Source organism: Eubalaena glacialis, chromosome 3, assembly GCF_028564815.1.
Source record: "Eubalaena glacialis isolate mEubGla1 chromosome 3, mEubGla1.1.hap2.+ XY, whole genome shotgun sequence".
NCBI classification, from domain to species: domain Eukaryota; kingdom Metazoa; phylum Chordata; class Mammalia; order Artiodactyla; family Balaenidae; genus Eubalaena; species Eubalaena glacialis.
In genome coordinates this window covers 173428148-173571482 of record NC_083718.1, presented here as the reverse complement: position 1 = coordinate 173571482, position 143335 = coordinate 173428148, and the positions used below count along the sequence as shown (strand labels likewise).

General features: G+C 42.4%; 4 protein-coding genes, 1 non-coding gene and 1 pseudogene across 7 annotated transcripts; 4 read left to right on the top strand and 2 right to left on the bottom strand.

Moving 5' to 3' along the window:
- Positions 1-14452: 14452 nt before the first annotated feature.
- On the bottom strand, positions 14453-17714 carry IFI6 (interferon alpha inducible protein 6). 2 transcript variants are annotated; one of them, XM_061186914.1, is made up of 5 exons: positions 17643-17714; positions 16141-16428; positions 15719-15787; positions 15489-15638; positions 14453-14683 (listed from the first exon to the last, which is right to left on the bottom strand). In XM_061186914.1, the coding sequence occupies exons 2-5, from the start codon at positions 16208-16210 to the stop codon at positions 14577-14579; spliced, it is 396 nt and encodes a 131-aa protein (XP_061042897.1). In that variant the 5' UTR covers positions 16211-16428; positions 17643-17714; the 3' UTR covers positions 14453-14576. The 2 variants fall into 2 exon arrangements, with proteins under 2 accessions (XP_061042897.1, XP_061042898.1); XM_061186915.1 differs by having other exon boundaries at positions 16141-16240.
- Positions 17715-42145: 24431 nt separating this feature from the next.
- On the top strand, positions 42146-69353 carry FAM76A (family with sequence similarity 76 member A). The gene is made up of 9 exons (XM_061186913.1): positions 42146-42289; positions 43586-43650; positions 46692-46746; positions 47505-47657; positions 52100-52257; positions 57461-57547; positions 64944-65079; positions 68105-68206; positions 68742-69353. The coding sequence occupies exons 1-9, from the start codon at positions 42209-42211 to the stop codon at positions 68826-68828; spliced, it is 924 nt and encodes a 307-aa protein (XP_061042896.1). The 5' UTR covers positions 42146-42208; the 3' UTR covers positions 68829-69353.
- Positions 69354-74752: 5399 nt separating this feature from the next.
- LOC133088823 (glycine cleavage system H protein, mitochondrial-like) lies at positions 74753-75394 on the bottom strand (annotated as a pseudogene).
- A 4907-nt stretch (positions 75395-80301) lies between these two features.
- STX12 (syntaxin 12) lies at positions 80302-114528 on the top strand. Its single transcript, XM_061186911.1, has 9 exons — positions 80302-80532; positions 93852-93921; positions 95491-95590; positions 99743-99880; positions 106035-106078; positions 107401-107506; positions 110730-110802; positions 111885-111967; positions 113295-114528. Exons 1-9 carry the CDS (start codon positions 80415-80417, stop codon positions 113385-113387), a joined length of 825 nt encoding a protein of 274 aa, XP_061042894.1. The 5' UTR covers positions 80302-80414; the 3' UTR covers positions 113388-114528.
- Positions 114529-119517: 4989 nt separating this feature from the next.
- Positions 119518-141160, top strand: PPP1R8 (protein phosphatase 1 regulatory subunit 8). Of its 2 annotated transcripts, XM_061186910.1 has the most exons (8): positions 119518-119601; positions 121502-121562; positions 126179-126332; positions 127947-128167; positions 129756-129900; positions 134220-134284; positions 135775-136136; positions 141101-141160. In XM_061186910.1, the coding sequence occupies exons 1-7, from the start codon at positions 119546-119548 to the stop codon at positions 136126-136128; spliced, it is 1056 nt and encodes a 351-aa protein (XP_061042893.1). In that variant the 5' UTR covers positions 119518-119545; the 3' UTR covers positions 136129-136136; positions 141101-141160. The 2 variants fall into 2 exon arrangements, with proteins under 2 accessions (XP_061042893.1, XP_061042892.1); XM_061186909.1 differs by lacking the exon at positions 141101-141160 and having other exon boundaries at positions 135775-137221.
- Positions 123125-123290, top strand: LOC133089306 (small Cajal body-specific RNA 1). The gene has a single exon (XR_009700679.1). It is a non-coding gene; the product is annotated as a small Cajal body-specific RNA 1 (non-coding RNA).
- Positions 141161-143335: the final 2175 nt, after the last annotated feature.

Genomic DNA, 143335 nt, shown 5'->3' with positions numbered 1-143335 from the left:
AGTACCTCGTACATAGTAGGTGTACAAAAGGCTGTCAGGAGCCAGGGAGGGATGTCTGATCAGGAGTTTTAGACTCTCTCCCACCACCACTGTATACCCTAGTCCCTGCACGCACATAAGCTGATAGATGCAGGGAGAAATAATAAATACTTTATGTCTATGTCTGATGCAGGCCTGGCACATAGTAGGCACTCAATAAATACTTGTTAAATGCAAGATTCATTCTCTAACTGCTAGTTCACTTGAGCCTTGAAGCAAACTGGTAAGGGGCAAGATAAGTATTATTATCTGTTTCAAAGGTAAAGCGACTGCAGCTCAGAGGGGAAAAGTGATTGGCCTAAAGTAATACAACAGAGCTGGCCTTGGAACCTAGCTCCTTCCACTTGCTAACCCATAATTAATATCACCTTCCATGCAGCCACCTCGTGGTCAGGGACTTGCTAGGTTCTGGCTACACTCACCCTCACATAAGGGTGACCCACTGGGTAGCACTTGGATAAGCACAAAAAAGGGCAGGTAGCCCCCAAAACGCTCCCCAGGGGCCCAGCTCCACTCCCTGGTGACTCAGAAGCCCTACTGGGTCACTGTGTTCCTTGAACAGAGACAGCTTGGCCTTGGCCTAACTGCCCTTTTATCTTAGATCCATGGAGCCACAGGACAGGTGTCTCAGAGCAACACAAGGGGGAAACCGGCCGGGTGCTGGAGCTGACTGAGCCTGCGGGATTACTCTGGGCAGCTGACCCAGCCAGGGGGTTCCTGACAAGTTGACCTGGCAGGTCAGTGGTGTGCTGTCCCACAGGGCCTGGGCGCCGCCAACCTTTGGGGACTACTATCATGTTTTGTTAGTGGGGCCCTTAACCTGGGTGGGGGCGGGGGGAAGATTTCTAGAAGGGGACTCTGTTTGGCTGGAGGACTGTGAGGAAGCTGGTGGGGTCCTCTCACAGCCTCCTCCCAGCAGAGGTGTTGATGCTGCCCTATGCTGATGTCCAGGAGCCATTTGAGGTCCAGGAGGACGTCTGAACCAGCAGGAGCCAGAGCAAGTACTACCTCTCAGTATGTTCTAGGCAGGCCTGGGGGTCCCTCTTTGTGGACAGACAGAGCATTACAGAGGTGAGGTTTTGGGCTATCAGAGTGAGACTGGAGTGTTGCTGAAGGGGCTGGAGAATTTTCACTGGGGGTGGAGACTATAATGGGAGTGAGGACTAGAGTATTATAGGGGGGTGAGGAGTATTACGTGTGTTGGCATATTTCAGGGGGACTGGAGTATTGAACTTGGAGCGCACATTTAAAGTTGAGCTGCAGGACTTCCCTGGCGGTCCAGTGGTTAAGACTCCACGCTTCCACTCCAGGGGGCACGGGTTCGATCCCTGGTTGAGGAAGTTCTGCATGCTGTGTGGTGCGGCCGAAATAAATAAATAAATAAATAAAATTAAAAAATAAAGTTGAGCTGCAGCTTAACAGTGGAGTGCTGTTTCAAAGCCGGGGCTGGAGTACTTCAGAGATGATTGGAATATTGTATAGTGGGGGGCTACAGAATTTCACTGAGGGCTGGGTTATTTCAGAAAGTGCTAGAATCTTATGGGGAGTGAGGAGGATCTAGAGTATTTCAGAGAGAAGCTGGAATGTTATAGAGAAGGTTGAAGTCTTCTGGGGGAGGCTGGATTATTTCAGAGGCAACAGGAGTACTTCAGAGGGGGCTGGAGTCTTTCATTGAGTGGGCTGGGATATTTCAGAGGTGAGTGAGAATAGTGGTGGAGATGGTGTATGGTCTTGGAGGCTGCCCAGAGAGCCCTGTTCAGCCCCGAGTCTGCAGTCCAAGGATTCTGGGGTCCCTGGAAGTCCCATGCTCTCTCCTGCCCCTCAGGGCAGGTCATCACCCTCCAGTTCAGCCATAAGCAGCCCTTCAGTATGGGCTACAAGGTGATGCTGGTGACCATGGCCTTGGGGGGCCAATATCCGCTGTGGCCTCCAAGTCAGTGGCACCAAGGAGAAGCCAGTCCTGATGCAGCATCCCGTCTGAGCTCTGGGGCTTCCAGATAAGGGTCAGGTTAACTTGGCCATCCCTCTGCCTTTGGGCAGGACTCCTTTCCTTTCCTCAGCAACTCTTTCTCAAGAGTGGGACTCCCAGTTGAAGTGGGGAGCATTGCTGGGCACAGACCCTTGCTTCCAAGGGTCTCTCTGCAGTCTACCTGCAGTCCCTCCTGCTTTATGGAGGGCTTGCTTATTTTCAGAGTATAGGAGCCCTGTTGGGGTGGAGGAGCTACTCTGCTTCACAGCCTGTGAGACCTGAGGCCCTTGGGGGCCAGGGCGCTCAGTGAGAGGGTGTCAGTAGGTGGTGGGCGGAAGAAAGTGGGCGAGTTTGGGTGGCTCAGGCCCTCAGGGTACAATTCCTATTTGTTCCACCATGCATAGCGTTAGCGACGTACTGGGCTGTCACTTGGACAAGCAGCAGCTGGACTGTGCCAACTTCTCCAGCCGCCGTCCACACAATGTGTTCACCTTCCAGCAGGTAGTAGCCCAGCAGCTCACTCAACATAGGGCAGAGCGCCAGCCACGCCCCTGCCGGAGCACCGGCCCTTCTACCTCCTGTGCGCACACCCTAGCCACACACACACACTGTGCAATGAGGTGGCACAATGCTGTGGTTTCTGTGTCACGCCTGTGGTCGGAATATCCCTTCTCCGACTGGGCTGCTCTCCATCAGCCTGGAGACTATCCCCTAGACCCCAGCAGGCAGAGGCTCCCTGCGAATGGAGTGACCCTGGGAGTGAGGGGTGCTCCCAGCAGTCCCCCAGGCCTTTTCAATGTGGGAGGAGGGAACACAAATATTGTCTCTAAGACAGCTAGGTCAGCCCGCAGGCGTGAAATCCCTACCAGAGCAGGGAAATAAGGAAGGGAGGAGGGAACACCCTTTACGGAGCACCTACTCTATGCCAGGCCCTGTTCTAGACATTCTACCTGCATTATCTCTCTGTGAAGTAGAGTCATTCTTCCTGTTAATAGGGATAGAGGCCAGAGAGTTCCAGAGACTTACCCAAGGTCACACAACTAGTGAATGAGTGAAAAAGCTGGGGTTTGGCCCAGGGTCTGCTTGAACTGATTAACACTGCCTTCTCTCCACAACCTTGACACTGGCCTCTAGACAAATCCTGACTACTCCATTTACTGACTGGGTGACCTCGAACAAGCTGCTTAAACTCCTTAAGCCTGTCTCCTCATCTGTAAAATGGCTATATTAATAAAATCTGTTATGTGATGAACTGAGATGATGCATGTGAGGTGCCCGTTGTATTGTGTCACCGAGCACACTAAATGCACAGTAAGGCCAATCTCACTGTCCTTATTTTACAGATGGGGAAACTTGAGGCCCAGGAAGGCTGAGTTACTTGTCCAAGAATATAGTGACTCAATGACAGTTGTCCCTTGGTATCTGTGGAGGATTGGTTCCAGGACCAATGAGAAAACTGGAGCACAGAGAGGCTAAATAACTTTTCCAAGATTACACAGCTTCTAAGTAGCTGTCTTACTACTACAACTTCTAGGGCTGCTATAAGAAATTATCACAAACTGGGTAGCTTAAAACAACAGAAATTTATTCTCTCACAGTTCTGGAGGCCAAAAGTCCAAAATTGAGGTGTCAACAAGGCTCATTCCTTCTGGAGGCTATAGGGAGAATTTCCGTGCCTCTTTCCTATTTTCAGGTGGTTGCCAGCAATCCTTGTCATTCCTTGACTTGTAGATGCATCACTCTAATCTCTGCCTCTGTCTTCATATGTGTGTGTCTATCTCTGTGTCCAGATTTTCTTCTTCTTATAAGGACACCAGTCATATTGGATGTAGGGCCCACCCTAATCAGGGATGACCTCATCTTACCTTGATTACATCTACAAAGACCCTATTTCCAAATAAGGTCACATTCACAGGTTCCAGGTGGACATTTGGTGGGACAGTACTGAACCCAGTATGGTACAAGAATGTGCATTTGTACTCAGGCAGTCTGGCTTCTGAGCCTGTGCTCTTAATCACTGGTTGCCCTGCCCCTCAGTAGGAATTTGAATATATAGTTGGCCTTTGAACGACACGGGTGGTTCCACTTATACAGGGATTTTTTCCAATAAATATAGTACCTGGATTTTCATTTTACAGATCTTTAACTGTGTGGGGAAAAGTTTGTGTTTGATTAGTGATCGCAATCTATGGAATCAAGAGTTAGAGTCTGAATCCTGATTCTCTCCAAACTGTTTCCGTTCCTGCCCTTGTGTGAGTCATTTATCAAGTCCTTTGTTTATGAGGCAGAGAGAGCAGCACATGGGTTTTTCCACTGTGCAGGGATTCAGAGCCCCTAACCCCTGCATTGTTCAAGGGTCAACTGCATATATAATTCTCCCCCCTTTTCCTACAAAAGGTGGGATATCATATATGCTGCTCTGCACCTTGTTTTTTAAACTTAATATCCCTTACAGATATCCTTTCCCCATCTGGACACACAGATCTCCCTTATTCTCTTTCTTAGTTGCATAGTATCCCATTTTATGGATAGACTGTGCTGTACCTAACCTAACACTTACTAATGGACAGTTGAGTTGTTTCCAGTCTTTTGCTATTGCAAACAGTGCTGCAGATAATAACTGTATCCATACATCATTTCTCACTTGTGCAAGTATATCCAAAGGATAAATTCCCAGATGTAGAATATCTGGACTCATTTGTAATTTTGATAGATTTTGCCAAAATGCCCTTTTGGGGACCTGTACCAATTTATATTTGCAGGTGTGAGAGTATGGTTTCCTTACAGAAATGCCCACAGAGTATATTATTAAATTTTTGGATTTTTTGCCAGACTGTTAAGAAATGGTATCCTAGTGTGGTTTTCCTGATTTTCATTTGTTTCGAGTGAGTTTGATCTTCTTTCCATATCTTTAAAAGCCATTTGTATTTACTTTTCTGCAAACTGTCAGTTCATATCGTATACCTATTTCTACTAGATTGTTGGCCCTTTTAATGGACTTCTGGGAATTCTTTATAAATTAGAGAGATGACCCTTTATCTGCGATCTGAGATGCAAATATTTTCCTTTAGTTTGCCATTCATCTTATGACTTGATTTATATGATTTTTCCATGCAACAGTTTTTGATTTTATATAGTTGACTTTATCAATCTCTTCTTTTTTATTTATTTATGTATTTAGGTTTTCTTTTTTTTTTTTTGGCTGCGTTGGGTCTTCGTTGCTGCGCGTGGGCTTTCTCTAGTTGCGGTGAGTGGGGCCTGCCTGCTCTTCGTTGCGGTGCGCAGGCTTCTCGTTGTGGTGGCTTCTCTTGTCGAGGAGCACGGGCTCTATGTGCGTGGGCTTCAGTAGTTGTGGCACGTGGGCTCTAGAGTGCAGGCTCAGTAGTTGTGGCGCTAGGGCTTAGTCGCTCCGCAGCATGTGGGATCTTCTCTGACCAGGGCTCAAACCCATGTCCCCTGCATTGGCAGGCAGATTCTTAACCACGGTGCCACCAGGGAAATCCCTACCAATCTTTTCTAATGACTTTTTTTGAGTCATGGTTAGACTTTTCCCACTATGAGATTACAGATTCTCTCCCGTTTTCCTTTAGTGCTTTTATTTAAAATTTATTTATTTATGCCAACTAAGTGGCACACAGGCTTAGTTGCTCCGCGACATGTGGGATCTTCCCGAACCAGGGCTCGAACCCGAACCCATGTCCCCTGCATTGGCAGGCGGATTCTTAACCACTGTGCTGCCAGGGAAGTTCCAGTGCTTTTATTTTATTTTAATTTTTTTTAACATTTAAATCTTTGGAGCTTATCCTAATGCTCCATGTGAGGTAGAGATCTCATTTTTCCCCCAGTCGGCTACCTAGTTGTCTTAGAACTATTTACTAGAGAGTCCATTCTCCACTTTGAGATGACACCTTTATCAAATACTAAATTCTCCTGTACAGTTGGGTCTATTTCTGGACATTCTAGTCCAGCCCATTCCTTTGTCTCTTCCTGCATCCAAAGCAAGTTGTTTTAATTATCGAGGCTTTAAATATAATTATCTATAGTAGTATGGTTAATGTTGTCTTTTCTTTCTTCATAGTTTCCTGATATTCTTTTCTCTTTCCCCCCCTTTTTTTTCTCCTGAGGGGTGGGGAACTGTAGGAGATTTCATGGGACTTATACTCCTGTAGGGGAACATACAATAAGCAAATAATTACCTGTCATTTGGTAGGGCCAAGAAAAAGATAATAAAGCAGATAAAAAGACAGAAGACAAGTAGGAAGTAGTATTTAGATGGGCAGTGAGGGAAGCCCTTGGATGAGGTGGAGACATCTGAGTGAAGGGAGGGAGGCCACCTGGATACCTGGGGAAGACATTCCTAGCAGCACCAAGGGCAAATGCAAAGGCTTGAGGCAGAAGCATGCTTGGCATGTTGAAAAACAGCAAGGCAGCCCGTGCAGCCAGAATAGAGCTCTCAGAGGGGAGAGTGGGAGGCGATGAGGTAGCTCATGCAGGCCTTGCAGGTCACAGCAAGGACACTGGCTTTTCCTCTGGGCTAGGGAGCCATGGGAGGGGGTTGAGCATAAGAGTGACATGTTCTGACCTCCCTTTTATCAGGATGGCTCAAGCTGCAGTGTGGAGAGCTGACTGCACCGCTGAGGGCAGAACAGGGGAAGGCAATAGGATTGGGGATGGGTGAATGAATTATAACGTGGTTTCCTTGTCAGTCTCTCCCTTTGCAAGGAACAGCACTGAGCTTATTCAGTGACACAGAGTAGGCATGGATAAACATTTGTGGGAGGAAGAAGGGAGAGAGGACAATAGGAGGAGGCAGGAGAGGCAGGGTCCCTTGGGGAATGGCTCTGCAAAGGCCACAGAGAGTAGAGGGAGCAGAGGTGATGAGAGCCAGCTCCTCAGCAGAAATGGAGGCCAAGCAAATAATTACCTGTCATTTGGTAGTGCCAAGAAAAAAATAATAAAGCAGATAAAAGGACAGAAGGCAAGTAGGAAGTAGTATTTAGATGGGTAGCAAGGGAAGGCCCTTGGATGAGGTGGAGACACCTGAGTGAAGGGAGGGAGGCCACCTGGATACCTGGGGAAGCTATGCCCCCTCCCACCTGGTGCCTGCCCAACCCAGGATCTGTGACCCCCATGTGCTGCCCAGACACAGCTACTGAGGCCCCAGTGGGGGTGGGATCCAGCTGTGTAGAACAGGAGCCATGGGACCCTCAGGACCTTATGATACTTCCGGCAGGATGGGCCTGGTAGCAGGGCAGGTAGACAAGAGACACCAAGCTGAGGGGTAGAAGAAAAGAGGTCGGGCTTTGAAGTTTGCCCTGGCTTGGCAAACCAAACTGCTGACCCAGGCCCTCTGCTGGCCCAGGTCCCCTTCAAGTCTGGGTCCAGGGCTTGGTCTCACATGTGACCTTAGGTAAAGAGCATCCATCCAGAAACCCCAGTTTGTGCATCTGTAAAATGGGAAGAGCATCTCCTGCAGGGCTGGCATGGGGTCTGAAGGAGGCAATTGGAGTCCAGTGCTACTCCTCGTCCAGCTCTTTGGGGTCTGAGTTTGGGGTGGGGGGAAGAGGTGAAGCGTGTCCAGAGGTGTGAGGGAGGGAGTGTGGGGCTGTGTTTCTGGGACTTTCCTCGCTGAGGTCAGCGGCCCGAAATAGCAGCGCTTCGGTGAGCGCGTCGAGGTTTGGTCACTGGCTCTCTGCCCCGCCCGCTGCGGGCAGCCGTCCAGCCACAGCGCGGGCCCCTTCCGCTGTCACATCTCCCTGCAGGATGGCGAGAACCTGGCCAAACGCTCTGCGCCACGTGAACGCGACCTCAGGGGACTCCGATGAGGTGAGGCTGGCGCGGCTGCGGACGGCCTCGCCGAGGTCCACAGGCACGCCTTGCTGCGTTCCCTCGCCTTGGGTCCCACTGCATCCACTCCGACAGCAGTGGCTGTGAGTGCAGCCGCTCGTGGCGCCCGCCAATCAGGGAGCAGAGGCTGACTCAGGGCACGCCTCTCGTGACGTCACTCATCTGGCCCCCGGAAGCCCCGCCCAGTGGCCTGGCCTGAGAAAGGCCTTGAAGGGCTGGTGGGTGGGGCCTCTAGAAGGATGAAAATAACCCCGTTGTGAATCGCGCACTTTATAGCTGACCTGAGAAATACAGGCAGGTGAATAGTTTTATAAGTTTTAAAATATATTTGTTCACTCAGTCACTCGTCCACCCATCCGTCTGTCCATCCAGCTGTCCACCTATCTGTCTATCCACTCAACCAAAGCTATTGGGCGCCTCTTGTGTGCCAGGCGCTGAGCTGGGTGCTGGCGGTAAATAACGATGAGTCCTGTGCTTGTGCTCAGAGAGCTCAAGTCTAGTGAGCAGGTCTGACAGTAACAAAATGCTTATACCAATCGTGCTGTTATTACAACCGTGATCAATTCTAGGAACATAAGGTACAGGCTGCTGGAATAACGGAGTGTTTAATTTAGACTGGGGGCTCAGGTCTCTGGAGAAGTTACATTCCAGCTGACTCCTGAAGCAACAAGAGTGTTCCAAGCAGAGGAAAGAGCTTGTGGACAGGCACTGAACTTGGCAGGCTCTTGGAGGGTTCTGGGAAGGGAAAAGAGGCCAGTATGGCTGGAAAAGAGTTGGCGGAGGGGAAGGAAGGTGAGATAAGACTCTGGAGATTTGGGGGAGCAGGTTATTAAAGACCTTGAAGGCCAAAGTAAGGAAGTAGAATTTTTTTTAAAAAAATAAATTTATTTATTTATTTATTTTATTTTTGGCTATGTTGGGTCCTTGTTGCTGCGCGCGGGCTTTCTTTTAGTTGCGGCGAGCGGGGGCTACTCTTCGTTGTGGTGTGTGGGTTTCTCATTGCGATGGCTTCTCTTGTTGCGGAGCACAGGCTCTAGGCACGCGGACTTCAGTAGTTGTGGCACGTGGGCTTCAGTAGCTGTGGCTCGCGGACTCTAGAGCGCAGGCTCAGTAGTTGTGGCGCACGGGCTTAGTTGCTCCGCGGCATGTGGGATCATCCCGGGCCAGGGCTCGAACCCGTGTCCCCTGCACTGGCAGGCGGTTTCTTTACCACTGTGCCACCAGGAAAGCCCAGGAAGTAGAATTTTATGCTAAGTGTGATGGGCAGCCACCGTTGGTTTTGAGGGGGGTGGGGCAGATGTCACTTGATCTACTTTGTTTTCAGATCTTCCTGACTCTATGTGGAGAATAGACAAGAGTGAACACAGGGGGGCAAGAGTGGACACAGGGAGACCCATTAGAAGGACCTTGTAGTTGCCCTCCAGGCCTGAGGGTAGTGAGCTAGATGCTGAGAGGGGGGCCATGTGGGTGGAGATGCGTGAACAGACTAAAGAAATAATTAGAAAATAGAATCTCCAGGCTGCCTGGTTGCTCAGTTGAATGGGGTTGGATGGGTGAGGCACAAGGAGATTAAAATTAAGTTCCTTGATTGGACAGTCACTTATAGAGTCCCCTCTGGGTGCCAGGCACTGTCCTAGTGAGGCTGACTGGGTTCGAATCCTGGCCTGTCACTTGTCAGCTGTTTACCTCGGGGAAGTGATTTGACCTCTCTCTGCCTTGATTTCTTTTCTGTAAAATGAGGATCCTAATAACACCTAAGAAGATTGTGGTAAAGGGACTTCCCTGGTGGTCCAGTGGGTAAGACTCTGCGCTCCCAATGCAGGGGGCCCGGGTTCAATCCCTAGTCGGGGAACTAAGTCCCACATGCATGCCGCAACTAAGAGTTCGCACGCCGCAACGAAGATCCCGCGTGCTGCAACTAAGACCTGGCACAGCCTAAATAAATAAATAAATATTAAAAAAAAAAAAGAAGATTGTGGTAAGGATTAAATGAGTTGATATATGTAAAACCTTGGGTCTGGGTGTTTGGGACTGGGTTCTGAAGCTGAGTACTTGGACTTGAGTATTTGGGGCTGAGTGCTTGGGCTTGCTTCTTGAAGTAACCAAGCCCCATTTCTTTACTGGCCTTATACAGAAAATTGAAACAGGATGATATGCTAGCACAGTGGTTCCCACACTTGCCTGTCTGCACATTAGAATCACCCAGAGATTTTTTTTTTAACTTCCAAAGCCCAAGGCTACACCCCAGACCAATTAAATCACAATCTCTGTGGGTGAGACACAGGTATCTGTATGTTTTGAAGCCCCCAGGTAATTCCCAGCTGCAGATAAGTTTGGGAGCCACTGTGGTAGAGAGAAACAAGGAGGCTGCTTTAAAGTAGTGGTCAGGGAGGGCTTCTCCGAGTAGGTGACATTTGAGCGGAGACCCCACAGTGAAGAAGGAACTGGCATTGGAAGGTCAGGGGGAAGGCCTTTGTCTAGCCTCGGTTCCTGCATGCCTGGAGGTGCCTTTGGGCCTGCTTCTTTGAGTAACCAAGGCGCCATTTGTTTACTGGTCTTGTACAAATGAACTGCCCCTGACCTGACTCTCCTCTCTGTGGCTTCACAGCACATGGGAAAGGTGTGACCCTGCCTGTCTGCACTGTCTGCTTCATGGAGACCTCAGAGGGAAAGGAAATAGAAGGCTGCCCTGGGCTGCTTCATAGGGTCTTCCTAGGGCCTTCCTCTGCCCCTGAGCCAGGAAGCCCGTGCCCCCTAATCTTCTGCCCCTCCCTCACAGCCATCTGCTTAAAGGAAGTGGCTCTTCAGTTCTTCACAGGAAGCCACAGGCCTCCTCTGCCTCACCTCCCTCCGGCTACTGCTGACCCAGGCCCTCTGCTGGCCGAGGTCCCCTTCAAGTCTGGGTCCAGGGATGCCCTCTTCCTGGCATCACCATCTGCTGCCCAGACAAGAAATGTTTGTGTGGAGTGCTCCTCTCATTGCCTTTAAATCCCTGTGGCTCGGGTCTGGAAGCACAGGCTGGAAGTGAGACCTGATTGCAGAGGGTCCTGAATGCTGTGCTCAGGAGATCCCAGCATTGCAGGACTGAGGGCCTGGAAGGAGAGGAAGAGGCAGGCCCTGCAGGGATCCTGAGGGTTGACCACTCCTGTGAGCTTCAGGAGCTCCTGCTGCAGAACAGGCGCAGGGCCTGAATCTTTTTGGTCTCTAACATTTGTGGGGGGCCTGGCCCCAGGGAGGACTGTTGATCTTGGTGGAGCTGCTGGAGGATGATTCAGGCTGAGGATTCCAGGCTGGGACTGTATTGCCACCTGGTGGCCACATCCATGCATAGAGCAATGGAACTGTGGGAGGCTTGCCGGGAGAGGGAGTGAGTGGACTTTCAAGGGTCTGGGGGCCAGGGAGGCCCTTAAAGAATAAAAGAAATCTCTAGATAAAGGGATTTTTATCAAAAAGCAAGACGCCTCTAACTTGAGCACTTTGGAAAGACATTCTAGGTCTAGAGGAGAGTCCAACACTTCCCTTCCTCTGTTTTATAGACTAGGACACTGAGGTCCAGAGAGAAATGGTGATGTCAGGGGACCTCAACGCTGTTTTCCATCAAGTAAGCCACACAGATGGGATCTATTTTGGGGCTTGTCTTAGGGTGTGGTCCCAGAGTGAGGAACTGCCCTGCTAGTTTCTAGCCACCCTCATTTGTGACCAAACAGGCATCTCTCAGCACCATCACCCACCTTAGTCACCAAAGTTGGCACCACAAGGTGGCTTTTGGTAGCTTCCAAAAATAAAATCTCAGGGGACTGGGACCTGACAGGACCCAGGGGATTCAAAAGTCTGTGCTTCAGGCTCAGCAGTTTTGGAGCAGGAAGCGCTCGGAGACTCTGATGTCCAACCCCCCTGGTTTTGAAAATGAGGAAGCTGGGACTCAGAGAGGGCAAGTAACCTGCCTGAGTGCCCCACCCTGGAGCTGGGCCAGGACTCAGCACTGTGTCTTTCTGAAGGCCATTGTCAAGGAGAAGTCCAAAGGTGATTAGCATCTCCTGACTTGTTGCGCTAGTGAATTCTGGTTTGTAGTCATCATTCTGTCTCATACTTTGTAGACAAGACGATTGTGGTCCGTGAAAGTTGACAAGGGCCAGGATGGGTGAAAGGAGATGGGGGCAAGGAGGTGGTGACAGGGAGGGAGAAAGGGGGTCATGGATGATTTGGGGGGGCTCCTAGTTTGTACGCTATGGGCTCCAAGTATGTAGGAACTGGGTCTCTTCCACTGCAGTGTCCTTAACACCTGGCACAGTGCCTGACACAGAGTGAGTGCCCAGCAAACCTCTGCAGAATGAAAGCAAAGATTTATCCTGCACAGGCCCAAAGGGATCCTGTGGTAGGCAGAGGATCTCCTTAAAGACGAGTCATTGCCAGTGTCATTCAGCTTGAGAATTGCTGAGGCCTCAGATCTAAAATCTGGGGGCAGAGCTGTCCATTTCTCTCTGGCCTTGACGCTGTTCAAGGCAATATGATGTCTAAGGAGGGTGTTTGCCCCTGGGGCAGGCTGCCCACCCTTAGGAGGAAGGAAGAACAGGGGCTGTGAGCCCCAGAAAGTAAACCCTGACTCCAAAGTTAGATTATCTAATTCCTGGCTGTCATTTGGCTATTTCCTCTTTGCTTTATGCAAGTCCTTAATCATAATAATAACGGACATTTACTGAGTGCTTACTATGTGCCAGAATCATGTTAAACTCTTTCTGTTCATTATTTCATCTAATCTCATAACAAAACCCCACGAGGTAGATGCTATTATCATTCTCAGTTTACAGGGGAGGAAACTGAGGCACAGAGAAGTGAAGGAACTTGTGCCAGGGCATGCAGGTAGGAGATGGCAGGGCAGGTTTGAACCCAGGTCTGTGGGACTCCAGAGGGACATCCCTACCCACTCTGCTCCACTGCCTTATTGAAAACCCAGCCTCATCTGTGCTAGAGAATATTGAATAAAAGGTTAGGGGCCTGTGTTTACTTGACCACAGTGTTAAAGGGGGTTGAGGTCCCCTCCCCGAGGCCTGCATGGCAGTGACAGCGGGTATTATCAAGGGCTCCCTAGGGAAAGAACAAGCGGTCCAGTCCCTCCTTCCCATGAAAGTTGGGAAAGGTAAAGGGACAGGTAGATGGGCGGAGACTAACCTCAGGTTCAATTCTACCCACATATATTGAGCACCTATTGTGTGCCAGGCACTGGGGAGGAGAGATGAATTAGATGCAGTGCCCGCCGTGAAGGGGCTGAGGGATACCCGTTTCTGTCTCTGGGATATCAACTCTACAGACAAACTGGGGTGCAATTACCAGGCCTGGGAGAGTGTGATGCTTGAGACCCCATCCCCTCCTGGGCAGAAGTCCACTCCATCTGCCCCTCAGTGAATGGCCCGAACCAAGGTAGGACTCAGCTGAGGCCCAGTGGTGATTATCAGGGCAGGGGACTCAGCTCAGCTTCCGCTCTTGGACACAAGCTGTGGAGACAGTGTTTGAGGTGCAGATGGTGCCTCCGCCACCTGTGTCCCCTCTTCCACAAACACTGCTTCTCTGGGGGCCTGGGGCAAGCCAGCTGAGGCAAACCATTGCCACCTGCAGGGGTGGCGCTGGACCTGGGGACGGGAGCAAGCACGAAAGAGCCTCTTACCCACCTCCATACATTTTTAATCGAAGAAGAAATTCTGGATTAGAAGTGGGGCTGGGTGGGGGAGGCCTGAGGACAGCTGGCTTGGCCCTTTAGTGACCAGCTTTTGTAGTTCACACATGGCCACTTCCCAGGGGTGCAGATCTCTCTAGAAGGCTGGTCTGGCATCGAGGCTGGTGCACCCAGTCAGACCAGAACCACAGCACGATTCTCTCTCTCTCTCCCCATTGGTGCTAGAACCAGCCCTAGCTTTACTACCAAACAATTTCCAGGGCCTCTTTGCCCCCCCCCCACCCCCCCCCCCCCCGCCTAGGTCCTGGCACTCTGGTTCACTGAACAGGCCTCCCAAACCTCAGATCCTCCCAAGGGCTTGGCCTTCCCTTCCCCCTCAGAAGGCGTGTAGGCTCCAGATGAAAACTGCCTACCCTGTCCCCAGAGTTTTCTGAGGGAAGGGAGGTTTTGTTGACCCCCCAAAAGCTGCTGTTACACCATTTCCCCAAGACAAATGTCTGGCCTTCTATCCTCCGCCTGAGGGAGACCACTCTAGCACTTCTTTGGAGAATGGAGATCTGGTTTCTCCATCTCTGCCCGATCAGGGAAGTAGTTGGAAACTTCTCTCACCGAAAACAGAAAGAATCTGCCTCCCCAGGCACCCTGAGAAATAGAGCCTGAGCATTCAGGCTGTGACAGGAGTAGCAGCTCTGCTGGGAAGGAGTCCCGGAGGAGGAGATGTCTGAGCTGGGTTATGAGCTTCAGAAGGACATTCTAGGCAGAGAGAACAGAATACGCCAAGGCTCAGAGGCAAAATCAGCTAGTTTTGCTCCAGGAGCTGTGATGGCCTTTGGGGGAAATGCAGGTGGGGTGAGTGGATGAGGCAGACCAGAGCCAGATCTTGTTGGGCTTCTCATAGCAAGCACGACTCACAGCAGGACACAGTGTTTTCTGAGAGACGTTTATTCTGGTTTTTTACCTAGGTCATTGCCAAGCGTGAAAGAGGAACCTCTGGACTGCAGCTGGAAAAGGAAGACAAGGAGAAAGGAGGGGGTTCCAGGGAGCTGCTAGCTACTCTTCATCCGCTCTCTCCTTCCCTCTGCTTTCGATTTGCTTGTGGATAGTATAGCCCAGAAGGGCCCCAATCTTGGCCATGAGGGCACTGCCACCGCTAGCCCCTGTAAAGCAAATACAGTTGGTGAGAGGACAACCATCTTATAGCACAGGACTGTTTCTAGCCTTGCCCACACCCTTCACCTCTCACTGCTGGGTTGCAGCCTGGTCTGTCTTCCTCTCTGCCCACTCTGAGAAGGGCTGTGCCCTTTTGGGCTGGTTCTTTGGGCTTTTGCCTTCCAGAACTGAGGGAAGATGGAGGGTTCAGAAAGGCAGAGGGGCAGTTTGTCAGGGGTGGTTTTTCTGTAGGATTTTGGACGCCTCAGAGGGGGAGAGGGAAAAAAAGAAAAAGAAAGAAAGAAAGAAAGGGCTGGATGAAAGAGAGAGAGAGAGAGAGAGAGAGAGAGGTGAAAGCGCGTTTTTTAGAAGCACCATTCTGTGCTCTGTATCTATCCCCTTCATGATGTTCAAGAAATGCAAGACCAGGGTTAGTATGAGATTGAATTGGGTCGCTTCACCACATTTCTTTGCCACTCTGGTTCTCTGAGATTGAGGAGATTCATAAAATGTTAAATTGAGGATGTTTATCCTGGTTAACGCATGAGGAAACTGAGACTTGCGACTTGGCCAAAGCATTAGTGAAGGCTCTGGCCTTAGAGTCTGAAAGCCAGAAGGCAGACTGACTGGGTTTGAATCCTGGCGTGGTGCTAACTATATGGGAGAATTTGAGTAAATTCCTTAATCCCTGGGTGCCTCAGTTTCCCCATTGAGTGGTGGGCATTAGAAGAAGCCCCACCTAGTAGAGTTGAGTTAGCCGGTGAAAAGGGCTCAGGACAGAAAAGAGGGCCACCTGGCCCGACCCGCACTCACCCAGGCTCTGCAGCGTGGCCACCAGCCCCCCGGCGGGCACTCCGCCCCCGTTCGCCACGGCCGACCAGCTCATCAGCGAGGCAGCCACCGAGTTGGCGGCGATGCCTGTGCTCGCGAAGCCCAGCGCGGGCAGCGCCATGGCCATGAGCCCTGGAGGCAGAGGAAGCAGTGAGGGACGCCAGCCGCAGGGCCCGCCCCACCTTCCGGGGCTCCCCGCCCTCCAGACCCACCTCCTCCGACGGCCATGTAGGTCAGCGTGCCCCAGAACCCGGAGTCACCGTCCCCTGAGCGTCTTTCGTCTGGAAGGAGAGTGGACAATGCCCAGTGAGGAGCAGGGTCTCCTACTCTGTGCCTGATGCTCCGGACCACCCCCGGAGGTGGGGCCACCATCCTCCCATTTCGGAGAGCCTCAATGAAGGGAAGAGACTTTTCCCAGGGCGCTCTGCCTGGTACAGAACTGGCATGAACTCATTTCGGGAGAATGGAAGAACTGACAGAGCAGGGATTCAAATCTGGGAATCTAGACAGGGACCCCGCGCTGTCCATTGGAATAGCTTCTCTCGTTCAGAGGCACGCCTGGGTCTCGAAACCAGGGATCCTGAAACTCTCCGCTTCTTTATCGCAGAGTCCTCAGGTGCCCCAGGATCCTTACCTGTCTCCTCGCAGCCGCAGGTGTAGAGTAGCAAGTAGCACAAGACGAGCGATACCGCCTTCTGCCGCATGGTGGCACAGCGCAAGGCTTTGTCGCCGTACTTGGGATGGGGGAGAGGGAAGAGATGGTCCCCAGAACCCTATTGGAGCCGCTCCCGCTCTGTTGTATTCCCTTTCGATTCGAGGATGAGTCCACAAAAAGCAGCGAGATGCTCTGGACTGAGCCCAGGACCCCTCTAAGGAGCCGCAGGCTTTCCGTTTCCTCACGGCACCAGCGGCGCTGATGTTCCTGCCACACCGGTGGTTATGAGAATTACAGGATGGAATCCTCTCTGGTACAGTGCCTGGCATGCACTGCGCACTCAACGGAAGTCAGCTAGTATCATTACTGTGGTTTCTGTTTCTGGCTTTGTCTTAAGCAGGATACCTGGGACTTCTTTGAGCCTGTTTCCTTATCCCTAAGGTGGGCCTATTAATAAAGCCTATTTCAGAGGGTGGCTGTGAGTTTTGCAACTGTTCACCACTATATCCCTAGCATTTAGAACAGTGTCTGTCACACAGAATTTTCTAAACGATGGTTGTTGACAGATTTATTCTCCCAATGCATTGAATATTTACAGGCCCCAAACACTGGCTTCACATCAACTTCCTTTCTCACAAAGAAAGCAGAGAGGGTTAAAGGAGCTTGCCCAGGGTCACACAAGAAACTGTGCAGCCTAGACACACACTCAAGACTGCAGAATCCAAAACCTATGCTCTTTCCATTACACAGCAAAATAGAAACACACTTCCCCTCCCCCACCACAACTCACCTCTAATGTGAACTTTGTCTGCTCAATGCATTTCCCTTGAATTGAAAACAAACAAAAAACCCAAACAACTTCCCCTGTACTGAGCACTTACTCAGCACTTTATGGCACAAGGTTATTTCTACCCATAGCAACCCCATGAAGTAGGTACCATTGTTCTAAACCACACGTTATAGATAAGGAAACTGAAGCTCAGAAAAGTAATAATCCCAAGCCTGCTAAACTAGGGAGTAGCAGTCAGGATTTAAAGCCACAATTGACTAATGCCCAAACCCACACTTTGAATATCTACTTCAGATCACTTCATCTATCCTCAAAGATAAACTCACTGTCACATTAGATTCTGCAATAAAGGGGTTTCAGAGATTGTCCAGTCCTTTGGGCAGGTAAAGTAGCTTGATTCTAATTTTACAGATGAGGAACTAAAGCCCAAGGAGGTGAAGTGACAGAGTTAAGGCCAAAGACTGCTGACATGGCACCTATAAGCTAAGTCTCATGACTCTTGGGGTTTTGCAACCCAACCCCCTAAAAGCCCACCAACACATTCCCTCAGACCACTCTGAGTCCAGGGCACTCAGGGGTGTAGACTCCCTGAGGAATGGGCATCCCTGCTCTCATGGCATGAGCCTCACAGGCAGGCAGCCTGGCAGAGGTTGGCAGCTTGACACCCACATCTCATAGCTTCTGGGTTTACCTTGGAGGAGAGCAGAGAAGGAATCTTCCTTCCTGCAGCCTGCTGATAGACGGGAACAACAGTGAGGTAACAGCTCTCAGGCTGGTTTTTTTATAGTCCTTTCAGATTGCCCCCCAGGTGGCCAATCCCTGTCAGAGTTTCCAGTTTCGGTTTCTCGAGCTCTGCAACATCTTTTCTCCTCCTCTCCAGCTCTGCTCAGTGACAATATCTCTGCTGAGCTGCGTACTGGCCAAAAAGTGTAATTCAAGTCGGAGACTTTCCGAATAGCTAAGAGTATTCAAAGCAGGTCAAACTAGAGTGAGATCCACAGCCCTGCTGGGCTTAGTGAAGCCCGATCACCAGCTCCTCCTGGGGCAGAAGGTCTTTCACAGTTTAATTCAATTAATAATAATGCCTACCGCTTACTGAGCACTTGCAGCATACAAGGGCCAGGAAAGAGATCCAATCCCACAAACGTCTTGTGAAGTACTACAACTGTTTATAATCCTATTTTGCAGAAGAGGAGATTAAAACTTGTGGAAATGAAATCACTCCATTCCATTGTTCTTTCAGGCTGGCTGCTTCTGGGTGATGGGCATATGGTAAGACCAGTGAAGCCCATGTTCATGAGGCCATTGTCACGTATCCTTTGGCATAAAATGAGTCTTCTGGCTCTGGGTAATGGATTGAGCATTCTTTCAACCTTTGGATGGCGATGCTTGCAGAACTAGAAATGCAAACCGTATTTGGAGAACATAATTCCAGTAAGGATGAATCATTGCTTTCTGCAAGGTGGAAGGGGGTTGATATAACTGACCTGCCCACAGGGGGCTGACTGCCCTCCCTGACCAATGTTTCTATGCTGCTGCCTGCTGCTGGCTGGTTGACTAATTGTTGGCCGTTGTCAGATCAGCCCCGATGGAAGGGAGCCCAAGTTGTTGGGTCCATTCATAGCCTCCATCCTTGCCACTATGGCCACCCTTTTATGGGTCTTTTGCAAAGCAACAGGGTGGCTAACTTTAGAGGCTGGCTGACATCCACAAGATGAGACATTTGGCCATCTGGCTGGAGAGCCTCGATGGTCTCTGGTGAGCATTAATGTGAGACACAAGATCTGCATACTTTGCACCCACTCTGATAAGTTCATCTATATGCCCCTTACCCAGACCTGCTTGTCTCTGAAATTCTGCTCTTTCTCTTTCCATGCCCTTGACCAACTAGCCAAGCCATCTGCCATTTATTAGGAATTAGTGTATATCTGTGCTTCAGTCATATCTTCCTCCATACAAAAGGAAGGACAAAGTATATTGCTTGGAGTTTTGCCCCCAGGGAGTTTAACGCCGTCCTTCAGGGCTACCCCCACTTGGGGTTGTAATAGAGTGGTCCATTTCCAGCTTGTGCCTATACTGACTTGTGTGTAAATTGGCTTCTACTCCCTTCCTCCTTTATCAATTTGCTATAGGGAACCCTCCATGAGGCCATAGGTATGAATTAAAGAAGAGGTGTCAGATCAACAGAGTTAGATGCCAAGGGAGTTCTGAGCTGCCTGTTCATTTGATTTACTTATGCCGCTGAACTCTTTGAGCCCAGCCCTGAATGTACCACTTCCATCATATTGGATTGCTGCTGTGCCCGTCTGATAACATCTAGCTTTAGACATACAGCCACCTGACAGCTGGCGGTCACATGCTCAGTCACTACTGGGGCCCAGTGACACATCAGAACCTTTTTGTTCAAATGGACCATTGTAACTATGGCCTTACTCCAGAATCCTAGGGGTCCTCACTGCAACTCTCCTATTTGAGCTTTCAGAGACTCCCCACAGAAACTTTATCCACCACAGATTCCTCCAGCAACATTGTATCTGCAGGATCATATAATCCAAAGTGGCCGCATTGCCTGTTTTATGATCTGAACCTGCTATACAGCCCTCTCTTGGTCTGGGCACCACTCAGAATTGGCAGCTTTCCAGGTCACCTAATAAAGGGTTGGAGAAGTAGTTCTAAGCGTGTCTATTCTGTCTCCAAAATCTAAAGAGGCCCACCAAAAACTGTGCATTTTTCTAAGAGATATGTGAGGTGAGATAACTTGTCCTGGCATGCCCCAAACCACTGAACCCCTAAAAATGTTCCCAGTGTGGCAGGACCATGAATCTTCATGCAATTTATCTTCCACTCTCTGGCAAATATGGTGCTTACCATTTCCTGTTCATGTCCAATAAACATGATGTCATCAATATAGTGAACCAATATGATGTTCTGTGGGATGTCAAGGTGATCAGGTTCCCTGAAGACTATAGATAACAGAGAGATGGAAAGTTAACAAAGCCCTGAGGGGAGAGAGTGAAGGTGCTCTCACTGTCATATTGTGATGTAAAGGCAAACTAACAGCCTTTGATCATCTCTTCTCTTGGGTATTGAAAAGAAAGCATTTGCTAAATCAATAACCATACACAAGTGCTGGAGATTGTGCTGATATGCTCCAGTAAAGATACCACATCCAGGAGAACAGCTCTGATTGAGGCTATCACAAGGTTAAGTTCACAGTGATCTATCCATCGTCTACCTGATGCATCTGTTTTCTTGGAGGCCAGTCAGGTGAATTGAATGGGGATACGATGGGGAATCCAAGCTCAGCCAAAGTATTAGATCAGAAATAATACTGCACAAATCAGCTGTAGGGCAGTGTAATGGTTAGTTTTACGTGTTAACTTGGCTAGGCCACAGTACCTGGATATTTGGTCAAACACTACTCTAGATGTTGCTGTGAGGTAGTTTTTACATGAGATTTACATTTAAATCAGTATACTTTGAGTAAAGCAGATTACCTTCCATAATGTGGGTGAGCCTCATTCAGTCAGTTAAAAGCCTTAAGAGCAAAAAAAAAACCTGACTCCCCCTTGGAAGAGGGAATTTTGTCTGCAGTCCGCCTTTGGGCTCAAGCTGTAACATCAATTCTTCTCTGGGTCGCCAAGTGGCCAGCCTACCCTGCAGATTGTGCACTTGCCGGCCTCCACAATTGCATGAGCTAATTCCTTAAAATAAATCACTCCCTCACTATATATGCACACATCCTAATGGTTCTGTTTCTTTGGAGAGCTCTGACTAATACAGGGAGTTTCAGGAGCTTCTGCTTGGCTCTTCCTATCATTACAGCCTTTACCTGCAGATCGTGGGATCAATGAAAGGATTCTGTCAGCTTCTTTGGGACCCATTGGACTTAGGCTAAACTCCATCTATATCACTTGGCCTCCTTTACTCCCTGCTCTAGCCAGAGAACTCTGTTTTGTGTCAATTCAGACTCCATTTCTTTAACAATCTTGCAATATTCTGAATATTGTCCTTTTTCCAACGCACAATTATCCTGGTAAATGACAGCAGATTCCTTTGGGGAAGGATTGGAGGAATATTTACTATATATAATTATGGTATATCACTGTAGAGTTGTTTCTTTAGGGGAATGGCCTCTGCTATAGCCAAGGGGTTCTGGCTCTGTGAACTTAGATCTAGAATCTAGATGAGGGACTGTGGTTATCCATTGTAGCAGCTGATGTCAGTCGTCTGCTTACCAGCTCCTGATTTTTAAAAAAATATGAAAATAGAGGATCACCCAGTCAGCTGTCCATCCATCCCATCCCCATTACAACTTGCCATAGATTCCTGCAGATCGAGGCATCCTCATTGTCACTCTGGCCTCGCTGCCCTTGACAGTAATTATATTCACCTGGTCTTGGATGCCACCTCTGCCATTCTGGAATCCCAACATTACTATTGATATTAGGGATCCCAATTCCATGGCAGCATCTCTTACTCTTAATCCTAGGGTACCCAGAACAGTCACCACTGAGCTGCTCAGAAGTGCTGGTGTCCCCTTTATCAGTGAGTTCCTTTTTGACTTTTAGTGCAGAGGGTGTCGTGTGGGCCCTCCTAGAGAACATGGGTGCTGAGTTCTTAGATCTTACATTCCCACCTCCCTGAACTTTCTGACCTCTTCTTAATACTCTACCAAGGAAGTTCTAGCATCTTGACCTCATTTACTGTAGGTCATCATCCTGCTTTAAGGAACCATCCTTGCAAACTATTAAGATCATATTTCAATCATCTATTGCTGAATAACAAACCACCCAAAACTTAAAGGCTTAACACAACAGCAATTTATTATTTCTCACAATTCTGCAGCCTGGGTTAGGCTCAGCTGGGTGTTCGTACGCTTCATGTATTGTTTGTAGGTGTTGCAGGAGGTACAATGTCCAGGATGTCCTTTTCACTTACATAAATGGCAGCTCAGCTGGGATGGACGGAACATCTGGGGCTGGTCAGGCATCTCTCTTTCTCAGCATGGTGTCTCTTCACAGTGTAAGGGTGTCCGTGTGGTTGGATTTCTTACATGGTGGCTGGCATCCAAGAGGGAGGAAATGGAAGCTGCCAGTCTTCTCAAAGGCCAGGTCTGGAACTGGAACAGTGTCACTTCTACCATATTCTGTTGGTTATGGCAAGTCGTAGGCCAGTCCAAATTCAAGGAAAGGAGGAAAATAGACTCCATCTTCTGATGTGAGGAGTGGCATGTACATAGAGGGAGAGAAGGAATTGATGGTGACCCTCTTTGGAAACTACCAGAGACCAGCTCAGGCATCCTTGCAAGCATATTAAAGCCTGACTTACTCAAGTGTGGTCCATGAGGATGTATTCCCCATTAGCCAGTCTTATATTCTGCCATGCCTGCCTCCTCACTGCCATGTCTAAAACTCCCAAGATCACTCCCACATATATTAGCCAGGCCTTTCGATTCCTTTGATGTGTAGCTTATTTTTCCTGGGTAAGGACTTAAATCTCCCCACCTAGGATTTGCTAGGAACAGACCCCAGTTATTTGAGTGTGTGATGGGAGTGACATTTGTATTAAGGAGAACAAATATCTTATGAAGGACCTGCTTCATGTGAGATTATTGTATAGTCTCAAGGAAGTGAGAAACTGTTATTCCTTAGCAAGAGGGCAGGGGCTGCTTCTGCCACCCAGGAGAACTTATGAGATAAAGATTCTTAGGTTTGTCTACCCTGATATCCCTAGCCCCGGTCTCAGGATCCTACTCTTTCCCTATCAGGGCCTTGACTATGACATAGGAGATCTACTGACACTGTACATTTAGAGACCTTTGCAACTCTGCCACTTATAATGTGATTGGCTGTGATTTTTTTTCTACATAGCCTTCCCTTCACCACAAGTGAAAGCTTTACTAATTGTGATGCCAGCTGAAGGGCAAAGTTATTATCACTCCATCTACTATCAACAATGAGATCCCTATTGCTTTCACATGGGTGAGAAATTCAACTACAAAATCACACCCCGGAGGTCTGTTTTCTAGGACCTCTTCTGGTACTAAATGTCAACGTATGTTCCTTAGAAAATGGAGCCTGAATCAAAGGTTGTACACTGATGCTTTCTTGGGTGTTGCAATCCCAAGGAAGCAAAAGTGAGGGGGAGAACAGAAGTGAAACAGAGGAAGAAGGAAAGAAATATAAGCTCTTACATTACTTAGCTGGCCAGAGTCTACAAAAATCAAGGCCAGTTGCTCAGTCACATGGGATCTCTTCGAAGAGGTCACATGGAACCACTGTGCCTTGGAATAGTCCATAGTAAGGAAGAAGAGTGAGGAATTTATCGGTCATCAATTTTTAAAAAAAATTTTTATTTATTTATTTATTTATTTATGGCTGTGTTGGGTCTTCGTTTCTGTGCGAGGGCTTTTTCTAGTTGCGGCAAGTGGGGGCCACTCTTCATCGTGGTGTGCGGGCCCCTCACTATCGCTGCCTCTCTTGTTGTGGAGCACAGGCTCCGGACGCGCAGGCTCAGTAATTGTGGCTCACGGGCCTAGCCGCTCCGCGGCATGTGGGATCTTCCCAGACCAGGGCTCAAACCCGTGTCCCCTGCATTGGCAGGCAGATTCTCAACCATTGCGCCACCAGGGAAGCCCTGTCATCAATTTTTCATTGTCTAGTCTCATGGTTGCCAACAGGGTCTTAACAGTCTGCCCTTTGGAACCGTGTTAACTCCTTCCACTGGGCTGTTGCTGGGGAAGCCAGAGCCTTCATAAGCCCAGTTGGGTCAGACATGAGTGCCAAAGCTTCTGGTGTTCCTACTGTAGCAGCCTTAATTGAGTTCATGCCAAAGACTAGCTCTTGCCTCCTGATGATGCTGAGGCAGCCAGTAACGTTTGGCAATGAGGCAAGGATGTTGACTGCTGAGAGACATCTAAACTGAATCTGGTACAGTTAAAGGAAAGACTTTGGCATTTACTTAGAATGAGATGGGAAGCTATTGGAGAGATTTGAGCAGAGGAGTGACATGTCTGAAAAGCTTTCACAGGATCACTCTGGCTTCCTAGGAGGGCAGGGACAGAAGCAAGGGGACCAGTTAGGAGTCAGTTGCAATAATCCAGATGTATCCATCAGGGTTCCATCAGAGAAGCAGAACCATTAAGAGTGGTAAGAATAAGGGATTTATTATACATATTTGATTACATGCAATTATGGGTGCTGGTTACACAGTTTATGTACATCTGTTGTTTGTGCTTCTGATGTTGGGTTAGGAGTCAGCAGGGAAGTCCTAAATGATGGGTGTTCTGAAAGATGGACATGAAGTGGTGGAGGGCAAGGTCAAGCTGGCACCCATGAAGATGAACTGGAATCTATGAGGACAAACTAGACCTCCACCCCCACATTTCTCTCTCCCCACCTCTAAGCCTCCAATTTTGATGATGACTGGCAAGAGAAGCTGGTGCCTTTCATCAACACACACCTACCCTGGAGCTGGAGAAGCTGAATGCAGAGATTGGGGCGGGGAGGCGGTGCTGCAGGAGCTATGGCCCAGCTGCTGCCTTACACTGACAAGGGGAGCCAACAGATCAGTGAAAACAAGCATGAACCGCAGCAGCACTTGACCCTGTACTAGCCTTCCAAGCGTAAGCATGTCTACAGCTTCACTTCCACCTCCTAAATCCTGCCTAAATCTCCCTCTGTGGCCAATTCTCATCCAAAACTATACAAGAAAAGGAACTCTGGGAAACATAGTTGCAGCTTGGTTGAGTTGACATAATACAAAGCCCATCACACCAGATGAGAAACTGAAATGGCTTGGACCAGAGTATTGGCAACAGGGGTGTAAGAAGTGCTTGAATTCTGGAAGTATCCTGACTATCCCTCACTATCTGAATCTATGTGGTTTCTGAGCTTGGATGGTGAGCTCTGATGCGAGAGTGGTCATGTCATCTTGAGTTTGATGAGGGAGAAGCAAACGGGCCCACCACTCACTTCTACAGGGCCTGGGACAATGGTATAAATGGATGCTCCCCTACCAGATGTCTACATATTTAAAAACTCTAAATCAAGACAAAAACCTATTATTTAAGGTATATTCTATCTTCATACCTTAACAAATATAGCTTCATAACAACAAAATGAAAAATATGTATAGAAACCTATGGTTTTTATATGACTGAAAGTCTATTAAAATGACTGAATATTAGTACATATCTGGGTGTTCTATTGGTGGACTGGAAATACTTGGATGAGGAACAAGAAAATATGTACACAATTAATAAATTATGTATTTATTCCATATAAGAAAGAAAAAAAAAAGGAGGCTGGCCTGGCACTCAGAGCTAGGTCATGTTATTGAACATAAATGACCACACAGAATACCAGTCTCAGACAAGATTAGTCTGACACCATGATAAAATGAGACAAAACAAGGCCACTTTATATTTTGTCTAAGCATAGACAACAAGTCAAAATATCAAACAACCCCACCTTAGCTAAAATGAGTGACTGCTGCTTCTTACCAATTAGTTTTACCCTTGGGCTAGTCTCTTCCTTCTCTAGATCAAAGTTACATCCCCAATCATAGCATTGTCCTTGCTTTCTATCTTTTTTTTAAAAATATTTATTTATTTATTTGGCTGTGCCAGTTCTTAGTTGCAGCATGTGGGATCTTAGTTGTGGCATGTGGAATCTTTAGTTGCAGCTTGTGAACTCTTAGTTGTGGCATGCAGGATCTAGTTCCCTGACCAGGGATGGAACCTGGGCCCCCTGCATTGGGAGTGCAGCATCCTAGCCACTGGACCACCAGGGAAGTCCCTGCCCTTGCTTTCTGACATCCAATCTAGAGCAATCCCTCACTTTCTTAGACCTTCCCCCAAGTCACTCAGCCCTAGCCCAGATCCTATAATAGGTTCTTCCTAACACCCTCTGAGACATCCTATGATTCCTAGGGATGTGTATTCTCCCTCACTGCTGGGAGTTATAAATCCAATTCATTTAACTACAAGTGTGTTTCTGCTGGTCTTTGGCTGAAAGGTACTGACACACCTACAATGTATTTTTCTTGATTTTGTTTCAGCAAAATTACTAATATTTTTTCATAATTAAAAATTTCACATAATTTGTGTTCTCTTGACAGCACTGGAAAACTATAACCTGTGGGCCAAACCAGGCCTTTTGCCTATTTTTGTAAATAAAGTTTTATTGGAACACAGCCACATTAATTCATTTATGTATTGTCTATGGCTGCTTTCATGCTACAATGGCAGAGTAGTTATGACAGAGAATGCAATGACCAACAAAGCCTAAAATATTTAGTATCTCTCCCTTTACAGAAAAGTTTACCAACCTCTGATTTAGAGAATTAAAATTAAAATGTAATTGTTTTCAGAATACACAAAATTTGAATATATTTTCATCAAAAGATTAACTAAAAATTAAAATTAAAAATTAAAATTTTATTATATATTTTAAAATTTAAAAAATTACTCCAAAAGATTTAAATCATATATTACAAATAAAAAAGCAAGCTATACATATTAATATAACATTTTAAATCAAAATTTGAAGCTGATATATTTTGTTTTGGTAAATTTTATCAAATCTTATTTTTTTTTTAAATAAAACTTTCTACCATTTTAGTGTTCAATATCTATCTAAATGCTAATAGAAAGAGTTTGTACTATGCTTCACATATAATCTAGGGCTATACATACCCAGGTGAGTAATAATTGTTTAATTGGAAAACATCCCTTTGCTGCCATGTGCAGCTGTTGTGAATGTTGAGGTAATTTATGAGTATGTCTCATTTGGAATTGAAACTGGAAGAGAAGCAAGAAAATGGATATTGGGCACTACTGGCAAATGATGCTTTGCCATGCAAGGATTTATAACTACATTCATGCTATCGGAGAGGAAGGATTTGGCAGGTCAACCAGTTTGTTGTTTCTCTTACCTAAGCTCTTCCCTCTCTCAATCTTCCCCAGACACTGAAACCACGTCTGTCCCTGATGTTGGCAGCGACGCAACCTGTAAACTTTTACAGCAATCAACACAGTCAACTTTTGTTTTGAGGACATAGGGCAAGAGATTTTAGAAGCATTCCCCAGGGTCTGAACTGTGCTAGTCCTAGAGCGGATGTTTATGATTACGAGCTGTGCTGTGCCAGTGCTGAGCTTCAGATCCTGAGAGTCAGAGGCACTTGTGTGTTCTTTATTTGATGCGTGTTTGTGATATGCAGGGTCCCCTAAAACACAGGGCCTAGGTGGAAGGCTGGTTGTAGTAGCAAGGGCTCAGATACTGAAGGACTTTTCAAAATATTTATCTGTGTCTTTTTGGTTTCTGAGCTTGGATAACAGGAGTTCAACTAGTGAGGGATACCTAGCCTTTACTGACCGTCCAGATGTGAGATATGAGAGAAAGAGAGGAGTGAAGGATGACACCAAGATTTTTGGCCCAAACAACTGGAAAAATGGAACTGTTGTTAACTGAAAGGGGAAGGACTCCAGGACTTTTTCTGCCAGTTCAACTCTACATGAACTAGCCTCAATCATGCAGACAGTGGAAGGAATCTGGGTGCCTGGATGACAACAGAGAGCACAGCCACCAGATGACCTGAATGTTAGTCCTTAGACCGTGATTGTCTTAGTCAGTTCAGGCTGCTATAGCAGAAGACCATAGACTGGGTGGCTAATCAACAACAGACATTTATTTCTTACAGTTCTCTAGGCTGTGAAGTCCAAGAGCACGGTGCTGGCAGATTCAGTGTCTGATGAAGACACCTGCTTCCTGGTTCCTGTCTTCTGTGTCCTCACATGGTGGAGGGAGAAAGGGAGATCTCTAGGGCCCCTTTTGTAAGGGCACTAATCCCATTTGTGAGGGCTTAGCTCTCTTGACCTAATCACCTCTCAAAGGCTCCACCTCCAAATACTATCACACTCTGGATTAGGTTTCAACCTATGAATTTTGGGAGGACATATTCAGTCCATTGCAATTATACAAGAGAAAAAAAAACTTCTATTTTGTTCAAGCCACTGAGTGATTGTTCATTCTCTTTGTAACAGCAGCCTACAGGGTCCTCACACCCAACCCAGTCCAGGAGCAGTAGAAAAGGAATGGTTGAAGAATGTGACTCCTCATGTTTGCGGGTGGCACCGGGAGCAGTGGAACATTTTCTCCAGTGGCCTTGAGCAGAGTAGGTGTGGCACATATTGCTGGCAGACATGAAGAGGAGGACACAGCAGCAAGCCACATGGACAGATGACTTCACACCAGGTAGGAAGGAAGATGTCAGTAAGGACAGATGGCCAAGACTAGATATTCCTTACCCTGCTCCATTCCACCTGTGTTTGTTGTTCAGAAGACTCCTAGAACTTAGATGCAGGCCCTGAGGAGTGTGTGGGGAAAACTCTAAATTATTCCTCCTGCTATGCCTATAGGCAACTTTCAACTTATACACTGGATCCCATCCCCACTCACCTACTCAAAGACTTTGTTCCTGCAAATTTCTCCTCCTTCTCCTGTATCACTAATTTCCCCTTTACTGTCATAACCCCCATTTGAGACAAAGAGGTCAAACTTCCCTTGACCCCCAGGCCCCCCTTCAATTATTATCCTGTTTTTGTTTTCCACTTTTTCTAAATGCTTCTCTGTACTCCCTGACTCCACTGCCTCACCTCTCATTCTCTCTCTTTCTCCTCTTCTCCCCCCATTCTGTCTTTAACCCATCCCAAGCAGGCTTTTCTTCCTGCCAACCCAGTGAAACTGGTCATGTCAGGCTCACCAAACACCCTTTACCACAGGTGATCACTTCTTTCTTGAAGCCATTTCTTCACTTGGCTTCTGAGACTCAAAACTCTCCTGGTTTTCTTTCTTCCTCACTGGTTGTACCTTCTCAGTCTCATTTGCTTATTACCACTCTCTCCTTCCTTCATCCCATCCTCAGTTCCCAATCTATTGTTTGGAGCTCCAGGCCTGTCTTCGGTTCTTTCTTCACTCTTCCCAGATGATCTCATGGCTTTTGAAACCATCTACGTGTTCATGAATTCCAAGTTACACTTGCAGCCCTCACTGATACTCTACACCCCAGGTCTGTATCTCTAACTGCCTATTCATCTTATAATCATCTCAAAATTATCATGGCCAAAATGGAAGCTTTGATTTTCCCTTCCAAATTAGCACCTCCATGACTCTTCCCATCTCAGTAAATGCCATCACTTTTACCCAGTTGCTCAAGCCAAAAACATAGGACACACATCCTTCATTCCTCTCTATTGTTCACACCAGTGTCCAATCCCTTGGCTGGCCATTTAAGTTCTAGTCTCAAAACTTATCCCATCTTCATGATCTTGGATTTGGTAATAGTTTCTTAAGTGTCACAACAAAAGCACGGGCAACAAAAGAAAAAAATAGACAAATTGGATCGCACCAAAATTAAAAACTTTTATGCATCAAAAGACATTATCTTATTACTCAGCCATAAAAAAGAACGAAATAATGCCATTTGCAGCAACATGGATGGACCTATAGATTATCATATTAAGTGAAGTAAGTCAGACAAAGACAAATATCATATATCACTTATATGTAGAATCTAAAAAAATGATACAAATGAACTTGTTTACAAAACAGAAGTAGACTCACAGACACAGCAAACAAACTTATAGTTACCAAAGGGGAAATGGGGGGAGGGATAAATCAGGAGTTTGGGATTAACATATACACACTACTATATATAAAATAAACAATGACTTACTGTATAGCACAGGGGACTATACTCAATATCTTGTAATAACTTATAATGGAAAAGAATCTGAAAAAGAATATACATATATACATATATATTATATATGTGTAACTGGATCACTTTGCTGTACACTTGAAACTAACACAACATTGTAAATTAACAATACTTCGATTTTAAAAAATTTTTTAAAAAGACACTATCCAGAAAGTGAAAAAAAACCCCCACAGAATGGGAGAAAATATTTGCAAATTATACATCTGATAAGGGATTAATATCCAGAATATATAAAGAACTACTACAAATTAACAACAAAAAACAAACAATCCAATTTAAAACTGGGCAAAGGATTTGAACAGACATCTCTCCAAAGAAGATGTACAAATGACCAATAAGCACATGCAAAGATGCCCATCATTAATCATTAGGGAAATACAAATCAAAACCACAATGAGAAGACCTCTTCAGACCCACTAGAATGACTATTACAAAGAAAAATAATAGGAAATAAGTGTTGGCAAGGATGTGGAGAAGCTGGAACCCTTATTCATTGCTAGCGGGAATGTACAATGGTGTAGCCATTGTGGAAAACAATTTGGAGGTTCCTCAAAAAGTTAAACATAGAATTGCCATATGATCCAGCAATTCCACTCCTAAGTATGTATCGCAAATAATTGAAAGTAAGGACTCGAACAGATACTTGAACATCGATATTCATAGCAGCATTATTCACAGTAGCCAAAAGGTGGACAAAACCCAAATGTCCAACAATAGATGAAAGGATAAACAAAATGTGATATATACATACAATGGAATATTATTCAGCCATTGAAAGGAATGAGGTTCTGATACATTCTTCAATATGGGTGAACCTTGAAAATAAGCCAGACACAAAGGGACAAATTTGTATGATTTCATTTATTTGAGATACCTTGAATAGGCAAATTCATGCAGACAGGGGGTAGAGTAAAGGTTACCGGGGCTGGAGGGACAGGGAATTGGGGAGTTATTGCTTAACGGGTACAGAGTTTCTGTTTGGGATGATGAAAATGTTCTGGATATAAATATATAGATGAGTGGATATAAATAATGATAGTTGCATAACACTGTGAATATATTTAATGCCACTGAATTATAGATCTAAAACTGGTTAAACTGGCAAATTATATATATTTTACCACAATGAAAGAAAAAAAACTTATCCCAAATCTGGCCACCTTTCACCATCTCTACCTTTTTCTCCTGAGTCCCAGGCATCATCACCTCTGGTCATCTAACTGGTCTCCCTGCTGCCATTCTCATCTCAGATCAGCCAGAGTGATCTTTTAAAATGTAAATCAGATCGCACACTCTGCAGTTCAAAACCTTCCAATGACTTCGCATAACCCTCGAACAACATCCAAACTCCTTATCATGGCCCATAAACCCTGGAGGATTTGGCTGCTGGCTGCCTCTCTAACCTATCTCCTACCATTCTCCCTTTCGCTGGTCTTATTGTTACTCAGACATGCCCAGCGCTCCTAGCCTCAGGCCCTTTGCACTTACTGTCCCCTTCCTCTGGAATTCTTTCCCCCAGATCTTCACATGCTTGACACCTTCACTTCATTTAGGTGTCTGCTCATGTGCCACCTCCTCAGGGAAGCCTTCTTGACCATTCTATCTAAAATAGAGCCTTTCCCATCATTCTGTCCCTTTCCTCCACTTTATTTTTTATCTGAGCACTTAGCATCACTTGAAATTATGTTATACGTTTGTTTACTCGTATTATCGCCTGTCTCTCCCCTCTCTGGAATGGAAGCTTCACGAGAGCAGGAACTAGGTTGTATTCATTGCTGTCCTTCCAAGGCCTAGCACTAGATACTAGATGTGCAATTCATGTTTATTGGATAAATAATATAGAAATTAAATTCAGTTATATGTCAATTATATCTCAATAAAGCTGGGGAAATAATTAACTTTTTTAAAAGTTTATTTATTTTTGGCTGCGTTGTGTCTTCGATGCTGCACGCGGGCTTTCCCTAGTTGCGGCGAGCGGGAGCTACTCTTTGTTGAGGTGCGCGGGCTTCTCATTGTGGTGGCTTCTCTTGTTGTGGCACGCGGGCTCAGTAGTTGTGGCTCACGGGCTCTAGAGCGCAGGCTCAGTAGTTGTGGGGCATGGGCTTAGTTGCTCCGCAGCATGTGAGATCTTCCCGGGCTGGGGTTCGAACCCGTGTCCCCTGCATTGGCAGGCGGATTCTTAACCACTGAGCCACCAGTTCAATAATTAACTTTTTAAAAAAGAAACTGAATTCAGTTTTGTTTTTTTTTTTAAGTGTGTTGGTTTTCTTCTTTTTCACACACACACACTGTATTTTACTTTTACAAGAGATAAATAAACTGACACTAAGCATTGTAAATGGATGACCACAACAAAAGCAACAATGATTGCAATCACCAAACACGAAACACACTCATACTATGTCATAATGTTGACATTCAGTCCAGTAATCCTCCACTGTAACACGTCCTTTACTTTGCAGTGAAAATTTATTTGTATATTTTTTGCCTCTGAGTCCTTGTGGGATTTTTTTTTTATTATTCAAACAGAAAGTCACAAAAATTATAATCATCCTCATCAGTTTGTTCAGTCCCATGTAATTAATTTTTTTTATCTTGATCTTTTGTTAGCACTTTTATGAATTCATCAGTTTTCCATTAGAGTTCTGAAAATGCTTATTCATTCAGTTCAGCAGTATAGTCAGTTACCAGAAACCTGTACTTGTCAGAGTCTTTTCCATGAATTCCTTGAAGATGAAACCCTTTATTTATTTATTTATTTATTTATTTATTTATTTATTTATTATTTTTGGCTGTGTTGGGTCTTCGTTTCTGTGCGAGGGCTTCCTCCAGTTGCGGGAAGCGGGGGCCACTCTTCATCGCGGTGCACGGGCCTCTCACTGTCGTGGCCTCTCTTGTTGCGGAGCACAGGCTCCAGACGCGCAGGCTCAGCAGTTGTGGCTCACGGGCCCAGTTGCTCCGCGGCATGTGGGATCTTCCCAGACCAGGGCTCAAACCCGTGTCCCCTGCACTGGCAGGCAGACTCTCAACCACTGTGCCACCAGGGAAGCCCAAAGATGAAACCCTTTTATAGGAACATTTTTGCAAAAGCATCAGAGTACACCCAGAACTGTCCGTAAATGACAAAAGACTTAAAAATGACCACGGTTAAAGATTTGATGAAAGTTCATAATAATGCAATTGACAAGGAAATTTGGTTATTTCTGAGATATACATTTTAAAGTAATAACTAGAATTGTGACGTATAACGTTATACCAGAACATATAAGATTTTTAGAAATTTCATGTAATGTCTGAAACATTTATATTAACATATTTCCATACAAATAACCCAAAGAAAGTTTAGTATTAGTTTTGTTTGTTTGTTTGTTTCTTTGTTTATACTGCAGGTTCTTATTAGTCATCAATTTTATATACATCAGTGTATACATGTCAATCCCAATCGCCCAATTCAGCACACCACCATCCCCACCCCACAGTGGTTTTCCCCCTTTGGTGTCCATACGTTTGTTCTCTACTTCTGTCTCAACTTCTGCCCTGCAAACTGGTTCATCTGTACCATTTTTCTAGGTTCCACATACATGCGTTAATATACGATATTTGTTTTTCTCTTTCTGACTTACTTCACTCTGTATGACAGTCTCTAGTTCCATCCACGTCTCAACAAATGACTCAATTTCGTTCCTTTTTATGGCTGAGTAATATTCCATTGTATATATGTACCACATCTTCTTTATCCATTCATCTGTAGATGGGCATTTAGGTTGCTTCCCTGACCTGGCTATTGTAAATAGTGCTGCAATGAACATTGGGGTGCATGTGTCTTTTTGAATTATGGTTTTCTCTGGGTATATGCCCAGTAGTGGGATTGCTGGATCATATGGTAATTCTATTTTTAGTTTTTTAAGGAACCTCCATACTGTTCTCCATAGCGGCTGTATCAATTTACATTCCCACGAACAGTGCAAGAGGGTTCCCTTTTCTCCACACCCTCTCCAGCATTTGTTGTTTGTAGATTTTCTGATGATGCCCATTCTAACTGGTGTGAGGTGATACCTCATTGTAGTTTTGATTTGCATTTCTCTAATAATTAGTGATGTTGAGCTGCTTTTCATGTGCTTCTTGGCCATCTGTATGTCTTTGGAGAAATGTCTATTTAGGTCTTCTGCCCATTTTTGGATTGGGTTGTTTGTTTCTTTAATATTGAGCTGCATGAGATGTTTATACATTTTGGAGATTAATCCTTTGTCCATTGATTCGTTTGCAAATATTTTCTCCCATTCTGAGGGTTGTCTTTTCGTCTTGTTTATGGTTTCCTTTGCTGTGCAAAAGCTTTGACGTTTCATTAGGTCCCATTTGTTTATTTTTGTTTTTATTTCCATTACTCTAGGAGGTGGATCAAAAAAGATCTTGCTGTGATTTATGTCAAAGAGTGTTCTTCCTATGTTTTCCTCTAAGAGTTTTAGAGTGTCCGGTCTTACATTTAGGTCTCTAATCCATTTTGAGTTTATTTTTGTGTATGGTGTTAGGGAGTATTCTAATTTCATTCTTTTACATGTAGCTGTCCAGTTTTCCCAGCACCACTTATTGAAGAGGCTGTCTTTTCTCCATTGTATATCTTTGCCTCCTTTGTCATAGATTAGTTGACCATAGGTGCGTGGGTTTATCTCTGGGCTTTCTATCTTGTTCCATTGATCTATGTTTCTGTTTTTGTGCCAGTACCATATTGTCTTGATTACTGTAGCTTTGTAGTATAGTCTGAAGTCAGGGAGTCTGATTCCTCCAGCTCCGTTTTTTTCCCTCAAGACTGCTTTGGCTATTCGGGGTCTTTTGTGTCTCCATACAAATTTTAAGATGATTTGTTCTAGTTCTGTAAAAAATGCCATTGGTAACTTGATAGGGATTGCATTGAATCTGTAGATTGCTTTGGGTAGTATAGTCATTTTCACAATATTGATTCTTCCAATCCAAGAACATGGTATATCTCTCCATCTGTTGGTATCATCTTTAATTTCTTTCATCAGTGTCTTATAGTTTTCTGCATACAGGTCTTTTGTCTCCCTAGGTAGGTTTATTCCTAGGTATTTTATTCTTTTTGTTGCAATGGTAAATGGGAGTGTTTCCATAATTTCTCTTTCAGATTTTTCATCATTAGTGTATAGGAATGCAAGAGATTTCTGTGCATTAATTTTGTATCTTGCAACTTTACTAAATTCATTGATTAGCTCTAGTAGTTTTCTGGTGGCATTTTTAGGATTCTCTATGTACAGTATCATGTCATCTGCAAACAGTGACAGTTTTACTTCTTCTTTTCCAATTTGCATTCTTTTTATTTCTTTTTCTTCTCTGATTGCCGTGGCTAGGACTTCCAAAACTATGTTGTAGTGGTGAGAGTGGACATCCTTGTCTTGTTCCTGATCTTAGAGGAAATGCTTTCAGTTTTTCACCATTGAGAATGATGTTTGCTGTGGGTTTGTCATATATGGCCTTTATTATGTTGAGGTAGGTTCCCTCTATGCCCACTTTCTGGAGAGTTTTTATCATAAATGGGTGTTGAATTTTGTCAAAAGCTTTTTCTGCAACTATTGAGATGATCATATGGTTTTTATTCTTCAATTTGTTAATATGGTGTATCACATTGATTGATTTACATATATTGAAGAATCCTTGCATCCCTGGGATAAATCCCACTTGATCATGGTGTATGATCCTTTCAATGTGTTGTTGGATTCTGTTTGCTAGTATTTTGTTGAGGATTTTTGCCTCTATATTCATCAGTGATATTGGTCTGTAACTTTCTTTTTTTGTAGTATCTTTGTCTGGTTTTGGTATCAGGGTGATGGTGGCCTCATAGAATGAGTTTGGGAGTGTTCCTTCCTTTGCAATTTTTTGGTAGAGTTTGAGAAGGATGGGTGTTAGCTCTTCTCTAAATGTTTGATAGAATTCACCTGTGAAGCCATCTGGTCCTGGACTTTTGTTTGTTGGAAGATTTTTAATCACAATTTCAATTTCATTACTTGTGATTCATCTGTTCATATTTTCTGTTTCTTCTTGGTTCAGTCTTGGAAGATTATACCTTTCTAAGAATTTGTCCATTTCTTCCAGGTTGTCCATTTTATTGGCATAGAGTTGCTTGTAGTAGTCTCTTAGGATGCTTTGTATTTCTGCAGTGTCTGTTGTAACTTATCCTTTTTCATTTCTAATTTTATTGATTTGAGTCCTCTCCCTCTTTTTCTTGATGAGTCTGGCTAATGGTTTATCAATTTTGTGTATCTTCTCAAAGAACCAGCTTTTAGTTTTATTGATCTTTGCTCTTGTTTTCTTTGTTTCTATTTCATTTATTTCTGCTCTGATCTTTATGATTTTTTTCCTTCTGCTAACTTCGGATTTTGTTTGTTCTTCTTTCTCTAGTTCCTTTAGGTGTAAGGTTAGATCGTCTACTTGAGATTTTTCTTGTTTCTTGAGGTAGGCTTGTATAGCTATAAACTTCCCTCTTAGAACTGCTTTTGCTGCATCCCATAGGTTTTGGATCGTTGTGTTTTCATTGTCATTTGTCTCTAGGTATTTTTTGATTTCCTCTTTGATTTCTTCAGTGATCTCTTGGTTGTTTCATAACGTATTGTTTAGCCTCCATGTGTTTGTGTTTTTTACGTTTTTTTCTCTGTATTTCATTCCTAATCTCATAGAGTTGTGGTCAGAAAAGATGCTTGATATGATTTCAATTTTCTTAAAATTACCAAGGCTTGATTTGTGACCCAAGATGTGATCTATCCTGGAGAATGTTCCGTGCGCACTTGAGAAGAAAGTGTAATCTGCTGTTTTTGGATGGAATGTCCTATAAATATCAATTAAATCTATCTGGTCTATTGTGTCATTTAAAGCTTCTGTTTCCTTATTTATTTTCATTTTGGATGATCTGTCCATTGGTGAAAGTGGGGTGTTAAAGTCCCCTACTATGATTGTGTTACTGTCGATTTCCCCTTTTATGGCTGTTAGCATCTGCCTTATGTATTGAGGTGCTCCTATGTTGGGTGCATAAATATTTACAATTGTTATATCTTCTTCTTGGATTGCTCCCTTGATCATTATGTAGTGTCCTTCCTTGTCTCTTGTAACATTCTTTATTTTAAAGTCTATTTTATCTGATAGGAGTATAGCTACTCCAGCTTTCTTTTGATTTCCATTTGCATGGAATATCTTTTTCCATCCCCTCACTTCAGTCTGTATGTGTCCCTAGGTCTGAAGTGGGTCTCTTGTAGACAGCATATATATGGGTCTTGTTTTTGTATCCATTCAGCAAGCCTGTGTCTTTTGGTTGGAGCATTTAATCCATTCACGTTTAAGGTAATTATCGATATGTATGTTCCTATGACCATTCTCTTAATTGTTTTGGGTTTGTTTTTGTAGATCCTTTTCTTCTCTTGTGTTTCCCACTTAGAGAAGTTCCTTTAGCATTTGTTGTAGAGCTGGTTTGGTGGTGCTGAATTCTCTTACCTTTTGCTTGTCTGTAAAGCTTTTGATTTCTCCATCGAATCTGAATGAGATCCTTGCCGGGTAGAGTAATCTTGGTTGTAAGTTCTTCCCTTTCATCACTTTAAGTATATCACGCCACTCCCTTCTGGCTTGTAGAGTTTCTGCTGAGAAATTAGCTGTTAACCTTATGGGAGTTCCCTTGTATGCTATTTGTCGTTTTTCCCTTGCTGCTTTCAAAATTTTTTCTTTGTCTTTAATTTTTGCCAGTTTGATTACTATGTGTCTCGGCGTGTTTCTCTTTGGGTTTATCCTGTATGGGACTCACTGCACTTCCTGGACTTGGGTGGCTATTTCCTTTCCCATGTTAGGGAAGTTTTCGACTATAATCTCTTCAAATATTTTCTCTGGTCCTTTCTCTCTCTTCTCCTTCTGGGACCCCTATAATGTGAATGATGTTGCATTTAATGTTGTCCCAGAGGTCTCTTAGGCTGTCTTCATTTCTTTTCATTCTTTTTTCTTTATTCTGTTCCACAGCAGTGAATTCCACCATTTTGTCTTCCAGGTCACTTATCCGTTCTTCTGCCTCAGTTATTCTGCTATTGATTCCTTCTAGTGTAGCTTTCATTTCAGTTATTGTATTGTTCATCTCTGTTTGTTTGTTCTTTAATTCTTCTAGGTCTTTGTTAAACATTTCTTGCATCTTCTCGATCTTTGCCTCCATTCTTTTCCTGAGGTCCTGGATCATCTTCACTATCATTATTCTGAATTCTTTTTCTGGAAGGTTGCCTATCTCCACTTCATTTAGTTGTTTTTCTGGGGTTTTATCTTGTTCCTTCATCTGGTACATAGCCCTCTGCCTTTTCATCTTGTCTATCTTTCTGTGAATGTGGTTTTTGTTCCACAGGCTGCAGGATTGTCTGAATTCAGTTTTTAAAAAAGTTTTATTTCTGAGTTTGCAGATCAAGAATTTACACCTGCCAATAGAAGGCAGTTTCGATTTTTATCAACTCCCCCCTTCCACCCTGGACCTACACCATCCTCCTTAGCATGAAGATTTTTCTGGAGATTGTGAACAGGAGGCAAGCAGTGACACTCTGGGAGAGCTGACCCCGTTGAAGCTAAGTGTCCCCTCTGTGTACTTCCATGATACTCTAAGCACAGCACAATTCAGTCATCCATTATTCTGTCCATGGTTATTTCCTTTTTGTCCCCGTTTTCTTTTGCTACCATGAACAATCCTGCTAGAAATACCCTTTTTTCCTACTGTTCCCGCAGGGACACACCCAACTGCTGTTGCCAAAGACACATGGAAGGAGACTTGATAAAGGGAAGGAGGGATAAGGTTTGACAGGCTAGACATTCAGCAAACAGGTGTGTGTTCAGATCAGTTCAGGAAACATCAGTCACTGTCCTCACTTTAGTCTCCCAGTAGCTGATGACACTGTTGACTGATGTCTCCTGCTCTTCTCTTGGCTTCTGTGAAACCACTCTCCTCTCTGTACTCTCTTGCTCATGGCTCCTTTGCAGGCATCTCCTCATGACAAGATCTCTGTTGGATGGACTTTCTCTTGACTCAGGAAGGGGCACTGCTATTTTCTCTCTCTAGGCTTCCAAGGTAATATCGTCCAGTCTCAGGGCATATATGCTGATCATTTCCCCCCAAACTCTCTTCATCCCAGACCTTTCCTCTAAGAGAGGTACAGACTAGAGCCGCCACCTACATAATGTCTCCCCCTCTGGAGGTCCCATAGGCATTTAGAGTTTACTATGTCAAAAATAAAACTCTTGGGAATTCCCTGATGGTCCAGTGGTTAGGACTTCATGCTTCCACTGCCAGGGGCCCAGGTTTGATCCCTGATCAGGGAACTAAGATCCCACAAGCCGCGTGGCGTGGCCAAAAAAAAAAGCAAAGAAATAAAAACTCTTGGTTTTGTCTCTGAAACCCGTCCTTCTAGTCTTCCCTTTTGTTGGAAATGATACCATCATCTGCACACAGCTGGGCACATAGCCCATAATTTCTTTCTTTCCCTCACCACCTCCTAAATCTAATCCACCCCTAAGTCCTGTTGACTCTATCTTCAAAATATATCCTGACTCTTTCCACTTCTCTCCACTGCAAACTTGTCATCATCACCTCTCACCTGGATAACTGCAGTAGCCTCCTCACTGATCTCTGTGCATTTACGCTGGCCCCCTACAGTCTATTCTCCTCATAGCAGTCAAGTAAATCGTTTAAAAAGTTTATATCTGTCACTTGACTGCTGAAAAACTGCCTATGGCTTCTTTCCCATTATACTTCATACGCAGTACTTTGAAAAAAAAATCATATCCGTATCAGGGTCTACAGGCTTTACACATCTGGCCCCTGCTGACTCCTGCCAACCTCTCCACTTGCCCTCTGTCCAACTAAGCCCCAGCTATACTGGCCTCTCCTCCATTTCTTGAAAATGCCAAGAAATATTCCACCTCAAGGTCATCACGTTTCCCTCTTCTCAGAACATTCTTGGCTAAGTCATATGTCTAAGTCCTTCTCAACCTTCAGGACTTGGCATCCCCTGGCCTCCTCTCTACCCAAGTGACTCCCCCTACCTTCTCCCTATCCCAATTTTGTTCTTTATCCCTACAGCATGTTTATTCGTTCATAGTCCTTGCTATTTAACTGTCTTTGCCACTAGACTGTTGGCTTCACAAGGGCAGGGATCACATCTGTTTTACACACCAGCGTATCCCCAGTGCCTAAGCCAGAACCTGGCACATAGTAAATATGTAAATATTTGTTGAATGAATGGATTAATTAGCCCTGCACTGGGTGATACAGAGGACCCAGATATGGTCTTTCTGTTCCATAATGCCATAATCTGATGGATGAAAAAGAAGTAGATAGGTAATTGCAAAACTGGTAAATAATATAGTAGAGACCAGAACTGGAGGCAGTAGAAACATAGAGAGGCCCATACCCCAGTGTGGAGTATGCGTGTGAGCAGAGAGGAGGCTGTGTTTCCATGATCGATGGCACCAGCATCTCCCTAGAAGAAATTCAGTTTCTCCTAATAGCATTTATTTAGTGTACCAAGTTCCATGTACTGTTTCTTGTTTGTTTGCTTTTAATATGCCCAAAGTCATACAACTTCTAAGTGATAGAGTTGGGATTCAAAGCCAGGCAGTCTGGCTCCCAAACCTGCATCTTTTAAAAATTTTTTTAAATTAAATTAAATTAAATTTTTGTTTATTTATTTATTTTGGCTGAGCCACGTGGCGGCTTGCAGGATCTTAGTTCCCCAACCAGGGATCGAACCCAGGCCCCCCTGCAGTGGAAGCACAGAATCCAAACCACTGGACTGCCAGGGAATTCCCTGCATCCTTTTTTTAAAAAAAATAATTTGAGGTGAAATTCACATAATATAAAATTCATCATTTTAAAGTGAACAATTCAGTGGCAGTTAGTATATTCACAATGTTGTGCAACCATCACCTCTATCTAGTTCCAAAACATTTCCATCATTCCAAAGTAAAACCCCTTACCCAGGAAGCAGTTTCCCATTACCCTCCATGTACTGTTTTTGATCCCCACAATGACCCAATTGTACAATTGAGGAAAGAGGCCCTGAGAAATTCAGCTATAGTGAGAAGTTCAGAAGTTCAAGGTTACCTAGCTAGTAGAAGTGAAGCAGTGATTTTGAACCTTTGTTTTCTGACCCCAGAGTCTAAATCTTTGATTAATACACATCTTTGGGCAAAGTCACAAGTAGGGGGCTGGATTTGGGTATCAAAGAGAGTAAATTGGGGGGGGGCACGGATTTATAAGCCATAAATGCGCCCTCCGTTGTTAAAAAACGCACGTTTAGGTAAAACTGCAATTAGCATGGCTCAGGCGAGCAGAGTCAAAAGTAAGAGCAGCTATAGGGCAGAGACCTGGAAAGGTCAGCACTGCAGGAAGCTTTGCCAAAGCCTCAAGAACAAGAAGTTTGTAATTCCTTGGACAGCCCCTAGATGCACTAGGCTGAGACCTGAAAAGAGGCAGAGTAGTTGGGAGGGTGTGGCTTGCCTTCCGGTGGCCGGACCTAACCAGGAAATGCCAGGGAGTTGTTCGACAGAGAAGCTGAGGGTGCAACTGGATTAGACACAGTGGGAAGCAGTCCTCAGGCCAATGGCATCCCACTCAGAGGTGGCCTCCAGGGCACGAGGACTCTCAGGGGTGGAGGGCCTCGCCTTAGTATCCGTCTTCTCCTTCCTGGAGGAGCTGTCATCACTCTAGCGCCCCTCTTCCACAAAATAGGGGTGCTCTCTCTGGGGCTTCTCTCTCTCTGGAGGTCAGGGACCCTAGAGGTCCCTCTTTTTTAGGGATCTCAGACAGAGGGCATCCCTCTAAGTTGCCTCTCACGTTTCCTCTCCTCCCTCGAGTGAGAGGGCTGTGCGGGCCCCTCCTACCCCGACGTTGGAGGCGTTTTCTCATAAGCCCCCATCTTCTTCAGGCTCGGGGTGGCAGCCAAGTTCTAGTTCAACAATGCACCGCGCTCGGCTCAACCAGCTGCGAGAGGGCAACTCCATGGAAACCAAAACATCACAACTCCGTGGAGATATCGCGAGAAGCACGGTTGCGCCAGCTGTGAGAGAGGCGGAGCGAGGGCGGGAACAGAGAGCGAAGTGGGAGGAGTCTAGGCACTTCAGAGGTCCTCCGCGGGAGACCTTCCCTCCCAGCGGCGCCCCCTCGTGACTGCGCTTTACATAATCGAGGCCGCGCGCGTCATAAGTGGCGTACTCCAGTCCAGACCGAATCAGAGTCGTAAGAAGCTCCGTGTTCCGCCCCTTCCTCCTTGATAGACGTCAAAATGAACCAGTGAACGGGCGTCCAGCGCCGCCGCGCCCGCCTTGGTCCGCCCGCACCCGAGGACCCGCCCGCCTGCAGCAGCCCGCAGCCTGCCGCCGCCAGGTTGTGCTTCAGACTGTCAGATAAAGCGGCGGGCCGGGCCGGTAGGGCTGTGAGCACGGCCCGGGCCGGACATGGCGGCGCTCTACGCCTGCACCAAGTGCCACCAGCGCTTCCCCTTCGAGGCGCTGTCTCAGGGGCAGCAGCTGTGCAAGGTGCGCGGGCTGGGGCGGCAGCCGGGAACTGGGACGCTGGAGGCGCGGCCCGGAGCTCCCGGTTCTGTGGGGGCGCCCGGCGGGGTCCCCCGGGCAGGGCTGGCAGGCCCGCCTAGCTGAGGAACCGCACCCGCTCCGCCGGGGGCTGGCGGGGCACGTGGGGGAGACCCGGGCCGTGTCCAGGCCCCAGCGGCCGGCGTGTCCGGGTGCTTAGCAACCGCGAGGGATTGTTCTCGAACCCCGTGAGGTCGAGGGAGGGGACAGCTGGTCCCCCGCTCGCCCTCGACCAGCCGCGGCGGAGATCCCTCTTGGGCTGGCTTCCCCCCGCGCCGGGGTCTGCCGGGTTTCAGGCTTAGGGACCTCCTGCCCCGCCTGGGACAGAACTCCAGAGTTGGGTGCTGTCTGGGACGATCGTGTCGAACTCGGGCGCCTCACGGGCACTTTTCAGCCAGTCCCAGAGTCAGAGGTAGCCAGGCTTTATAATAAAGCCGCACAGTCAAACGCACGAAGCGAAAGGATGATATTTCAGCTTCTAGTTAGTGACCTTCTGCCCTCGCCGTAACCAGCTGCTGATCAGTTTTTACCCCTGAAGGTCCAAGTTCTCTTTTTTTCTTTTAAGTTGCTTCATCTTGCTTTGCCTATTTAAATGAATAGAGGTGCTGTGAAGCGACAGTTAAAAGTCACCAAGCCGGCTGGAGAGTGATGTTGAGATATCTCCAGATAATCCAGAGTTTGTGTCTCTGGTATGGCTAACTCATAATTGTGTGTCACCATTGCCTCCAATGGCCATGACTTTGTCTCTTTTTGTTTACTAGGTATGAGAGAGCTCAAAAAGTCAAATGTCTGAATGCCTTTTTGGCCTTAAAAAAATACATATTTGATTATATGTTTGTGTATATATTTATTTATTTATTTTAAGGGAGTTTTATATCTGTAAGCAATAATGATTTTAATTCAGTACTTTGGTTTCACAAGTGAACCTGCTCAAAAATCACACAGTGGCGGAGGCAGAACTGGACTAGAATCCAGGGCTTCTCATTCCCTAGGTCTGAGGCTTATTCATACCTTTGTTTTACAATTTATGACTAGTTCCATATAAATTCTTACTTAACTCCCACATCAATGCAGGGTGGTGGTGCCAGTTTTACAGACAAAAAAAATTAGTCCCAGAAAGTTTAAGTGACTCACTCAAGCACAATGGCTATGCTTGGAATAGTACCCAGGTCTTCTGCCTCCTACTGAAGACTCTTTTCATTTCTGACTGCCTTTTAAAATTATATCCTCATTTCATTTCAGGAATGTCGGATTGCACACCCTGTTGTGAAGTGCACCTACTGTAGGACTGAGTACCAGCAGGAGAGGTACAGTTTTCGTTGACCATGAAAGATGCTAATAGGCTTTTCCTTTTAAAATCTGTAATCGATTGCATTTCAATATACAGATCTGTAATCAGTTGCATTGTAATATATAGATCTGTAATCAATTGCATTATACACAGATTCTGCCATTTCCTGTTATAACACAATGGAGGTAAAATACACATATTGTTCCCTAGTTATTCATTAATTGCTTAAATTATTAGTTACTTATTTTTCACATCCTTGATAATTTTATATTGTGGGTTTTTTAAAATTAATTAATTAATTAATTTATTTATTTATTTTTGGCTGCATCGGGTCTTCGTCGCTGTGCGCAGGCTTCTCATTGTGGTGACTTCTCTTGTTGTGGAGCACGGTCTCTGGGCACGCGGGCTTCAGTAGTTGGGGCTTGCTGGCTTCAGTAGTTGGGGCTTACAGGCTCTAGAGCGCAGGCTCAGTAGTTGTGGCCCATGGGCTTAGTTGCTTCGCGGCATGTGGGATCTTCCCGGACCAGGGATCAAACCCGTGTCCCAGGGAAGCCCTATATTATGGTTTTGACATTTTTGACACTAAGAAACCAACCCCACAACAGTAAAACATGAGCCTTGTGCTCTAGTATGTTTACATGCAGAGTTTGAAGAATTTATAAGCCAAAAGAAGATACTTTTGAAAATGTGACAATCTGATAAAGAGTTTGTTACCCCTAGTCACATTTGAAAAAACTCACTTGCCTTTACACTTGCCTTGTGTGAATCTCATTTTGAAAAGTGTGAAAAATATTTAGGTGTGAATGAACACACATCTTTGGGGGACTTTTTAATAGCAGCAAGGTGGTTTATTGGTATAGTAAGTTAAACTTTTGGGGAACCGTGGCTGTAGGTAATATTGCCTTAAGCAGGATGGGGTCTGTTTGCCAGCTTACACATGGACCCAGAAGCCTAATTTCATTCAGCTTCATTTCAATTCTAGGAATATTTTCCCTGACATTTCGTTATGTATATTTTCAAAGAAAAAAAAAGCTAAAAAAAACTAGATAGTTGGGGCTTCCCTGGTGGCGCAGTGGTTGAGAATCTGCCTGCCAATGCAGGTGACACGGGTTCGAGCCCTGGTCTGGGAAGATCCCATATGCCGCGGGGCAACTAGGCCCGTGAGCCACAATTACTGAGCCTGCGCGTCTGGAGTCTGTGCTCCGCAACAAGAGAGGCTGCGATAGTGAGAGGCCCGTGCACCGCGATGAAGAGTGGCCCCCACTTGCCGCAACTGGAGAAAGCCCTCGCACAGAAACTAAGACCCAACACAGCCATAAATAAATAAATAAAAATTAAAAAAAAAAACTAGATAGTAAACAGTCATCTACCCACTACTTAGCGTCTACAATTTACATTTACTATATTTCCATCTATCCATCTCTCTATCCATCAGTGTATTAATCCATCTTATTTGTGATGCAGTTTAAAGTTGTGGACATCAGTGTACTCGACCCTAAACACTTCAGCATGCATATCATTAGCTTAGAGTTCAATATTTGTTTATGGTTTCTAAATTTTAGAGGTAAAATTTGCACACATTGAAATGCTCAAATCTTAAGTGCATCATTCGATGAGTTTTACAAACAGATGTATGTATGTATCTGTGTAATGAAACACACAGAATATACTCTGGAAGGTTTATATTTTAGCTTTTACATTTAGGCCTGTGATCCCTTTCAAATTTATTTCTGTGTGTAGGGTGAGATTTGAAGTTTAACTCTTAATTCACACCATACATAAAAATTAATTCAAGATGGATTATAGAAATAGGTTTTTTGCATTTTTTTTCTAAGATGTCAAGAGCATTTGTATATATTGATATATATGTCCCACTCCTTGAGTAATAAATCTAAAATAAACCCAAATGTTCAACATCACAGAATCACTGATGCTAATCCTCTTTCTAGAGGTCTCTTCCAATGTACTTCAGTTCCTGAACTGCCTTTTGTTTTTCTTTTTGGCCACCCCGTGGCTTGTTGGATCTTAATTCCCCACTGGGGATTGAACCCGGGCCACAGCAGTGGAAGTGCTGAGGCCTAACCACTGGACCCCACTGGACCACCAGGGAAGTCCCTGCACTGCCTTTTTAAAATGGTGGAAAATTGCCCTGGGAAATATTTTGTTTGAATATCTCATTTTAATTTAATGTTTTTTACTTTGAGGTTTTTCTTTTGTCTTTTAAGTTTATAGTCACTTTGATAGGAATTGTATGGGAAAAAAATCACAAAGTAGCGATATACTGGATTTTTATGTGATTTTGTTTTTAGCCCCCAAATATTGTTTAAACTGTTCTTAAACATCAAGCATTTGTTTGTACCTCCCTTTGTGAAGGGTTAGACTTTATTTGAAGATAATTTTTTTTCCCCAAGGCAGTTTATCAGTTTAGGCATGTAGGTAATATGACTTGGATCTTCACAAGGGAAAGGGCGTGTTTATTTTTGTCAGTGCTTAGCTCTTAGAGAAATTGGAAATATTGAAAAAATATTTGGTGTTAGCATCTATTTCCCCACATCGGGGATTTTCATATACTTTTACTTACAGAGGAGAACATAGACAGAGTAAGGTCAACATGGATAGAGTCTCTGAGCTTATATCCCAAAGACAAATACTTTACTCTTCATCTCAAATTTCTCAGCTGGTCGTCTGAATTGAGGAGAATTAATTTCTTTTCTGCTAGTCCATTTTGGTCTAACATAATATTCTTTTGAGGGTCCTTTGCATATCTGATAATTTTACTTAGTGGTACTTGGAGATGTCATAATCAGAAATAACTCACTCTCCATTTTAACCAAAGCCTCCTTGTATTTGAGCTAATAAAATTTATAACTACAGAATAATTAAAAGAGTTACTGGCCAGATACTCACCCTTCAGTTAATCAAATGCCCAAACCATATTTCACCTTGGCACTTAGTAATGAACAAATTCCTTGGACTTAAGGAAGAATCAGTTTTCAGATGTTGTAAGTAAAACGATTTTTTTCTTATAAAGCCTTGTGTCTCTTTCTTCCTTAACAGTAAAACCAATACAATATGCAAGAAATGTGCTCAGAATGTGCAGTTGTATGGAACGGTAAGTAGGGTTTCTCTGTACCTAACAGTGAGCAGTCAGGTCTCTTGGGACCTTACATTCTGTGGACTATTAATATAATTACAATATTTTTATTAGAAGACCTAGTTATGTGTAAAAATGTTCTCAGAAAAATTTATGTAGTGTTTTAGCTTTCAAACTTAGCTAATACTTAGTATTAAGGAGTTCTGTGTTTATAGTCACTGTGGCAGGATTGTGATTATAATTTTCCTTGAGAAGCTTCAGTAACCAGTATGTAAAGAGAAGGGGAATGATGAATCCTATGACGTGACCTCTTTGTTTGGTAACAGTTGACTATTCATTTTGATGAATGATTTTTTTTTCTTTCAGTGTTAGGGTTCAGCATACTGTGTCCTGCAGGCATTCTCCCCACATGTTTATACACTGATAATGTCAAAGAGGCCTTTTCAGAAATTTGGACGCACTTGCTCATTTCTCCACGAGCTGGTTCTTTTGAATTGGTTAGAGAAGTCCCAGCATATATGCTAATGGATTTTTGTTATTTGTTTGTTTATTTATTTAAAAATCAATAGTCCTGTGCAGAAAAACATTTTACATGGTGTTAGGAATTGGGCTTTATTGGATCAGTGTAAAAGGAAATCTATGAAGTTGGGAATGCATTTTTACCATGACTAATGAACTATGTATAATAGAAATCATTGCTTTAAAAAATGCACTGGAAAAAAAATGCACTGGTATTTTACAATATACTTACTTGACACTTTTTTTTTCTCTTTAAGCCCAAACCTTGTCAGTATTGCAACATAATTGCAGCATTTATTGGCAACAAATGCCAGCGCTGCACAAATTCAGAGAAGAAGTATGGACCACCATATTCTTGTGAACAGTGCAAGCAGCAGTGTGCATTTGACAGGAAAGATGATAGAAAGAAGGTAAATCTCTGTGTTTTTCTTGATATTTTTTTCTTTCAGAGAAATTAAGGTGGGCCAGTTGTGTTAAAAAGACATATAACCAAGATTGATTTCTCAGTTCCTCTCCAAATTCTGTTATTGACTTTGAAGAAGATATTCAGCCTTTGTTTTCTTCATTTATCAAATGTGGACCACTGTATTCTAACATTTCATAGGTTAGTATTTCATGAGAATTTGAATTACAGTGTTCAACATCCCTTATAAGTGAAGTGGTGATTGGCAAAATTTTACAAAACTCTTTAAAGGAGAGATTGTGACTTAAGCAGGATATACCAGTTTTACTATCTTTTGAAGTTAAAGACCACAAGAAGATGATATAGATAAACCTCTATGTGGAATGATGGTACCTTGGTGGAATTAAAATGGTTTAGATTTGGTCTGTTTAAAACCCTCCAGTGGCTTCCAGTTGCACTTAGAATGAAACCCAAACTCCTTCCATAGCCTGCAAGGCCCATACATGACTCTCAGTCTCATCTTCCATCACACTCCCCTCCTCCTCCCTTGGTCCAGCCACACTGGCCACCTTTCAGTCCTTCAGATATGCCAGTCTCATTTCCACCTTTGTGCCGGCTGGATTTGCCTGATACACAGCCTTCTCCAGAGTGTCATAACTGGTTCCTTGCGTCAAGTCTCAGCTCAATTGCCAGCTTCTCACAGAGACCTTCTTTACTAACTCCCCCAGTCACTCTATCATAGTACCCTGTTTATTGTCTTCATAGCATGTAACGTTATGAGAAATTATCTTGTTTGTTTACATGTTTGTCCACTCCCACTAGAGTATGAGCTCTTTGTCTATCTTGTTTTCATGCTGTATTACCAGCAGCCTGGCACATAGTAGGTACTCGATAAATATTTTTTGAATGAAAGAATGTAGTACAGAAACTCTCAGTGTCCAGAGATGCTTTTCAGAGATGCTTAGGCTCTCAAAAGCTGATTCGTGGTAACCAAATTCATTAATTTACAATGGGAGGAAGTAACTTTCCAGTGACCAGAATACTCCTGCCTGCCAACCAGGGCACCTCTTCCCTGAATCAAGATACTAGAGAAGCTGAATTAGTAATCAGAAGGTAACATATAATAATAGTTGGAGCACAAGCTTTTTAGTCCCATAGATCTGGGTTCCAGCCCACTTCTGGCTTAGCTGAATGATCCTGGGCAAATTATTTACTCCTGTTGTGCATCAGTTTTGTCATCTTTACTGTGGGAATAACAGTAGCTACTTCACAAGGGCATAGGGAGATTTAATTGAGATAGGTATATAAAACAATTTTGAGCCTAGCATATACTATACTTTATTAAATGGTACCTATATTATTATTAATTGGATTACACTAGAATTCATTGTTTCTACTTTCTAGTTACAATCCTATCATAAGAGTTTGCGTATTTGTAGGCATCCTGAATCACCTATTTATAAACTTTAGGAGGACCAAGCTTAGGGATTGAGGGTGGATGATCTGGACTCAGAGTGCCTGGGTTGAAATCTTTGTCTGTCACTTATTTGTTGTGTGACTTTAATCTATCAGTGCCTCAGTTTCCTCATCCGTAAATGAGGCTGATCAGACCTCATCGTTGTTATGAAGGTCAAGTGTAAACCCCTTCAGAAGGAATCTGGCACATGATAAGTACTCAGTGTTATCTATGATTATTTCTTTATGATAGTTTAATTCTGAGAGGGTGATTTTATATTTTTAAAGTTTATTTGTGAAGGAGAGATCTGAAATAAAGTGTCCTGTGGTTCAGTGTGTGATTTTCATGTTTAATGCTGGCTCTCTTTCAGTGCAGTTGCTTTGTTTTCAAACCCTTCTTCAGTGAAAGCTCTTTCCTGGACAAGGTCTCCTAGAGTTTTTTTTGTTTTTTGTTTTTGGCTGCATTGGATCTTCGTTGCTGGGCGCAGGCTTTCTCTAGTTGCAGCGAGTGGGGGCTACTCTTTGTTGCAGTGCGCGGGCTTCTCATTGCGGTGGCTTCTCGTTGCAGAGCACGGGCTCTAGGTGTGCGGGCTTCAGTAGTTGTGGCACGTGGGCTCAGTAGTTGTGGCTTGCGGGCTCTAGAGCACAGGCTCAGTAGTTGTGGCACACGGGGCTTAGTTGCCCTGCGGCACGTGGGATCTTCCCGGACCAGGGATCAAACCCGTGTCTCCTGCATTGGCAGGCGGATTCTTAACCATTGCGCCACCAGGGAAATCCTCCTAGAGTATTTTAAAGTCAGATCTTCAGGCCATATCCCATAACCATGAAATGCAGCAAACTGAAGTTTGGTTTCAAAATTCATTTATACATTCGTTAACATATAATTAGATGCTTATCATGTCTCAGACACTGCTCTGGGTATTGGAAATACACTGATGAACTAAGCAGAGGAGACCTTATTCTCTCAGAGCTTTTATTTATGTGTGTAAGAGATGGATGAGAACAAACAAGGAAATAAATGAACACAGATTTTAGGTGTAAGTGCTATAAGGAAATAGGGTATATGGTGGAGAGTGACTGGGGAGGCCAGTTTAGATTGGGCAATCAGGAGGACCTGCATGGAGATAAAATCTGAGCTGAAACAGGAAAGATGAGAAGGAAGCAGCCATGGGAAGCTCTGGAGGGCAAAGATCCTGGGAAGAGAGACCAGCTATGAAAAGACCCTGAGGCAAGAATGAACTTGGCAGATGGGAAGAACAGAAAGAAGGCAGAGTGAACAGAGAATGAGATTATAAAGGCAGGCAGAGGCTACATTTAAGTCAACATAGGCTATGGTAAAAAGTTTAGATTTTATATTTTAAGGCGAGAAGAGACATAATCAGATTTACATTTAAGAAACCCTCTTTGGCAGCTATGTGGAAATGGTTGATCTGGAGAAAAATAGCGAGATCATTTGGGTGGGTCTTGCAGTTGTGACAGGTAAGAATGGCTTTGCTTAGGTGGAAGCAGTGGAGTTGGAAAGAAGTGGATAGATTCAGACTGATGACTTGCTAATAGGTTAGGAGAATGAGGTGCAAAGAGGCTTTTGCTAACAAGATAAATACTTTAGGTAAATGATGGTCTGGCTTACCCATGTTCAAGATGGGGCAGAAGATCTAATTTAGAGGCAAGACATGAAAACTAAGATTCCATAAAATATCAGCACACTCCCTCCCCAACCTGAGTAATTGCAACCAGCTCTGCTGCCCTGCCACTTGTACCAGGCCACCCCACAAACTTAGTTTTGCAATCTGAGTGCTGTACAGAGGCACCCCAGCGTCAGAGGATTGTGGAAGCCCCATTCTGCTTTCCTAGCCCTGTGCCCTGCACCCTGGTGCAGAGCTGCTTCTGCCCAAAGTGATCAGCTTTTTCTAAATCAAACAAAGTGCCATGGTAGGCCACCACCAGGGATTGGGGCCCTGGAAGCTACTTGCCCATCAGTCTTTTTCTGGAGACATTTCTTTCCATCTGAGAAAAGATATCCAGCATACCATTTTATGAGCCATTTATAAGGTATTAAAGCTAAAGTATAGGGCTTCCCTGGTGGCGCAGTGGTTAAGAATCCTCCTGCCAATGCAAGGGACACGGGTTCGAGGCCTGGTCCGGGAAGATCCCACATGCCGCGGAGCAACTAAGCCCGTGCACCACAACTACTGAGCCCATGTGCCACAACTACTGAATCCTGCGCGCCTAGAGCCCGTGCTCCACAACAAGAGAAGCCACCGCAATAAAAAGCCCGTGCACCGCAACGAAGAGTAGTCCCCACTCACCACAACTAGAGAAAGCCCGTGCACAGCAACGAAGACCCAACGCAACCAAAAATAAATAAATTAAATAAAATAAATTTAAAAAAAAAGCTAAAGTGTAAATTTTATGTTTCATCTTCTGTCTTCTCTTTTCCCTGCTGTGTTTTCCTTGATGAGCACCATAGAGATATTTGTGTCTTTTGAAATTCTTATGGGAACTTTGCTCTGGTCTGTGTTAAGTTGAAGAAAAACAGAATAAAAAAAAAATATAAAATTAGCAGATCATTTTTATTTTATTTATTTATTTAAAAAATTTTTTGGCCATACCACACAGCATGTGGGATCTTAGTTCCCCACCAGGGATCGAACTTGTGCCCCCTGCAGTGGAAGTGTGGAGCCTTAACCACTGGACCACCAGGGAAGTCCCCAGCTCCTATTTTATTAAGCAATTTTTATGTACCTTGCACCATGCTTTACCTACGTTATGTCACTAGATCCTTGCACCAGCCCTCTGAAGTAGGTACTATTATCCTTCATTTTATAGTTGAAGTAATTGACCCCATGAGTACCCAGCTGACTTCCGTAAGGTCACACAGCTTGTAAGTGGCAGATCTGGACTTAACCAGAGGTTCTAGCTCCTAATACCCATGTTCTCAGCCACTGCACTAGCACATTCCTTCTTCTTTATCTTTGTCTCCTCATCTTTCAGGTAGATGGGAAATTGCTATGCTGGCTGTGCACACTTTCATACAAACGGGTCCTTCAGAAGACCAAAGAGCAGAGGAAGCACCTGAGCAGTTCTTCCCGTGCCAGCCACCAGGAGAAGGAGCAGTACAGTCGACTGAGTGGTGGCAGCCATTATAACAGGTAACCCCGAGATGCATGAGATAGGACTAGAGGTGCTGGGAGGTCAGATGTAATACTCACACGATTAGCCATGGAAGATACCATTTTGTCTAAATTTTCCTATTTTCTCTCTAGTTATTAGTCTATAGAGGGACTCTCCTTTGTCGTATTTTGTAATTCATGTATCATCCAAGGGCCAGAGAGACTTCCATAAGGCATCAGGATTTTCTGACTTGGTTTCTGTTGTGTCTTAAGTTTGTGGAACTTACTCTACTTTAACATGTAACGTTCTCCCCTCCGCTAGAGTGGGTTATCTCCCTAGAAGATTGGACATTTCACAGTCTGAGGGATGCAGCTTTTTTATGCATATTGGCTAGGAGATTGATAGATATTCTAGGTTTGTCCTTGTGAGATCCAGTCAAAATGATGTCCTTTCATTATTGTCTTAAGCTTCGTTTCAGGGTATCTGTAGAGTTGTTAAGAGTTCTGGCTTTGGATTGAATCCTGGGTCTGCCAAGTTTTCTGTATGGGATCTTGGGCAAGTTTTTTCATCTGTGAAATGAGGGAAATAATAGTATTACCTCATGGAGTTGTTGCAAAAATAAATTATATAGTATGTGCATAGTGATTAGTTTTATAACCGGCATATAGGAAGCTTCAGTACATTTTAGTTATTCGTTGTTATTATTACCATTGTAATTTTCTTTGTTCATTGTTAAGTACTTTCATGAGCCAGGTTCTCTGCAAGGAATGCAGAGATAAGTAAAAGAATCACGCTGCTATCCAAGAGTATGCAGTCTGGTAGCGAAGACAGACCTGTAATCAAATCATTGCAGGATAATTCGATGGGCATCACAGTGGAAATATGTCAAAATACAGGCATAAGAGGCAGTGGTAATTAACTGCCTTGGGAGGTTAGGGAACGAAAGATCAGAGAAATGCTGGTGTTGGAGCTAGATCTTAGGATGAGTCAGAATCATCAGATAAGGTATGGGCAGAGACATTCTAGGCTGAGGGAATAGCATTTGCAAAGACACGGAGGGCATGAGACCACACGGAACTTGGGAACAGCAAGTCCTTTTATTTTGCTGGAGCTTATGATTGGGAGCTGGAAAATGGGAGGAAAAGGAATCCAGCAGACCTGGTAAGGAGCATGAACTTGATCTTAGTGATCTTAACGGGAAGCCACTGAAAGGATCTATGCAGGGGAGGGACCAAATCTGCATTTAAAAAAAATTAACCCAGACTACTGGGGAGAATGCATTGGAGGAAAAAGAGGCTGGGGGCTAGTTAATAAGCTTTGTTGGTAAGAGTCCAGATAAGAGATGTTAATAGAGAACCTCAACTGAGGCAGTGACACTGAAGAGGCAGATTCAGGAAGATACTTTAGAAGGAGATTTTTGAGTAAATTAGATAATGTGATGAACAGATAGATGGACAGGAGCTGGGTGAGTAAAGGACAATTCTCAGATTTCTTACTTGGGTGAATGGGTAGATCCTTATCTGAGAGAGACTATAGGAAGGGGCAAAAAGAAGTTCAGTTTTGGAAAGTTGAGTTTAAAGCATCAAGAAGAATTATTTAGCTCTTTTTCGTGGCACCTTGGAGGCGAACGGCTGCTTCAGGATGAAGCTGAACATCTCTTTCCCAGCCACTGGCTGCCAGAAACTCACTGAAGTAGACTATGAACGCAAGCTCTGTACCGCCTATGAGAAGTCTATGGCCATGGAAGTTGCTGCTGATGCTCCAGATGAAGAATGGAGGGGTTATGTGGTCCAAATCAGTGGTGAGAATGACAAACAAGGGACCATGAATCAGGCTGGCGCGACCCACGGCCACGTCTGCTTGCTACTGAGTAAAAGCATTTCTGTTACAGGCCAAGGAGGACTGGAGAAAGAAAGTGCAGATCTGTACGGGGTTGCATTGTGGATGCCAATCTGAGTGTCTTGAATTTGGTCATTGTGAAAAAAGGGGAGAAGGATATATCTAGATTTACTGATAGAACTGTGCTGCATCGCCTGGGGCCCAAGAGCTAGAATCTGCAAACTTTTTAAGCTCTCTAAAGAAGACGATGGGGCTTCCCTGGTGGCACAGTGGTTAAGAATCTGCCTGCCAATGCAGGGGACACGGGTTCGAGCCCTGCTCTGGGAAGATCCCACATGCCGTGGAGCAACTAAGCCTGTGAGCCACAACTACTGAGCCTGCGCTCCAGAGCCCGCGAGCCACAACTACTGAAGCCCACGCGCCTAGAGCTGGTGCTCCGCAACAAGAGAAGCCACCGCAATGAGAAGCCCGTGCACCGCAAGGAAGAGTAGCCCCCGCTCACCACAACTAGAGAAAAGCCCGCGCGCAGCAACAAAGACCCAAGGCAGCCAAAAATAAAAATAAAGAAATTTATAAAAAAATAAAGAAATAAAAAAAAATAAAGAAGATGATGTCTACCGTTATGTTGTGAGAAGGCCCTTAAACAAAGAAGGTAAGAAACCTAGGACTAAAGCACCCAAAATTCAGCGTCTTGTTGCTCCACATGTTCTGCAACACAAACGTCGGCATATTGCTCTGAAGAAACAGCGTACTAAGAAAAATAAGGAAGGGCTTCCCTGGTGGCGCAGTGGTTGAGAATCTGCCTGCCAATGCAGGGGACACGGGTTCGAGCCCTGGTCCAGGAAGATCCCACATGCCGCGGAGCAACTGGGCCCGTGAGCCACAACTACTGAGCCTGCGCATCTGGAGCCTGTGCTCCGCAACAAGAGAGGCCGCGACAGTGAGAGGCCCGCGCACCGCGATGAAGAGTGGCCCCCACTTGCCGCAACCAGAGAAAGCCCTTGCACAGAAACGAAGACCCAACACAGCCAAAAATAAATAAATAAATTAATTAATTTAAAAAACAAACCAAAAAGAAAAAAGAAAAATAAGGAAGAGACTGCAGAATATGCTACACTTTTGGCCAAGAGAATGAAGCAGTCCAAAGAAAAATGCAAGGAACAGATTGTCAAGAGACAGAAGCTGTCCTCGGTCAAAAAGAAGACATTCTAAGAGTAACAAATAAATAAGATCCGACATCCAAAAAAAAAAAAAAAAAGAATTATTATTTAGTGGGAGTTTAGCCTAGAACTCACAAGAGAGGTTTGAACATGAGCCATTGGTAGCACGTAAGAGTCAGTGGTAGCAGAGATTATTTTAAAATGTGGATTTCTGTGGCCCTACCCCAGAGCTTAATTCAGTAGAATCTAGGATAGAGTCCAGGAATCTGCTTTGTTTTATAAACATCTCAGATGATTCTGATGCAGGTGATCTGGGGAACATCATTTCTAACCACTAAGATAGATAGTTGTTAAAACCATGCTCTTGAATGACACAACTCAGGTTGGAGGCTGAGAACAGATTCTAGAAGCACTCAAGAAGGATGGAGTGAATATTTGAAAACCAAATATCAGGGTTAATATCCAAAATATATAAAGGACTCAACAGTATGGTGTTTCCTCAAAAAATTAAAACTAAAACTATCATATGATCCAGCAATCACTCCTAGGTATATATATGAAGGAACTGAAATCAGTATCTCATATTCATTATAACTTTGTTCATAATACCTAAGATATGGAAGCAACCTAAATGTCCTTTGAGGGATGAATGGCTAAAGAAAATGTGGTATATACATACAATGGAATATCCAGCCATAAAAAAAAGAAGGAAATCCTGCTATTTGCTACAACATAGATAAACCTGGAAGGCATATGCTAAGTGAAGTGAGCCAGAGAGAGAAAGACAAACACCATGTGGTATGACTTTTATGTGGAATCTTAAAAAAAAAAAAGCTGATTTCATAGAAATAGAGAATAGAATAGTGGTTGCCAGGGGCAGGGGGAGAGGGAAATGGGGAGGTGTAGGTCAAAGGGTACAAGGTTTATAAGAAGAAGTAGTTCTGAGGATCTAATGTGTAGCTTAGTGATGATAGTTAATAATACCATATTATATGCTTGAAAGTTGCTGAGAGTAGATCTTAAGCATTCTCATCATTAAAAAAAATAAAAGAGGGAATTCCTTGGGAGTCCAGTGGTTAGGACTCTGTGCTTCCACTGCAGAGGGCATAGGTTCAATCCCTGGTCGGGGAACTAATATCCTGCAAGCCACATGGTGCAGCCAAAAACTAAAATAAAATGAAAGAATTAAGTATGCGAGGTGATGGGTGTATTAATTATCTTGATCTTGGTAATCATTCTATAATGTACATGTATATCAAATTGTCACCTTGTACACTTTAAATATGTACAATTATATTTGTCAGTTATTCCTTAATAAAGTCAGGGGAGAAAAAGGATGACATGGTCAGTGGTTTCAAATATTGAAAAGAGGTCAAGTAAGAAAAGGTCTGAAACATCCTTTGGGCTTGGCGATTGGACATCCATCAAAGTAAAAGGGTTGCAGACTAGTTTTAGGGGGTCAACTTATTGGGGCTAAAACTGATCTTTAGTGTTGTTGTGGGACACAGACACCAGAAGATTCACAGAAATAGAGTGAGGAAGAACTGGACTTGGAGTTCAAATATGTCAGCCTGGTGTCTAGTCCCAGCTTCACTGCTAACTAGCTGTATATCCCTGGGTAGGTCAGTTAACCTTGATGAGCCTCAGTTTATGCAAAATAGAAATAATCCCTTGTATGTACCTCACGGTATTATAAGATGCATGTGAGACAATGAATGTGAAAGTACTTTTTAAATTGTAAGATAGATTATACTTCTAACTGAGGTTTTATTGACTCTGTTCTCATAGTTATTAATAAAGCAGATAATATTTAATCAAGGCCAAGAATTTGGGGGAGGACTATAGAAACGAGCTACCCATGCATCCAAGACCTATGAAATCAAGACTTTGGTGGATTTTGATGATCAAGAATAATTAGCTCTTAGATCTTAGATCAAGGCCACCTGGACATTTCTGCTTGTTGTCTGTTTCACCCTGGACAGCGTGCCCCACCTGACCTCAGAATTGAAAGCTTTACCCCCTTTAAGTAACAACACAGGTTCATGTGTGTTCCTTGTGTTATGCTGTATTTTTTTAAGTAAAATAAATAAGAGAAAAAAAAAAGAATAATTAGCTCTTGCATAGAATGGGTACAGTATTACATTGGTCCCATTTGACAAGACTTTCATTGTGATGTTTTATTAATCTTTGATTTCTAAAGTGTGTGTATCTCTCTCTCTTTTTTTTTTTTTGCCACTAAAAGTCAGAAAACACTTTCTACATCTTCAATTCAAAATGAAATCCCAAAGAAAAAATCCAAGTTTGAGTCGATCACAACCAATGGAGATAGGTAAGCCAATTCAAGTGTGTGTGCATGTTTCTGTTTGAAATGCTACACAGTTCCTGAAACAGGAATACATTTTAGGGTGTGTCATGGAGCTAGTCTATGGTTGTCAATGAACTTCTCAGGGTCGCTACACTAGCCACTTGATATCTTATAAATAAACAGTACTGATATTTGTTTATAAATCTAATCTTGTCTAGAACATATAACTGGATTTCATAGCAATTGAATTCTGCAGTCCACAAATAACTTCCTCACACGAATTCAAAGAAGTCAGTAGCTAGATGCTTTTTATTGTGATCTGTGCCTGTAGCCTCCTCCAGGCAGGGCAGGAGTTGGTCTCCAGAGGCAAAGCAGAGACAAGTTGGGATTTTTTTTTTTGGCCGCACTGCACAGCTTGCGGGATCTTAGTTCCCCAACCAGGGATTGAATCCGGGCTACGGCAGTGAAAGCGCTGAGTCTTAACCACTGGACCGCCAGGGAATTCCAGACAAGTTGGAATTAAGGCAGTATTGCTCAGTCTGTGAGGGATAATCCATGCTTCCTAAGCATTAACAGAGATATCCCAATGCAGATGCTGGATCAGGAGAGAAGGAGATGCATTTAAATATTTTTGTTTCATTTTAAGCCCTTCTAAATGCATTTTTATTCCTCACTTTCCCCTCTCCTTCTCAGTGATGCTTCGCTTATGAGCTACTCTCTTCTCATATCCAGAGTGCCCCATCCATGTTGGTGCAGTGGGCGGCTTCTCAGCAGAGTCTTGGGGCCACCTGTTTTCCTGTTCCTCCAGGCCTGGGCATCCTGAAGTGAGACCACCTGGCACACTCTTCCCTAAAATCCTTGGAATCATCTCCATTCTGAAAACTTCCATTCTCGGTTCTCCCTCCCAGGCAGTGGTGGGTATGGGAGCAGACCAGCATATAGGCTTACCAGGGCTGAATTTTGTTTATTTAGTGGGGTACACAGTGTCTATGAAGTTGGCTTTTTCATTAACTTGATTTGAGACTCTGCAAGCTGTCTTTTTAATGCTAGTATTAGTGGCTTTAAACTTCTTGAATTGATCCTTCTAGAAATGCTTAATTTAGATATTCTGATTACGTAGGGGAAGGAACCATAAAGACCATCTTTCTGGTCAGCTTTATTGTTTGTTCTCTGAGCAGCTAGTTTGACCATTCTGAAGAAAATAAGATGTGGCACTGATTGTCCCATCACCTCTGCCACGATGCATGATCCTGTAAAAACTACTTTTTAAAGAGTGAACCATTCTGAATGCCCTGCTTTATAAAGGCCTAAGCCAAGACCCACAGCCTTTAGAGTCATCATTTCTGTTTTGTGCTATTTGTGACGCAGGCTGTGTTTGAATGACCTGGAAAAAGCTCATTTAGTTTAACCTTTAGTTTAACCAACAGTCCTTAAAGTTTACCTTCTATTAGCTCATTTTGTTCTTGAGATACTGCCACTATTCTTGCTGACTATTGCTATGGATACACCAAGCCAAAGACTTAAACTTTCTGCTCAGTGTTTTATTGCATCTGGTTACCAGCAATGATTGTTTTCCTCAAGTAGGATGCCGATCCTTAACTTAGGTGCATGGTCTTTCATAATGTCCTCTGGGAAAGATCTTTAAAAATAATTTCTTCTTTAAATGTACATGGTAATTAAAAAAATAACTTATCCTGGGCTTCCCTGGTGGCGCAGTGGTTGAGAATCTGCCTGCCAATGCAGGGGACACGGGTTCGAGCCCTGGTCTGGGAAGATCCCACATGCCGCGGAGCAACTGGGCCCGTGAGCCACAATTACTGAGCCTGTGCGTCTGGAGCCTGTGCTCCGCAACAAGAGAGGCCGTGATAGTGAGAGGCCCACGCACCGCGATGAAGAGTGGCCCCCACTTGCCGCAACTGGAGAAAGCCCTCGCACAGAAACGAATACCCAACACAGCCAAAAATAAATAAAAAAAACAAAACAAAAAACTTATCCTAATAACTTGAAAATTTGGAAAATTTTTTCTGCTGCCAAAAAAATTATTTTCATACATATACAAGTTCCATTTGAATGTTCCTGCATTAGCAATCTTAACAGTCTATTCCACTTGTTTGCATTTCTGTCTTTTAAAAGTTCATATACCAGGTAAATTACATTTTTCCTTTTCTTTTTACTTTTTGTGGTTTTTTTCCTGCTTTTCCTTCACTTTGAAAACATTCTGACAAGACTTTTTTTTAACAGTCCTTTTTTTAATGTCATGCAAACCAAAAATTTTTTCCTGAGTATCCATTTTGAATTCAGTTCTGTAGTAAATGTAACCAGTTTTGTTTCTTAACTATCTATTGTGACTGCCTCCCAGTTTTTAATTAATCACAATCCACTTTGCTTGTCCCACTCTTAAAATATCCATATACTTTTTTTTTACTTTACATGTATTTTACTTGTATTTTTTACAATGTTGTATTAGTTTCTCCTGTACAGCAAAGTGAATCAGCCACACATAATATCCATATACTTTTAAATTTATGCTTTTATTCTTTCATTTTTATCCCCTCATGTCTTCTGCAGGTTGCTCTGTAACAGTTTTCCATTGACCTTTCTATACTACCATATTCTCCTCTCTTATTTTTTTTTTTCGGCCGCACTGCACGGCATTTGGGATCTTAGTTCCCCAACCAGAGATCGAACCCGCACCCCCTGCAGTGGAAGTGTGGAGTCGTAACCACTGGACCATCAGGGAAGTCCTCTTATTTATTTTTTAAATATCGAGGAATATTTGATTATTTTTTCTCTTCTTTTTCTTTATTCATTAGCCTTCCATATCATACAGAGAGAACCCATTACTTTAGGGTTTTTTTAAAAAAATAAAACCATTTTTCTCATGGTTTTATACTTATAAAATGCCTTAGTCTTTTTATTTTTTAGTATCCTATAAAATTCACAGCCTCCATCTCAATATTTTATAGTTTGTTGAAATTGTAACAAAAACTCTTCAATTTGAAGAAAATCTGAGTTCATTTCTAGCTTTCCTTCCCTGAGAAATGCACTTTTTGATCATATTTGTTTATTGTTCTATGGGCAATAAAAGCAGTGGGTGACCTCCAGGCACACCTTGTGGTTTATTGTTTCTAAAGGACATTCTTTTCCTTTCCTTATAGTTTTATTTTATTCTCCCTCTGAAATGTGCCTGAAAGATTAGACTTACTCTGTGTGGCCTTTGAGGACAGACCCAGGACTAATGGATGGGACTCATAGGGAGGCAGGTTTTGGCTCAACCTGAGGAAAGATGTTCTCTTAAGCTTTTGGAAGAGACAAGAAGCTTCCTGGAGAAATAGTGAGTTCCCTGTCTTTGGAGGTATTTAGAAGGAGACTGGATTTGATTTTCTGCCTTGGTAACCTAGCCATCTTTTTTCATTTTGATACCCAGCAGTCCTTATTAATCAGGAGTTACAGAGTTAGAGAGGTCAGGACCTAACACAGGAAAGACACAACTAGTTTTGTCAACAATTTATTGGTATAGGAAGAATCCTCCCTCAAGAAGCAGGTAGAGCCAAAGCAATCTTGAGTATGAAGAACAAAGTTGGAGGTGTCATGCTTTCTGATTTCAAACTGTAATACAAAGCTGCAGTAATCAAAACAGTATGGTATTGGCACAAAGACAGACACATGGACTGATGGAACAGAATAGAGAGCCCAGAAATAAACCCACACTTATATGAGCAATTAATCTACAACAAAAGAGGCAAGAATATACAGTGGGGAAAAGACAGCCTTTTCACTAAATGGTGTTGGGAAAATTAGACAGCTACATGCAAAAGAATCAAACTGGACTACTTTCTCACACTACTTACAAAAATAACTCAAAATAGATTAAAGACTTAAATGTAAGACCTGAAAGCATTAAACTCCTAGAAGAAAACATTGACAGTATGCTCTTTGACATTGGTCTTAGCAATGTTTTTTGGTTATGTATCCTCAGGCAAGGGAAACAAAAGCAAAAGTAAACAAATAGGACTACCTCAGACTAAAAAGCTTTTGCACAATGAAGGAAACTATCCATAAGATGAAAAGGCAACCCACTGAATGGGAGAAGATATTTGCAAACGATGTATCCGATAAGGGGTTAATATCCAAAATGTACAAAAAATTCATATATCTCAACATCAAAAAAGCAAACAGTTCTATTTAAAAATGGGCAGAGGGGACTTCCCTGGTGGCAAAGTGGTTAAGAATCAGCCTGGCGGGCTTCCCTGGTGGCGCAGTGGATAAGAATCTGCCTGCCAATGCAGGGGACACAGGTTCGATCCCTGGTCTGGGAAGATCCCACGTGCCGCGGAGCAACTAAGCCTGTGAGCCACAACTACTGAGCCTGTGCTCTAGAGCCCGTGAGCCACAACTACTGAGCCTGTGTGCCACAACTACTGAAGCCCACGTGCCTAGAGCCTGTGGTCCACAACAAGAGAAGCCACCGCAATGAGAAGCCTGTGCACCTCAACGAAGAGTAGCCCCCGCTCTCCACAACTAGAGAAAGCCTGCGCGCAGCAATGAAGACCCAACGCAACCAAAAAAAAAAGAAAAAAAAGAATCAGCCTGGCAATGCAAGGGACACGGGTTCAAGCCCTGGTCCAGGAAGATCCCACATGCCGCGGAGCAGCTAAGCCTGTGAGCCACAACTACTGAACCTGCACTCTAGAGCCCGTGAGCCACAACTACTTAGCCCGCGTGCCACAACTACTGAAGCCTGCCTGCCACAGAGCCCGTGCGCCACAACAAGAAAAGCCACCGCAATGAGAAGCCCACGCACCGCAACTAAGAGTAGCCCCCACTTGACACACTAGAGAAAGCCTGCACGCAGCAACGAAGACCCAATGCAGCCAAAAATAAATAAATAAAGTTTATCCAAAAAAAAAAAACTGGGCAGAGGGCCTGAATAGATGTTTTTCCAAAGAAGACACACAGGTGGCCTATAGTCACATGAAAAAATGTTCAACATCACTAATCATCAGGGAAATGCAAATCAAAACCACGATGAGATACTGCCTCACACCTGTCAGAATGGCTATCAGAAAGACAACAAACAACAAGTGTTGATGAGGATGTGGAGAAAATAGAACCCTTGTGCACTGTTGGTGGGATTGTAAGTTGGTGCAGCCACTAGTATGGAGGTTCCTCAAAAAATTAAAAATAGTACTGCCATATGATCGAGCAATTTCACTTCTAGGTATTTATCCAAAGAAAACAAAAATACTAATTCAAAAAGATATATACACCCCAATGTTCATTGTAGCATTAGTTACAATAGCCAAGATAATGAAAGCAACCTAAGTGGCCATTGATAGACAAATGGATAAAGAAGCTATGATGTGTGTGTGTGTGTATACACACACACACACACACACACACACACACACAGTGGAATATTACTTATCCGCAAAAAATGAAATCTTGCTGTTTGCAACAACATGGATGGATCTAGAGGGTATTATGCTAAATGAAATAAGTTGGAGAAAGACTAATACTGCATGATCTCACATATCTGTGAATCTAAAAAACAAAACAAAGCAAAATCAAAACATGCTCGTAGGTACGGAGAACAAACAGGTAGTTGTCAGAAGGGTGGGGGTGGAGGATGGGCAAAATAGGTTGAAGGAGATTAAGAGGTATAGACCTCCAGTTATATAATCAGTAAGTCACAGGGATGTAATATACAGCATAAAGAATATGGTCAATAATATAATAATGTTATATTGGGACAGATGTTTACTAGACTTACGGTGATCATGATATATGCAAATGTCAAATCATTATGTATGAAACTAACATAATATTGTATGTCAACTATATTTAAGTTAAAAAAAAAGAAGCAGGTAGAGCAGAGTATTAGGAGCTGTGAGGACAAGAAGAAGTTATTTATACTAGCCCATTACTCCATTTCATTTGTTGCTCTGGTTATGGGTTTACCTAGATTCTGTTGGGTTGAGGGAAGACAGTCCCTTGGTGAGCATGAAGACCGGTGGAGACAGTGATGGGTCCTTTCAATATTTTCTCCTGCATGCCTTGTTTTATTATTTTACATTTACTTTTTGTTACCTAGTAATTCTGCATGTTTATCAGTTAGAAAAGCAGTGATCCTTTCTTCCTCTGACATTCTTCTCATATGCTTCGTGAGACTGAGGGGGAATATTCTTATCAATGGAGTGTGTCTTCCCATTCTAGCCATAGAAATGTTTGACTTGGTAACTATGAGGAAGTTTGTCCAGTGGTTCACCTTGTTATTTGGAGTTTCTACCTGTGTAGAGAATTACTAGTTATTAGATGTTGTTTAAGATGTAGGAAATAACCAACAGCAAGGCGTATCTAGAGTAGTTGCTATATTGATATAGGGAGTTGGGAATCAGTATTGCAGTATCTGTTAGGAAAAACAGGTTTGTGTTTTACTTTAAAGGTTGCCCTGGGAAAAGTAAAGAGCTTCCTTTGGGAAGTCTGTAGAGAAGGGCAGGATTTGACTCTTTTGGCAGTGATTCCTTAACTTGTTTGGGTCTAAGACACCTCTGACCAGCCTAAGAAAGCTATGGATCCTCACCCTAGAAACCGTCCATTGTATGTATACATAGAATTGTACATACAGTTTCAGAGCTTTACAGATTCCCTGAAACTTGTCCTGGTTAAGAGACTCTACTAAAAGGATGGAGTTCACCTGGCACTTGACGAAATGTAGTGCTCAGAGACTATTACTGGGAGGAATCTGTTGAAAACCCCTGGTTGTGGAGTGACTTTGCAGTTTGCCACCTCTTTGTTCTTTTCCTAACTAAATATCGCAGAATTCTTCATATTGGAAGTGGCAATGAACACGCCAGTTGTAGTGGGGGAAGTTAGCTTCTTTCCTATTAATTTCATCTTCTTTCTATCACTTTTTAAAAAGACTGCTCCTGGGGCGGAACACAGCAGCTGCACCACATCGTGGGCTTTGGAGCAGAAAACAAAGAGTCAGAAACTCTATGGGGAGCTTTAAAGAAAAACACATGAACTTACAATTGATAATTTATCCAGATTCTAGGGAAATTACCTAATCACAAAAAAATTATGACTCTCACCTATAAATAACCGGAGATCTTCAATGAACCTGGAACAGAATATCCTTGGCTCTTGTGAGAAGGCATTTATTTTAGTCCTGAATGTGAGCAAAGATGCTGCAGGAATGCTGCGGGTTGTGGCTTTGGTTGGTATAGTTATCTGATGGCCACCTTGCCTGTGGAGTTTAGCAAATACTCTCAAGTCAGGTGTGTATTTTGCTTGATGCTGGGAATTCAAGTAGTTGCTCCTGCTCTTGCACTTGCAGTCAAGTGGCTACGATGTGAACTCAGGTAGAAAAAAGTTTATCAATCCAACTGATTTTTTCCCCCTCCATTTTTCCACTCAGCTTTTCCCCAGACCTGGCTCTGGACTCACCAGGCACTGACCACTTTGTCATCATTGCCCAACTGAAGGAAGAAGTAGCCACTCTGAAGAAGATGCTGCATCAAAAGGATCAAATGATTTTAGAGAAAGAGAAGAAGGTACTGTTTAGTTAGTGCTTCTCAGGTCAGAATGAGACAGGCGGGTAAGATATGTGGTACAGGGTGTGATGCTAACTGTTTTTTTGTTTTTGTTTTTTTATAAATTTATTTATCTTTGGCTGCGTTGGGTCTTCGTTGCTGCGCGCGGGCTTTCTCTAGTTGCGGTGAGCAGGGGCTACTCTTTGTTGCGGTACATGGGCTTCTCATTGCGGTGGCTTCTCTCTTGTTGCGTGGTTTCTCTCTTGCACACGGGCTTCAGTAGTTGTGGCATATGGGCTCAGTAGTTGTGGCTCGCGGGCTCTAGAGCACAGGCTCAGTAGTTGTGGCGCACGGGCTTAGTTGCTCCATGGCATGTGGGATCTTCCCGGACCAGGGCTCGAACCCGTGTCCCCTGCATTGGCAGGTGGATTCTTAACCACTGTGCCACCAGGGAAGTCCCAAAAGTTGATTTTTCTTTCTTGTATTTGGAGGAAGCTTCCACTTCTAAGGGAGGACCGATGTTGACCAAGCTTACAGAGATGATGTGTAAAACTATAATGTCTGCCTCTTTTTTTAAAAAATTTATTTATTATTTTAATTATTTATTTTTGGCTGCGTTGGGTCTTCATTGCTGCACGTGGGCTTTCTCTAGTTGTGGTGATCGGAGGGCTACTCTTCATTGTGGTGCCCGGGCTTCTCATTGCAGTGGCTTCTCTTGTTGCAGAGCACGGGCTCTAGGCGCGCGGGCTTCAGTAAGTTGCAGCACATGGGCTCAATAGTTGTGGCTCGCGGGCTCTAGGGCACAGGCTCAGTAGCTGTGGCGCACGGGCTTAGTTGCTCCATGGCATGTGGGATCTTCCCGGTCCAGGGCTCGAACCCATGTCCCCTGCATTGGCAGGCGGATTCTCAACCACTGCGCCACCAGGGAAGCCCTAATGTCTGCCTCTTAATTCACAACTATAATGTCTGCCTCTTAATATAACAGAGTACTACTCTTCTCAGCATAAGCTATCGAGGAAGCTTATAATCAGAGGGTGCTGAATGAGCATGGAGTTGGGACAAGAGGAAGTAGTTACATAATTGGAATTTTTAGTGCTCTCAGACTAGGGGAACCTGATGCCTCCGTCTCTATTATTGGGATGGCTGTGTCCAGGGGACAGTAATACTCAAAATATGTGGACCAGGTCTCTCTCCTCCCTGGACAGTGTTCAGGTAGGCCTTCCTCTGTGACTACATCACTTTGTTTCTATTGCTGACATCTCCCTTCCTGAGTGACCTACTCTTTGAGCTCATTAATATCCTCAGTAAAGCCTTATTCTGGTCTAAGGGTCATCTTCCCCTCTTTAGGGGAATTTTTTATGTCCTTGTTCTGATTCATATCTGTTATTTCTTATTTTCAGATTGTTAGAGAATATCTCATTTTTGCCTTAATATTTTAATAACAATAAAAATAATAGCTAACTTTTTTGGATGCTTGCTGTGTGCCTGACCCCATTCTAAGTGCTTATATATACTAACTCATTTATCCCCATAACAACACTTTGAAGTAGGAGTTATTATTATCATCATTTCATAGATGAACAGTAAGTACCTTCAGTATTTTCCCCCTTAGGGTTCCAGTCCCTTCCTCTAGCTCTGTTTTCTTCCTGAGGCTGTATGTTGTTTTGCACTGTGTTCGGAATGCTATGATTCATTCTGAATGGCTAACAAAGACATTTATAATGTTAAAATCTTTACGTGCATTCTTTGCATCTGATTTCTACCTCAGCTTACAGATGAGGAAGTGGACCCAAGAGGATTAAACGACCAAACTAAATGCCCGAATCAGACAGAACAAAGGAATGAACCCAAATCTTTCTGACCCTACTGTTTCTACTGTGCTATGTTTCTACTCTGCTAGTAAGGTGGAGATTCATAGGAAGAGACCAATATTCTTTCCAATTTACTGCATGACTGTCAGATGAAAGCAGGCCCAAGTATATTTTCTTCATGAACTAGATCAGAATGACACATAAAAGGATTTTTGCAAAATAGAGACAAAATGAACACTTGTTTCTAGTGCTTTGCAATTGCGGGATCTTAGTTCCCCCACCAGGGATTGAACCTGGACCAGGGCAGTGAAAGCGCTGAGTCCTAACCACTGGACCGCCAGGGAATTCCCACAAAGTTAGGGTTTTAGAAGGAGCAAAAACAAGTAGTAGATTATTTCCCATAACTTTCAGGATCAAGGTCACACTCTTGGGTTGGAACACAGGCTCTTCCACATCATGCCTGCCTATCAGTAGCCTCATCTCCTGACACTCTCATCAGTCATTTGAACAAGCTCTCAATTATCTCGCACTCTGCCTGTGCCCATACTGTTCCCTTTGCTTGGATGCCCTTTTCCTTACCTCATGTGCCAGTTGCTGCTTGTACCTCAAAACTCAGCTCACACATCACTTCTCTGATTTAGATACCTCTTCTCTGTGTTCCTTGAATAGCATAGTCAATAGAAGAAGGCCTGGAGTTTGAATTCTAGCTCTGCTACTTGCTAACATGTTTGATCTTGGCCACTTTACTTAACCCTTTCTAAGCCTTTGATGTTCCCATCTATAAAATTGGAAGAATAACATTACTCTCCCACAGGGTTATCATAGGATTGAATGAAATAATATAATCAAACAGTTCGCCTGGAACAAGGTAAAAATTCAGTAAATGGCAGCAACTGTTATTCTCATGGCTTCTCTCAAACTGTCAGTCATATTTGTTATAATCACTGATTTATTTGGAGGTATTTGAAAGATTATGGCATATATTAAATACATGAAATATCTAAAACCTTCTAGTAAGTGGTTAAGTATCAAACATGCTATTTCAGGATTTTGTGTAATTTTCAGGAAATCATTAGAAAAAATAGGGTACACAGTTCCCTGGCTTTGATTTAGGTATGAATCTTAAGGAGAGCCCTGGATTTCATTAATTTGGGAGACTATTTAGCGCTCTGGTACCAAAACATTTCTCATTGCACAGAGATTTCTTCTGGTCACTCTGCCTTTTTTTCCCTCAGATCACGGAGCTGAAGGCTGATTTTCAATACCAAGAATCTCAGATGAGAGCCAAAATGAACCAGATGGAGAAAACCCACAAAGAAGTTACAGAACAATTGCAGGTGACTCTGCCTATTTAATATGGTAACTCTGGTTTATTTAGCTGATGGTATTTTAAGTGATCATCTCTTAGATTTCTTTTTTCTCAGAGAATTGACAAATCACATTAATCCACCTTATAGATGTCTTTTAATATTTTCTCTTGGATGTGTTCTGATCTTTTTCCCTCAAAAACAGTGGAATTAATAAATGTGTTCTTTGATTTTTGGATAAACCAGATGTGATTCCAGATGTCTGAATTGTAAATTCTGTTTATCCAGCACATTAAGGCACTCCATGGTTCGTTTGTGTTTCATAAAACATCCTTTTGTAATAGTGGATCCCAGGAGATTGAAGTACACTGATTAATCTCCAGCAAATACTTTCTTCCCTCTGAACCAAACCCTAGAGCTTTCTGTTGTTTTCTGTCTCTAGAATTTGTTCGCCTCTTCCTGACCTCTGCATTGTCTCCCTTAGCATCTGCATGAAAAACATAGCCTATCCTGCTAAAACGTCTTGCGTGTACTGATTTTTTTTTTTTTTTTTTTTTTTTTTAAGGCCAAAAACCGAGAGCTCCTGAAGCAGGCAGCTGCCTTGTCCAAGAGCAAGAAGTCAGAGAAGTCAGGAGCTATAACCTCTCCATGAGAGACCACAAGGACGCTCCTGGCAATAGCAATGGATTCCTGGGTTAGGGTGGCAACATAGCTGTTCTCTGGGAATTGCAAGCTTTCTTAAGAAATCTCTGTTTTACTATAGTTATCCTGCTTTGTGCGATTGCAGTGGGGCTGAGTGGAAACACCTGGTTTGTGCTGTATTATGACTGCATGCTTGAATGTTTGGGGTTTCAGGCTCTCTCTCTCTCTCTCTCTCTCACTCTCTCACACTCCCCTCTCTACCCCCAACCCTTCTCTCAGTACTACTGTCTCTCTGTCTGTCTCTCTTTTGTTACTTTTTTTTCTGTGTGTGGTGGTCACTGCTCAGTGTTACGTGCAGAATGGTTTTTTTTTTTTTTTTTTGGTCCATCATTGCATCCTGCCATACCCATGAGCAAATAGTTGGCATTAATTACATATCACTGCCACCCTCTGAACTTTAAAAACTGCCACCTTAAGACTTGGTACAGTGGAAGAGAATTTTTCTCTCCAATAAACCTTTTGCTTCAGGGTATACTCTTGGGTTTTTTTCCAGGTATATTATGTATGAACTTTGTACTATGTATAGCCAGAGTTTTATTTATTTTTTAAAAAAAGAAACTTTTTCTTGATAAAGGAGTAGTGGTAGCCTAGCTTGTTCTTCTTGTAAAAGTGATGCCTCTTAAAAAAAAGTCCTACTCTCTAGCGTTTAGTAAAAGAATCAGATCTTTTCTTTCTTGTTACCTTGGAGTCTTAAAAACTGATTGCTAAGGTGAAACAATTCAATATGTAAGTATGGAGTTAAGTGCCTTTTGGAGGATTTCTTGGAAGACCATGTAAGAAGATACTTAAGGGAGGTAGCAAAGATTTGGACAGTCTGTCTTTCTAAGTAAAGGCAGAAAGAAGGGTTGTCCAGGTTGTACTGGACACTTCTCTCCCCCACCCCTTTCTTGATTGTTTTACGTGACTGATTTTAAATTCTCACACTGCCACCTCTTTTTAACAAAATGCCCTTTACTTATATCAGTTGTCATACTGGGCCATTTTCAGGTAACTTTTTTTTTTACATGATTCAAAATGGGATAATATTCAGACTACAGAGCATTTTGGAGGTTAGTATGAGCTGCTCCAGTACGGACTGTAAGTCCTGCTGGGAGAATGATATCACTGTACCTTTTCCCCACTCGTCATCACCCACCCCAGCCTGTACACTCCCTGTCTTTCATGGAAATGTGTTGAAAACAGGTGCTTCTCAAAAGCAGCTTGGCCGCAGCCTGAACTGTGTCCTGTTTTCCCTTCTTGACCCAATAGGCACATGGATTCTCTTTTCCAGGTGAGAGGATAGATTTGCATTTCTAGCCGTACTCTCAGGTCCTCTAGATGATGTTTGTGAAAGGAACTAGAGATGTGTAGTGTGCCATGAAACAGTAAAACCAGCTACCTTGGAATCATTAATGCAGGGGGTGGTACTAGAGTTAGAGGTAATCGTAAGGGCAGATGACATTTGTACCTCAGTCTACCAAAAGTGTAGCAGTAAGTTTAACTTGCTAGGCATTTCCTAGGAGCAAATGCTTCTAATTTGTGAGCATTCTCACAAGTGGAGCCATGCACATAATTGGACAGAGATGTGGAAATGAGTGGCTTCCTTCTGGTAAGAGGAACAATGGACCATGTTACTTATCTATCACTCTAGTAGAGGATGTAATTTTCCCTTCTAAGCAAGGGAAATGGCAGTGCTAAATAGTTTTGTAACTTTTTGAATGAGAAACTTTTAGGTAAAAAACTGTCAGATAATATTTTCAGATGCATTTACATTGACTATGGGGAAAAGATTGTGAAAAAAGTTACAGTCATTTTTTTTTTTAATTTTAAAGACTTGAGAAATTCTGTTACATGAAGTGACAATGTAAAAACACATTTAGTTTTATACTAAATCTTTTTTTAAGGTCTTGGCATTTAATATAAAGCAAATCCACACATTTTCTAACTTTCCACAGGTTCCAAAAAGGGAAGGAAGAAACCTCAGTCTTGAAATTTTGGTTTTTAAAAATCATGACACTGTTTTACCATGAAATTGAGTAGCTAACTTTTGGTAACACCTTTTGTTTATTTGTATGTTTGTAATAATGGACCTTTAAAAACACAGGAATGTTTTGGTTTGTACAGACTTTGAAAAATGTGTGTTAATAAAAATTCATATTGACTTAAGTATAATTGTTTTTTTTTTTCATTTATTTCTTGCTGGTTCACCAACAGACATATCCCATAATCCCCTTCAACCTAGAAAAGAGTCAGTTTGTCTTGCTTGTAGAATTTAAACAATTAAAAACCTAACAGTGCTAATAGGGAGTTTTATGTCCATCAGAGAATAAAATCATTCTCTTTCTTCTTTGAGTTTATTTATTCAGTTTAAGTGCTTGCTTTGTTATAAGCACTGGTAGGCAATGAGGATACAGCAGTGAAGACAATTGACAAAGTTACTCTCCTCATTATGCTCCCATTTAATGGAATATTGGACCACACCATTGTTCCTTGATTTTATATTTACCATTATTACTCAAAATTAATACGGGATGAATCTTTATAAGGTATGAGTGAAAGGTTTTTGAGATGTCATCTCAAGGAGAGGAATGTATTGGTTTGAAACGGTGCTAGTAGGTTTCTAAATAACAGGTGCCTTTCAGACATTATCACTGTCACATCCTGGTCATTCTGTTCTATAGGTGCAATGACAACTTATTTTCTCTAAATAAAGATAGTTTTATAGGTGCTATGGTCTGAATGTTTATTGCCCCCCTCCTCTCTGCCAGATTCATATGTTGAGATCCTAACGCCTAGAGATGGTAGTATTAGGAGGTGGGGCCTTTAGGAGGAGCTTAGGTTCTGCCCTCATGAATGGGATTAGTGCCCTCATAAAGGATGCTCCAAAGAAATCCCTTGCCCCTTCTACCATATGAGGACAGAGCCAGAAGGTGCCAGCTATGAATCTGGAAGAGGGCCCTCACTAGAACGCGACCATGCTGGCCCCTTGATCTTGAACCTCCCAGCTGCCAGAAATGTGAAAAATAAATTTCTGTTGTTTATAAGCTACCCAGTCGTGATATGTTGTTATAGCAGCCCAAACAGACTACGACAGTAGGTTATGTTTATGACCACATTTATTGTGTGAATTCCTTTTATTTACCCATTTACACAGCCGTATAAACCACTGTAGGGGAAGAATATAGTATAAACAGAGAAAGATATCATCTAGTTCTTCAGGAAGTTCTTCAACCACTCTAAATAACCGTAAAAGCAACTTAGCAGGATTTTGGTTGCATCCTTTTCAGTTTAAGACCATGTGTTACCTGCAGTATAGCTATCTTCAGCTGACGGGTCAGTTTGAGGATTTTGGGGGAGGGGCCGTTTTCGGGAAGGTCCAAACTGTCAGGACCTACAGAGTGTTGTGGTTATTATTCCTGCATAACAAATTACCCCCAAATTTAGGTGTTTTTTTTTGTTTTTTGTTTTGGCTGTGCCGGGGGCTTGCGGGATCTTAGCTCCCTGACCAAGGCAGCGAAAGCACTGAGTCCTAACCACTGGACCGCCAGGTAACTCCCCAAAATTTAGTGTTTTAAAACAACCATTTGAATATGCCCACAAACTCTGTTGATCAAGAATTTGGACAGGGCACTGTGGGGACGAGTGGTCTTTGTTCTTTAATGTCTGGGTCCTCAGCTGGGAAGATTCAAAAGCTGAAGGAAACTTATTGGAACTGGAATCATCTCTCTGAAGGCTCTGCTTACTTGTGTATCTAGTGCCTGGACTGAGATGACAAAGTCTAGTAATGCTGACTGAAGCACCTATGTAGGGCCCCTCCATATATAACTCAGCCTTCCCCAGCATGGTGGCCTCAAGGTAATCAGACTTCTTCCATGGTGGATCAAGACTCCAAGCACAAGTGAACAAATCTGAAGCTGTGTTTCATCATCTGACCTGTCCTCAGAGGTCACATTACCTCGCTTCTGCAGCATTTTATTGGTCAAAGCAGTCAGGAGTCCATCCAGACTCAAGGGGAGGGGACATAGATCCCTTCTCTTGATGAGAGGGTGACAGAGTAGAAGAGCATGTGGGATGGAAGCTACTGTGGAGGCGATTTTAAAAAATATAATCTGCCGGACTTCCCTGGTGGCGCAGTGGTTAAGAATACGCCTGCCAATGAAAGGGACACGGGTTCGAGCCCTGGTCCGGGAAGATCCCACATGCCGCGGAGCAACTAGGCCTGTGCTCCACAACTACTGAGCCTCCTCTCTAGAGCCCGCGAGCCACAACTACTGAGCCCATGTGCCACAACTACTGAAGCCCGTGCCCCTAGAGCCTGAGCTCCACAACAAGAGAAGCCACTGCAATGAGAAGCCCATGCACCACAGCGAAGAGAAGCCCCTGCTCGCCGCAACTAGAGAAAGCCTGCGCTCAGCAACGAAGACCCAACAATGAAGACCCAACGGAGCCAAAAATAAATAAATAAATTTATTAAAAAAAAAATATATATATATGTAATCTGCCACACAGAGAATGGATTTTGGAACCAAACCGAATTTAAGAGACAAGGCACAAGGCAGAAGCTGCAATGTCTTTCATGGTCTATCTTCAGATGTCACACTGCATCATTTCTGCAATACCCTATTGGTTACAGAGGACAAATTACTGACACTGGACTTCCCGGTGGCACGGTGGTTAAGAATCCGCCTGCCAATGCAGGGGACACGGGTTCGAGCCCTGATCCGGGAAGATCCCACAAGCCATGGAGCAACTAAGCCCGTGCGCCACAACTACTGAGCCTGCGCTCTAGAGCCCGCGAGCCACAACTACTGAACCTTCATGCCACAACTACTGAAGCCCGTGCGCCTAGAGCCTGTGCCCCGCAGCAAGAGAAGCCACCACAATGAGAAGCCCGCGCACTGCAACAAAGAGTAACACCTGCTCGCTGCAACTAGAGAAAGCCTGCACACAGCAACAAAGACCCAACGCAACCAAAAATAAGTAAATGAATTTTTAAAAAATTACTGACACTATTCAATGTGGAATGGGACTACCCATGTGCATTCATATCAGGAGGCAGAACCACTGGGGTCCAACTTGGAGACTGGCTATCACATTGACCTTTGACTAATAAGGTTGAGTAACAACTATGTGAATCTCTAAATTTTGAAGGCACGAATGAAAGTTGGCATTTGGGGGAAAGGAGTTCATATTTCTTAGTTATGACTGGAGTCAAATAACCACTTTGCCTGCCAGTGCTTGTCAGGCTGTCACTGAAGCAGATTATCAACTCTACTTGAAAAGTGACACTGTGTCAGGCTGTGGTTAGCTCTGAAGTCAGACTGCCTGTGTGTGAGTTCTATCTCTACTTAGGGTTGTTGTGAGGATTAAATAATGTATGTAGAAGTCTCTAGAACAGTGCCTGGCACATAGTATGCACTCGATTTTTTAAGCTATTATTATGCAAGACTTCACAGAATCTACATTTTCTGTTTTTTTTTTTTTTTTAAGAAGTTGAATATTTTATTATTAAACTGTTTCTTATTTTCCTGCAAGGCTGTTGCTTCACTGTATAAAAATAGCACCAGCAAACACAGTATATTGCAAAATTAAGATAGTAATGTTCTTCACTGGACACTATACGACTAACAAACTTTTCTCCACTGTCATTTATTTCCAGTGGCAAGTTCATTGAGTATTTTGACCCAAATCCAGGGATGGCTGTAAGCAAGTTACAATATTATATAAGGTTAAGATAACAATGTTATCCTTGAATTACATAATTTTTATAACTAGTTTTACCACAGATAATTTCAGGAATTCTGAGTATTATAACTGGAGACTAGCCTAAAAATCACAGGGTGTTGTGAAAAAGATGCATAGTGTTTATCTGAAATCATTAGGAAGTTAAGGGGTATTTTCTTCAGGCAACATTGTTTCAAGTAGTTTCTTTTGCTAAAAGTTGCTTTTTAAAAATCTATCCACCACTAATTTAAGACAACTATGCTAGATTAAGTTGTTTCAAACTAGTTTATTTAGGGGTTCCATTTTCACTCCTCAATAGATTTTATGTATTTCTCATATGCTTCTTCACTCATTAGTTCATCTAGTTCTGAAGGGTTACTGAGTGTCATCTTGATCAGCCAACCATCTTCATAACAAGATTTGTTGACAAGTCCTGGATTTTCTGTTAGAGCTTCATTAATTTCAGTTACTTCTCCTGATAGAGGAGAATAGAGTTCACTAGCAGCTTTCACACTTTCCAAAGCACCAAATTCCTCTTGTTTGTTCAATTTTGTCCCAACTTCAGGCAGACTACAGTAAACAACATCTCCCAAAGCTTCCTGTGCAAAATTGCTGATTCCCACTGTTCCAACACCGTTTTCTGTTGTTACCCATTCATGTTTGTCTGTGAATTTACGACCCGACAGCAGAGCAGGGCCGGTGCGCAGCGCCCGGACGGCGCCCGCCCGCAGTCCCCAGGGCCGCGTTGGGCGCAGAGATGGCGCGCAGGCTGCAGACCGCGGCCCGCACGCTGCGCGCCACTCGCAGCGCCATGTTCGCAGGGACATTTTCTGTTTCTTGAGAGAGAAAACAACAGTGACAAAATAGAGTGAACATATATGTTCACTTGTTTTTTGCTTCCAAAGTTACTTTATCTCCAGATCACTTTATCCCCAGATTCACGCAACCCACAACTTTTATATCTTTTTTTCAACTCCACATTACCCACCTCATGCGTGCCACTTCATTACACTGATCCTTAGAGTGCCATTTTTCTTTAAGTTTAATAAGATATAATTTGCATATGGTAAAATTTATCCTTCTCAGTGTATAGATCAAAAAGATTTTGATGGATGTATGCAGTTGTATAGTCACCACAATCAAGACATGGAACATTTCCATCAGCACAAAAACTTCCCTTGTGCCCCTTGGCAGTCAGTTCCCTCCCCCAGCTCCAGCCCCTGGCAACCATTAATCTGATTTCTATCCTTATAGTCTTGCCTTTTCCAGAATGTCATATAAATGGAATCAAACAGTATGTAGACTTTCATGTCTGACTTCTTTCATTTAGCATATGCATTTGAGATTCATCCATGTTGTTGCACGTCTCAGTAAATCTATTCCGTATTTCAGTAGTTTGTTCCTTCTTATAGCTGAAAAGTTTTCCATTGTATAGATGTACCACAATTTGCTTATCTATTCAGCAGCTGACGGATATTTGAGTTATTTCTAATTTTTGGTTACTATGAATAAAGCTAACACATTTGCATACACATCTTTATATGAACATGTGCTTTCATTTCTCTTGGGTAAATACCTGGCAGTGGGATTGCTGGATTGCGTGATAAATTTATGTTTTATTTTCTAAGAAACTGACAAACTTTTCCAAGTGGTTGTACAAGTTTGCATTCCCACTGGTAATATATGATGAGTGCTAATTTTAACACAGTCTTCTTTGCAAACTTCTTTGAATTTCTCCACTGACTCTTCCCTACATTTCCCAGAAAGCTTGTCATATTGGTGATAATGATACTTTATTTTTAAAATATGAGATGTATTTACTGAAGTGTAGCATATATACAGAAGAGGACACACATCACAAATGTATGACTTGATGAATTTTCACAGAGTAAACACAGTTATATAATCACCACCCAGATCAAGAAAGACTGCTACCAGCACCCTAGCCCATCCCATGTGCCCATTCCTAGTCACTCCCTCTCTTCCTCAAAACTGAGAGTTCCATGGTGGCCTAGTGCTTAGGATTCCAGGTTTTCACTGCCGTGGCCCGGGTTCAATCCCTGGTCGGGAAACTGACATCCTGTAAGCTGCACAGCAAGGCAAAAAGCCAAACCAAACCAAACCAAGAAACTAACTACATGCTATTCTGAATTTTAATAATATAGATTCATTTTGCTGGTTTTGAACCTAATAAATATGGGATAATACAGAATGTACTCATTTTTGTCTGCTTCTTTTGCTAGACATTATGTTTGGACAAAGTCACCCACATTACTCACATAACAGTAGGTCATTAATTTTGATGCTCTATGATACTACAATTTATCCATCCTACTGTTGATGTACATTTGGGTTGTTTCCAGTTTGGAACTTGTAAAAATAAATGTTGCTCTGGCCATCTTCATAATAGCTTCAAACTGGAAACTATCCAAATGCCCATAAATAACAGAATGGATAATCAAATTGTAGTAAGAGCATATGATAAAATACTACTCAGCAATAAAGACCAAACCACTGACATATGCAATATCATGGATAAATCTCAAAAACATTATGTTAATTGAAATAAGCCAACACTAAAGAATACATAGCGTATGATCCCTTCTTGATGAAGCCTGAGAATAGGCAAAACTAATCTGTAATGATAAAAATCAGACAGTGATTTCTGCGGATGAGGAGAATTGATTAGAAGGGAACACAGCCTGGACTTCCCTGGTGGCGCAGTGGTTAAGAATCCACCTGTCAATGTAGGGGACACCGGTTCGAGCCCTGGTCTGGGACGATCCCATATGCCGCAGAGCAACTAAGCCCATGTGCTACAACTACTGAGCCTGCTCTCTAGAGCCCGCGAGCCACAACTACTGAGCCCATGCTCCACAACAAGAGAAGCCACCGCAATGAGAAGCCTGCGCACCGCGACGAAGAGTAGCCCCTGCTCGCCGCAACTAGAGAAGCCTGCGCGCAGCAACGAAGACCCAACAGAGCCAAAAATAAATAAATAAAATAAATAAATTTAAATAAATAAATAAAAATAAAAAAGACATTGGTGACTTACAAATGAAAAGCATCTCTTAAAAGAAAAAAAAGAACACAGCCTGAAGAAAAACTTTCTTGGGTAACAGTGAAAGTGTTCTATTTCTCAGTTTGGATGGTGGTTACATGGGTATATACAAATGTCAAAATTCATTGAAATGAACACTTAATACCTGTGTATTCTATTGTGTGTTAATTATGATGCAATAAAAATTAATACAGAGAAATGCTGCTTAGTCGTAAAAAATGCTGTCATGAACTTTCCTATACTTGGTTTTTGGAACACATATGGATGCACATCTGTTGAGTATATAGGTAGGAGTAGAATTGCTGGATCATAGAATATGTATGAATCATGGCTCTGCAATTTAATAGCTGGTTGACATTGGGCAAGTGCCCAGAACCTCTAGAGAACACCAGTTTCCTTTCTGTTACCAAGGAGCTAATCTCACCTTGATGGGTTCGAACCATGAAAACTGTTTTTGTCAATTAGCAAAAAGACATAATGCTGAGAAACCTCATTTTCTAAAAGCACTGCTTTTTCAGAAAATTTGCTATTTGAAATATCAGTAAGAACGGAATATTCCACTCTCGCCTGGAGGACCTGAGTTACTTTGACACGGAGAAGCAGCCTCAATTTCCAACCCAGGTGCAGAGCTTCAGATAAGGGGTTTCCAGATACAGCATTCCACATTTATCTCCACGCTGTAGTTTCCAAGGAAACAGGATTCTGAGTCTTCTTGTTAGTTCAGGCCTGACGATAATCCCTTTACACATAGCCTGGTGTGCTTTGAGGCTATCAAAAACACTGCTTCTTTTAAATTTTACCTACACTCCATCTTTCCAAATCCTGGAATAATTCTACCTCTCCCGTGCTTGGTGAGATACCCCATGATTCCTCTGGTGTGTAGTCCCCCTTGCAGCAGTAAGTTAATAAACCTAACTTTGTCAGACCATATAAAGATAAAGCCACTTTATCAGATGGGCTTTATCTCGGGTATTACCAATAACTTTGTAAAATGTGTTCACATTACCTGGATGGGCATTTAAGAAATGATAGTTATTTTTTATTATTCGTGTATAAATTCAATATATGTTCATTTGACATCTAGTATTTGCAAGGCACAAATGTATTGCTATGAGAGATAGCACAAGATAGCCATGGCACAGATGGAAAACCACTTTTTATTTTAGCTAGAGAAAGAAACCAACAATAACAACCACCACTATGTTTTCAATCCTAGGAGAAAAATACCTTTACTGAACTTCACTTTAAATAGAATCAAATGTAAATGAAAACATTCTCAAGACTATTTTATAGGTAAAAAAGTACAATGTACACGATTTACTATAAGATAGGACATAGAACTATGGATTCTAAGAAATCGTATGATTTTAATAACCAGAATGAGAGGACCCAAATGTCGTCTGTCCTTTTCTAAAGAGAAAAAATTGCTCTTATAAATGCTCCAACGAAAAATAGAGACAGCATTGCTTACAAAAGCTCTAAGGCTGAATGCAGGCTCATTCACCCATTTAGGGTCCCCTCCTACACAGGCAAGCAGCTTCCTCTCTTGGCCATTCCCCAGAGATTGCAAAGCAGACTGGGGTGAAGTGGGGTGGAGAATACAGGAAACAAACACTGCCAGTTCCCCTTCACTTCTCTCTATCTTGATCTCCTCCCAAAGCAAAATCCTCCTACTCTTGTCTTTCCATCTAACATACGCTCACAAAATGCAGTCTTCTATGGGAACATTGAGGTCATACACTCCAAATTCCTTAAGAGAATGATTTTAAAAATTTGAGAGTCTAGTTCTCCAAGAAATCCTGGCTTGGGATATAGATGAAGAAGCTATTTGGGAGGGATTTAGATGGAGAATGAATTTGGTAATATGAGAATGCATTTTAGGGACACAGCAAGATGACAGTACAATTAGCTTAGTGTTTGGGTTTTGCAGTCAAATCTCAGAAAAGCAAATTAACCTCTATGGTTTTAACTTTCTCAGCTGTAAAAGGGAAAATAATAACGCTTGCTCTGTCGAGTTACTTTACTTCAACATTTAAAAAAATCGATTGTCCGTTATCTAGTCTGAAGGTAAAAATATAGTTAGAACATCGTCCCTTGCTGTGAAAGAGCTTATGAACAACTGAATTGCAGTGAGGGGATCACAAATAATACGTGCTCAAGAAATCTTATTGTTATCATTTTATTGTTTAGACTAGAAGAGGGGTGGAGGGAGAAATGAAAGTGATTTGTAAACCATAAAAGTGCTCCACAAATCCTAACAAAGCCCTAGAGGATGGAAGCAGAGTGAGGAATTTCAGGAGTTTGGTTACGGATCTGGGTTTCAAGGCTGTCGAATTCTCCATATTTGGGCCTGAATGCTCAGAATAGAACAGAATAGGATGTTAGGGCTGAGATCATCTGGTACAATTTTATGCTAATCGAAAAATTCTTGCCTTCTGTCACCGTGCCCTGGCGATAAACAACACCGCCACCTCAGATTCTCCAATCCGAGCCCCAATGGTATGATGTCATCGCCCCGCCCCGCATCCCCAAGCTCCAGGGCGTCACGTCTCTAAGCTACCATGCCTACACCAGTTCCAGAGGCGCCTGCGCAATGTGGGGGAGCCAGGGCGGACGTGTGCGCGCTGCGAGGGGGCGGGGCTAGAGCTCACGCAGCTTTATCCCCTTCCCCGCCCTTTCTCTTCCCGGTTTCCCTGTCAGCCTGCTGGTCGGGTCTGGCGGCTGCTTCCGGTAGGAGCGCGGTGCAGGGCGAGTCGGTCTCGGCTCCTCGTCATGTCCTACGGTCCCTTAGATATGTACCGGAACCCGGGGGCCTCGGGGCCCCCGCTCCGGGACTTCAACAGCATCATCCAGACGTGCAGCGGCAACATCCAGCGGATCAGCCAAGCCAGTGAGCCGGGGTACCGGGCTGGGGGGCGGGGGCCGTCCCGGGGACAGGCCCGGGTGAGGCTGCCGGGACGCGGAGCCCGGCTAGGGCTACGGCCAGGGCCACACCTGAGGCCGTCTTGGGTGCTCTACTCTGGATACGGCGGGCTGCTATCCCCGAGTCTGCCAGGCCCAGGCACCCCGAGGGTCCGGAGCCCCAGCTGCAGCTCGAGTTTCTTCTCAGGAGTTCTGCTCTTACGGTGTTGGGGCCAAGACAGCAGTCCTGACAGCCGCAGGGTGGGAGGGTGTGTGTGTGTCCCCTCCAGAGCAGTGAATGAGTCGACTGGCTGCAGTGGTCAGCCTAGTTTTTCCTGTCATCTGCCTCCCTCCACCCACCTCTCTTTCCTCTTTGGTCAGCTTGGATCGGGAGTTGTTTCCTGGTTTAGACTTTACATTCTGCTGAGCTTCTGGCTTCTTGGAAGTCAGAAGCTTTCAGTTAAGGGAAGTGGAGAGTGCATGTGTTTTGGTGATTTTAATACAGTTCTTCCTGTAAGGAATTTGGAAATCAGATACAATGACTTGTATTCGAGGGGTGAGATGACTTCTACTTTGATAAAGAGAATTCACCAACAACATTTCAGTTTACATTCTTTTGTCTTTTGTAACAAAAGATTTGCATATATTTTTGGATTTCAAGCCAATGAGGCTTTTGTTTTCCTTCCCCACCTAGTTACTCTTTTGAACAAGCATGATACACAGAGAAGCTCAGGGACATGGCCATAATCACACAGCAAGTAAGACATGGTAGAGGTGGTGGTGGATTTCAGAATGTCATTGCTTGTCTTAAAACTCCCTCCCCACCATTAGGGTCTGAATGATACTATAGTTGAATGAGTCAAATACACGTTATTTCTTGTGCCTGAAAATTAGCTCAGAGCCTTATAAACAGGAAGTCAGCAGCAGCAACTACTTGGAAAGAATGGTATCATCATCCTTGTTGTTTATTATTGAGTTTTTGTGACCTTGGCTGTACCCTGTTAATAGGTAGAACTAGTTGGTCCTGAATTACAATTATGTTCTATATTTTAAAGAACAATCTATCACTTAGCTTTTAAATTTAAATATATAATGAGAGAGGGAAGTTTCTGATGGAAAGCGTTTGAATCTGGGCACTTTGGAAGTGGAAAGAAGAATATGTGGTCTGTTAAATCCAGAAATTTGAAACAAAAATTAATGTGACCACTGGTTAGAAAGTATAGTACTTTGTGTTCCAATTTCCTTTTGTGAGGGAGCTGTAATACAGGTTAGATCAGAATATTCTGGTTCAATACTGAAAGTTTCGTATTGAGGCCAAATATAATTTTAATGTCTATTTGTAAAATTTTCATTCTGCATGTATTTGAGTATGAGGCATGTAGTATGTATAGGAAGTAACATGGATTCCTTCAACAGGGGGCCTGTGGCGTACATAATGACTGAAAGGGATTGCTACTATAGAAGAGATATAATAAAATTATAGGTATTCAGGAGAGAAAGACACCTTTTTCACTTGGGAGAGGCCAGGGAAGGCATTATTGGCATTTGAGCTAGGTCTGGAAAGATGGTGGAAAGGATTTGAACTTTCGAGAGTAAAGAAGGGAAGAGCATTCCAGGAGGGAATAAAATGAACAAGGTATGGTAGTGGGAAAGCATGTGGTGTGTATAGAAAAGTAGAGTGATTTAATTTGGCTACACTGGTGGAGTCCAGAAAGTAGTGGAAAATAGGATTGGAAAGGTAAGTTGGGGCCCAAACATGAAGTGCTTTAAGTGCTACACTAAGGGGGTTTGGATTTAATTCTTTAGAAATGTGTAAATTGAGTTGGAAGGGAGAGAGACTGGAATCAGAGACACCAGTTAGGATCTGAAAATGAAAAGAAGGAAAGGATAGGAGAGGTGTCTGGTCATAGAATTGATAAGGTTTAGCTGTTGATTAGGCATCAGGCTCAAGGGATAGTTGGATTCATTTTGTTAATAACATTAATAGCTAACATTTGAGTACATACTGTATGCCAGGCAATATAAGTGCTTTACATGCATTATCTTAATTTTGTAACGACCCTGTGAAGTGATTACCAATATTATTTCTTTTCATGGGTTAGGAAACAGGCTGAGAAAGGTTAAATAATTACGCAGCTAACAAATGGCAATACCTAAATTTGAAACCAGATCTGTCTCTTATGACCAGCATTCAGCCCTTTTATAATTTTTAATTAATATTACAGTTTTATAGCAGTTAACACTTCAAGTTACAAGTGACTTTTCTTTTTCTTTCTTTTTTTTTACTCTTCATAGGAAGCTATGGGAAATACCTGAGGCTGTGGAACTTTCTCTTCTTGTGGTGTGTCTACCTCTCCTGCTAGATTGTTAGTTCCTTTGAAGAAATGGGACATGACTTATTCATCTTTATATTTCTAGTACTTATCTCAGACCCAAGTATATGTTAGATTCATTCATTCACTGTTCAACAAATATTCTATGAGCACTTGCTATGCACTGGGGATGGAGTGATGAGCAAGACAGACAGAACCCTGCCCTGATGTGTGTGTTTGTGTATGTGTATGTATACACACGTATGCATACATGCACATATATAAACAATATTGGGAAATAATAAGTGCTATGAAGAAAAGAATAAGGGGACAGAGAGTGAGGAGAGCAAGAGGGTGGGTGTGCTATTTTATATTTTTACATCAGTTGGTCAAGGAACGCCTCTCTGAGGGGGTGATGTTTGAATAGACACCTGAATGAAGTGAGGGAGAGAACCTCATGAGTAACTGGGGGAAGGCATCCTAGGCAGAGGGAATAGCAAGAGCAAAGACCTCAGTGCTTTCAAGAATAGCAAGGAGACTAGTGTGGCTGGACTGCAGTTAGAGAAGGGGAGCATAGTAGGAAAAGAGGCCAGGGAGGTAGCCAGGGGTCATATCATTTAGGGTCTTGATGCTTAGTAAATTGTATTTAGTAGATTTGAATGAATGAGGTTTCTCTACCATCTTGGAACTCTTCCTGACTCATTTACCTTGTGCTGTGTGGTTCCTACCACATCTTATGACCCTAGTCAGTGTGAGTTGGAATTCTCCCCTTGGGATTGTTTAGTGAGGCACTGGGAATTTGAAATTGGTAGGGTGACATTGCTTCTACCCACTTATCAGGCTGGTGCCCATCCCCCAGACGTGGCCAGCATACCTAAGTATACAGTCTGAATGTGACCTCCCAGACATATGCCCACATCCATATAGTCCTGCAAGGACCTGTATCTGTTGAAAATTTGAGAGAATAGCTATTCTTTTTTCTCAACTGTGGGTTTTTTTCACATATGTGGGTTTGGAATTGCTGAGCATATCAGCCCGAAATACGGCAGGCCACTGCGTGGGTTGTTATAGATACAGCTAAGGTTGACTGCCTGGTACAAGGGGTTGTTATCAGTATGTGTGGGCTACAGAAGAAAACTGCTTGACTCTGCCTATTGTGAAACGAAGGGTCTGGGCAAGTATTGCTGAGGCAGATATAAGGAAATAACCTTAACAGGTGCCAAGTTATCTCTGAAGAGATTAAAGAACATCATTTCTGTTCTTTAACGTTGCTAATTTTTTAAAAAAATAAATTTATTGATTTATTTTTGGCTGTGTTGGGTCTTCGTTGCTGCACGCAGGCTTTCTCTAGTTGCGGCGAGCGGGGGCTACTCTTCGTTGCGGTGCGCGGGCTTCTTATTGTGGTGGCTTCTCTTGTTGCAGAGCACAGGCTCTAGGTGTGCGGGCTTCAGTAGGTGTGGCACGTGGGCTCAGTAGTTGTGGCTCGCGGGCTCTAGAGCGCAGGCTCAGTAGTTGTGGCGCACGGGCTTAGTTGCTCTGCAGCATGTGGGATCTTCCTGGACCAGGGCTTGAACCCATGTTCCCTGCATTGGCAGGCGGATGCTTAACCACTGCACCACCGGGGAAGCCCAACGTTGCTAATTTATTGATATGATTCTGTTTACTAAAAAAATTAAAAGCAGTTGAACTTTTAAAACTGATTATCGTGTGCAATCCTCTGGGTTGTTCTTTCAAAGTTATTTTCATATTGGCCCCTTGCTCTTTATTTCATTGTCCTCCTCATAAGTCTTCATGATCTCAGCCTCTGTAGTGCAGCAGCATAGTCTCAGTGTCTCTGCTCCCATTCTAGTTCATCCTGATAACGCTATCAGCAGTATGTCTAACGTCCTGTTTTCATTATACTACTCACCTCCTCAAGAGTCTATGGTGGCTCTCTGTTGTCTGCTGCATCAGATCTTAACATTCCACCTTGCTTTCACTGTCTCTGTCATCTTAACCCAAATTAGCCATATTTTCTACTTCTCTTTGTTACAGGCAGGCTGTTTTTCTTAACATCCCTAAACACGGGGTTTTGCTGCAAGTTTTTGCTCTTTCTGTTCCTCCTTTCTTTAATCTTTCCCTATCTCACTAGCTACCTAAATTGTAAAAATCCTTTGAGTTGTGCTTAAATCCTGCCCCTTGTACCTAAGCCTTCCTTTGCTTTTGAAAGAGTGAGGTCAGGAAGAGCCTGGGCCTTAGGCTCAGCAGATCTGTGACTGAGTCCTTGCTCCTCTGTGTTGTACTGTTCACCTTGGGCAGGCTAGTTCCCCTTTCTGTCTGTTACCCCATATGTAAAATGAATGGTGTTGTTAAAGTGGGATGTTTGAAAGTGCCTAGTCTAGTGCCCGGTACATAGTAGACGTTCAGTAAACGGTGATATCATTGGTTGAGCCCCCTGCTCCACTATAGTTTAGTAGTTAAGTGAGCAGGCTCAGGAGTCAGACTGCCTGGGTTTGCATCCTAGATCTGCTTCTTACTAGCCATGTAAACATATTGCTGTACCTCTCTATTTCACAGTTTCCTCATCTATAAGATGGAGTTAATGATAGACTCTACTTCACAGGATTGTGAGAATTAAGTGAGGTAATTTATATAAAGTGCTTAAACCAGTGCCTGCAACATTGTTTAAGAAATGTGAGCTATCATTTTGTTTTTTTCCTTTGAATTTGCAAGCTTAGCACTTACTTTATTCTGTAGTCTTTAATTCATGCTTTTTGACCTTGTTATTCCAACTGAGAGATTACTATTAGTTTTGTTGTGGGGATAGCGATCATGCATTGTACAGCTGTCTTTAGCTTCAGTGCCTGGCACAGCAGTGGATATGTAGTTAGCATTCGATATGTACTTAATTGATTTTATCATTGCTAAGTACATTTTTCTTGGTCTCGAGTTTGATAATAATAGCTATCCTTAATTGAGTTCTTTTAAGTGCCAGACACTCTTCTAAATTTAGCTTCATATTATCTTAGGTCATCCTCACAACAACCATATGAGGGTTCTCTTGTTTTTCCCATTTTTTAGGTGAGGAAACGGAGGCACAGAGGAATAGAAACTTTTGCTAGGAAGTGGTGGAACCAGGAATAACACACAGCAGTCTTAATTGAGAGTCTGTGCTCTTAACGAGTTAGTGTTCTGTCATGGGTATGGTAAATAGAAGATTATACCTTTGATGTTTAGTATTCATGTTCAGTTTAGTTTAGAGCTTTACTATTGTAGTATAGTGGCTACTTTTTTTTTTTAATTTTTTTTATTTTTTGGCTGCATTGGGTCTTCATTGCTGTGCGTGGGCTTTCCCTAGTTGCGGTGAGCAGGGGCTACTCTTTGTTGCAGTGTGCAGGCTTCTCATTGCGGTGGCTTCTGTTGTTGCGGAGCACGGGCTGTAGGCGCGCGGGCTTCAGTAGTTGCGGCACACGAGCTCAGTAGTTGTGGCGCATGGGCTCAGTAGTTGTGGCTCGTGGGCTCTAGAGCGCAGGCTCAGTAGTTGTGGCGCACGGGCTTAGTTGCTCTGTGGCATGTGAGATCTTCCTGGACCAGGGCTCGAACCCATGTCCACTGTTTTGGCAGGCGGATTCTTTTTTGTTGTTGTTGTTGCTAGAAATCTCTCCTGTCTTAGGAAGTTGACAGAGAGATACTACTTTTTTTTTCTTGAATTTTATTTTATTCATTTATTTATACAGCAGGTTCTTATTAGTTGTCCATTTTATACATATTAGTGTATATATGTCAATCCCAATCTCCCAATTCATCACACCACCACCCCGTGGCAGGCGGATTCTTAACCCCTGCGCCACCAGTGTAGTCCTATAGTGGCTACTTTTAAAAAGTCAGGTCATTTTCATTGTAGCTTTGCAAAAACAGTGCAAACCTAATTTTCAGAGTAAGACACTGAGATGACTTCATTGTAATAATGACCACATAGGCTATCATTTTCTCATTTAATGTAAATAATGCTCTTTCTTTGAATTTATATTTGCTTGTTTAATATACTGAATTAGAGCATTCGAGTCTCTCAGATAAAGAAATTTTTACCTGTATGGTAGTTGCTTTTGATATGACTAGACATTGATTTGGATTAAGGTTCATTTGGAGATTCACATTCTGCCTAAAGTGATATCAGCTAAAAGCACATGAAGAGTGTTCAGTTTAGAGCAGTTTCTAGTGTGGATGTTAGCTGTAATGTGCGATAAATTGATTTGCTTCGTAGTCTTTTAAAAATTTTAGCCAGGACATGCTTTTAAAAATGAGAGGTCAGTGATAGGAGAAATTGAGGCCTAGTTTTAAAAATAACAAAATTGCTTACACGGAACTGAGGCCTAGTCATCTGGTTTCCAGGATTATGTAGCATTTCATAGAGGATAGATACCCAATTATTTTCATCCAAAATATTGTGACAAATCAATCTAAAGTAAAACTTTTATTTACTAGAATGCTTAGAAAAGGAGTTTTCTCATTAACCAAGCTGACCAGAAAACCCTTTTAGATGTAGCCCATTTTGATAAAAATTGTTCCAAAAAGTATCACTGCACTTTTTGACATTTTAAGTACATTCAAGTGAAAATAAGTGTGTATGTAAACATTCACACTATTCTATTTCTATTTGTGCTTTAGGTTTAAGGGATACAGTTCTTAGTTGTAAAACAGATGGGTCATTAAGTCACTATTTTCAAATAAACCCCTGATGGTGGTGGTTATAGAGGGCGGTATACAAAAAAATTATACTTCCAGTAAACGTAGACACCACTGTCTTTATCATTTGAGTTTTGGGGCATCTGATACCTGAGTCTTGCTGGAAACTTTTAGGAAAATATCAGTATGCAGGAATTTAGATAGAATTGATGGAAGCTTGGATTCATTCTGGTGCTTAACTAGTAAGTGACCCTATAAAGTCCTCCTCCCCCCACCCCCCCATCCCAATTCAGGTAATCTCAGCAAACAAAAGAAGTCAGAAAAGTCTAGATAAATAAAAGTTCTCAGCTGAGAATATACAAAGAACAGCTGATTTTTGATTGATTTTTTTCCCCCCATAGTCTGTAAAGTCCCCTTTGCTCTCTAGGGCATTTAATATGGTTTGATAGATGATTAACAACTTGAAACTTTGACATACCTCTAGAGTTTCTAAGGAGAATGCTCTATATAAAGACAGTCAGTAAGATGAAATGTTTCCTTGAACTGCCATACCGGTAACATTTACCTTTATATGTCACCCTGTAACCAACTATTTTCTGGAGGGGTATGTATGTGTGTGTGGTTATGCAAATACAAAAATGAGTAGAATGTGGTCAGTGCCATCCAGAGGCATATAGTCAGTCCAGTCCCATTTGTACACAGGCAGAGTCTCTCTAAGCCAAACTCTGGCTTGCAAAAACACTGCTTGGTTACACAGCATCATTCTGGGACTAGAGCTTCTTCATTATTGTTGAATTTTAGCATTGAGCAGTGGTGGGAGTACTTAGAGATCATTTAGTCCTTACATAGTTGTAATAATTTAATGAATAAAAAGCCCCACACAAATAGTAAATATTGTGACAAATAGTAAGTACTCAATATATGTTAGTTAAACCTGAATATCATATAGAATTGGTGAAAGAGACCCAGCAACATGAAATGACTTGTCTGGTGCCATACATCTAGTTAGTGGTCGAATCTGGCTCAGAGTTTAGGTCTCATTATTCCTAGCTCATGTTCATTCATATCTTCTGCCTTGAAAGTGGCATGACATAAAACAGAGGCTAACTCAATTAATCAGCAATTACTTATTACCCGCTGGGTGCTGGCACTCTGCTGGACTCTGGTGAGTACACAGGAACCTTCCCAAAGGTCGGAGGGAGTCGGGGAAGGGAGCAGGTTAGAGCAAGGGCATCAGCCTATCTGGAGCAGAGAACTATTAAGTTAGGAAGCTATCAGATAAGCAGGGTGGGGCGAAGTGGAACACTGGGAAACGGAGGCCTGCCCTAAGTCACTACGTTCTGTGTATTTCCTTTAAGCGTCAGCCTTTTGAGAGAACCTAATGTGGCATAAAAAATATAGTTATTGGAATTAGCCCTGGGTTTGAATTCTGGTTTTTATGACACTCTGCTCAAAACCATCAGTGGCCTCACATTTCTTTAAAATTCGAAGTCCTTGCTCTAGTTTACAAGGCCCTATGTAATCTGGCTCCCCTCTCTCTCTTACCTCTCTTTTGCTCCCTCTGGGCCTCCTGTTCCTCCATCACAACAAGTGCTCTTGCCTTGGGGATTTTGTGCTTAATGCTCTCTGCCAGAAAGCTCCCCCAGAAATTTCGCATGGCTTGATCTTTCACTTCCTTTAGGTCTCTGCTCTGTGTCACCTTATCAGAGAAGTCTTCTCTGACCACCCTGTGTAAACTAGTACCCTCTCCCTACCAGCCTTTACCTGAATTTATTTTTCTTTATAGCACTTATCACTACCTGATATATGCTTATTATCTCTTTTCCTTAAAATGTAAGCTTCTTGAGAGCAATATCTTCTAGAGCATATAACAGTGTAAAGTAGGTATTCTAAATGAATGAATGAATGAGTTTTGTAACACTCAGTGTGAGCCTCAGTGTGCCCATCTGTAATAATGCTTATCTAATAAGATAATACTTATCAAGTGTGAAGGAAAAACACTTCTGTGTTTCCTCCACTGTCAATACTTACGACACCAGATGTGTGGATTTACCACACACCAAGCAATTATCAGATTCTCTGGACTTCAATTGGGTGTCCTCCAATTTAACTCAATTCTGACACTACCTGGGGTTAGCATCAGATTCCACAAATTAAGGGCTTAGTCCCACAAGACTCCCCCCACCCCACCCCCTTCAGATGCCAATTGTAAGTCCAAGTTCTTATCTGTGCTTCTGACCAGTGAGCCATATTGGAGGTTCCCATGAGCCCCTCCTCAGGTTCAGCTAGTTTGCTAGCCCAGCTCACATAACTCAGGAAAACATTTACTTACTAGATAACTGGTTTATTATAAAAGGGTATAATTCAGGAGCAGCCAGATAGAAGAGACGCCTAGGGCAAGGTATGTGGGAAGAGCTCGGAACTTCCATTCTCTCTCTGAGCGCTGACACCCTCCCCGCATCTCCGTGTGTTCACCAGTCCGGAAGCTCATCAAATCTAGTTCAAGAATTTATAGAGGGCTTCCCTGGTGGCGCAGTGGTTGAGAATCTGCCTGCCAATGCAGGGGACACGGGTTCGAGCCCTGGTCTGGGAAGATCCCACATGCCGCGGAGCGGCTGGGCCCGTGAGCCACAATTACTGAGCCTGCGCGTCTGGAGCCTGTGCTCCGCAACAAGAGAGGCCGCCCCGCGCACCGCGATGAAGAGTGGCCCCCGCTTGCCACAACTAGAGAAAGCTCTCGCACAGAAACGAAGACCCAACACAGCCATAAATAAATAAATAATTAATTAATTAAAAAAAAAAAGAATTTATAGAGTTTAATCTGTGGTTCCTCTCCCCCTCCCAGCCCCCCCCCCCTTCTTCTTTCCAGAGGTTGGTGGGTGGGACTGAAAGTTCCAACCTGATAATCACTTGGTCTTTCTGGTGACTAACCCCACCCAACCTAAGCCTATCAGGAGCCCTACCCTGTCACTTCAATAGGTAAACTCAGTATGCTCCAAAGGAACCCTTTATGAATAACGAAAGACACTACTATCACTCAGGAAATTCCAAGGGTTTTAGGAGCTTTATGCCAAGAACTGGGGACAAAGACCAAATATATTTTTTATTATACCACATCAAGTATGTAGCCCAGTGTCTGGCACATGGTGAATGCTCAGTAAATGCTAATGTCTGTGCTCTTTCTTAAATTATTTGTTTGGCCAGCCAGTAGATAGCTTTGATTCTGATTCCCATTTGACTTAGGTAAGAAGGACATTATACTTCTTAGTAAATGCTAATGTCTGTGCTCTTTCTTAAATTATTTGTTTGGCCAGCCAGTAGATAGCTTTGATTCTGATTCCCATTTGACTTAGGTAAGAAGGACATTATACATCTTAGTAAATGCTAATGTCTGTGCTCTTTCTTAAATTATTTGTTTGGCCAGCCAGTAGATAGCTTTGATTCTGATTCCCATTTGACTTAGGTAAGAAGGACATTATACATCTTAGTGATGAAAAATGATTATTATATCTTACATAGTGTTTTTTTTAGCAGAATGCAGTATTTTATAGTGCTTACATTTTCCAATGGAACCAATAAGCTAAAAACCCTCATTTAATAGAATAGATATATTTTAGGAAAGTTGGTCAAAAGGCAACTTTTTAATCAAGTGAATTCTATATTTCCATTGTAAAAGTGGAGTTATAGTTTTACTTAAAAAATGGTCTCAAAATAAGATAAAATCATAATTTGAAGTGTTACAAACCAGTATATTCTTGACTTTGCAGAATTTTGCTTTGTAACACCCATGATGACACGGGGATTTGGGCTAGGGAGTGTTGACCTAAAACAAAGAGACTGCCAGATATTTCTCCAGCAAAGATGGGTTTATTCACGATCAACAGAGAGTTGCAGTTTGGGGTCTGCAATCATGGCTAGCCAAGTGGAAACCCCCTCCTGGCAAGGGAAGGGGAAAAGGAAGTTGGGAGGGGTATAGCAAACAAAGAGTCCATGGCTTTTCATTGGCTGAGAGGAGTCTTCTTCATAGCATTTGGGCTCAGCTGTTGTGGCAGGGTGTGCGAGCTCCCCCTTCTGGTCTCCCAACTCTGTTTAACTGAGGTTTCTGTTTATTGATTTTTTACAGGAGAAATAACTTGTACATGCTGCTAAGGACTAGGTTGTTCAGTTTCTACTTAGGAGTAGAGTCACCCAGAAATCACCTAGAAGATTTTGCTTAATTATTGTTTCTTAACAGACTTAGAGGCTATTAACACATCTGTGTTTTTGTAAGGTAACTGGTACTTAATAAACTTCAGCTTGCCTTTTTACTACCCTTGGTGACCGAACTAGGGCCAAGATTATGACTCTGACCCCCAAATTTTGTTATTTAAGAAGCATCCTATCATAAGGAACAATTAATTTTTATTTTTATTTATTAATTTTTAAAAAAATATTTATTTATTTATTTATCTTGGTTGCACTGGGTCTTAGTTGCGGCAGGTGGGCTCCTTAGTTGCAGCTCGCGGGCTCCTTAATTGTGGCACGTGGGCTCCTTAATTGTGGCACGTGGGCTCCTTAGTTGCGGCACGTGGGCTCCTTAGTTGTGGCACGTGGGCTCCTTAGTTCTGGTGTGCGAACTCTTAGTGGCGGCATGCATGTGGGATCTAGTTCCTTGACCAGGGATTGAACCTGGGCCCCCTGCACTGGGAGCACGGAGTCTTAACCACTGCGCCACCAGGGAAGTCCCAGGAACAATTAATTTTTAAAATTTAAAATTCTAATAAGTGCAATTTTGTTTTCATTGGACATTGAAGCCTTGTTTATATATTGTTATATAAGAGGAGCCATATATTACCTATTGTGTTATATTATCTCTTGAAGTTCTAGTGAAACTTGAAGATAATTAATTGTGTTTCCCCTGGGCAAAAAGTACTCTATTATTGTGTTCCGTATTCCAGCTATTTGCAATAGAAGACAGGGAATGCTCTTAAAATGCAAGCGTGCAAACAAACTAAAAAGTCGTACAATAAAATTCCAAGCTCTGCAAATGAATGAATGAGGAATGAATGAATCTCCCTCGTCCTCCCTGCCAACCAGAAAAAGAAAATAGAAAGCAGGACATGGGAAATCAGGGGCTCTATTCCTGTTGCAGAAGTCAGTGAGGGACAGGGGTGTTCAGATTCCCAGGCAGGCTGGTGTTTCTCCTTATTGAGAGATAATCCATTCCTCTGGACCTCTGCTTTCCTAGTCCAGGCCTAGGGGCTTAAACATCTAGGATTCAAACATGACCATTCCAAATCTTAGCATAGTATCTAGGTAGAGTAATCTGAACAAAACGATATACTGTTTGTCTACAGACAGCGTAGTTAAAAAATAGGCATTGGAGTCTGATGTACCTGGGATTGATTTTTTTGCCCTGCTACTTTTTGTGTGCTCTTATATAAGATATTTAACTTCTTTAAATATATTTCCTCATCTGCACAGTGAAGATACATCTACTTCAGACTGTTGCTATGAAAATTAATAAGATTATGTATACAAAGCTCCTAATATAGTACTTGGCACATAGAGGTGCTCAATTAGTGGTAACTTATTATTAATAATAAGTGTACATTGTCTTTCCAAAAATGTTTGCTGTATAAAATATTGTGTATTAGTGAATTTAAATTTTTATTGTTGTGAATTGATATTTGGTATCAAGGCCATTCCAAAAGCGACGAACATTTTAACCAGTGCCATGGGAAATCTGGCAAAATGTGGGAGTTCTTTGGGAGTGACGAACAAAACCACCACCCTCTACTTAGTGGCACAGTTACTCTAGAGGAGAAAGGCGGACCTTATAAGTAGCTTTAGACGGGAATATATATGCCAAGGTCTTGATCATAGCATGCTTTCTATTAGTTGTATGTACTTATTCAGGATGTGGAGAGAGACCAGTGATCTGAGAATTAGGATGCTCGTGATGAATGTATTTTTCTTTTTTTTTTTAAATTTATTTATTTTATTTATTTTTGGCTGTGTTGGGTCTTCATTGCTGAGTGGGGGCTGCTCTTCGTTGCGGTGCACGGGCTTCTCATTGCGGTGGCTTCTCTTGTTGCAGAGCACAGGCTCTAGACGCGTGGGCTTCAGTAGTTGTGGCACGCGGGCTTCAGTAGTTGTGGCTCGCGGGCTCTAGAGCGCAGGCTCAGTAGTTGTGGCACACGGGCTTAGTTGCTCCGCGGCATGTGGCATCTTCCCGGACCAGGGCTCGAACCTGGGTCCGCTGCATTGGCAGGTGGGTTCTTAACCACTGCGCCACCAGGGAAGCCCTGTATTTTTCTTTTCAATAAATCTTTTTTTCTTCTCTCCCCAGCTGCTCAGATAAAGAATTTGATGAGCCAACTAGGAACTAAGCAAGATTCAAGCAAGCTACAGGAAAATCTGTGAGTAGCTTCCTAACAAGGTTGGGATTTGTGAGGGCCTTTTGGGGACACACTTAATACCCTTGCTGCCTGGCAGCTGAGGTTTCAGGCCTGTGAAATCAGAATGAGAGGCAGTGGGACATGAGGTCATAGCTGGATCTAGAAGAGGAGCAACAAAGTATATTAATGGGTTGTGATCTCCGTTGCCTCTCAGAGTCCTTGAACGCTGCTTCTTTCCTCCCTTGGGCAGTTTAGCAGAACAATTGAGGGAAGCAGAGAGGGAATCCCTACCCTCTAGACTACATTCTGCCTAAATGAGCTTCCTTGTTGGCAGAGGCCTCCTGATGATATACAGCGCTCATCTAATCTGGTTGGATTTCCAGCTGTCTATCGTATTAGAAAAATGTATTCAGAATGACCCGAGGAGAGTCTGAGGGAGAGAACAGTGGAATAGATTCTTTTTATCATGCCCTTCTTGACTCCATCTCTGCTTTTAGAAGTTCTAGTTTTCATCTTTAAAACACACTGAACAATATTCTTTGTTTCCTGTCCTAGACATTGTGAAGTGAGAGAATGACTTACTACTTTGAGCTTTTTCCAGGGAGATGTGAGATAGCTCTGGGTATGTTAGTACTGTCTGCGATGCTCAGCCTTCTGATTGACTTCCCTCTTGGGGTTTTTTTGTTTGTTTGTTTGTTTTGTCTCCCTCTTGGTTTTGACTCCCTTGTTTTATTTATTTATTTATTTATTTTTAATTTTTTTATCTTGGAGACCCCTTTGCAGTGAAAAAAACGTTAGTAATTAATGGTGTGGTTTCCCTGTCCTCCCTTAAACCCTTTGTAGAAATGGCCAGATAGTAGAGGAAACCATGACTGAAAGGAGCCTTTTTTGTATTTCCACTACCTTTCAATCCCACTTAACATAGCACACATTCTTCCCTCTTTAATTTCCTTCCCCCTCTGCTCGTTACATTTTTTTACACAGTATAGGGCTTCTTTGTTTTGGAGGGAAGAGCCAGAAAGTCAGGCCTAGGGGACAGGTAGGGAGCCAAGGATAAAGCTGAAAAAGCATGAGCTTTAAGCAAGAGCATGGGAGTAGATCTTTGGAGGTTGTTCCCTAGGGTGGAAGCTGTGCTTCTAATGCACATTTCATCCAACCTCCAGTGTTTGGATTCTGTCACTAGTCAGTGAACTGTGACAGACAGTACCCATGCAGAACTCCTGGGCAAATCAATACGAGAGTTTTGAGAGAGCGTTCAGTGTGTTAAAACTATTAGATTGAGGTGTGGGGGCAGTTGCTCTTCTTCTATCAGAACTGCTGAGAATGCTTTTCCTTCCTCCCCAAGGAGTTAAAATACCCAGTCAGCAGGTTTCATTGAGGCAGGTTGTTTCTACTCAGTAATATGAAGACGACTTGAGGTGAGTATGACTGGGTAGTATTTCTGGAATTTTGTTGTGAACCTGGGCATCTAGGAACCCATTTCTTGAAGTGCCCTTTCATTCCCTGCGTTGTGAGACACTCTCAGAACGAACTGATACCAACAGCTCTCAAGAAGTGAGAATATCCTAAAACATATCTTTTCTCTCTTAGGCAACAGTTACAACACTCTACAAATCAGCTTGCCAAGGAAACAAATGAATTACTGAAGGAATTAGGGTCCTTGCCCCTTCCTTTATCTACTTCAGAACAGGTTGGTATTTTGTGGGGTTTTGGCTTGTTTTTTAATAAGAAAGGACTTCGTGTTTGTGGAGAGGCAGTGTGTGAAACAAAAATAACTTGGCCTTTGGTTCTAGATAGACCTTCTCTGAACCTCAGTTTCCTTATTCATAAAATTGATGTGTCTGTTGTGACAACAGAAAGAATGTATGCACCAGATCTTGCAAAGTGCCTAGCATTTAGTAGGTACTCAATATGGGTAGCGGCTGCTGTTATTAGTAATAATATATTAATATATTAGTAAATGGGTTTAACTGGAGAAGAATGTCAATGTTTGCATCTTGTTGGGGTTTGACCTGCAGCTTTATGCTTTCAGGCTTGATCCTAGTTTGCTTGTATCCTGTATCTATAAATTTCAAGCAGACGTCTTTTATATTTTGTAGCCACTTTCATGTCGCATCATGAATCATTTATAGGTCTCAGGTTGAGGAAATGCTCAGGGAAATAGATTCCTCTATTTAAGTCATTTTCTTCAGTGGCCATTTAAATCCTTTAAAACCACACAATTTTTACTGGAATTCATTGTTCCCTTGATATGCCGTGCCTTTTCTTCAGACGTTCCTGAAGTCAGATGTGCCCCCTCCATTGTGGCTTGACTTTTTAATCTGTTATTCATGGTTTGCCTCAAATCCTCTCTCTTCCAGGGCAAAAACCTTCTCCATCTATCTTAGCCTATTATGATTCTATTTTGCTTTCAGTTTCTGTACCATTCATGGGAGCACTTAACTTACATTTCTTTTTATTATTGAATTTTTTAAATGATGGTATCCTATCTGATGGCTCTAAAGACGAAGCCTACCACCTCCCTATCCCGGGTTGTCTGTGCATTGTGACTGTTGGAACATAAAACAATTTTAGTGTGTTGTGATCATCATTTATAAAAATGAAACAAAGTAGAAATATCAGAGTGTGTAACCATGTAATAAGGGTAAATACTGTTAATGAAACTTTCATACATATGTATATATATGGTGCTAGGTCAAGATGTTACATTCTTATTCTGTGTCTCCATCAAAAAAGTTTGAAAATCATCAGTTTAACCCATTCCTGGCAAGTCATTTAATGAAGTATATGTTCAGTCTTTGGAGTTTTGGCATCCCCTTGCACAAAAGAAAAGAACCAAAACTAGGTGCTTTTGTCATCCTGCTACAAAGTAGTAACCTTAATGTAATCACCCTTTGACTATCCACATGTGCTGTTTGTTTTGTTACTCATGCTGATATTTCACCTATGGACCAGTTCCCCCTTGCCATTCATTATCTCAAATTGTTCCCAAATCACCCCTTTCCTCCTCTCAGCTATGCACTTAGGGAATACACACTTGCAGATAGTTTTAGCAGTAATAAAAAGGGAGTCTAAGAGTCTGATGTAAACAGAGTATTGAAAGTACTTAAGTGTTAAATAGTAGCCTAAGCAAAATATAAAGTTCCGTCTGCTTAAAAATAAATTTAATGTATTCCAAAGTCAAATAGAATTTAGTTTTGGATTATGCATGCTCTTGTTCCCTTCCATTATCTTGGATCATTAAGAACATGAAATAAATCTACAGACATATTCTCTCTGGTGAAATACAAATCCTTGATTCCCTTCCTCCTATTGTGCTGAATATTCTTTTCCCTTTCAATTGTTTCTTTATCTAATTAATCTTAGCCCTGTCACCCACCTTTTTGTTACTGGACTATCAAACCATACATCCTACTCTCAGCATTTTTCTCATACTTATGTGCTATCATCAGTAATCTTCTAGTTGCTAAATCCAGTGGCCTTTTTTGAGTTTATTCACTTTTCTTTGTTTCATTTGATCCTCTTGCCCATCCTGTCTTCACTGAAACTTTCTTCTTCTTTCCATGATCTCTGTAGTAAAGCCTACAAAGTAGTTTTCATGTCTCCCAACTCTGGTGATCCCTTTCTGGCCTATTTTCTCTTACCCCAGGTTGAGTCTCAGCCTCCTTCTCTGACTTTATATCTTCCTAGAAGTGGGTGTGCCCCAAGGCTCTGCCATTGATCCTGTAATTTTATTACTCTATGCTTTCTCCATCAGGAGTCTTTTCTACTGTACTTTTATGAGCTTCCTGTCACCTTTATGAACATGATCCCCAGATCTTTTTCAAGCCCTAGCCCCTAAACCTCTAAGTATTTGGCCCATATTGCCAGTTCCTGCTCTGACATCTCCTCTTGAATATGCTACCTTCATCTAAAATTTAATGTGTTGTTTTATACTGAATTCCTCCTGTTTCACCCAAACCCCTTAACTAAGCTGATTAACAATGCTTATTGTCATAAAAAAGTTTGTGCCTTTTAACCTAATGTTCCCACTCATGCAAATGTGTCTACGTTCGAAGAAAAAGAAACCAACTATATACTCTGGAGCCAAATTTCCTGGATTTAAATTCTACCTCTGCCATTTACTGTGTGATCATAGGCAAATTGCTTAACCTCTCTGTACCTCATTTGTCTGATCTGTAAAATAGGTACTATAATAGTACCTAATTTATAGGTTGATGTATGGATTAAGTGAGTTATTATATAAAGTACTTATAACAGTACTGGTACATGATAAGCACTGTATAAATATTAGCTGTTATAATGGGGCTCACTTTAGCTTTATTTATAATGGTTAAAAATGGAACAGTCTAGAAGGAATGTTTACCTAAAATTTACTAGATCAAGTTGATGGAGTATTATATAACAAAGACCATAATTGTGACGAGTACGGTAACATGGAAAATGTTAATGATATACTTAAAAGATAGTATTTTTGGATAGTGAGATTGGGGAGTGATGGGTTTTTTCCCCCTATTGTTATAATGTTTATGTAAAAATTAAAATCCCAGAAAAGGGATAAAAAGTCCTTTATCTAAAGTTGCTTTCAGTATTACCATCACTCTCCCAGGTGTGAAATTTGAGTCATCCCTTGACTTTATACCCCTTTCCCCACAGCCAGTCACATCGTATTTCTTAGATTCATTTCTTTGTGTTCCCATTACTGATACCACGTCTTCCTAACCCTAAATCTAGATTATTGCAGTCATCTTTTTGACTTGTTTCTTTTTCCCATTCCATCACCATCACGGACTAATTTTTCTAAGTTATCATTTTGTACCCGTCGTGTTCTCCACACAGAAATCTTCGTTGCTCTTTGTTCTTTAGAGGTTGAATCCCACACTCATTATCTTGGCATTTAAAACCTGCAGTGGCCACCCCCTTTCCTGCTTTTCCAATTTTATCTTTTAGCTATGCTCATGAAAAAGCCTTTGGTTACAGCCAAACTATCTTTTTCTAGATCCTCTGCAAATTTCTGCCACCATGCCTTTGCTCACACTGTTCCCTCGCCTGGATTCGCCTTACCCCTTCTCTCTGCTCTTCACGCCTTACTCTTCCTTCAGTGCCCACCTCCTCTGGAGGCCTTTTGATCACTTAGATTCTTACTGATTATACTTGCCTCTGTATAATGTATACAGTACTCTGTATAGTACTAATTGAATATAGCAATTATTTGTATTGATTTGTTATTTGTATATCTAAATTCTTTATCTCCAAATAGATGATAAGCTGTTTGAGGTCAGGGGTGACTTTTTACTTCTGTGTTCTCAGCACACAGCAAGTGCTCTCAGTATGTGTTTTTTGAGACATACTATCAGTAAGCTTAGTAAAGGTAGCTTGTAACTCTACAGAGTAGTTTTCAGGTTCTCAAAGATTTTGAACGTCACTACAGTGTGAAGGAAAATGATTCCATGGTTTTCAGGTAAGCTGTGAACTCAGTACAGATGAATACAGTTTTAACATTTTAGCAAGAAAACAATCTCTGTTGGGTATTCTGCTTTTAGATTCTCCTGGGAACTAACATTTTGAATTGTGGTTCCCTCTGAGATTCCCTTACCAGGTAAATGATACCCAGTTCCCAGGTTTGTCAGAATGAAAGAAGGAAAACTCTGACTTGGCCTATAGTATTAACCAGGGATTTGAGTTAGAAAAGGACAAATTTATTGATTTAAGGAAGACCCTATTTCATAGTAATTTTCCTAGTTGGAACTGTTTAGGAGGTATAATTTTGCTTTTAATGGGAATTAAAACCAAATGATTCTGGGTTAATGTGAAATTTCAAGTTCTTATTTAACTTCCTTAGCGCCAGCAGAAACTTCAGAAGGAACGTCTCATGAATGACTTCTCTGCAGCCTTAAACAATTTCCAGGCTGTGCAGAGAAGGGTATCTGAAAAGGAAAAGGAGAGTATTGCCAGAGCAAGAGCTGGATCTCGTCTTTCTGTAAGTTTATTTCCAAAAGAAGACCTTTGCAAATTTCAGGATGTTCTTTCCTAAGTTTTTAAAAATTTTTTGACCATTTTCTTTGCTTACTATCCCTCCAAATAATAAACATAGACATTAGCTGCTGTGAAAATGTCAGATTGGTATACCCTTTGTTTAAAAAAAAAAAGTGTACATATGGTCACTTTGTACACTAGACTAGAGAGGAATGTGCACAAAGATTTACAAAAGTGACAGGTAGAATTGTGTGTAATTTTCTTTTTTCTTTTTTCTTGTCATGTTGATCTTATGTTAAAAACTTAAAAAAGGAAAAAATACATCTGTTTCCTAGACTATCGCAGGCTAGGTTATTTGGACTAGACTTCTCTTCGAAAAGAATTAACAAATACTAGATTTTAACAACCCAGCTTCTTAAAAATATTAAAGGGCCATGAAAATATTAAGGTCAAAGTCTAAGAGAAGGTGTGCACCCATAGACATAAGCAGAGCACTGAAACTGCTTTTCCACTGAGTACATTTACTGAGGGCCAACTTAGATTCAGTTTCGACGTCCTCATGGCATGAAGGGGGACAAATGTCAAAGCCAAGAGTCCATGCATGGTGGATAATCTAAAAGAAGGTGCTCCTCAAATTAAACTGGGCCCTAAAAAATGAAAAGTAAGCCCTCCTTTCCCCTAGCAGACTGCAAAAAAGATCACATTAGCACTGAGGATGGCAGGAGGGAGGGGAAATACAGACAGTAAGTTGTACCACAAAGTAACCTTCAGGCAGATTTCTGCCCAGATTCTACCTGAATGGTCCAAAAGCCTAAAGCTTCAAGTAGTCCTGGTCTGGTTGAGTACCTACGTGCCAGACAGAAGCAAATACAAATCCTCTCTGTTTAGACACCTTTATCCTAGCCTTAAAAGAATACCCTCAAATAATTTTTGAAGTGTAGTGAGCAGCCCAGGGTACACAAATAAACAAATAACCCTGGACAAAAACTAGTAGAAACAGAAGTGAGGTGAAATAGACCTATAAAGACTTAATATATTAGAATTATAAGATAACTATACTTATTGGGTTTAAAGAAATAGAAGATCTTGAACACATCTGCAGGAAGCAGGAAACCACAAAAAGCTTTGTAAAGAGTCAAAAGATTTTCTAGAATTGAAAAATATAATGTGGAAATTAAAAACTTAACAGGTGTGTGGTTTAACTAGAAAATAGGTTAGAAGATATTATCCAGCATGTAGGACAGAGGGTTAAGAAGTTAAATAGGGAAGAAAGGTTATGAGAAATGGAGACTGAAGTAAAAGGATCTAAAATAGTTTTTTTTAAAATAAATTTATTTATTTATTTATTTATATTTGGCTGTGTTGGGTCTTTGTTGCACGCGGGCTTTCTCTAGTTGTGGCGAGTGGGGGCTACTCATTGTGGTGTGTGGGCTTTTCATTGTGGTGGCTTCTTTTGTTGCGGAGCATGGGCTCTAGGCACACGGGCTTCAGTAGTTGTGGCACACGGGCTCAGTAGTTGTCGCTCATGGGCTCTAGAGCGCAGGCTCAGTAGTTGTGGCGCACGGGCTTAGTTGCTCCGCGGCACGTGGGATCTTCCTGGACCAGGGCTCGAACCCGTGTCCTCTGCAAACCACTGTGCCACCAGGGAAGTCCCTATAATAGTTTTAATTAGAGTTACAGAATGAGGGTAGAGCAGTCGTAGATCAGAAGTCATATTTGAAGAGATAATGGCTGGTAATATTTCAGAACTGATGAAAGGCACTAATCTACAGTTTCAAGAACCCCAACAAATCCCAAGAAGGATAAATTTAAAAACTCTCATTCTAGGTATATCAAAGGGAAACTTCAGAACACCAAAGACAAAGAGAAAATCATAAAAATAGCCAGGGAAACAATAGAATATCTTCAAAGGTGCCATAGTTAGACTTCTCAACAGCAACACTTGAAGCCAGTAGAGTGTTGTCTTTAATGTTATAAAGGACGATAATTGCTGCCCTAGGATTCTAAACCCAGTGAAAATAGATAACCAGAATGAGGGCTAATTAAAGACGTTTTCAGTCAAAAGAGAGTTTGCTATCAGCACACCTTACTTAAGAACATTCTAAAGAATGAACTTCAGGCAGAAGGAAGGTGATCCCAGATAGTAAGTCTGAAAAGCAGAAAGGAGTAAGAATAAAGAAAGTGGTAAATATGTGAAAAGATAAATCACAAACAGGGAGAAGATACTGCTATTTGTACAACTGACAAAAGACTGGTATCGAGAATATATAAAGAATTCTCAGGAATCAATATGAAAAAGACACAACCCAACAGAACAATAGTTTCTTAAACTTTTTGATTTCAGGACCCCATTATACTCTTAAAAATTATTAAGGACCCCAAAGAGCTTTTGCTTATATGAATGATATCTATTGATATGTATTGTATTAGAAATTAAAACTGAGAAGTTTTTAAAATGTTTATTATTTCATTTACAAATAATAATAAACCCATTACATACTAACATAAAAATATAAATGAGATTTTAATTAATACTACTTTTCCAAAACAATAAAAAAAGTTTTAGTGAGAAGAGTGGCATTGTTTTCATTTTTGCAAATCTTTTTAATATCTGGCTTGACAGAAGGAAGCTAGATATTCATACCTGCTTCTGTATTCAGTCTGTTATGATATGTTGTTTTGGTTGAGGTATCTGAAGAAAATCCAGCCTCACAGAGGTAAGTAACTGGAAAAGGAAGGAGAATTTTAATTAACCTCTTAAGATCATTGTTGATATTTTTCCTTGATACTACATTAAAACTGGACAAAACTTAGTTGCATTGTGGAATCGAAAACCATTGTCAATGACTTGTTCATACTCTGATGCATTAAAATCTTGGTCTGTCTTATGCTTTTATTGGATCTTTTATCTGTGCATGATTTTTATAACATCATGTATTTATCATTTGGAAAATATTGGTTCCCTGACTTATGCAGGTCTTCTAAATGTTGATATATTTCATTTTACAATATCAAAAAATCACGTATTATCTTCAGCTTGACCAGAAAAGTCTTTAAATATTGAGAATCTCTCAAGTTCACAAGCAGTAGATACAAGTTTTCCAGAATTCTTTTTTTTTTTTTTTTTCTATTTGAAAGCTAGATTTTTATCACTGGCAACAAACACTGTCCATTATTTTCCTTGAAGTGACAGTCTCACATTGTTTATTTTGAAGAACTTGTCTTTTGAATACCCATCTGAGTAACCATAGATTGTTAGTTATTCTTTTATATATATCATATATATGTTTGTGTGTATATATATATATGTGTGTATATATATATATACACAAATTGTATTAAAAGTTTATATATTTTAAAAGTTTTATATGTAAGTATAAACTATATTGAATAAGTAAAAATGCTATTCCCTAAAAAAAGTAGCTAGTTCACCCAGCAACTCAATTACACAAGTGCTTTTCCTGGAGACAAACATCGTATTTCTGTTTGTAGCAGGAGGGATTTATGTATACTTCCCATTTCATCATACAGAATATTAAAAAGACATGTACTGAGATTTAGTTAATTAATAAATTTAATGGCTTCATTAAGGACGAACTGGCTTTTATCCCCCCTATGTGTGGTGATAAAGAATAGAAAACTCCTAGTATGGTTTGGTGCCACTGCCTTGATTTGTGTTAAAGTGCAAGTGGTAGTTTTGTGCACCTTTGTTTTTGTCAACACAGTGAAAAAAGCAAATAACATCTTAGTATTGCTTTGAATAATGGTCAAATGGAGAAGTACTCAACTTTTTTAGTAGTCGTGGAATTACAGATTAAAACCACCCTGGGATACTATTTCATGTCCAAAAGAAGGGCAGAAAAAAAAAAAAAAGGCAGAAATTTTAAATTCTGTGAACAGGGAGGGTTGTTGCCATGGATATGATGCACAGGAACTTTCCTACCTGGCCAGTGGTAGTATGAGTTGGAACAACCACTGGAAAACATTCTGGCTGCAACTTCAGAACACACACACACCTTATGACCCAGCAGTTCTATGCTAGAGAACACTGTTAAGTCTGTACCAGGGTATATGTACAGGAGTGTTCATAGCAGCAGCATTTGTAGTACTCAAAAATCAGAAACATCCAAATGTCGATTAACAGTAGAAGAGATAGGGCTTTCCTGGTGGTGCAGTGGTTAAGAATCCGCCTGCCAATGAAGGGAACACGGGTTCGAGTCCTGGTCCGGGAAGATCCCACATGCTGCGGAGCAACTAAGCCCGTGCGCAACAACTACTGAGCCTGCGCTCTAGAGCCCGTGAACCGCAATTACTGAAGCCCACGCGCCTAGAGCCCATGCTTTGCAACAAGAGAGGTCACTGCAATGAGAAGCCTGCGCACGCAACGAAGACCCAACGCAGCCAATCAATCAATCAATCAATCAATAAAATCTATTAAAAAAAAAACACTAGAAGAGAGAAATACATTGTGGTACTATAATATCTTACAATCGAGAAGATGAACCACAGTTATGTTCAGCATCAGGGATGGATCTGGCATAATCTAAAGTGATCCAGTCAAAGCATGAAAGAATACAAGCAGTATAATTCCATTCATATAAAGTTCAAAATCAGGTAAAATGATATTAAATAAGGATACATATCACTGTTTTAAAAATACAAGGGATGTCTCTGGTGGCGCAGTGGTTAAGAATCTGCCTGCCAATGCAGGGGACACAGGTTCGAGCCCTGGCCCAGGAAGATCCCACAGGCTTCGGAGCAACTAAGCCCATGCGCCACAACTACTGAGCCTGCGTTCTAGAGCCCGCGAGCCACAACTACTGAAACCCACGTGCCTAGAGCCCATGCTCCACAACAAGAGAAGCCATCACAATGAGAAGCCCGCGCACTGCAATGAAGAATAGCTCCTGCTCGCCGCAGCTAGAGAAAGCTCGTTGCACAGCAACGAAGACCCAAGGCAACCAAAAATAAATAAATACATTAATTAATTTTAAAAAACATATAAAAAATACAAGAAAATGATGATCACAAAGTCAGGATGATGGTTACTCTAAAGGAGAGGGAGGTGGTTGTAACTGAAGAAGGGCACATAGGTAGGCTTTAGGACACTAGCAGTGTTCTGTTTTGTTTTTTTTAATTTATTAAATTTATTTATTTTAGGCTGCATTGGGTCTTTGTTGCTGCACGTGGGCTTTCTCTAATTGTGGCGAGTGGGGGCTACTCTTCATTGCTGTGCGCAGGCTTCTCATTGCGGTGGCTTCTCTTGTTGCAGAGCACGGGCTCTAGGCGTGTGGGCTTCAGTAGTTGTGGCACGCAGGCTCAGTAGTTGTGGCTTGTGGGCTCTAGAGCTCAGGCTCAGTAGTTGTGGCGCACGGGCTTAGTTGCTCCGCGGCATGTGGGATCTTCCCGGACCAGGGCTCAAACCCGTGTCCCCTGCATTGGCAGGCGGATTCTTAACCACTGTGCCACCAGGGAAGCCCTTGTTTTGTTTCTTGATATGGGGAAAGAGTAAAAATGTTTTTTAAAAAAACCCACAGTGTTCCTTTGGGCGGGTAGAATTTTGAAATTTTCTTTATTTTGCTTATCTTTTTAATTATTGTTATCATAAAAAGGGACGGCTTTTTAAAAATAGGAAAAGATTGCTCTTTTAATATTTTTTCTTAATTTGTTGTTAAATTACAAAAGTAATACATAATTAGACTGATTTTTTTAAGTCAGTTTGCCACTTTAGTACCTAATATGCTTTAAATGTCCATTTAAAAAAATCTTCACATGTTCTGAATATTTGTTTCCTTGCAAGTTTTCAACTCTTTCCCTTAATCCACCTGCCTCCAAATTTTAAGATAGGTTATCATTATTATTAATTTTTATCCCTTTCTCCTATCCATGTTTTCTCCATCATATTTAGTATGGTTTCTGTTTGAATCCAAATTGGAATGCAGATTTGCTTTCAACTACTTCACACCCATTTCCTGGTCCAGTCAGATTGCCAGAGCCCTGTGTCATCTTACAGAGTCTCTTGGAGCCAAAGGATGTTACTTCTTTATACTGTAGCTAAAGGAAGCCATTGTGTGTGTGTCTGTCTGTCTGTGACGTGTTTCTGTCTGTCTGTGACGTGTTTCTGGATAACAGCAGCAATAATGCCATCTGCTTTCTAGGTGGAGGAGAGGCAAAGGGAGGAACAGCTCGTTTCATTTGACAGGTAAAGGAATTATTCTAATGTAGAGAGTCGAGATGGGATTTTATACTTTGTACTTACTTTTAATTTTAAAAATCAATGAGAAAAAAAGGAGGAAAAAGAAAGGGAGCCCTGGAGTGGGTAATTTATAATCCATCAAATAAAAAAGTCAAAACTGTGGGCTTTTCCAAGATCTTTTAATTATGGAAGGAATAATTTCAAAGTGAATAAAAAACTTTCAAGAAATCTCTGATGTCTATGTGTTGAGGAGAGGGCGTGGCTCAATAAGAATAAGTATGAACCCCCAAATCTACGGATTTGGAGGTCTAAATAATTTTACCTCGAATTCAGATTTAAATACTTCAAAGTTCTTGGGTCTCTGTTTACTCATCCCTAAAATGGAGGCAACCCATCCTTCTAGGAGTATTAAAAGAAAAAGCAAATAATATGTATCTGAAACACATCTCCTTTCTTAACTTCTCCAAACTGAATTAACTAATTCCATAAAAATGTACTGATGGTATTAGTTGAGAACATAAAATGTTTTCTTATAGGTATGTATCTATCTCCCCCCCACTATACTGTGAGCACCTCAAAGGCCTGGGGTGCTGTCTTATTCAGTTTTGTATCTCCAGCACATGGAGGAAATTCTTTAAATATTGTGGAGATGATTTGTGATTTATGTGTACTGTTGGAAAATGCTTAATACTGAATTTTCAAAGTGTTTCATTTCTAGTATAAGATGTCATAGGCATTTCTTTTAAATATGGTACCTGAAAAGAAGAGTTATAACATTTCACTAGCTTTTTAGTTTGGTTTTCTGTTAAGAGACATTTAACCTAAAGCATAACCTCAAAGAGATTCTCGAAAACCAGGGGATGTGATTCTATCGGACTAATTGGTGAAACACTGACAGGTCACTTATCCTGCTCTCCTCCACCTGTCTAGTACCCGAGATACCAACACAGCTTGCACTTTGAGAGTGCCCTGGGAGAGAATGGGCTACTGTACTCTGTTGATTTCAAATCTCTGCCCACTTCTGTCTAGCAAGCCCTAGCAAGATTGTAGAGTGTACCCCTGAAGGGAAACAGCAAGGAGTCCCATCCCTCATAATTCTGCTTCCTCTTAGTTTTGCCCATGAAAGCTGAGACTTTGTTTTCTTGGTATTATCAACTCTTTGCCTCTGGATATGAAGAATGTGGCCTCCAACACTTGTATTGATACCAGAGGAGTTGGAGCCCTGGTACTGTCTTTGGGCAGGCTCTGCTGGCAGCAGAGGTGATGCTGATATGTCTTATGCACACCTTAGAGAGGAGGAATCAACTAGTGTGCTTGTCTCCCTGCAGCCATGAGGAGTGGAACCAGATGCAGAGCCAGGAGGATGAGGTGGCCATCACTGAACAGGATTTGGAACTTATTAAAGAGAGGGAAACGGCAATTCGGCAGCTGGAGGTGAGAGCCAAGTCATGTTTTTTGTTTGACTCAATGTAGATGCAATCTCTTAATTCACCTGGTTTTTCTCACAGTGATTATGAAAAAGGATGAAATGAGTTGTTGTATGGCTAATGAGACATATTATGTCTCAGTGTAATCACGGAGAATTTGAACTACTCTTATGTAGGTATTGGCCATGGCACCTGAGAATACCCGAATCCTCTCCTCAGTTACTATATCTTATATGGTCTCCATGAGACTATGCATAGAGAACAGAGCAAGGCCAACAAATATTTTATCCCTCATTAAGACTTTGTCCCGAAAACTCAATGCCAACCTCTAGGTTAGGTAGGGCTCTGTGGAGAGCCCTTTGCTTAGTCTGAATAGCCCAGAATAAAGATAGGCCAAAAAGGTTTGCTCCATTTTTGTGTATCCCGAAGTCCACTCCCAAGTTTTGGATATCACGTCAGTGAGTCAGAGAAATAGGAAGAGTTTTTGAGGTGGGGGTTGAGAGAGCGGTCTTGAGGCCTCTCTTACCTGAGTTCCCAACTTTAATCTTGCACAGTGACCAGTAAGATATCCTTAAACCTGAGTACTTTTCTCGTCCATGGAGATAGAAGACTGCCATCCCCGGGGGCAGTGGGGAGGGGAGGGTTGTAGAGAGGAGAAACTTTGAGCTCCTCCTTGACCTTCATCTGTGGCAGTGGTTCTGAACCATGACTGCACTTCAGAATCACTTGGAGACTTTTTTTTTAATTCCCCAGCTCTCCTCCTCCACTACCAATTACTATGTTTGGACTATATGATTTTCCTATTTTTCATAGATTAAAAATGGGCAAACATCCACAAGAGGCCCTGGCCGTGGACACGTTTTCCTTACAAACTTCGCAGGTGATTACAATGAGCAGTCAAGGTTGAGCCCCACTGCCCTAGAGCCCATCAGTGTCTGTTTTTTGATGGGACAGTTCATCCTCAAGTTTGATTATTACCTTCAAAAATGTCATGTCTTTTCTCTGTTTCACCTACTGCTACTAATCATTGACTTGGTTCTTTAACATGAGGAATCCTGCTATAGCAGGGAGTAGAGTGAGATATATGGAGCTAAGGAGAAGAATGTAATGTAGTAGATGTCAGGAGTGTAATGGGCACTTCACATTCAACAGAATTAAGGCCAAATTCCTTAGCCAGGGCTGGATTTTCATATCCAGTCATTTCCTGCATCTAACATACAAACCCCATTCTAATGGTGAAGCATCACACTCCTGTGTGTCTCTTCTACTTTCACACTACACTTCTGACACTTCTGGCCCCCAGATGTGTGGGCTTTTTCCCACATCAAGCAATTCTGCCACACCATCGGGATGTCCTACAATTCAACTCAATTCTGACATTATCTCCCTGGAGTTAGCCTCAGATCCCACAAGACTGACCCCCCTCCCTGTGACTTCAGATGCCACTCACAAATGCAGGTCGTCACCTGTGCTTCTGACTGACAGGCTGGAAACTGGAGGTTCTCCCGACCCCGTCCTTGGGTTCGATTAATTTGCTAGAGCTGCTCACAGAACTCAAGAAAACAGTTTACTCACTAGATTACCAGTTTATTATAAAAGGATACAGCTCAGGAACAGCCATATGGAAGAGATGTATGGGGCAAAGTATGTGGGAAGGGGTACAGAGCTTCCGTGCCCTCTCCAGGCGCACCCTCCCCAAATCTCCATGTGTTCACCAACCAAGAAGCTCTCTGAACCCTGTGGTTACATGGGCATGATTGATTAAATAATTGGCCCTTGGTGGTTGATTTAACCTTGAGCCCTTCTCCCCTCCCCAGAGGTCAGAATTGGGGCTGAAAGTTCCAACCATCTAATCACCAAGTTGGTTCCCCTGGCAACCAGCCCCTATCCTTACAGGTTTTCCAAAAGTCAGGCCATTAACATAAACTTAGGAGTGGTTGAAAGGGGCTTGTTATGAATGAAAAAAGACATCTTTATCTCTTTTATCACTTAGAAAATTCTAAGGTTTTTAGAAGCTCTGTGCTGGGAATGGGACAAATACCAAATATATATTTCTTATTATGAATCACAATATCACACCTTATGTTATAGCCAAACTAGGCTGTTTGTTCTTTAACCCAGTTACCTTTCTGTGTATATGGCTTCTCTTTTGTTGTAAGGCACAACTCAAGTCCTACCTCTTCTGCCATAGTCTTCCTCCTCTGCTAGACTTCCTATACCATTTATTAGTCATTTACCATGTAACACCCTTTCTTCTTATTTATCTTATTGTATACCGATCCCTCCCCACCCGCCCCCCTTAGCTATTATTAAGCCCTTTTATATTCACAGCAATTAGCAGACTCTCCCAACTACAGTAGACTCTTAGCAAGTAATTGAGGTTCTGGCAAGAACTATTCTTGCAAGTTATGATTAGGAAGTCATTGCTTTGAAGGCATCATTTTTTATTATAGCATTCTGAGAGGCAGTACACTACAATTGAAAGAGCGTGGGCTTTAGGGATATAATCCTGGCTGCAATGCTTAGTTTCCTCACTGACGAGTTGTATGACTAGACAAGTTACATAACCTCTCTGAGCCTCATTATCCTCAAAGATACTTAGTTCATAGAGTTACTGAATGATTAATTCAAGTATCAAGGAGGCATAGTAACAAAAGATCATGAACTTTTAATTCTCAGTTCTGCCACTTGCTAGCTGTGAGACCTTGGGACAAGTCATTAAACCTCTTTGAGCCGTGATTTTCTCTTCTGTAGAATGGGGATAATACATGTCTCATTGGGTTGTCATGAGGACCAGTTAAGTAATAGTTAATAATAGCTGACCCTTATGAAGTGGTTATTTCACAGTTCTAAGAACTTCTTATTTAGTACTTCTGAAAACCCTATGAGATGGGTACTGCCATTGTCCACATTTTAGAGGGGAGGTGCAGAGAAGTTCTTAATTTAAGGTTGGACAAGACTGTGGAGGATTAACAGTCCTCTGTAGCTGACAGTCAGGCTCCAAGAGACTGTGCTTTTAATTACCTACCTGGTATAGTACTTGGCACATAGTAGTCATTTAGTAAATGTTAATAATTAACTTTTTTTTCCATTTTCTGTTTATGGAGAAAACATGATTTATAAGCTTTAAAAACACATGTGTTATGTTACTAGACAAAACTTTAGGTAAGTAGAGGAAATGAATCTTCTAACATGTTGCTTAACGTTAATTGTTTTTTTGTGTTCCTTAGGCTGATATTTTGGATGTCAATCAGATATTTAAAGATTTGGCAATGATGATCCATGACCAAGGTGATCTCATTGGTATGTATTATTGATACCTTTAACATGAAGGTGAGTTGACAGTATTTGTGTGCAAAGAAGTCAGTAAGATGTGTCTTAGGAATTTTGGAATACCATTTAAAAATCATTAAATTAATTTTCTTAGCAATTTTCTTATGTTGTCAAATGTGTAAGTTAAAATGAGGCTTCCGTGAATAGTCAGCTCCATTCACTTGCCATAGCCTCTTGGTAAGTCTTTGGCTGTTTAGGGAAATATTAGCTGTCAGCTTCCCAGTTTTTATCTCCAGAAACTTGCACAAGTATGGGCTTAGAAACCCTTTTTTTTTTTAAGCTTTTTATTTGGAAATAGTTCCAAGTTCATAAAAAGTTGCAAAAATGAAAACAATAAGGAACTCCTTGGGCTTCCCTGGTGGCTCGGTGGTTACGAATCCGCCTGCCAATGCAGGGGACATGGGTTCGAGCCCTGGTTTGGGAAGATCCCACATGCTGTGGAGCATCTAAGCCCGTGCACCACAGCTATTGAGCCTGTGCTCTAGAGCCCGCGAGCCACAACTACTGAGCCCACGAGCCACAACTACTGAGCCGACGTGCCACAACTACTGAAGCCCACGCACCTAGAGCCCCTGCTCCGCAACAAGAGAAGCCACCGCAGTGAGAAGCTGGCGCAACGAAGAGTAGCCCTCGCTCGCCACAATTAGGGAAAGCCTGTGCGCAGCAATAAAGACCCAACACAGCCAAAAATAAATAAATTAAATAAATAAAAAATAAGGAACTCCTTTATAAACTTTACCCAGATTTACCTCTTGTTAACATTCTACCCCACTTGCTTTTTATTTGCGCTCACTCTTTCTCACTCTATGTATATACCTGATTTTTTTTCTGAACCATTTGTGGGTGAGTTATATACTTCATAACCCTCCACCCCAGTATTTATTTCCAAAGAATAGGGCTATTTTCTTATGGAGTTAGTAACTTTTGATTTCATGCCTGGATAGTTGGAGTGATGGTGGTGAACCAGGACCCATAACATCATAATTCTCTTCAGTTTGCAGTCTTGAGACATCTGAGTGTGGTAAAACATCCACTGCCCTTCTTTTTTGCAGACAGCATAGAAGCCAATGTGGAAAGCTCAGAGGTGCATGTAGAAAGAGCCACGGATCAGTTACAGCGAGCTGCTTACTATCAGGTAAAAGCAGGTACTAAAGAAAGTCACTGTGTGCTGTAGACTTTATGGGCCATCACATTATACTGACACATTGAGAACAGCTGCAGCCTTTTGCTTAGACTTAAGCTGGAGACAGGTAGTCATAATTGCAGTCCCAGCTCCATTTTTAGTATTTTTCTTTGCAGAGAGATCTACAAAAGGCATCAAACTTTGAATAAACTGACATAGAAGCCTCTTAGCTACAAAGCTAACCACGTAAGCTAGCATGATACCTAATCTGGTATAAGGCTAAGTTTATAACCTAAACAGCTGAAGTTTGTTTCAATTAGGATAGTAATAGGTACAAAGTAGAACTTTGTGCATACTTTATGTTGACTGTTGCCACAGAGGATGGACAAAGAATCAACTCCGACTGCTATTTATGAATTAATAGGGGCTTATCATTTTGGGGTTATTTCGTATGAATAAATAGGGGTTAATCGTTCCACTTTCTGTAAAGTGATATTTTTCTACATATGAGTTGAAACTCTAGTTTTATGACTTTTATCTGGGTCTTTACCTCAGTTTACAAATATTGTGAATGAGGTCCCTCTCATTTCTCCTCAATTTGGTGTTGCATGGCTTTTTAGAAATAAATAGCATTCAGTCAGTTACCACGTTCCTAAGATAGCTGTATTTCACCTGGACTGTTCTTAAAGAAATACATATTTAATAATAGTGTTTCCTTTTAAAACTGAGTGATGACTTCAATATCCAACAGTAAAGGAACAATTAAGTAAATTATATACATCCACTCAATGTTATGTCGGAATTAAAGGAGATGTTTATGAAGAGTTTATAATATCAAAATTTTTCTGCTAAAATATTAAGTGATAAAAACATCAAACATCATACAGTATGGTCCCAATTATGTCAGATAAGAATATGCATGGATAAAAGATCAGAAGGCAATACAATCAAAATGTCAACTGTTTTATTATCTGTGGGTGATTATTTTCTCTTCTGCTTGTGTGTATTTTTTACAGTGAACATAAAATTTTATACTAGGTATAAAACCTTTATTAAAATACACATGTACAGATAACTTATTTTATTGCAAATAATGCCTAGCAACATAGGTATAAACAGTTCCTTTGCAAAATTGTATTTGGGAGCCTGGAATTAGAACTTGCGCTGCTGCCTAGCACTGGTAACTTGAGATTTTTGAGAAGGTGTCCGCATAGTCATACATGGATAGAATTAATTTTGAATTACCAGGAGGCAGATTGACGAAGCACTCTTGGAGTCTTAGACTGAAACATTTTTTACTTGTTTCATGAGTGTCTTCTTTACATATTTCTCTCCTCAGAAAAAATCTCGCAAGAAGATCTGTATCCTGGTGCTTGTCCTGTCAGTGATTATTGTAATCTTGGGACTTATTTTGTGGCTAGTTAATAAATGAAGTGATTGCTTCCGAGCCTTCTCCTGCTGAGCTGTTTTCAAGGGCAAGTGCTTGCTGGAGTCTTGCCAGAACAAACTGATCACAAGAAGACAGAATACACCAGAATGTCCTGTAATAATTTAGTTAGAAACTAACTACTAACTAGTCCTTGGAATTAGTGACCTATGGAGACAGTATTTATCAATTTATGTATACATTTTATTGATTTCTCAAATTAAGAATTAATTTATGTGGATTTTGCTTTCTCTTATATTCTGATTGCCTTTCGTCCCAAGTGTTTACTGAAAATTACATTCTAGATATTCTTGTTTTGGTAGGTAACACTATAGTCTTGTAATATTGTCTTTCTATGTACATACAAGATTTACCTTTTTACTAGCAACTGAGATAGAATTACTTTCTGTCACCCAGCATATTGGAGTCTGTCAGAAACTGTATAATAAGCCAGCAATTTTTATTATTTAATATTTTAGTTTGAATTTCTAAGAAGCCTGCCCCCTATATGCTTTGAAAGATTTTGGCAATGTATTTAACTACAGAATAAAAAATTGCACATGTGATCCAGATTAAATGAGAAGTAACTATTTGAGCTGGCCAGCTGTTGGGGTGTGTGTTAATCTGGGTTTAAGTTTATTATCTGCTAGTGTCATCGACTGCAGTTCATCCATATATACACTAAACCATCTTGTTCACTTTTTGAAGAGTTTAATTAACATTATGATTCTCTGTGGGGTTCCTCTCCCACCTGTCTGTATAGAAGGGGAGAATTAGACAAAGCATTCTTCTGGAGAGCAAATAGGAATTGTTTGGAATGATTTAATCTTCTGTTGTTGTTGCTTAGTTGTGGTTCTGCATTCCTGGTGAATGATGAATGTTGCCATCAAAAGGCTGCCCCCTACCCTGATAAGGTTTGCTGGGCATTTGATGGCAGGAAGATTTTAAAAGCTAGACTGAAGTTGGTTTAAAATTTAGTCCTGTGAACCTGGCGATAAAGCAAAGAAAAGGTTCTTTTTTGTAAATAATACTGGTTTGGAATAGTGATGTTAGACTTATCCTAATTTATGAACAAGAGATTAATCTCTCCATGCATAGTTTTAGACAAAAAATGTTTCAATAAAAGATTGCTGTCTTGTAACATAAATGTTGTCCACTCCCCTTTTTCACAAGTGTAGGGAAGTTAAAGGGAAAGTAATTTCTCTAGGCCCTCACATAAATGTGAACTGGGCCAACAATTTCAGTTCATCCTTTAGTGAATCAGAGGATCTCACTACCCTGGATATATTTATACTTATTTCTTCCGTTCCCTTTAATGTTACTTAATCTTCTTTTACTAAACTAATGTGAACAGCAGGGAAACAGGGCTAAATGCATAAGTTTCTTTGCACTCTTGCAGCATTCCACCCACATAAGACAAATAAACATTTGAAAAGCTTTTGTAGTAAGTTTTTATGAGTTAACATCCTAATGCAGTAGATATTGGGTAATGTGCTGTCCAGAGAAAAATTGAGACCTGTAAGAAGACTGGAGATCAGGTGAGCATTGGTTTAGGGGTGGAATAGGTCCTTTCCTTGAGGAACAGGATAGAGCTATTGGGGCGTCACAGTGGCCCAAGCAGCAGCTTCAGAGGTAATTCCTTGGTTATACAATCACTGCCCCTTCAGCTCTAAATTACAGTTGGACTTGAATACATCATTTGTAACATTCCAGGCAAGAAAAAAGTCGTGACTGTAAAAAAATACCAAACAAACAAAAAAAACACGAAACCTTTCAGTTTGTGTAAAATGAAGCCACCATAGTTCTGTTCTATGTTATCCAATGGTGGTGGTAATAGTAGTCATGGGTAGCAAATATGACCTTGGCTTAGAATTTCAGTGGCCTGGAATTTGTAGTAGTCACCAAGAGGTTCTGCTAAGTGGTCCTAACAAACCTGTTCACAGAATCCTCCTTGACTGTGCTTTGTCCACCTTTAGGGCACCATGGTTTAGGGCAGTGGTTCTTAACCATGGCTTCACATTAGAAACTAAAAAAATACTGATACCGCCACAAGATTCTAATTTAGTTAGTTTGGGTTATAGCCTGGGTATAGAGACTTCTAAAAGCTCCAGATAATTCTCAGGTATAACCATGTTTGAAAACCATTGGTTTGGAGGTCAAAAACTAGACTGGGGTACAGAAGGCCTGGGGAATCTTAGCTCTGTCATTAACTTGCTGTAGGTATTTGGACAAGTTATTTAACCCATAGGCCCCTAGTTTCCTCAATAGTTCTCTTAAAGCTATAAAATTCTTTGATTATAAAGACCATAGGGATGTGGTCTGAACATACCAACTGTATGTTTGTCTCTGTATTCCTTTCCTTTTCTCTTTCTTTCTCCTTTCTTTATAGAATGTTTTCTCTTCAAGTGAATTAAAACAGTAGTACTGTAGTATAGGGTAAAGTAGAGGTGTCATGCTGGCCACTTCCTCTGCGAATGTTCCAGAACAAGAACTTGCTAGCTGCTAGACCAATGCTCCCTGGGTAGGTTTTGTTTTGTTTTGTTAAGGGGTGGTGATACACTGCCTTGCACCACTGGGAAAAAAATATCAAAATGAAATCATGCTTCAGTCAGTGCAAACTAAAATATACCGAGCCTCCTCCATTCAGTTTTTTTGTTTTTTGGGTTTTTTCCCCCTTCTTCTGTTCAGAGGCAGTTCTCAGTCATGGGAATGAAGCTTTTGCTTTTGGTCACTAAATGAAGACCAGAACCTAACTCAGATTTCATTCTATCTGTTTCCTAGGGCTAGAAGGCTTCCTCCCTTCTTTTCTAAGCATGTTTAGCGTATCCCTAGGTTTCAAGGAATTTTTCAGTATTGCTTTCCAGTACTATGAATTACATCTACTTTAGAATCTCCATTTAGCCAGGAAATAGCTTGAAAGGTTTTAATTCCAACCCTTGATCCTGCTTTTAGGCCAACTGAGTAGTTGATTTTAATACTTATCCAAAATGAAATTTGATTAACAATATAGTACTTAATTTTTAAAAGATAAACTTGAAATAATAGAATTTTTAATGTGGGACTCTGATTAAGGACCAAGTTTTTAACAGTCCATGGAGAAATGAGAAAAATAACATAGTGGGCTTTTTAAAGTACCATCTTTGAATCTGAGCTAATGGCCTTCTCACTTTCGAAAAAGATTATAAAAATGAAAAGGTGGTGATGTTAGGTGACAGTCTTCATTTAAAAATCTCCTCAGTTGGCAAAATAAAAGTTGACACCCCTATAATACTTATTTTCCCCTGGTCCATGACATCTCGAATATCTGAACCACTCATCTAGACTAGCTCCATCGCTTTACAACTGAAGAAGCTGAGGCCAGGAATGGCAGTCTACTGCAGGAATTTAGAGTCTTCAGGAAGTGCTCTGTATGTGAATGGTCATTTGTGGGGTAATACCGGAGCCCTTACTACAAGCAATTTACTATGCTGAATGTTTTACATTTTACATTTATCATCTTACACTCACAAAACTATCGAGGAGATATATTTTTCTCGTCCTCTTTTTATGGATTAGGAAACCGAGGCATAGTAAGTAAGCGACCTGGCCAAGGGCACACAGTTTAGGAGCTGTGGAGCCAGGATTTGATCTCAAGCACACAGACTTCAAAACCACACCTTTAGACACTATACACTGTCTCCATTCATCACTGATACAAACTATCCTGCTCACCACGTCTTTCATGAAGCTTTAACAATGCGGAGTAATGGCAATTTCTATTCAGTTTTCATGAATATCTTTTCTTTTGTTGGCACCTTGTAAACTTTTCATTCACCACCCTGCTAAATGAAGTCTCCTGCTGTACCATCTCTACACAAACACACAATTTTTTCAGTGTCTCCATTTGATCACTCATATATAAAAGATGTTCTAAGAAGTTTTTTGATATCAATATGCTCCTTATGTCTTTAGATTCTATTCTAAGGAAGTCTCAAAGTCTAAGAAATTAATCTTTGTTGAGATACCAAAATCCAAAGGCAGCTAGCCCATCAGTCTTTACATTTCAAAAGGTTCATGTCCTAGACTGCTGTCCTCCAGTTTGCTGATCTCTACTGACATCATTGGTGCCCAAAGAGCATTTTGCTTTATAAGGCCCAGGAAAGTGTAAGGTGCCATTACATCAGAGGTCAGTGTGAATATCAGCTGTGCTGGAAACAGGGAACATAGCCAAGGAATAAAGAATTATAAGGGTAAGAATATAGCTTAGGTTTCTTGGGTGTACATTCAGCATTATAAGGCATTAAATAATAGACCACCCACAGAAGCTGAGAAATTGAAAGGCAAAGCTGACATAAGATGGTATTAGATCCCTGTTAGACATGGCTTCAGTACCTCTTCATGCCTGAAAAGGGCATGGGACCTCAAAGGCCCACACAATCTCTGTAGATACAAGCACCTTGCTCTTTTCTGTTACACTCAAAACACTTGAAACTATTTAATTCTTTCTTAAGTCCCTGTGCTCAAAGGAGGGAGTTATAGCCTGTTTTCCTGAAACCAAGTTTAGAGCTATCAGCCAAGTCTATTTTTGGAATCACAAAGCTGGAAAGTAGGATATTAACCAGTTCGTGTGATAAGTGATCTGAGGGAATTCCCTGGCAGTCCAGTGGTTAGGACTTGGCGCTTTCACTGCCGAGGGCTGGGTTCAATCACTGGTCAGGGAACAAAGATCTTGCAAGCCCCGAGGCACAGCCAAAAAAAAAAAAAAAAAAAAGTGATCTGATCAGTTAACATCCTTGCTGGATGAGTTTACTGTGCATTTGAAGACCAGGGGAAAATGTGATTCTCCTGCCTAAGTGTTGATAATTTTAAATTCTAAGTTAATATTATGCTGCAGCTAAATCTTGATGCCTGGAGATGTCACCAAGGGCAAACTCTTTTGAACAGGCTGATGTTCAATTTAAAATCTAGAGGACCAGTAGCAGGCAATCAAGAAAAGAAATAACTCCACCATAGAAGGAGATAACTTGCTGTGCAGTGCCTCTTTATGGGTGAACAATAATTTTGCATTCGGTTTCCTTAAAAGAAACAAAAAAAAAAGGTCAGATAATCCTCCCATGTTTTCTACAAAAGTGAAAGTGTTGGGCTTTAGTTGCATGCTAATATGATCACACCAACATCAAAGTGTGACAGATAGCGATGATTAAAGAGCATGGCCTTTGGCATCACACTGATTTAGATTTGAATCCCACTCACCACTTGTTCTAGGGTGAGGCTGGGCAGCTCAATCTCTCTGACCCTCCCCTCAGGAATCATAATACCTATTTCAAGAGAGTTGTGAGAATTAAATGAGATGATTCATATAAACTATATACTTGCCCAGATAAGTAAGCACTCAGTAGACATAAGCCATTACAACCAGAGGACCTGCTGCTGGTCTCTTTCACCCAGCTGTTGGCCTAAAGCAGGCCTGAATCCTAATTCTTCCTTACACTATCTAGTCACTATGACCAAAATTTTAAAATCCAAAGGGGCCTCAACTTGATTAATCATTTCATTCATGCACATTGAAGATCTGGAGGCCTGCCATCTGGTTGGATCCGTCCCTGGCTCTTGTTTGTCCAGAGTTTATATGACCCCCAAAGGTAGCTTCCCAGATAATCTACAGAAGCCCTCAAGTGCCGGATTTGGGTTACAATGGGGAAGGGAGTACGGTGCATGCAGCTCTACGCAGAAGGACCGGAAGAAGAGAAACAGAAAAGTTGGAGTTTTTCCCATCTCTGAGCTCTACCCTCTAGCTTCTCTCCAGACTGGGGCCGAAAGGCTGACGGTGCAGGCCCAGAGCAAGGGTGGAGTCGCAACATTTTAGAGCCTGGGAGCGTGTTTGCAAAAAGAACGTAGAGGGAAACCGAACCCCTCCTTACGAGCCCATTTTCCTCAAACAACTCCCGGCCAACGAAAGCCCTAACCTCCGTAGAAAGCGAACTCTCAAGCACTGAAAAAGACCTCAAAACCCAATCCCAGTTTCCACCGCTACTAGAAGCGCCCTGTGCGTCTGCGCGTCCATGCGTGCGTGGGTGGGCGCGCGCGCGCATACGCACAGGCTGCTGGGAAGCCGCCTCTCTCCGCTGGGTCTTCCAGTTTCCCGGCGTGCTTCAGGCCCGCCAAATGGGAGGGGGAGAAGCAAGATGGCGGCAGCCGCGAACTCCGGCTCTAGCCTCCCGCTGTTTGACTGCCCGACCTGGTGAGTGGCGGGGCGACCAGCGCTGGAGTGGCCTGGCCTACGCTGGCCAGGGCTGGCCGGGCGGCTCATTTCTCGCAGCGAGCCGAGCGGCCCAAAGACCCTGGGACTGACTGAGGGAGAACTGTCTGTCGGGCCGGGCGGCGTGTGGAGGAACCGGGAACCCGGAGCCCGGGCCCAGGAACTGAGAAAACCCAGAGTTGGGGGCTCTGAGGCGCTCGCTTAGGCAGCCCCTCGGGCAATCAGCTGGTTGCCGGGGCGCTTCGGGGCCTTGACCCCGAACTTACCCCAACTCCTGACTGTCTGGTGCTCTTGTGCAGCATCGTATCTGCCCCCCTGCTCTCTGTCCCGAGCGCGCACGAGCTAGCTTCCCGGCCCCGGCGCCCCCCTCAGAGCCCCGCATCCCGCGGTTGTTGCTGCAGCCTGGGTGCGGCACTTGCCTGTCTCTCGCAGACTGGGAGCTCCCTGAGGGCAGGAACGGCTCTGACCTACCCCCGCGCTTGCCTCAGCGACCAGCGCGCAGCCGGGCACCAGAGGGCATCCTTGCTTGTTAGGATGAACCCCTTTCCTCCTTTCGCAAGTTCTTGGGAATAATGGAATAATTTTAGTCTTTGAGTAGAGTACACGATGAATACATATGAATTGCCTTGCAAGGAGACCCATCCGAGTTGGGGCTATTTCTGCTCATCACAGCGTATTGTTTGTGTTACTCTCTGACCCCCGTTATATAGAGATCCTCAAGGGCAAGGGCTGCCTAACGCATCTTTATATTCCCAGTTCCTAGAGTTCCTAGGCCTGAGCCTGGCACATAGTAGGAGTTCAGAAAGCATGTTTTGGACGTAACTTGGCTTTCCCTGCTTTCCAGACAAAATGGGCTTTTGTCCAATGCACTTGTCTTACTAGCAACCTCCATAGAGGAGTTGGGTCAGGATTGTGAGATGACTGTGTTGCATCTTAAGTTAGATGTAAACAGATGCATTTTTGTGTGTGCACATGTAGGGACTCTGGCAAGATTGTTCATCCTTCAAACTTCAAAGGAGCAAACACAGGAAGCAAGTGAATGTGTGGCTATTTTCTGGGTCCCTCTGTACTTTTGTAACACCAAGTTGCTTCAGTCTACAAATTCTGTGTCCATTTTGGTTCCTTGCTGCATTGATTTCAGAAGTTGGGCCAGGACAGTAAACTTATAGTTAGAAGAGACTGTATAAGATCACCTACCATTTCCTCAGCGTCTGTTAGGCACCAGGCACTGTGTTAGGTGCTTTGACATATATGTATCTCCCTTGGTTGGTGTGGTTACAGGAGTGTAGAGAAAAGTTCCCTTAACCATGCCATTGTAGAATGACCTGTTCAAGGTTAACAAATACGTCTTGTATTTATTGGTACCTGGTTTCATGGGCATAGTTTTGGATTGCCCGAGCTCCCTAATTACACTTCTCTGATTTGGACTCAGAGCTCGGGACAGTACCCTCTGCTTATTCTGTGATAAGTCTAGTCTTGATCAGCCCCAGACACCAACTGATTTATTCTGCCTTTATATGGTATTAATGGTACTGGCAAATCTTAGATTCAGACTCCAAGTGACCAGACAACCCCAGCTATAGTACTTGCACTCTTTGTGCGCTTTCTCTCCAAGGTGGATAATCCAGTGTTAAAATATGGGTTTCTTTGGTGCTGCTGTAAATACAGATCCACTAAAATATGTTTCAGAGCAATTGAATCACTGGGGAAGTAAGTGTCAAATGTAGAAAGGAGCTATAATAACAGTGAAGTAGATGGCATTTCTGCTTGAACGTGAACTAATTATAGGCTAGTAAGAGAGCTACAGTGTTGAATGGGATAATGATTGTAAATGGCATTTACAAACTCATCCTGAAAATGTTTTTTCACACGTATTTTTCAGGGCAGGTAAACCCCCTCCTGGTTTACATCTGGATGTAGTCAAAGGAGACAAGCTAATTGAGGTATGGAAATACATGTCTTCCCTTTTTTTCCCACCACACTAAAGATTTTTGCCAGTGACTCACTTTTCCACCTCCTCTCCTGTGCTTTGTTTTCCAGAAATGCTACTTTCGTTCATCCTGATTTTTTTTTCTATTAAAAGCACATGGTGATATAACACATTAAAACCATGTATCTCCACAGACACTCAGTTTTTTGTGACTCCTCTCACCTTCCAAATGAAGGGTTTTAATAGATCATGGGCTTGTAGGCCTCAGTCAAACTGGATGCCCTATAACTTGGTGAATTCCTTCTCTCTGAGTATGTGGAGTTGTATGGAAGGTGCAAGATCTGTAGTAATTGAAGAAGAAAGTGAATGATGTAGATTGAATTTAACTTTTAAGTTGCTTTTATGAGATTCAAGCCAAAACTCTTCAAAGAAGATAGTAAACTAAGATACTTGCTCAAAAAAGAGAATGGAAATGGTGACAAAATTCATTCATTCATTCAAAACATTTACTGAGTACTTATTATGTGCCAGTCATTGTGCTCGGCATAGGACTATAGCAGTGAACAGAACAAACGTGGTTCCTGTCCTCAAAGAAATCATCTGATGGGAACAACAGAATCATACAAAAATTTGCATGATTATAATTGAAATAAGTACTATAAAGGACAAGTTGAGCAGAATTCCAGCTTTTCTACAAGTCTCTAGAATGAAAACCACATAGAACTTCAAGAGAACATGAATTTTGATTAGCTGTTAGGTTGTGTACTTTTTTTTAATCCTTATGTTACCATTTATTTACCAAGAGATGGAGATTAAGCCCACTCTGACTGTGGAGTTGTGAGTCTCTGTGTCTTCAACCAATTTTATGTTTGCTTGCTCAGATAGAATTTAAGGTCAAGGCCCTATTATTGAGTGCAGTTATTTTTCTTTGTTATATATAGTAAAAACATTGCACTCCATAATGAAAAGCTATCTTTGAGGTCTCCTGCAGGATGTTCTATAAATACACTATTTTCACTTTCAGGATGTTGTAGAGATACCCACGTATTTTGCAAAGTATTAAGGCATGAGTTGTGATGAATTCTCTTATTAATTCATCAAGCCCTGAGCCAGTCACTTAGAGCCCCTTTGTCATGTGTTCTTCTATCTTAAAGGTTACAGAGTACCAAGGTTATTCAAGGGAATAAGTTAGCTAAAATGTTTTTTGTTTTGTTTTGTTACACTGTAGACTGTTCCACACATATTAAATATTATTGCTAAATAGACATATAGGAGTCTTTTTTTTTAAAACCAGAATTTAGTAAATCTTTAGTTTACTACAGGAAGAAACAGACAAGGAGGGCTAGCTTTAATGATAATGTCATATTCCTCTGCGAAATAATTTATATTTTCAAAGCACTCTGACTTGTCAAACATCCTTCTAATTACTGGTTTCCATTAAGTGATAATGTTCTCTTTCAGTGCTCTTAGGTGTGCTGAGTTGCCACAAAACTGTCATGTTACAATCCTTAGACATCACTGTATTGTTTCTGAGAGGAATAGACCCGAGATGTGCTTATTTTTTAAGGATTTAGGCAGCACTTGATACTAACCGAGCTATCTGTGTCCTAGCCTTGTGTCAGAGGCTTGTGATGTGTTGTGATAGCTGGGTTTAAGAAGTGCAATATTAAAACAAAAGCCATGAGTCTTTTAAGCCCAGTGTGTAAAGATACACTCTGAGTTATAACTCAGAGGCACAACTGGATAATGGTACTAGCCATAGCTAGTTAAGAAATTGTGGCTTAGTGGCTATTGAAAGACCAATGCATTATTTCATTCACTTGGACAGAAGAAGCATATTGTCCAAGAATTCACACATTTTCTTGCTTCTGAGGCATACTATTTTTTCCCCTACATTTTCACATTTCTATAATTGAGATGCCTTTAATAGTGAATGTATATATTTAATTTGGAGGCCCTTTCTTTTTTTCCCCCTCTAAACACCCAAATCGCTGGTACTGGCAGCTTAGAATCATAGAAATGTGGTCAATTTTATATTAGAACCCAAGTGCTGGTGATCTTATGTACTGTTTCTTTAAGTCTAGCCTATGAACAGTGTGGTTAGCAAATTTAAGCTTATGAGGACATAATCTATGTGCATATAAATATGAATGAGAAATGCAGTGAGATTCAACCTGCATAGATATTACCTAGAGATAACAAGATGCTGAAATTTCAGGGCTCTCTCAATTCTGAAGCAATGTCTTATTTTTAACCCAAGTCTTAATACTTGGGTCTGAGCAGACATGGGGGTACTTGTGTGACTGAGCTGTCAGACTGTTGTTGAATCTTGGTGCTCCCTAGCACTAGGGGCCTGGGACAAGCTCTGCCAGCAGCAGGTGGGCACTGCTGGACAGGGTTTCCCAGAGGTGACCCCCATACCTATTTTGAGCCTTAAAGGCTAAGCTGGAAAGGAACTGGGTAAGTGATTGTTTAAAAAACAATTAAGAGTGTGACCCATAGTACTTGTTCACTCCTTAAAATGTTTTTTGCCATATGGTGGCTTTTTTGATGCAGGAAGAGTGAAGAAAATATATAATGTAGGGGTTTAAAAAGCTTAGACTCTGAAGTCAGACAAACCTGAATTTCTAATCCAGTTTATAAATATCTAGCTGTGTGAACTTGCATGTATTAATTAATTTCTTTGTGCCTCAACTTTTCCTATCTATAAAAATAGGAATAATAGTGCCTGCCTACTTCACAGAGTGGTTGTGAGGATGAAATGACATAGCATAAAACTCATAGCATAAAACTCACAGCGCATAGGCACATAAGTACTCAGCAGTTGTTAACTGTTATCAGTTCGTGAGGTGTATTTCTGGTTTTGTAAGAACACTGAAGCATAGGGGAGAATTGTAGCCCACTGTGGATTCAATGACATAGCCAGGAATGAAATATAAGCCTCTTGATTCCTAGCCTGGTACATCCTAATTTGACTATACTTCCCTACTCAACTTTGTACTGTCTTCTCTCAGGGATTTTAGAAGGAGTATAGTGTGAAATGTGAACTAGAGCTTAGTGACACCTGTGTTTAAAGGAAAAACAGGGAATTCCCTGGCGGTCCAGTGGTTAGGACTTGGCACTTTCACTGCCGAGGGCACTGGTTCAGTCCTTGGTGGGGGAACTAAAATCCCCGCAAGCCGCGTGGCACGGCCAAAAAAAACCCCCAAAACTTAAAGGAACAACATAATGTATATGAATGAGGGTTATTCTTCAAAGTACTCATATTGTAGACTTTAAAAACTGAAAGCAGTGTTAGCGAAAATTTATCTAGAGTCCTTCATCTATGATGGCCCAGTCTACAACCAGTCTGTGGCAAAGGCTTTACTGATCTAGGATTAAAAGAAAAATAAAGACAGTGTAGTGAGTTTTTCATAAATTCAGCTCAAAGAGTGGTCCTTTATCCTTCTTCTTACTTATTTGTTAAAATGACCTATCTTTCATAAAATGATTATAATATTGATTGGTGACAATTAAAAAAATAGTTCTCATATGGCAAAAGAAAAGTTAACAATACTATGTCAGCCCCTACAATTTTTAAAATAATAGATTGCTGGTCTGCGAAATCCTCTTTTCTGCTATTATATTGGGACCTTATACAGTTTTGTTTTTTCCAGTACCACAGCAGTGACTAGAAACATTTTGGAGCTCTTCTCAGAATTGTTTCAGACCCATGGCACTGTTGTTTAGAATGTTAGCATTGCAGGTCATTTCACACCTGAGTTTAAACCCCAGATCTGCTACTTAACCAGCTGGACTGCCTTGGATGCGTGGCTTCATCTCTCTGAATCTATTTTCTTATGTTTAACAATAAAGGTGATACTCGGTTCACAGAGTTGTTTTGAAGATTAGATGACATAATACTTAAAAATGCCTGGCAATAATAGTCCTTCAGTAAATGTTTAATCCCTACATCCCCTTCCCCCAAACCTGGAAAATCTTTGCCCTGTGAGGTTGTTCCATATTTGGACACAGCAAATACTCATTTAGAGTTAACTTTGAGTAATGCTTTTTTGTGGCCAAAATGAAATGGGACAGTAAAGTTAGATTTAGAGGCTCATACAATGATGTCTAATGTAATTCTAGTTTCTAAACAGGGTTCCAGAAATACTCTGGGTCTCTGGCAGCATGATTAGAATATAGATAGGTGTCTGTATCCCCTTCCTTTGTGAACCAATTGATAATCTTCATTTGAATATATATTTTTCTGAAAAGCGGTCTTATTACTTTATAGGCATGCTTTGGTTTCCTGCTTGACCTAAAATTAAGATTCAGTGAAATCTTAAATTTCCAATGGACAGAAGACAACCACTCTTGCATGCCATTTACATCTAATAGGATTAGGAAAGTTCTTTTCATATCAACACTAAACATTTGACCACTACATTTGGGGAGATTAATTGCCATCCATCCCCCAATGTTAGTAAATTATTCTGAGCTCTTTATCTTGAAAATAATAGTAAATATAAATATATATATTTCTTTTGACAAGGAATTTTATCTTAAGATGCTCTACTTAGTTTATTGGAAGAATTTTTGCTAAACCCTGTTGAAACAAGCTTTAAGTAATATTTAATTTAATTTATTTAGAAACTGATTATTGATGAGAAGAAGTATTACTTATTTGGGAGAAACCCTGATTTGTGTGACTTTACCATTGACCACCAGTCTTGCTCTCGGGTCCACGCTGCCTTGGTCTACCACAAGCATCTGAAGAGAGTTTTCCTAATAGATCTCAACAGTAGTAAGTAACTCATATCCCATCGTATTTCACACATTGTCTTTTGGGCAGTGTGAAAATGCTCTTTGGGTTCTTCAGTTTTGAAATCGTGTTTTGTTGCTCATCAAGGAAGTTTATGTTTGGTTTTTAAATTAGTCGTTCTCCATTCCTGTGATATTTTCTATTTTACTGAAATAATTGATGACTGGAGAGAGAAGAGGGTTTTGGGGAGCACTTTCCTGGAGAGAGCAATAGGTATATACAGAGAACAAAAAAAAGCACCCAGGAACTAGGGAATGTGTTTATAGGCCCATGATAGATTGTGGTCCAATTTAAGCAGAAGCTGTGATTAGCTCCATTAGTGTAGTAGAGTTGTAGTACAGTAGGACATTAAAAAAAAAAACAAAAACTTGTTTTGACCAAAAGTTAATTTTTTATAATGGGCTCTTTATCCCAGCTACATTTTGCTGTGACTATTAATAATATCAATTTTAATTCTATGAGCACACTCCAACCAATAAGATTTTCAAGTTTGTCAAAGATAATCCCAGAAATGCAGTTGAGACTTGGCTGCATGGGGCCTTGAAATTTGTTCATTTTTGCCTATGTATAATTACAGCTTGAAATGTAAAGGATCTGCTTCCTGGGTTGATCGTGTTTTACTCCTTTCCCCGCTCCCCATACACACGCACACATCACCCCAGTATGCTTATATAATGGTTTTGGAGAGCCTTGTCTCATAAGTACTTACTTGCAAATTTATCTCATCTTTTCTCTCCATTTCATAATATGCAGAATGCAGACATGGAAAAATATCCAGACTCTCCAGTAGGATTTTGGCTTGCCTTGCCATTGATTTTGCACCTGTTTCAGCCAACCTCATTTCTTATCCTGGGGAAACCCCAAGCATAACTGCCACCAGTCCAGCAATTTCTATGTTCCTTAGACTTGGGGCTGGAGAGGTCAGACCATAGCAATTCCTGTCTCCTGCCTTAGGGGGCATGCCTATTGCTGGGTTGGAGCCATTCCTGCTGGACCCAGAATGGAGCCAAGCCTGTCTGGCAGCAGAGAGCAAGCAGTGGTATTTGTTATGTGGGGTAACAGCAGGTCTGAAGATGTGTAAGAAATCCACTGAAGAGATTCAAGATTCAGTGAAGGAGTTTCCTTTTCATTGTGACCCATGACAAGGGATGCAAAGTGGACCCAGTGCCATTTCCATTTTAAAAAGCAAAACTGGGCTTCCTTAGTGGCGCAGTGGTTGAGGGTCTGCCTGCCAATGCAGGGGACACGGGTTCGGGCCCTGGTCTGGGAGGATCCCACATGCCGCGGAGCGACTGGGCCCGTGGGCCACAATTGCTGAGCCTGCGCGTCTGGAGCCTGTGCTCCGTAGCGGGAGAGGCCGCGATAGTGAGAGGCCTGCGCACCGTGATGAAGAGTGGCCCCCACTTGCCGCAACTGGGGAGGGCCCTCGCACAGAAACGAGGACCCAACGCAGCCATGGATAAATAAATAAATAAATAAATAAATAAAATTTAAAAAGCAAAACTGATGTGCTGGCAGGAGCTACTCTCCCTTCTACAACTCAGGTTTGTTTGTTTGTTTGTTTTCCTCTCACATTTCTGATTTGGTTATTCCCAGCACACGGCACTTTCTTGGGTCACATTCGGTTGGAGCCTCACAAGCCTCAGCAAATTCCCATCGATTCCACGGTCTCATTTGGTGCATCCACAAGGGCATACACTCTGCGTGAGAAGCCTCAGACATTGCCATCGGCTGTGAAAGGAGATGAGAAGATGGGTGGAGAGGATGATGAACTCAAGGGCTTACTGGGGCTTCCAGAGGAGGAAACAGAGCTTGATGTAATTCCATTGTCTATGTCATTGTTATGTCTTTTGGGACTCTGGCTTTTGCAGTATGTAGCTGTTCTGTGTAGTTTGAAATGCCAGTGACTTAGCAACTGGAGTTTTTCTTGAGCCCAGTGATAAGCCTTTGCCACTTTGGCAGTGTGGTGTGGCCCTTGGAGAGCTGCATTGTGTGGGTTTGGTTATGTATAACCAGGGCTAACTAGGAGACTGGATCTCCTGCCAGTAGACCCTTATGGTTGTCTTGTGCACCTTCAGTGGATGTTAGAAGCCAAGGCTGGGAGTTACATTTCTCTAGAGCTGCACTATCCAGTGCAGTAGCCACTAACCACATTCCAAGTACTCAGTAATCACATGTGGCTAGTGACTAACCATATTGAATAGCACTGATAGAAAACATTTCTATCATCCAGAAAGTTTGTTTGAACAACACTAGCTTACAGAGATTGAAGCTTTCATTCATTTATGTAGCTCTTTTTGATATTGTCCAGTCAGCCCAAGAATCTTCTGAGTAGAACTAGATTACTTCTGCTCTGGGCCTGGCTGCCCTGAAGGCCATGAATTTTACAAGATTTAATTTTACTGTGCTAAGGTTTTCTTTTCTAGAGCTGACCCCAGTAGTTTGTGATGTAGCTTTTCTCTTCACATGTCTATCACTGCATTGGTGTGACTGGTCTATCCAGGTAGATCAAACGCCAGCCTGTCCTTAACCACCCACATGCATTTACTATTCTTGTATACCGAGACAGTTTCCCAGCCCTTAGGAAGAAAAGCACAGTAGTAGTCTTACAACTTAGAAGTTATTTTGTTCTAAAGAAGTAGCCTCATAGCCAGGGACCTGGTTGGCAGTCACTCTTGCCCATTCTTTTCCAGGCTGCTTCCATGCCTTCCTGTCTTTTGGTTCAGTATGTTAGGTCATCTCTGGGTCCTTGTTCTCAAGACATTTGGGATGTCTCAAACTGCAGTACAGATTGGAATAAGTCCAGGTGATTGGGAAGAGGCAGGCAGCAGTGATGAGGCCAAGTTAATCACTGAGATGGATAGATAGCTATGAGTAGAAATGGGGCCAGATGAAGGGATGGGGAGTGACAAAATATTAATGCCAGATATTCAGTGCACTGGTAACGTCCTTAACGAGTTTTAAAGGAGAGAGCTACTGGGAAAGAAGCTGTCAATTGTCCTTTCTCGTTTCTGTTACTTAAAAACAATTCTTGGATTTCTTCCCAGTTGTATTCCTTTAATTCTCAGCATGAAGACATGATAAACTTTCTTCAAAAAAACCCAAAACCTCAACTCAAGGGTTTTTGCACAGATGACCTGTCTTCAGCTCAAGGTCCTTCACTCCCTTTTGAATATCACTGCCGCACTAGTCAATGAAGATGTTCCACATTCTGTCAAATTGAGGCTTGCTGGTATTAGCTGTCTAGGGATGGTAATGAATCTTTTCTGAATGCAGAAAAGAATCTCATCTGTGTGGAGAGGTCAAGGTTAGCTCCTAATACCTTCCTGCCCTTTATTTGGTAATATTCTCCTTCAAATTCCTTGTGTACTTATTCCTGTCTTTCCTGTGTGAACCCTGTCCCAGAACCTGACGGAGTTCAACACTGCCCACAACAAGCGGATTTCCACTCTCACCATTGAGGAGGGGAATCTGGACATTCAGAGACCAAAGAGGAAGAGGAAGAACTCACGGGTGACCTTTAGTGAGGATGATGAGATCATCAACCCAGGTGAGGTATCTTCCTGGTTTTTTCTGATGAAAAAGCTGTGATGTCAGAGAGTAGTGTACACAACCTGTAGGTCAGTTGTAATGTTTCTCTACAAGGTTTAGGATAACAGGTGCTATGTTGAGGGGAGATATTTTTGTACAGAACAGGCATACCTTGGAGATATTGTGGGTTCAGTTCAAGCATTGCAATAAAGCAAGTCACACGAATTTTTTAGTTTCCCAGTACATGTAAAAGTTACGTTTACACTACTTCAATCTGTTAAGTGTGCAATAGCATTATGTCTAAAAAAGAATGTACGTATATTAATTAAAAAATACTTTATTGCTAAAAGATGCTAGCCATGCTAGTCTGAGCCTTCAGTGAGTTGTAATCTTTTTGCAATAGTAACAACAAAGATTGCTGATCACAGAGCACTATTACAACTATAATAATAATGGAAAAGTTTTAAATATTGTGAGAATTACCGAAATGTAACACAGAGACACGAAGTGAGTGAATGCTGTTGGGAAAATGGCACTGATAGACTTGCTTGATGCAGGGTTTCCACAAACCTTCAATTTATAAAAAACTCAGTATCTGTGAAGTGCAGTAAAATAAGGTATGCCTGTACATTGATGGAGTGCCCTGAAACTCAAGCATTATCCAGTTGCAATGTGAAAGAAGTAGATGGAGGAAGGCTGTAATTCTCCTTTGCTGATCCAGGTATAGTGGAGTTTAAGTATAGGTCAGAGCAGACACTATTGTCATGGGGTTCCATGTATGATTGGTAACTCTAAGATTGGAGAACTTTCTGCTACTATTAATCGCATTGAAGACTTGCCTCTGTAAGGTTGTAATTTATAGATAGTTTGTATGGAAACATCAGCAAGATGAGAGCATCAGTTTCTGGGAAGGCCATTGAGTTTACCCATTTGTTCCATCATTCAACATTCATTTATTGGGCTCATGTTATATCTCAAGTACTCTGGGAGGTGGATGGCATGGAGCTGGGAGGTGCAGTTTATACAGTGAAGATGGAATTGGGATTCCAAAAATCTTGTTTGAAAATAAACCTTCATGGATGGAAACAAGGATCCCAGACTAATAAGTTGCTTTTATATCCCAAATTGAAATGCAGTGAGAATAACTTTCAAGTCCTGCATTTAGTTTCAGAATGTCAATTATTTAAATGGAGAAAATCTGCTCCAGTGACAGCTCATGGAAAAAAAAAAGGTATAAGGATTTTAGTTAGTTAAAAATGCAGTCTGAGTCATCAGGGGGATGTGGAAACTAATCAAGTACAGTTTAAGATTGCATTAATAGAATAATGGGGGGCAGTAACCCGGTGGCCTGTGTTCTGAGCAGAACTCACCCAAATGTGTTACCAAATGCAAGCATGGCCTTAAGTACTAAATGTGTTATGTAGTCTTGAGGGAAGGAGGAGACTCCCAGCTATGGAAAGTGGTCCCTAAATGCTGGGAACTGTGCATGAGGGAGAGTAGATTGGAGGGAAGGCACCCTGAAGTGGATGTTTGCAAGGCTGACCTTCGGGAGGAAGGAGTAGGCGAAACCAGAGCCTGTGAGTAGCAAGTATTTGGCTCAGCATAAAAAGCAACAACAAATCCTTCTTGTATTTAGAAGAAGAATTAAAAGAATTCCTGTGAAAGAGATTGGGGCATTCACTCTAGTGACTTTTGTTCACTTTCTGATGATGTGTGAAGTGGAATGAATTACTTCTCAAGGTAGTGAATGCCCAAGGGAAATGTTTGGGCAGGAGCTGGATGACTAACCTGGGAAGTTTATTTCTGAGTGCCAGATAAGAGTTTCTAGGGGTTGGACCTAGACATTTGTAGTTTTAATAAGCTCCTGTTTGTACTGATGAACAGCCAACAGTTTGGGAATCACTGAACTAGATAATTTGTTAAGTCTCTTTCAGGACTCGGGGTCTGATATGTTCTGTTTTTCTCCTTGAAAATTATTGTGGGACTTCCTGGCAATTTAGTGGTTAAAACTCCGCACTCCCTGGTTGGGGAACGAAGATCCCACATGCCACACAGCATGCCCAAAAAAAAGAAAAAGGAAAAAAAAGAAAATTATTGTCCTGCAGCTTTATTAAGGCAGTACGTTCAGGCAGAGTATGGCATAGTGTTTAAGAGCGTGGGCTCTGATCAGAGGGCCTCGGTATGAAATCCACCTCTCCGCTTAGTAGCTCTGTGACCCTGGCCAGTGACATGACTACTGGCCTCAGGATTGGTGGGGAGATTAAATGATTAATATATGTGAAAATACCTCATATCTGTGCTTGGCACTCAGTAGCCCTTGATAAATGTTAGCCATTGTCCTCATCATCATCTGCCACCCCTTTTGGCTTTACCTATGCAGACTTTCCTATACTAGAAGTAGACTTAGCAAGAAACTTCTCGGTAGATCTTCCAGGAGCAGAGATTTCCTGCAATGGGCAGACCCCCTCTCTAGGAGTCGAATGGCTAGAGAACGAGGAGAGGGTGAGAGGCCTGAGCACCATTCAGCCAGCACAGGACAGGGTCCCCCAGATGACTTAGCCCCTACTTCCGCAGGCCTCTTGTGTCTGTGGGCCACATACCCCGTTAGCCACGCCTCTTGGGCTCCAGTTGCTCTTGCACTTGATTTAGCTTTCCTGAAGGGATGATTGGAGCAGGGCTGTTATGGTAATGAGAGAGAAAATAAGGGTGCCTTTTTTCAAGACCTTCTCTCCTTCCTGATGAGCCTGGATATCTTTTCCTCTTTCTTCTTCCATATAGAAGCTATTCATTCATTGAACATCGATTGTTTGTGAAAATAATTCCAGGGTATATTCCTTAGAGGCATCCTAATATGTGAAAAGCCAGACTTAAAACAAATAAACCAGGGACTACTTATTCAAATTAAATAAGGAATCTTTGTATTCCAGAGGGACTCACAGGAGTGTTTCTTTAAATAGCAAGTGCCCTCAACGCATTAAAATAAGGTGTACAACATCTATTAGGGAAACAACTCCTTTCCTACCACTATATTAAGATAAAAGGGCCCTGGAGTAGTTTTCTCTAGCAATGATAATAAGTCTATGCTTGCCTGTTTCCCCACACTCAGTCTTCAGTGAGAAAACTTCATTCTAGGTGATCCAGCCCAATCTCCCCCCTGTGCTCCAAGAAAACTATTTTTGCACCACTCTTCAAGCACCTCCATTGTATTCTAGCCTATCTGGCTTTACAACTGTGAACTCCTTACAGGCAGGACGGTGTCTTGCTCTTTATTTCCATGCCTGATGTCCAATAAATGAGAGACTGACTGACTTAAGCATGTCCCTTACTTGGTCTTAGTGCATTCTTCCGGCACAGTGAATGAATGAAGCTAGAAGCTTCGTAGGGTGCAATAGTGTGTGTATAAGCTGTGAAAAGGGAGCCGCTCTCCCACCCTGCCTGGACAGGGGCTTCAGATCCTTTAGTGAGTCTTAATTGTACGGGCATACCTTGGTGGAATTGTGGGTTTGGTTCCAGACCACTTCAGTAAAGTGAATATCAAAGCTAGTCACACATATTTGTTTGGTTTGCCAGTGCATATAAAAGTTACGTTTACGTTATATTGTAAACTGTTAAGTGTGCAGTAGCATTATGTCTACAAAAGCAATGTACTTGTTTCTTTACAATGCCTTAATTACAAAATACTTTATTGCTAAAAAATGCTAACCATCATCTGACAATGCACGGTTGCCACCAACCTTCAATTTGTTGTTGTTTTTATTTTAAAAAACAATATCTGCAAAGCACAGTAAAGTGAAACTCAATAAAACAAGGTATGCCTATATACAGTTGTTAGGTTGAAAGACGAAGTTACGCTAGAAGCCTTGGGTCTGAATCCTAATTCTGTTATTTGCTAATGAGCGGGTGTTAGCAAGGTATGTGGTGTGTGACCTCTTTTTGTCACTAACATGAGATTATTGATGTCTTCCCTCAAAAGAGGGAGGTATGTGGAATGGGAAAGAACCTGGGGAAGCCAGCGTAGCACATGGTCCAGAGCACAGGCCTGTTTCTGGCTGTTTAGATTTATATCCTGGCTCTTCTCCAGCAAGGTAACTGGGCCGGTCACTTTCCTCCTCCAAGCCTGAGTTTGTTTTCTCATCTATTAAATGTTTATTGTAGTGGTACTTACCTCATAAGGTTGTTGTGAGGATTTAACACGGTGCCCAGTAAACACTTGAAGTGTTAGCTGTATTTTACTGTTTTAATATGAATTATTGTGATTGCTTTGTTCGCATTGAGCCCTATAACCTTAATCCTCCCAGTTGATTACTGAACTAACCCTGCCCTCGTGTCTCTTTGCAGAGGATGTGGATCCCTCAGTTGGTCGCTTCCGGAACATGGTGCAGACTGCAGTGGTCCCAGTCAAGGTAAGAAGCATGTTGTGACAGTATTTGAAATGTCATATAGTCTGGTTTAAAAACCCACTCTTTTATATGTAGGTAAGTGTTAAGTGTGTGCTTAATTTTAAAACATTCTTTGCTCCTTTCCCATTTTTCATACTGTGGAAATCCATTTACCCCATCTGTGTGTAGGGATCCTGGAGTGCCATAGAGAGGCTGCAGGTGACCAACTAGCTTGATCCTGCATGTAAATTATGGTGTGATGTGGGTCTGTAAATTTACCTCCCAGCAGGGTGCAGAGAGACCCACCTTCCTTTAACCTTCCCTTCTTGACTCAAAGTAAGCTATTAGGCAAAGAAGAGACATTGTTGCATTTCTGCATGGCACCTCTGGCCTTTACCACATCTTTATTTTGTGAATGGGGATGGCACAGATAGGAAAGCCAGCCCACATTGGATTAGGTTTAAAGAGCAGCTCTGTTGAAGAACCAAGAGGTGGAAGTTACAGAGATGTTCTGATTGCTCAACATGTGGAGAACCACCTGCCAGCTAGTGCTCCAAAAGGGAACAAATGGCCCCTGGAAGTAGATCCCTGTTAGTAGAGGTATTCAAAATGTGATTGGAAGATGCTGGTCAGAGATGCTATAGGGAGTTCTATTTTTAAAAAAATCTTTAGAATATATTAGAATAGATTGATAAAATGTGTCAAGTTCATGCAAAAGGAGTAGAGGGGTGAGGGAGGATCTTTCACTGAACTTTAGTCCAGTGTGAAAAAGTATAAGATGAAATTTTTCCATACAACTCCATAGTATTTGTGTCACATTTCCCCTTGGGCACTTTTCTCTTTTTTCTTCATCCTTTGGAATTTTCTGTTGTCTTTAAAGTATAATTTGAATTTTGACAGATATATACACCTGGGTAACCACCACCATAATCAAAATACAGATTTCCATCACCCCAGAAAGTTCCCCTGTGTCCCTTTGCTGTCAGTTTCCTGCCACTCTCAGGCAACCAGTAAGCTGCTTTCAGTCACTACAGATTTGTTCTGCTCTCAGATTAATGTTTAAAAATTAGGTGTCCAACAGGAAGATACTAACTTTTTATTTTCCCCCCCAAAAAGAAAAATTGAAATACTTACTACCATCTATTATCACCTCTGATTCCTGAAAGGGCATTTTAACATTAAAAAAAAGAGGGAGGAGTATGACCTTAGGGTAAAGAATGGTCACTTAAACTGGATAAGTCTTACTTTATGAAAAGTTCACACACTAGCCTCATTTTTCTCAGTTTGACGTAGGATGGTGACCACTTTATGTGGGGCAGTGTTTGGGAGCCATGATGTTGGATGACCACTGTAAGGTCTCTTCAGACCCTGAGATTTCAGGACAGTGAGATGGGTTGTTTAGGAAACAAAACAAGTTAGAGGTTTAGGGGCCTTCCCCAGTTTTTTGAGAACTGCAATAGAACAGGCTAACAGCACTCTTGTGTCTCACTTCTTGTCTTCTCTGTAAACCACAGAAGAAGCGGGTGGAGGGCCCTGGCTCCCTGGGCCTGGAGGAATCAGGGAACAGGCGCATGCAGAACTTTGCATTCAGTGGAGGACTCTATGGGGGCCTGCCCCCCACGCACAGTGAAGCCGGCTCCCAGCCGCATGGCATCCATGGGACAGCACTCATCGGTGGCTTGCCCATGCCATACCCGAACCTCGCTCCTGACGTGGACTTGACTCCCGTCGTGCCGTCAGCAGTGACCATGAACCCTGCACCAAACCCTGCCGTCTATAACCCTGAAGCTGTCAACGAACCCAAGAAGAAAAAATACGCAAAAGAGGCTTGGCCGGGCAAGAAGCCCACACCTTCCTTACTGATTTGATATTTTTGGTAATGGAGGAGGGTGGGATTGGGTGGGAACGGGGTGGAAGGGTGATGGGGGAGCTAATGAACTAGGGAGAAAAACTTTTCATGTGTGCAGTATCGTCTTTCAGAATGTCTCCTGGGGTCCTAACCATGTAATATTAAAACTGGGGGTGGGGTTGAAGTATCCCAAAAAGACCTGTCTTCAGAACACTTCCATTGCAGAGAAGTGTTTCATACATCCTTTTAAATAGACTGCCCTGGCTCTCTTCCACGCTTTCCATTATTTCCTTTTTTCTTTTCTCCCTCTTTCTAGGATCATTTTTTAAAAAATCATTTACCCCAGGGAGAGACTCCAGGCCTTCAGGTTGAATGTAGAGCTGTGGAGGTGACAGTAGCATTGCCAGCCTTGTGGGTTCAACAGCCTGATTTATATTCACTGTCCTGCAAGTCCCAGGTAGCAGAAGGGTTGCCACGGATTCCAGGTTAACAAGAGGGTTTAGAATGCTTCGGTTAAGCTAAGGTTTAAAACAACTCAGAAGTTTTCCTGGGTCAGTGGTTTTGAGGTCCAGTAGTTAGGCTTTTCTCTTTTGTCCTTTCTGTTAGAATGAGAACATTTTGATTTTTCTTCATCTGTGACCAGTGCCATAGACACAGGTTGATAGTTTTAAACTTACAGTATTGTTTGAACTTTAGCTGTTTTTCTTGTCAAACCTGAGTACTCTACTTGCTGAGGTTTCTCATTTGATTCCAGAGTACTGTCCTCTACTCTCTAAGGCATTACTTTCCTTTTCGAGTGTGTTATGAAGGCAATAAAAAGGATATGACCAGTTAGAGCAATTTCAATTAAAAAGGAAAAGATTTTACTTTGAAGTAACGGATATCTCAAAGAGGACATTTTCAGATGTTCATTTGGAGGCTCTTTCCCCCCTCGACCGAGAGCTCTCATTGTCCAGAGCTCCAGGACTAGACCTGGCTAACAAACATAGGAGACGAAGGTAGGACACATTGATGTGAGCTTTGTACAGAGATTTGTACATTTGTGTAATAGGCCTTTTCACGCTTTATGTGTAGCTTTTTACCTGTAACCTTTATTACATTGTAAATTAAACGTAACTTTTGTCATTTGGGTGCAGTCTGTGATTCAGTCGCCATCACCTATTTCTACTGCCATTAGGGAATATTTGTCAAAGGTACAGCTGTCAGGCTTGGGAGGTGATGCTCTGTCCCCATTTTATTACTACAAATAAAGATGCCCCCTGATGAACATGGAAATTCTAATTAGAGATTCCAGTCCCCAGACTGAAGCCTCAGCGAGTAAAGTGGGTTAAGAAGTGCTTGCTGCCCTTCATCAGGAGGCAGGGCCGCAGATCTGACGAGGGAGACTGGGCTTTGGGGCCTTTGTCCTGGGTGTAACCATTGCCCTCTGGTTACAGCTGCATGCATTTGCGCTATAGCTCAGGAGGCACAGGAGTGAAAGGAAGCTAAAGATGAGTACGTTTGGAAGGGATTTCAGCCCGAGTTTGGATTGGATAGGTGTGTCTTGCATACTAGAACCTCGTGTGCAGGAAGTGCATTTGTGTGTGGTGAGACTTACATATGTGGCTTTGTGGTGAAAATGCCAACTAGGTTCCAAATCCCTTAGATTGAGAGTGTGGACTCACGGCAGGAGCAGCCTGTTAAAGAACAGAGATCTGTAAAATCACAGACAAGTTAACTTCTCCACTGGCTTCCATAACAGTCAGTGTCCTCGTCTTTATGAGGGTACCTTCCTTTCATCACAGCGAAGGTTACTGTTAGTGCTGGTTAACTGTCACTCGTTGAGCACCTGCCTACTGTGCCAGCCATCTACAAGCATGTCATTTAATTTTCATAGCCCTAAGAGGAATACTGTTTTTATCCCCATTTTACAGATGAGAAAACAGGCTCAGAGCTAAAGTAAACTTCCTTATGATTTCATGTAGTAAAGTCAGGATTGAAACTGTAGCCTGAATCCAGAGCCTGAGCACAGGTTTACACGGCCTCCGGGATGAGTTAAGGGGAAGGATGTGCCGGTCTTAGGTGGCTCGTCATTGTGCTCCGTAGACTGGAGCTAGGTGTTTGTTCTGAAGTTTAAAAAAAGTATTTTTGGGACTTCCCTGGTGGCACAGTGGTTAAGAATCCGCCTGCCAATGCAGGGAACATGGGTTCGAGCCCTGGTCCAGGAAGATCCCACATGCCGCGGAGCAACTAAGCCCGTGCACCACAACTACTGAGCCTGCGTGTCACAACTACTGAAGCCTGCGCGCCTAGAGCCTGTGCTCCTCAACAAGAGAAGCCACCACAATGAGAAGCCCACGCACCACAACTAGAGAAAGCCTGCACAAAGCAATGAAGACCCAACGAAGCCAAAGATAGATAAATAAATAAATAAATAAATAAATGTTTTTTAAAAGGGAAAAAAAGTTTTTTTTCCAAACTGGACAACTTACTAGAAGGTATAATAAGGGATTTAGGTCTAGTTTAGATAATAAAATAAATCCTTCCTGGTGAGAGATAATGTCATGCATTATTCAGTTTCAGAATTTGAGTTGCAGAGTAAAACGAATTCATGTCTCAAAGAAGGCTCAACAGAGAATATCCAAGCCTACAAAGCTCTCTTTCTCTTCAAAGGTCCATTTGCCTTTAGTGGAAGCAGGACTGGCTGAATTTGGTGGTTACACAGCATACGGAGGCATGTGTGTATGGAAACCTGGCTTCCCTGGCACCAGATTTCTGATTTATTCGAATCATGTTTTAGTGCCCCTCAAAGATGAACACTGCAGGAAGGGGCTCAGCTGCCTCTCGCCCCTAATGCAGCTCTAGACGATGACCGTGGGTAGGTAAGCCCCTCCTGTTCACCACCAGGATCAGCAAATGGTCTCTATCGCTCAGGTGAGCACAGTGCTGCTGAGGGATGCAGGGATGAGAAGCAGCTGTTGGTTTCCCCAGAGTCCTATGCCCCTAATAGGCCACCTGCTAAGGAGGGAGGGGATGACTTCCCCTCCCCAGGGTGGGAGAGGGTGATGAACCCCATGGAGAAGGACCTATTGACCGAAAGCAATAGGTGATCACAGCTCAAGATCAGCTGTTTGGTGACTGCTTGCCTAAAATATGCTCATCATTATCAACTCAGAATTTTAGAGTCTAGAAGGGTTTGTAAGATCCTGCCTGGATCCCTCATTTTGCTTGCAAGCAAACCATGGCAGCGGGGACTGACTTCTTTCAACTAACATGGATTGAACATGTGTGAGTAGAGATGAGTGAAACCCGGGGTGTCAGGGAGGCTTCTAGGGAGATGATGTTTGAGCTGAGCATTGAAGATCAAGGAGGGATTTGCTGCGTGAAGGAGTGTGGGCCACGGTTCTCCAGGCAGAAGAACCAGTGCGAGAGAGGCATGGAAGGAGGACGAGGGGATGGCTGGGGGGTGGCAGGAGGGAGGAATCAGAAAGGCAGAGTCCAGGTCCCACACGGTGAGCTCTGCTGGGGAATTTGAAGCTACCAGGAAGCCAATGAAGGATTTGTTTTCTTTACTTAAAAAAAAAAATGTATAAAGACATTCTTATACAGAAATATTGGAAAATCCAGAGACACATACCTCACACAGACACGCACCCTCCTCACCCAGAGTGGGGAGACTTCCTCGGGGAGATTTCAGGCAGGGCAGTGACTGATCGGATTCAGATGTTAGAAAGTCCCTCTGGCAGCAGATGAATGAGGCAGTCCCTGACCTCAGGTGAGTCTCGAACAGGGGAGACAGGTGTTCTAGTGTACTCTCTCACACAGTTTAGCAAACCTAGAGGTAAGTCCAGATGTTGAGAGAATATGGAAAAGAAAGTTCCTTAGTAGTTATATCTGTGAGAGGGAGGGGCGCTAAGAGGAGAGGGTCATGGAAAGTTTCAGACCTTTGATGTTTCCAAATGGCGGATGTGGGGGCACTCAAAGCAGGGGCAGCTGCAGGAGTAAAGGGGGTTAGGGTGGATTAAAGGCCCTGGCGATGATGTTGGGGGTGGTAAGAAGGCTGGAGTGCTCACCTACCGAATTTGGGTAGTATCTGTAGCCATGGAATGAAATTGCTGGAGGAATTGTATGTGGAGGCTTCTACCTCTGAACTGGCGTAGAGGTGCAGTTCCAGAGTCAGCCAGCAGGCGGGGCCCTGCTCCCATCCTTGCAGCTGCCGTAGGAACCAGTGTGAAGACCCAGGGTTGCGCGTGGCAGATGATAGGAGGAAGGGAAAGCATCTGGCTCCTTGTCAGGTACCCTGATGACATTTTACGTGTTTTACCTCCCTAAATTCTCCCAACAGCCCCGAGAGGAGGTTGGTTGAGCCCCACTTTATATCTGGAGAACTTGAGGCTCACAGAGTGCGCAGCGGGCAAGTGATAAACCAGCAGTTTGAACCTGGACCTGCTGTTTAGGACGACGAAAAACACAGGGGAGCTCCTGACTCAGGTTGCTGCCCCTGCCTGTGCCTGGGGTCTGTGAGAGACTCTGGATTTTTGTCCCTTTCTGATTTTTTTCTTTCTCAGTTTCCTATCCTTTCTGTCTCCATCTCTGGTCCCTTTTGGGGTCCGTGGAGCACCAAGTGCTGTCTCCATACCTGGGCCAGGCTGGGTGACTGAAGCCTCCTCCAGACACTATTGTACTCATGGCCTGGGGACAAGGTTACTGACTGGAAGTGCAGGTGGGATGTGGAGAGAGGCTCTCAGGAGAGCACCTCTGATGACCAAGTCCCCCAGCCTGCCTGCCTCGGCCTCCCCCCCATCCCCGCCATTACCACCACATTACCAGGTCTTCCTCCACAGCCAGGCCGCCACTTGGGCCTGGAGCCTGTTTTTCTGCAGTTATGCCCTCTCCAACTGACACCATCAAGACAGTCTCTCCTCCAGACCTTCCTCAGCAGTGTTCTATTCATCGTCACTGCTCTCAAAGGGAAACAAAACCAAAACCTCTTTATTCCACTTTCTCACCAGGTACCACAGCTTCCTCCTGTTTCTCTGTTCCACGTTGCACTACAACTTCCGGAAAGAATTGTCTCCACTCTCCTCCACTCGCTTGTGAATCGACTTCAGTCAGATTTTTGTCCTAACACTCCATCAAAACTGTGCCTGCTGATGACTCCAGTCAGTCGTGTTCACTGCTCTGCTCAGAATGCTCCAGAGGCCCCTCATTTCCTCCGGCCTGAGAGCCAGTCTTTTCACTGCTCTGCACCCCCCCCCCCCATTGCCTCTCTGTCCTCCTACCTCTCTCCCCCTTGCTCATTCTGCTGCAGCCACCACGGGGTCTGGCTGGCCCTTCAGCCCTCAAGGCACACTCCCACCCTGCCCCTGTGGCTGGAACTCTTCTCCCAGATGGCTGCCTCCCTCACTGCCTTCAAGTTGAACAAGAGGAAGGCAGGCCCTGACCTCCAGAGGCTGGCCTGGCTCACACAGCTGGGCCTTGGTGCTCTCCTGCTGAACATATACAGTTTCACAGAACATCAGTGTCAGACAAGGCCACTCTGTGACCACGATGGATCAAGACAAACAGGACCACTCTGTAATGATGTCTGAACACAGACAAAAACGTGAACATTGTCCAAACCACAGAAAGGAATAATTACCTTAAATGTCAATGGACTGAATGCGCCAATCAAAAGACATAGAGTGGCAGACGTGATAAAAAAACAAAAGGCTACAATACGCTTCCTACAAGAAACCCACCTTAGGGCAAAGGACATACATAGATTGAAAGTGAGGCAATGGAAAAAGATATTTCATGTAAATGGAAATGAAAAGAAATCAGGAGTTGCAATACTCATATCAGACAAAATAGACTTTAAAGCAAAGTCTATAAAGAAGGACACTATATAATGATAAAAGAATCAATACAAGAAGAGGATTGTATACTCGTCAACATATATGAAGTAATTTAGAAGCACCCAAGTGCATAAAACAAATACTAACAGACATAAAGGTAGAAATTGACGGGAATTCAATAATAGTAGGAGACTTTAACACCCCACTTACATCAATGAACAGATCTTCTAGACAGAAAATCAACAAGGCAACAGCGATCCTAAATGATACAATAGAACAGTTAGACTTATTTGATATTTTCAGGACATTACATCCAAACCACAAAAAGGACCAGCCATCCCTGTACTGGGTTGACTTGTGGCCCCAAAATATACGTCCACCCGGAACCTCAGAATGTGACCTTATTTGGAATAAGAGTCTTTGCAGGTGTATTTAAGGTAAGCATCTTGAGATGCGATCATCCTGGATAAGAGTGGGCCCTAGATCCAATGATGAATGTCCTTGTAAGAGACAGAAAAGGGGAAGACACAGAGACACAGAGGGGAAGCTTGTGAAGAAGGTGGCAGAGACTGGAATAACATGTCTATAAGCTCAGGAATGCCAAGGGCTGCCAGCAGCCACCAGAAGCCAGGAGAGAGGCATGGAACAGATGCTCCCTCAGAGCCTCCAAAAGGAACCAACCCTGCCAACACCTTGATATCCAACTTCCAGCCTCCAGAATTGTGAGAGAATAAATTTCTGTTGTTATAAGCCACCAAGTTTGTAGTAATTTGTTATGGCAATCCCCCTTATCCAGCTAATATGGGAGACTTGCTTTTTGCTAATAACAGTGGTAGCCCTGGTCTGGTCTTTCCTCCTTCTAGCTAAAGTTCATTAAGATCCCCAGTCATGAAAGTAAGGGGATGGAAAAAATATTCCATGCAAATGGAAATCAAAAGAAAGCTGGAGGGACTTCCCTGGTGGTGCAGTGGCTAAGAATCCACCTGCCAATGCAGGTGACATGGGTTCGAGCCCTGGTCCGGGAAGATCCCACATGCCGCCAAGCAACTAAGCCTGTGCGCCACAACTACTGAGCCTGTGCTCTAGAGCCCACAAGCCACAACTACTGAGCCTGCGTGCTGAAACTACTGAAGCCTGCACTCCTAGAGCCTGTGCTCCACAACAAGAGGAGCCACCACAATGAGAATCCCACACACCACAACGAAGAGTAGCCCCCCGCTCGCCGCACCTTGAGAAAGCCCACACGCAGCAACGAAGACCCAACACAGCCAAAAATTAAATAAATAAATAAATTTATAAAAAAACGAAAGCTGGAGTAGCAATTCTCAGACAAAATAGACTTTAAAATAAAGACTATTACAAGAGATGAAGAAGGACACTACATAATGATCAAAAGATCAATCCAAGAAG

Bases quoted from the DNA above. Each gene is read 5' to 3' on its own strand.
- PPP1R8 (XM_061186910.1), top strand. From the start codon at position 119,546: ATGGCGGCAGCCGCGAACTCCGGCTCTAGCCTCCCGCTGTTTGACTGC. The intron at 121,563-126,178 runs GTATGGAAATAC...TAATTTATTTAG, and splicing joins AAGGAGACAAGCTAATTGAG to AAACTGATTATTGATGAGAA. The intron at 129,901-134,219 runs GTGAGGTATCTT...GTCTCTTTGCAG, and splicing joins TGATGAGATCATCAACCCAG to AGGATGTGGATCCCTCAGTT.
- FAM76A (XM_061186913.1), top strand. From the start codon at position 42,209: ATGGCGGCGCTCTACGCCTGCACCAAGTGCCACCAGCGCTTCCCCTTC. The intron at 43,651-46,691 runs GTACAGTTTTCG...CTTCCTTAACAG, and splicing joins ACTGAGTACCAGCAGGAGAG to TAAAACCAATACAATATGCA. The intron at 65,080-68,104 runs GTACTGTTTAGT...TTTTTCCCTCAG, and splicing joins TTTTAGAGAAAGAGAAGAAG to ATCACGGAGCTGAAGGCTGA.
- IFI6 (XM_061186914.1), bottom strand. From the start codon at position 16,210: ATGCGGCAGAAGGCGGTATCGCTCGTCTTGTGCTACTTGCTACTCTAC. The intron at 15,639-15,718 runs GTGGGTCTGGAG...CTCTGCCTCCAG, and splicing joins CTACATGGCCGTCGGAGGAG to GGCTCATGGCCATGGCGCTG. The intron at 14,684-15,488 runs GTGAGTGCGGGT...TTTGCTTTACAG, and splicing joins GGCCACGCTGCAGAGCCTGG to GGGCTAGCGGTGGCAGTGCC.
- STX12 (XM_061186911.1), top strand. From the start codon at position 80,415: ATGTCCTACGGTCCCTTAGATATGTACCGGAACCCGGGGGCCTCGGGG. The intron at 80,533-93,851 runs GTGAGCCGGGGT...TTCTCTCCCCAG, and splicing joins CCAGCGGATCAGCCAAGCCA to CTGCTCAGATAAAGAATTTG. The intron at 106,079-107,400 runs GTAAAGGAATTA...GTCTCCCTGCAG, and splicing joins CAGCTCGTTTCATTTGACAG to CCATGAGGAGTGGAACCAGA.